At 39.9% G+C, this 144,179-nt stretch overlaps 4 protein-coding genes across 4 annotated transcripts; 2 read left to right on the plus strand and 2 right to left on the minus strand.

Annotated features, from left to right (window-relative positions):
• The first annotated feature begins 23,389 nt into the window (after positions 1-23,389).
• Positions 23,390-24,682, plus strand: LOC104094111 (uncharacterized). The gene is made up of 4 exons (XM_009599973.4): positions 23,390-23,938; positions 24,022-24,138; positions 24,220-24,333; positions 24,445-24,682. Exons 1-3 carry the CDS (start codon positions 23,717-23,719, stop codon positions 24,325-24,327), a joined length of 447 nt encoding a protein of 148 aa, XP_009598268.1. The 5' UTR covers positions 23,390-23,716; the 3' UTR covers positions 24,328-24,333; positions 24,445-24,682.
• A 40,725-nt stretch (positions 24,683-65,407) lies between these two features.
• On the minus strand, positions 65,408-65,923 carry LOC138909684 (uncharacterized). Its single transcript, XM_070200895.1, has one exon. It carries the CDS (start codon positions 65,921-65,923, stop codon positions 65,408-65,410), a length of 516 nt encoding a protein of 171 aa, XP_070056996.1.
• An 87-nt stretch (positions 65,924-66,010) lies between these two features.
• LOC138909685 (uncharacterized) lies at positions 66,011-66,376 on the minus strand. Its single transcript, XM_070200896.1, has one exon. The coding sequence runs from the start codon at positions 66,374-66,376 to the stop codon at positions 66,011-66,013; it is 366 nt and encodes a 121-aa protein (XP_070056997.1).
• Positions 66,377-66,538: 162 nt separating this feature from the next.
• Positions 66,539-109,379, plus strand: LOC138909686 (uncharacterized). Its single transcript, XM_070200897.1, has 2 exons — positions 66,539-66,649; positions 109,065-109,379. The coding sequence occupies exons 1-2, from the start codon at positions 66,539-66,541 to the stop codon at positions 109,377-109,379; spliced, it is 426 nt and encodes a 141-aa protein (XP_070056998.1).
• Positions 109,380-144,179: the final 34,800 nt, after the last annotated feature.

A 144,179-nucleotide genomic window follows, 5' to 3' on the forward strand; every position in this document is an offset into this window, starting at 1 on the left:
AACCATTCATCATTTGGACATTTGTACACAAAGTTATGATCGATTGAATGAAGGCTGGTACAAGCAAGTTCTGGTGTGGACTTTTAGTGACGAAAATGGACTTTTAGTGACGAATGGGCAGAAACTTAAGGACAAAAAATGGTCATTTCCTTCATTTTGTTTTGGATTTTTGGAGCACGGTTCTTGGGAGATTTTTGGGCGATTTTCACGGGAAAACATTGGGGTAAGTGTTTCTTATCCTATATTGAGTATATTTCATGATTCCATACTCATTTACATAATGAATCCGTGAATTTATGGAAAAAAAATCAAGATTTTTGCAAAATCTTCCAAAAACGAAAATTTAAGATTTGGAGGTCGAGTTGTTATAGAAATTTGATAAAATTGGTATGGGTGGACTCGTAATTGAATGGGTTGTCGGATCTTGTAAGTTTCGCCGGATTCCGAGATGTGGGTCCCACGAGCAATTTTTGAGCTAATTTCGGATTTTATTGAAAAATATATTATTTTCTTATGATATTGACTCCTATAATTTTTATTGACTGTATCGAATTAATTATGACTAGATACGAGTCGATCGGAGTAGGAAATTCGAGAAAAAAGCATAATACTTGGTTAAATTGGAGCAAGTCGAGGTAAGTAACTTGTCTAACCTTGTGTGGGGAAAATTTCTCCTAGGATTGGTATTGATGTGATTATTGAAATATGTTGAAAGTCGTGTACATGAGGTGACGAGTGTGTACACGGGATAAATGTGAAAGATTATATTTTTAAATTGTGCAGATCACTATTGCGCATTTATTAAATTATTTTATCTTATTATATTCTTCATCATTGATCTGAGATATATAATTTAAATTTGTTTGACCTTTTCCTGCTAATTGTTTTACCTGTTTAGTTGAAACTTGGTTTCTTTTATTCTGTGCATTATTTAAAGGTTGATTTTATTTAAATTAAATATTATTAATATGAAGTATTTGACATTTTTAAACTTGATATTGAAGCAGCGTATTAAATATTTTGAAATATTATTTTTCTGAATTATTTATTCCTGAATATTTTTGTAAGATTTTCGTACTCATTGTGATGGAGCCGTGAGCTCTTTATTGTGGAAAATATTATTGATGATTTATTTTGGCATGAGCTGTGAGCTCTTTATTGTGGAAAAATATTGTTGTTGAATTATTTTTGGCAAGTTAAATTATTTGAGCACTTGAGGTGCAAATTGTGATATATTGTGATATTGATACGCATGCGGTGGTATAAGGTCTGGGTATTGAAATGCATGCGGTGAGATAAGGGTGTCTTGCTATGCGTGGCTAGTAGGGGGAACTACTAGAAGTCATGCGGTGTGATAAGGGTGGCTAAAACGCGGGATGCTATTTCGAAAAAAATATTTTCTTTCAAATAAATTGTGAAGGCTCCTGCGGTGAGATAAGAAAATAAGATATTGTGAATTTATTTATTATTTGGGACTACGAGGCGGTACCTCGGGAGTGCCCCTAATGATATTGATTTAAGGCCGCAGTTGCCTTTGATTATTTGTTGTGATTTTCTTGAAGTTGAAAGAAAAGTTTGTTTTGTTTTCACGAGATATTAATTGCAGTTATTTGGTGTAATTAAATGTGACATACTACTTGATTCATTTCCATTTTCATTTTATCTTATTATATTGTTTAAACATTTTACCATGTCATTATTTATTCTCCAGTAGGGCCTGACTTGACCTCGTCACTACTCTATCGAGGTTAGGCTTGGCATTTACTGGGTACCGCTGTGGTGTACTCATACTACGCTTCTGCACATCTTTTTGTGCAGATCCAGGTACATCTTATCAGACAAGGAATCATTAAAATAGTTGTACGAGGAGACTTCGAGGTATATCTGCTAGCGTCCGCAGACTCCGGAGTCCCCTTCTATCGTACTATGTTGTCTTTCTTATTTGCTTTAGACTCTGATGTATAGAGACATAGAGAATAAATTCTTAGAAGTTTGTGACTTATTTCTACTGGGTTTTGGGAGTTGAAATTGTTTGAATTGTAGTTTATTTATTTCAGATATTTATTATTATTCCGCATTGATAGGCTTACCTAGTCTTAGAGACTAGGTGCCATCACGACCTCCTACGGAGGGAATTTGGGGTCGTGACACATATTGAAGCCGTTTAAGACCCGAGCTGTGGGCACGATTTGATTTTGTAGGCCGAGTTGCTCCACGACCCTCGATCGGATGATATTCGCCGAGCTACCTGAATCCACTAAAACACGCTTAACTTGAACTTTATTTAATAAGATAGAAATTACTAGAGCGTCGTTGTGGGGCTGAGAAATGCCTTGTGCTTCTTCGTTGTTGAATGATAAAGTGCCTTCGGGCACATAATCTCGGGTTCATTTTTCCCTAGTGATTGATACCTTAAGGCGTTTCAATATGGGTCCCTGTGGAATGTCGACCCCACCGACGATCATATGAATGACATGTTGGGGTTCCTCCTGTTCATTTTTCCTGTTGGCATGCATTTCTCTGAAATGATTCTTGGCTCGATCGCTGAGGAACTCTCGAAGGTGTCCCTCATTGAATAGACGGGCTACCTTCTCCCTTAATTGCCTACAATCCTCGGTCTTGTGACCATGCGTGCCATGAGGAAACGACTTCTTTGGAATAGGCTTCGGAGCCGCACTTGGATGAAACGACTTATGTACAAACTTCTTCGAATCCACCCCTTTCAAAATTGGCGGTGCCCCCGGTATCTGATCAACTCGAGAGTTGTATGTCTCCACTTTTTTATCGTTGGCTTCGATTCTCTTCTCCCCTGATTCAATTCTTTTGATGAGCTCCTCGAGCATTTTCATTACCGCAGGATCAATCCCCGATTCGTTACCATTCGACCTTTCCGGTATTGGCTAGGTACGATGAGTAATTTCTGCCTCGACCCTATTCGGAGCTCTATGTTGATTTTGTAACTGAGCAATAGCGGCTTACTGAGCCTGAAGCATCTCGAATATCACTTGGAGACTGACTCCTTCGTCTCCTCTGCCCTGTATTCCTTGGCCACTAGATCGGCCTTCTTTGCGTACACTCCCATCAAGATCTGCGCCTAGGTCCGCGTTTAGAGCAACGTGCGAACTAACATCGACTGGGTTGGCAACCGGTGCTCCCCCGAGATTAGCCTGTGGCACCTCGACTCCTGGAGCAATCACATTTTTGTTTTCACCGTGGAATTCGAGGCCATTGTCACCATGTGTGGATGCGTTTTGTGAGTTTGAGATGTTTTAACCTGAAAGCAAAGATACTTGACAAGAACAAGCGTAAAATAATGTGTTTTACTAGAATCAGTACTGAACAATCACTATTATCCTTAGCTCCACGGTGGGCGCCAAACTGTTTATCCTAAAAATTGAGTAACAATTAAACTTATATTGTGGTTTTAAGGATATGTGATTTAAACCAATACCAATTGATAAAAAATGAATTAAATAGATAAATTGGACAATACAATAAATCAAATCGATCTGCAAACAATGCCTCGACCTCGATTCGAGATAGTCTCGAGGTTAGTTAATAAGAACAGTAGAGGATGGAACAAACAGTAATGAACAATAAGTAAAACAAAGAAAGCAGCGTATGTGTATATTCTTATCAGTGAATAATGATTGTCCTCCTCACAAGTGAATGGGATCCCTCTTTATATAATAGAGAAATCCTAAATAAGGTAAAACTCTAATAACGGAAGTAGATCCTATGATTGTCACTAATAACCTCTTTGATTTGATCTGTTCTGGGATTTTCGCTGTGATCTTCGACCGGTTACTGATATCTCGCCATTCCGTTATTACGCCTTACTCGAAGTCAGTCATGCTTGATCTCGATTGTTGTTGGCCTCGATCTCAATGAACACTTCAATCTCCAGGCTTGATGTTCTATCTTCGAGCTCGAGCTCGATCTATTATGAAGTTACCCTCGAGGCAACTCCCCTGCCAACGAAATCGGGTATGCCCGATTTCGACTGTATACAATATTAGTAGTAAATTAATTAAATTATAAGTTTACAAGTTTGTCTAATCTAAAAGCTATTTTAAAGGTAAAAAAGACGAATGACATTTTGTTAAGGGCCTTCGTACTTTTAATATAGTATAGATTATTTAGGCATTTTTAGACATTTTAACTTACGATTAACCAATAAAATAGTGAGAGAAAATCCAAAAAAAGGACAAAAAAGATAAGGGACTTTCATGGCATATAAGTTTTTTAATCTTGAAATATATATTTATTTTATTTAAAAACAGTTCTCATTTTTTTGTTTAATTATTTAAATTTATTAGTCATATTTTCAATGTATTTTATATTTACTTTATTTTTTTTATAAGCTAATTATTTATAAATATTCTTACATTTATCTCTAACTTATTTTTATTATTTAATAATTAAAGTTTTATTTTGTCTATTAGACTTGAGTTATGTGGCCTTATCCACATTGTGACCTTTTCTTATCATAAAAAAGAAACTTTCTCATCACAATTTAAATAAGTTTTATCATTATCTTTTCTTTGATTTTTTTTTCTTTATTTGAACCTTATTTTTGCTATTATATTATTCAAAATTTAATATTATTACATTATCATGTGGCTTTTCATTTGCTTGTTTGAATTTAGTATCCATTTCTACCACACCCATTCTTATATAATACAAATAAAAATTAAAAATTATTTTAAAATTAACTTTGACTCTATTGCTCATATTCCAAAATATAATTTTCTTATACAACCACAACAAAAATAATAACCCAGTAAAATCCCACCCATAAGCGGTCTAGGGAGGGAGGGTAGTGTGTATGCAGACCTTACCCTACCCCCATGGAGTAGAGAGGTTGTTTCCGATAGACTCTCGGCTCAAGAAAATAAAAAAGACAAAAAAAATAATAGATTAGTACCATCAACAGAAACCATAGAAATAATAGCAGCATTATAAGAACCAAAAAATAGTTGAAAAGCAATAACAATAACCAGCAAATAAGTTCCGGTGCTATGAAAAATGGGAGAATAGTGTGAACACAATATTAACCACTAGCAATCTAAGTCAAACCCTATAAGACTAACCTCACACTCGTAACAAAGTAGAAAAATGCTCAACTACCTCCTAACCTATAACCCTAATGCTCGATCTCCACACCGTCCTATCAAAGGCCATGTCCTCAGAAATCTGAAGCCACGCCATGTCCTGTTTGATCACCTCTCCCCAATACTTCTTAGGCCGCCCTCTAACTCATCTCGTACCCCCCAAAGCCAACCGCTCATACCTTTTTACTGGGGCATCAGGGCTTCTCCTTCGCACATGCCCAAACCATCTAAGCCTCGCTTCTCGCATCTTGTCATCTATAGGAACCACGCCCACCTTCTCCTGAATATCTTCATTCCTAATCTTATCCATCCTAGTGTGCCCGCACATCCACCTCAACATACCCATTTCTATTACTTTCATCTTATGTATATGTGAGTTCTTAATCAACCAACACTCTATCCCATACAACATGGCCGGTCTAACTACCACTCTATAAAACTTACCTTTGAGTATCAATGGCACTTTTTTGTCACATAGGACTCCAGATGCTAGCCTCCATTTCATCCAACCCACCCATGTACGGTGTGTGACATCCTCGTCGATCTCCTCGTCCTCCTGGATAACAGACCCAAGGTACTAGAAACTGCTTCTCTTGGGGATGACCTATATCCAAGCCTCACGTCCATGCCCACTTCCCTCAACTTAGCACTGAACTTGCACTCCAAGTATTCTTTCTTAGTCTTGCTCAACTTGAAACCCTTAGACTGAAGGGCATGTCTCCAAACCTCTAGCCTCTCATTAACACCGCCTTGCATGTCATCAATCAGAACTATGTCATCAGTGAATAACATACACCATTGCACCTCCCGACCCTTGAATATGTCGTGTCAATGCATCCATCACTAGGGCAAATAAAAACGGACTGAGCGCAGATCCTTGATGTAAACCCATAACAACTGGGAAATGTTCCGAGTCGCCTCCCACTGTCTGTAATGACCCGACTTGTCATTTCAAGAATTTAAGTCCCGTTTGGCGATATAAGGCCCGAAGCAGCTTCATATTATGCGTATTGACTTGCATGCGTGGTTGAATTCAGTTACCGGATGATTCAAATTGATTTGGGACACTTGGTCCCTAAAAAGGAAGCTTAAGTCTTATGATTTTGACCGTAGTCGGAACTGTGTGAAGACAACTCCAGAATGGAGTTCCGTCGGTTCCGTTAGCTCCGTATGATGATTTTGGACTTAGGAGCGTGTCCAGAAAATTATTTGGAGGTCCGTAGTGGAATTAAGCTTGAAATAGCGAAACTCAAAATTTTGGAAAGTTTGACCGGGGGTTGAATTTTTGATATCAGGGTCGAAATGCGATTCTGAGAGTTGGAACAGCTCCTTTATGTTAATTGAGACATCCCTGCAAAATTTGACGTCATACTGGGTTGTTTTGATAGGTTTCGGCACGAGTTTTAGAAGTTGGAAGTTTTGTAAGTTCATAAGTTCGATTCATGGTACGATTTGTATTTTCGGCATTATTTGATGTGATTTGAGACTTCGAGCAAGTCAGTATTAGGTTGTGGAACTTGTTGGTATGTTTAGACGGGGCCTCGGGTGTGTTTCGGATGGGCTACCGACCATTTCCTTCTATTTTTGAACTGTTGTTTCTGTTTTCTGGTGTTCTTCTTCGCGTTCGAGAAGAGCATCTCGCATTCACGAAGGTTTGTCTTTTCCTCCATAGCGTTCGTGATTAGACACTCGCGTTCGCGATGCTCTTCATGGCAGCCTCATGTTTCTTCTTCGCGTTCGCGAAGAGCATCTCGCGTTCGCGAAGGTTTCGTCCCTTGTGCTTCGCGTTCGCACTCCTTCCCTCGCGTTCGTGAAGGTTTTTTTTCTGGAAAGCCTTACTTTCCTTCTTCACGAACGCGAGCCTCTCTCCGCGTTCACGATGCTTTCAGACTTGGGAAGATTATAAGTTTTCCAAATCGAGGATTACGCCATTTTTATCACATTTTGACTTGTAGAGCTCGGTTTTGAGTGATTCCTTGTGGGTTTTTCAAGAAAATCGATTAGGTAAGTGTTCTTCACCTAGAATATATTTATTTCCATGATCCTATATTTATTTTTATCATTTAAATTGTATTTTGAGTTGAGGAAAAGGGTGGTTTTTGAAGAAAATTTTCAAAACGAAAAATCACGATTTGAGGGACGAAATGGTATCGGAATTTAATTAAATTGGTATGGTTGAACTTGTATCGGAATGGGTGTTCGGGTTTCATGAAAATTATATCGGGTTCCGAGAGGCGAGCCCCACATTCACTTTTGTTGACTTTTTGGAATAAATTTTTAAGTCGACGCATTATTATCCAGAATTATTTCTGATCAATTTTAATGAAGTTATACAATTAATTTGGATAGATTTGAGCTGTTCGGAGGTCAATTGAAGCAAGAAGGCTATTTTGGAATATTAGCCTAACTTCAAAAAGGTAAGTGTCTTGCTTAACCTCGAGTGAAGGAATTACCCCTTAGGCATCGAGTCTTATGTGCCATTTGTGAAATGTGAAAACCCATGTACGCGAGGTGACGAGTACGTACTCGGCTTATATGTGTAAATTTTATTGATTTAAAGTCTTGAGCATATTGTGTGGTAAATTGGGTAATTGTTGGTATATATTTAATCATCTATTTGTCGTGCCTAAATCCTTGTTGTTGTTGAATCTGTTGTTATATGACAATTTGATGTGATTGTTGCTTGATTATTTATGTAATTTCATGAATTTGTTGGTTTGATAATTATTGGAATTGAATTTCATTATGGAATATCCCTCTGCAAATAATTAATTAAATGAGCTTAAGAAGAGGTGTTTATATAATTATTGAAAATTTAAATTTAATGAAGACTTTACTTTATGTTGAGTAATTTCGATTTTTATTGATTGTTTTTGGGTATTGTACACATTGTGTGGAGCTTTTGGGCTATTTGTTGTGAAATTAATTGATTTTGTTATATCTTTGGAGTTTGGTTGTGACCAATGGGCAAATTGTGATATGAATTGATTATATTATGTTGCCGTATTAATTTCCCGTGTAAATTGTCGTATTGTGTGAGTTATTATTTTGGGAAGATAAGGGTGGCATTTCACCGTTGATATTATGTGGGTATAAGGGTGGCATTTCACTGTTGTTGTGTTTATTGGAATATTGTCTGGGCGGAGCGATAAGGGTGGCTATAGGAGCGATAAGGGTGACAATAGGAGCAATAAGGGTGGCTATTGATATTGTCTGGGCGGAGCGATAAGGGTGACTATAGGAGTGATAAGGGTGGCAATAGGAGCGATAAGGGTGACTATTGTCAGGGACGACATGTGGTGATGTGGGGTTGTGGTGTTGATGATTTTCATGAGATGTTGTGATTTTCTTGTGTTTATTTTTATACCTTGTGCAATTTGTCTTATTATTGGTAAATTGATAACAATCTGATTTATGTTGAAATTGAGAGCCTGTGGCTATTGCCAGGCGAATTATAAATTGAAATGTGGGCACGAGGTGCCGTGAGTAAATAATGAGGATATTTGGCACGTGAATTGTCCGTGCAGTTGTGATATGAAATGTGGGCACGAGGTGTTGTGATGAAATGATAATGATAATTGGCACATGAATTGTCCGTGCAGTTGTGATATGAAATGAGGGCACGAGATGCCGGGAAAATATGATGATTTAATTATGGGCACGAGGTGCCGTGGAAACATGAAAAATGGGCTGAGACCCGTGTTTATGAAAAATATGAAAATGGGCTGAGACTCGTATTTTTATGATTTTGAAATGAGGTATCATATGGTGACTCTTTAATTGAAAGAATTATATTCAAAATATTTATTTGGAAGGATTTTTATTCAAAAAGAATTATATGAAAGAATTGTATTTGAAAGATATTTATTCGACGAAATTATATTTGAAAAAGAAGTTTTATTCGTAAGAATTATATGTGAAAGATATTTAATTAAAGAACTTGATTTAACTGGGTGTAATTATATTTATTAATTGTTGAGCGATATTAAATGGTGATTTTATTATCTTATTGTGCATATCATTGGTTGTTTGATATTGCCTTGATGTTATTTGTTTCCTATTATTTTGTATATTATATTGCACATGTTATTAGACTAGTGAGTGTCTTGACTGTACCTCGTCTCTACTCCATTGAGGTTAGTCTTGATACTTACTGGGTACCGACCGTGGTGTACTCATACTACACTTCTGCACATTTTTGTGCAGAGCCAGGTATTGGAGATATCAGACTTGAGCAGAGTTAAAGCGGGATCGTAAGGATTCAAGGTAGAGCTGCTTAGTCGTTACAGTCCCTTGGAGTCTTTTTATTTCATTATACTGTTAATTTGTAATCAAACAGTATTGTATATTTGGTCCTCGTGATCATTCCATATATTCAGCTAGAGTTCACGACTCAGTACTACCAGTCTTGGGTGGTAGTTGTATTCATACTTGTTTCCGCTGTCAGTTTTGATTACCTATTTAATTCAAAAACAAAATAGCTTCAAAATGTAATTGAAATTGGCTTACCTAGTCTTAGAAACTAGGTGCCATCACGACGTCTGTGGCAGGATTTTGGGTCGTGACAAGTTGGTATCAGAGCTCTAGGTTCATAGGTTCTACGAGTCACAAATGAGTCTAGTAGAGTCTTGCGAATCGGTACGGAGACGTCTGTACTTATCTTCGAGAGGCTACAGAAATGTTAAGAAATTTCCATTTCTTTCATTCTCGTCGTGCAGAATTTGTTGAATTTGGAATTTGAACCTTTGTATCTCCATTCTCTCACATATGGTGAGGACACGTGCGGCTGGGTTAGCTGAGCAGGCATCCGCACATACTACTAGGGCTGCAAGAGGCTGGGGCCGAGGTAGAGGTCGAGGAAGGGCACGTGCTGCGACTAGAGCACCTGTCAAAACAACAGTTGAGGAGCCACTAGTAGCTCCAGTTGGGGGACGGGTACCAGAAACACCTGTTGTTACCCTTGGACTACAGGAGACCCTAGCACAGTTCCTGAGTATGTTTGGTACATTAACTCCGGCGGGATTGATCTCTGTTGCACCAAATATTTCGCAGATTGGGGGAGTAGCTCAGACTCCTACCACAACTCCAGAGTAGCAGGTTCACGTTGGTTAGGTTCCGGGTGTAGTACCGGTACAACCTGTTATTCCGGTTCGGCCTGAGGTCAGGCCCGAGGCATCAACTTTCAGTGGCACAACTACAGAGGATGCCCAAGGATTTCTGGAAAGTTGTCACCGTATTCTCCACACCATGGGTATTGTGGATGTGGGCAGAGTTTCCTTTACTACATTTCAACTGTCATGCGCAGCGTATCGGTGGTGGCAAATCTATGAAGAAGGTAGACCAGCCAATGCAACACCACCAACTTGGACTCAATTTTCGAAAATATTCTTGAAAGAGTTTGTTCTCCAGACTCTCCGAGATGTGTGGCGCACAGAGTTTGAACGGTTGTATCAGGGCACTATGACAGTGTCAGAATATGCTATCAGGTTCAGTGAGTTAGCCCGTCATGCACCTATCTTAGTTCCTACAATCAGAGAATGGGTTCGTAGATTCATTGAGGGGCTCGATTATGATATTAAAATATGCATGGCTAGAGAGATGCAAACTGATGCTCCATTTCAACAAGTAGTGGAGATTGCAAGGAAGATTGAGGGTATTTTAGGCGAGGAAATGGAGTCTAAGGAGGCCAAAAGGTCTCGAAGATCTTGAGGATTCAGTGGATTTTACTCTTCAGCTAGAACCCATTATAGCGGAGACTCGAGCAGTCGGTCAGCTCAGTCCACACATTAGATTACTCGGGGTGCTCCAGTTTATAGTGCACCACCGACACGAGATTCTTACAGTGGTTATTCCAGTTATCCAGCACAGACTCAGTACGAGCAGTCGTGACCTCAGAGGGGTTGTTATGAGTGTGGTGATACTAGGCATATCATGAGAGATTGTCCTAGACTTGGGAGGGGTGGATTTCATCAGAGCACTCCAGCTACAAGCTTTATTCCAGTTAATACTCCATGTGTACAGACAGCTAGAGGTGGAGGACATGCGGGTAGTGGGCACCTAAGAGGTGGAGGCCCGAACCGTTGATATAATCACTATGATTTGGCTGACGTCAATACACCAGATGGTGTCGTTAATGTGCAAAATACTTGTGATTCGGAGTTGAGGACGAGATCCTCGCATTTTTTTTTACATGATGTGAAATATTTAAACTAGGCTACAAGCAGTGGTTGAAGTTATATAAGGACGAGGTCCTTATGGTGAAATATTTAAGAGTTTAAAATTCTCCCTTTGTGAAATGTAATTTGTACAATAATATTAATAGGGAGTCATGCCCGTTAGGCGTATTTGATAATTCTTGTATATTTTCTGTGTATATGCAGCCATTTCCACGCTGTAAACATTGAGTTTTAGCCTATGAGGTGAGTGCCCATGTGGCGTTAAATGTGACTCATTAATCCGAGTAAGTAATCATGAGGTCTTCACGCCTCACGTTCTGTTGTCAGTGTTGTGAAAATTCGAAATTAGGTGATGGTTAATATGAGATTAATTGATAATGCTGGAATTAATTATGAACAACTTTTAAGACCAGAGATGTGGTGATAAGCATACATATGATGTGCTTCATGTCCTGATATCATTATGACAATGCAATGCTGAGATTAATGTTATTGATATGTACCTTGTGGTATTTTGTTGGGTTGCGGATGTGTTGTAAAAGTTATTTTGGTGTTACTCTGGAAGGTGGTTAGGCCTTATTACAGGGGAGACTCTGCCAAAATTTCTGAAAAATTTGGGAGTTAGTAAAAATTTGGGGGATTGGGACGTGCAAAAAAAGAGACAAATTATGTTATGTGTTTGAGGGTGAATGATCCTAAGCGAGGAAGAATGAAACACCCCAGAAATTTTTTGAAGTACTTCAACACTATCAAGAAAGTTGATGTGTGAATAGGCACGAGTTTCTATAGCCTGTTGAGACTAATACCGTGCGTCGAAGTAAAAATCAGGCATTTTGGAAATGATTGGAGAGTAAGGGATTTTTTCTCTAAAGCTTATAAGAATGGAAAAAAGAAATAATCTCAATCGAGATGGTGTTGTCGGACCCGTGTTAAATTACAGGAATGTAGAATCGCCCACAAGTATGTGTGCAAGAATATACTCAGTAATTTAAAGTCCTCAGAAAGATTCTTAGCACGTTCGAGGACGAATGTTTATTTAAGAGGTGAAGAATGTAACGACCCGACTTGTCGTTTCAAGAATTTAAGTCCCGTTCAGCGGCATAAGTCCCGGAGCAACTTTGTATTATACGTATTGACTTGCGTACGTGGTTGAATTCAGTTACCGGATGATTCAAAGTGATTTGGGACACTTGATCCCTAAAAAGGAAGCTTAAGTCTTAGGATTTTGATCGTAGTCGGAACTATGTGAAGATGACTCCGGAATGGAGTTCCGTCGGTTCCGTTAGCTCTGTACGATGATTTTGGACTTAGGAGCGTGTCCGAAAAATTATTAGGAGGTCCGTAGTCGAATTGAACTTGAAATGGCGAAACTCAAAATTTTGATATTGGGGTTGGAATGCGATTCCGAGAGTCGGAACAACTCCGTTATGTTATTTGAGACGTGACTGCAAAATTTGACGTTATTCCGGGTTGCTTTGATAGGTTTCAGCACGAGTTTTAGAAGTTGAAAGATTTGGAAGTTCATAAGTTCGATTCGTGGAGCGATTTGTATTTTTGGCGTTATTTGATGTGATTTGAGACCTTGAGCGAGTCCGTGTTAGGTTGTGGAACTTGTTGGTTTGTTTAGACGGGGTTGTAGTTGTGCCATTGAAAGTTGGTGTGTTTCGGATGGGCTACGGACCATTTCCTTCTATTTTTGAACTGTTGTTTCTGTTTTCTGGTGCTCTTCTTCGCGTTCGCGAAGATCACCTCGTGTTCGCGAAGTGTTACTGCTGACCACCTTATATTTCTTCTTCGCGTTCGCGAAGAGCATCTCGCATTCACGAAGGTTTGTCTTTTCCTCCATAGCGTTCGTGATTAGACACTCGCGTTCGCGATGCTCTTCATGGCAGCCTCATGTTTCTTCTTCGCGTTCGCGAAGAGCATCTCGCGTTCGCGAAGGTTCCATCCCTTGTGCTTCGCGTTCGCACTCCTTCCCTCGCATTCACGAAGGGTTTTTTTCTGGAAAGCCTTACTTTCCTTCTTCACGAACGCGAGCCTCTCTCCGCATTCGCAATGCTTTCAGACCTGGGCAGATTATAAGTTTTCCAAATCGAGGATTACGCTATTTTTATCACATTTTGACTTGTAGAGCTCGGTTTTGAGCGATTCCTTGTGGCTTTAAAAGCAAATCGATTAGGTAAGTGTTCTTCACCTAGAATCTATTTATTTCCATGATCCTATATTTATTTTTATCATTTAAATTGTATTTTGAGTTGAGGAAAAGGGTGGTTTTTGAAGAAAAGTTGCAAAACGAAAAATCACGATTTGAGGGACGAAATGGTATAGGAATTTGATAAAATTGGTATGGTTGAACTTGTATCGGAATGGGTGTTCGGGTTTCATGAAAATTATATCGGGTTCCGAGAGGCGAGCCCCACATTCACTTTTGTTGACTTTTTGGAATAAATTTTTAAGTCGGCGTATTATTATCCGAAATTATTTCCGATCAATTTTAATGAAGTTATACAATTAATTTGGATAGATTTGAGCTTTCCGGAGGTCAATTCAAGAAAGAAAGCTATTTTGAAATATCGTCCTAACTTCAAAAAGGTAAGTGTCTTGCTTAACCTCGAGTGGGGGAATTACCCTTTAGGCATCGAGTCTTATGTGCCATTTGTGAAATGTGAAAAGCCGTGTAAATTGGGTAATTGTTGGTATATATTTAATCATCTATCTGTCGTGCCTAAATCTTTGTTGTTGTTGAATCTGTTGTTATATGATAATTTGATGTGATTGTTACTTGATTATTTATGTAATTCCGTGAATTTGTTGGTTTGATAATTATTGGAATTGAATTTCATTATGGATTTTTCCTCTGCAAATAATTAATTAAATGAGCTTAAGAAGAGGTTTTTATATAATTATTGAAAATTTGAATTTAATGAAGGCTTTACTTTATGTTGAGTAATTTCGATCTCTATTGGTTGTTTTTGGGTATTGTACATATTGTGTGGAGCTTTTGGGCTATTTGTTGTGAAATTAATTGATTTTGTTATATCTTTGAAATTTGGTTGTGGCCATTGGGCAAATTGTGATATGAATTGATTTTATTATGTTGTCGTATTAATTTTTCGTGTAAATTGTCGTGTTGTGTGAGTTATTATTTTGGGGAGATAAGGGTGACATTTCACCGTTGATATTATGTAGGTATAAGGGTGGCATTTCACTGTTGTTGTGTTTGTTGGAATATTGTCTGGGCGGAGCAATAAGGGTGGCTATAGGAGCGATAAGGGTGGCAATAGGAGCGATAAGTGTGGCTATTGATATTGTCTGGGCGGAGCGATAAGGGTGGCTATTGTCAGGGATGACATGTGGTGATGTGGGGTTGTGGTATTGATGATTTTCATGAGATGTTGTGATTTTATTATGTTTATTTTTATACCTTATGTAATTTGTCTTGTTGTTGGTAAATTGATAACAATCTGATTTATGTTGAAATTGAGAGCCTGTGGCTATTGCCAGGCGAATTATAAATTGAAATATGGGCACGAGGTGCCGTGAGTAAATAATGAGGATATTTGGCACGTGAATTGTCCGTGCAATTGTGATATGAAATGTGGGCACGAGGTGCTGTGATGAAATGATAATGATAATTGACACGTGAATTGTCCGTGCAATTGTGATATGAAATGATGACACGAGATGCCGGGGAAATATGATGATTTATTTATGGGCACGAGGTGTCGGAGAAACATGAAAAATGGGCTGAGACCCGTGTTTACGAAAAATATGAAAATGGGCTGAGACTCATATTTTTATGATTTTGAAATGAGGTGTCACATGATGACTCTTTAATTGAAAGAATTGTATTTAAAAGATATTTATTCGACGAAATTATATTTGAAAAAGTTTTATTCGTAAGAATTATATGTTAAAGATACTTACTTGATTTATCTGGGTGTAATTGTATTTATTAATTGTTGAGCGATATTAAATGGTGATTTTATTGTCTTACTGTGCATATCATTGGTTGTTTGATGTTGCCTTGATGTTATTTGTTTCCTATTATTTTGTATATTATATTGCACAGGTTATTAGACTAGTGAGTGTCTTGACTGTACCTCGTCTCTACTCCATTGAGGTTAGTCTTGATACTTACTGGGTACCGATCATGGTGTACTCATACTATACTTCTGCACATTTTTGTGCAGAGCCAGGTATTTGAGATATCAGACTTGAGCAGAGTTAAAGCGGGATCGTAAGGATTTAAGGTAGAGCTGCTTAGTCGTCGCAGTCCCTTGGAGTCTTTTTATTTCATTGTACTGTTAATTTGTAATCAAACAGTATTGTATATTCGGTCCTCGTGAGCATTCCATGTATTCGGTTAGAGTTTGTGACTCAATACTACCAGTCTTGGGTGGTAGTTGTATTCATACTTGTTTCCACTGTCAGTTTTGATTACCTATTTAATTAAAAAAAAGGCTTCAAAATGTAATTGAAATCGGCTTACTTAGTCTTAGAGACTAGGTGCCATCACGACGCCTGTGGCGGGATTTTGAGTCGTGACACTGTCCTAACCCGAGTCGTAGCTCCCTCACACATGTCCTTGATCGCTCTAATGTAAGCTACTGGCACACCTTTTACCTCCAGGCATCTCTAGAGAACCTCCCTAGGGACCTTGTCATATGCTTTCTCCAGGTCAATAAACACCATGTGCAGATCTTTCTTCCTATCCCTGTATTATTTCACCAACCTCCTAATAAGATGAATAGCTTTCGTGGTCGAACGACCCGGCATGAACCGGAACTAGTTGTCGGATATAGACACCGTCCTCCTCACCCTCATTTCCACCACCCTCTCCCAAACTTTTATGGTATGGCTTATTAACTTGATACCCCTATAGTTATTACAACTCTGGATATCATCTTTGTTCTTGTACAACGGTACCACCGTACTCCACCTTCACTCATCCGTCATCTTCTTTATCCTGAAAATAACATTAAACAGCCCAGTCAGCCACTCCAAGCTTGCTTTACCCATACACCTCTAAATTTCTACGGAATTTCATCTTGCCCGGTTGCTCTGCCCCTACTCTTATTACGCATAGCCTCCACGACCTCCTCAACCTTAATGCGCCTACAATACCTAAAGTATCGGTGACTCTCCAAATGCCCCAAGTCACCTAGCACAATATCCCGCTCCCCCTCTTCATTTAGAAGTCTATGAAAGTAAGTATGTCTTCTCCGCTTAATCTGAGCCTCCTCCATCAATACTCTACCGTTCTCGTCTTATCATATTACAATATATATATATATATATATATATATATATATATCAATTCAAATTCCAATATGTTTATCCTTCTATTTTCTAAATTGAACCGCATTTTACAAAAAAAATATGTTATGCTTTCTAACCTAAACTACTGCACTCAATTCATATATCAATTATAAAAAATATTTTCTTAAATGTTTGAACACATTATATCTAATTGTTGTAATAGTATTTCTGCTATCATTTTATTTCTCTACGTAATATTTCGAAAATTTTAAAATTATGAAATAAAATAAAATTGATCATGTTGATAGTAAATAATTATTAAATAGGAGTCTTTATCTTTGGAAAGCTTTCAAAATCTATTTAGTATAAAATTATGAGTCAATCTAAATTGATTTTTTCCATAAACTAAATTTGATCAAATCTAATTTATCTTAATCCTTATTAGATTTGTCTAAATCTATTTAGATTATGTTTTAAAAGTGCCAAATGACATTATTTCAATATGCCACTTGGCTTAACCTCATACTTCACTACCCTCATTTTAATATAACATAGATTTTACTTCACTTTTCCTAATATAGATGAATAGAAAATAATGGAAAACAAGATTGGAAGAATAAGAAAAAAGAAATCTTATTGATAATCATGGCTTTCTTCCGGTAGGCAAGAATGAGATCTTCCAACAGCAGAGAATAATAAGAATATTGACAACTAATAAGTGGGGATTTTGACTACTTATTTGCGCTTTTTGACTTCTGTTTTAGTTCAAAAATGTTTAAAGGTATTCCCAAAAACTGATGAAATATGCTTACTTGGAGGAGTATTGGAAAATGAGCCATTACGATGAAATCAAACTCAAGAGGAGTGCTTTTGAACAAGGACAAAAATCAAGCACAAAAAGCTAAAGTGCGTACCGCAGAATTTTGTGTGCGGCTGCAGAACATGAAGAAGAATTAACATAGCTGCAATGTAAGGTGCGGACCGCACAATAATTGTGCAACCGCAGAAGCCAAGGTTCAGAGAGTTCCAACTCCAAGCCCAGCAAGAACTGTGTGACCGCAGAAGTCAAGATTTAGAGAGTTCCAATATATAATTGTGGGGCCGCAGAACCTCCGAAAGGGTAATTTTATCCGAAAATTCCAGCTTTGTATAAATAGACTACTTTCATGAAATTAGGGCAAGTTTTAAATACCAGAAAGTCTGTAGCCGTTTTTCTTTACTCTTTTAGGCAACTTTAGCTCATCTTGTTGATTTTACATTGGATTTTTATCTATTTATCTTTCAATATGAGTTTTATCATCTTTTCTTCTTTATTTTCTTCATTATCCACTATGAGTAGCTAAATTTCTAGCTAGGGTTGTGACCCAACCCTAGTGTGGGAACCTAATGAGTGTTTGATTTAGGGCTTGTTTATGGTTGGGTGTGTATTATTTTGCCTAGTTCTTTCTATAATTGTAGAATTAATGGTTGCAAACATTGGTTCAAGCCTATTTGATTTGGTCTCTACTTGAGAAAGAGAGACTTAGTCTAGGAAAACTTGGCTAACAAGAGTTTGGGATGAAATCAAGAGATTGATAGTCCCAATTAAAGGGTTGAACCTAGAGATAGTAAAACCGACTTGAGCAATTTGTCAACTATTTAATTCAATACCCATTTAGACTTGAGAAGGCCAAATTGGGAAAATCACTCTCTTGCAGAGAGGTATTGAGTGGGTATTTGAGTGTTGAATTCTATAATACACCCCGACCAACGAAACTCACTCTAAAGCCTACAACCCGTTAGGAAAACACCTAGGTAGAAGCTACAGCCCTAGACCTTTTACACATTTGAAAAATAACAACAAAAACATTCTTCTCTAGTTTCATATTTTTCAATTGCAATCCTTAGTATAATTTTAGAAGTAAAATCAAAACAAAGTTTGTGAAAGTGCAACTTAGACAATTCACGGGCTTAGATCAAACACATACCACTAATCCCATCTACGCTCCCTGTGGATTCGATCTCGACTCCTAGTTGGGTATAATTATTATAATCGACCGCTTCACAACTCCAATTTGAGGTGTGACTTGGGCGAGATTAACAACATATAGTGTTACTTTGTGGATTTCTTGATCATGGTACAAGATATGGTAAGGGAATTTAAATAAGGTATAAACTGTAACTGTTTCGCCTTATTTAATTCTTGCCTGTTACTAACATTTATTACATTGATTACCATTATATAGTAATGGTTTAAGGTAATAACAACCAATTGCGCATAATCACGGATTATGCTGATTTTTTTTCATATTCGTGACTATTAATGAACCTTTCATCTTCTGCCTTTTAGTATCCTTAATTATCCACTCCATGCATGTTTCCTCTTTTCTAGTTAATAGGGACGGTATCCTCGTAGACGATTCTATGGGTATTTACTCATGCCTTTTCTGATCTTCATTCTTCTTTATTACTTCGATTCATATGCCACTTGTCAGCATATTATTTGTCCACATGGCGAACCTATTTTTTCACCAATACAAATTAATGTACCCAAAAATCCTATTGATACTATTAATGACCCAATTGCACTGCTTTATTTTTTTTTCATGTTTTTGAAGAAATCACCAAATGATATGGTGTATAGTTGGATTGGATGGCCAGTGTGTCTAGGATATGGATTACCTAAAGCAAAAAAGTTGGCCAACATGGTCTGTAGAACAAATGTCTTGGAGCTTCAAAAGCTTCAAAATCCTTAGTTAACGCTGTGATAATTGTCTTGAAAACTGCCAACTAATTGTTTGCCAAATTCTACATGAGCATAGCCAAGAACTTGTCACAATCCCAATTTCCCTCCGTAGGATGTCGTGACGGCACTTAATCTCCAATACTAGGTAAACCTAATACTTACTGAATTAATAGCAAAATTCAACCAACAACTATTAAATATGAAATAGAAGTCTCTATACAAAACTTACAATCCCAAAACCGGTAGTACAGTACAGGTACAATATCAGAAGGTGACTCCGAGGCCTGCGAACATGATAACAAGTTTACCTTGAGTCTCCACAGCAAAACCCGAACAACTAGCTATTGATCAACCAACTTCGAAATACCTGGATCTGCACTAAAATGTGCAGAAAGCGTAGCATGAGTATACCATAGCGGTACCCAGTAAGTATCAAAACTAATCTCGGTGGAGTAGTGACGAGGGACAGTCAAGACACCTACTGGACTAAATAACCTGAACAAGTATAAATGTAGAACTAACAAAGGGACAATATCAATATAAAGCTAGTCATGTTGACAATAATAAAACAATGCTTGTAATAGGAAACTAAAGCAACAATTAGCAATGAGGCACACAGGTAACAACGTTGTAGAGTAAGCTGAGCACAGTCTAAGTCCTGTGAGACCAAATAAAGAAAAACAAGTAACAACTCAATAAGAACCACCGCTTTCACACCAGATTTATTCAAGGATTTCCACGAGGTACCAAACCTCTTAATCACAAATCACGGATCACAATTCATGAACCCTAATCACTTGGCATCTTGTGCCCACATTACCATTCATAACTGCACAGACGACTCACGTGCCAAGAGAGTGACAATATCTAATATCCGAACTATTCACGTGCCAACAATAATAATGACTCATGACTGCACGAACAACTCATGTGCCAACAAAATAACTCTCACATGTAAATGGTCAATAACATCAGGATTCCTCTCCTTAAACTGATATGGGTGATTTATTTACGTGTATGCTTGTGCAAGTGTTCTACCACAATTCAAGTCAACAAGTAAGAGTAGAGACAATGAATGGCACATAAGAAACAATCACTCCAAAATGTGCACGGTATAACTCACACAAGGTAGGCACACCACTACACAAATATCAATAATAACAATGCCCCCCAGGCCATCATAAGTCATCACAGATCATTCCTTGACATAGCCCACCTTGTCTCACCACGTGCGCATTAATAAAGTAAATGCACGCCTTCTCTCGCCACACGCGCACAATAATATTTTCACCTTGTCTCGCCACATGTGCAAACCCATATATATAGCCTGCCTTGTCACGCCGCATGTGCAAATATCAATAATAACAACAACACAGACAACTCACGTGCGAACACTCCGACCAACCTCACAACAATATCACATGTTCCAAAACATAACAACACAATTAAATGACTTTCACAACATGTGCCCATATGCCACAGCATTTCCTCAAAACAGTTTCAATACCATAACCATGCATAGCCCTCAGATCAACAACTCTGAGTACAATAACAATAATAACCATAACACGAGAATGCAACAAGTAAATCAACACAAGAACTTCCGAACACAAAGAAACGGAAGAACGAGCTCACAAAGAAAGACACAACAGAGAATAATGGTCTCAACAGGAATAACTCAACAAGGGAGAGATAATGTGTGACAATGATTCCACAAAAGTATAATTCGACGATAAGAGAGATAGCATGAATCAATGACCCCAAATAAGAATACGTCAACAATGAAAGGGATACCAAACTTTAATTAAGGCTAAGCAATTACGGAAGAGATAATAGTAATTTCAATTAAGTAATCAATTACGGAAAGGATACTAATAACTTCAATTAAGATTAGCAATTACGGAAGAGATAATAATAATTTCAATTAGGGTTAAACAATTACGGAAGAGATAATATGACAATAAAAGAGGCAACAACTTCAGTTAAGACACATAAGAGTTTAATTGGCAATAAGGGTAGAACATGAATTAATTAATTTTAAATAAGACACGTAAGGGTGGATTTAGTAAATGGAGGATTTAACATGACAAAACAAGTTCATATCTAATGAACATAAGAACCAAAGAGCCCTAAACGGTCAAATTTCTACACTTAAGCTCGAGTACGTACTCGTCACCTCGCGTACACGGCCTTCACATGACACAATTAGCACAAATGACTCAAATCCTAAAGGGTAGTTCCACCACACAAAGTTAGGCAAGATACTTACCTCAAAGAAGCTAGATCAATACTCAAATTAGCTTTTCCTTTACCAATTCACCTCCGCTCGACTCAATCTAGCCAAAGACGACTTAAATACATCAAACGATGCAAGAGAAAATAATTTTAATTATCAAAGCTATGATCTTTATACAATTTCTAAAAAGTCAATAAAAGTCAACCCCAGACCCCTCCCGGTCAAAACCCGAGTCGAGGGGTAGATTTCGACTACCCATAGCCCAACGAGTTCAAATACGTGATTTGTTTTCAAGTCGGCGTCCAATTCGACTCTCAAATCAAGAAATTTCATAATTTTGAAATTTAGAAAAAAAATTCAATTTTTCACTTTGATTCTCACTATTTTGATGTTAAAACTCAAATATAATCATGAAATATACATAGAAATTGAACAAGGGCACTAACCCAACGATTGTAGATGAAATTTCTCTCTCAAAATCGCCCACCCTCGGACCTAGCGTTCAAAAATATCAAAAAATGAAGCAAAAACCCGAACTACACAGCTGAAAACAAGCTGCAGATGTCGCATTTGTGATCCAGGGTTCGCAATTGATCCAAGGTTCGCAATTGCGAACCCTCGCAAAAGCGAAAAAGCCTTCGTAATTGTGAACAAGAACAAGGCTGGAAAATGTCACAAATGCGATAAAATGTTCGCAAATGCGAACTGGAACAAGGGCAGAAGTCGCAAATGCCATCAAATGTTCGCATTTGCGAGCTCTAGGATACTACACCAGAAACCAACAGTCTTTCCCGACACGCAAATGGGTATAACTCTCTCATACGATGTCCGAATTCGAAGATTCTTTTTGTTATGGCTCCGTAATTACAATACAGATCTAATGCATCAATAAAAACCAAATTTGGAGCTCATTTTCTTAATTTGATATCATTAATGCTCGAAGAAACGACATCGAAACATCAAAACAAGCGCAACACAACATAAACCTATCCGAAACTCACCCAAGTCCCTCGGGATCCCGTACGAACATACCAATAGGTCCCAAAACATAATACGGACCTGCTCGAGGCATTAAATCACTTCCACTACTAAAAAATAGCAAATTTGCGACTGAATAGTTTTGACCAATTCTGTCGGAAACTTTATTAAAAATGCATGTTTATTTTTTTTTAATTTTTGGCTCAAAATTGCAACTGATTTGGTCGCTCAATTATGCGAAAAATACCGCAAAAATATTTTTTATGGTTTGCGACTGAATCAGTCACAAATTTTAAAATTAAAAATAAATAAATAAAAGGTTGCGACCGATTTGGTCGGAATATGCAATTAAAACGAGGTTTGATTGGTCAACGGCATTTGCGACCGAATCGGTCGCAAATCTATTTTTGTAATACACCCTAACCCATTTTTTCTTCTTTTTTCCCTCTCCCCCCCTCTCCTCTTCTTCCCCCACCTATTCTATTTGTTGATTTTATCCGCTAATCTAACCATATTAGGTATGATTTCCCTCTCTCTCACTCCCCCTCTCCCTCACCCGCTCCATTTCCCCCGTCCAGCCGCCCCCCTCCCCCCTCTCCCAAAATTTTTGTTCCTAGGTTGCTTAACTCATTTTTGGTGCAGGAATCCGGCATCTCATCTCCCCTTGGGTGGTGGTTTGACAGCAGATCTGTTCGTTCATTTTCCAGGTTTTTTTGCATTAATTTAGCAAAATAGTATATACAAATTAGCTATATAATTTTTAATATAGTATAGATAAATTATCAATAATTTTTGCAATATAATATGTATATAGTGATGTTAAAAATTTACTTGTTTAGACTAATTAGCTATTTTTGTATTGTTTATATAAATTCTTGTTTAATACTTGTTTATATAATTTCTTGTTAAAAATTCTTGTTAAAATTTTTTGCAATATAATAATTCTTGTTTATATAAAAAACAACTAAAGAAACAACTTAAGTGCTAACATTTTCATGGAATCTTTGACGCCTATTGCGTTTAATGCATTGCCTGATAGAATATGGAAGCCCATCACAGAGGTAAGCTTATTTTTCAAGGAGTTGTGTTCTAGCACCTTGAGGGTGGAGAACCTAACTTACATGAAGAGTAACATTCGTGTAACTTTAAACAAGTTGGCGAAAAATTTCCCTTTTGATTTTTTTGACGTGATGGAACATCTTCCAATTTACCTTGCACAAAAGACATGGCTTGGAGGGCCAGTTCAATGCAGATAGATATCGCTATAAGAGGTGGCACCAGGCCTAATTGGATACGTGAAGATGTTTGGAGTCAGCTCTTGGCAAAGTGGAACACCCTTGAGTGGAAGAAGAAGAGTGAACATGCAAAGTTAAACAGAGCTTCTACTAAGGGTGGAGCATTGCATACTAGAGGTTCTATTAGTTTTGCAGCCCATCGTTTGAGAATGGTAATTTCATTACAAAATATTCTTAGTTTTACAACTATGCAAGTTATATATATATATATATCTAATTACTTCTTAATTTTCAGGAAAAGGAACGTGGGGGAGATGTGACTTATGCTGAGGTCTTTGCGGAGACTCACAAGAAGAAGAAGAAGGACGACACACGAGAAGGATGGGTCGAATCGCATGCTTCAGAGACATTTGTATGATCCCAACACCAACATTATATTATTTTTCCCTCCTGGTTTATTTTATTTATATAACATGTATTATGTTTATTTCAGGACAAGTATCATATTGATCTTGATGCATTGCGACAAACTCACCCTGAAGGAACTCAGCTGGCCTTGGAGGATATGACTGTAATTTGGAACAGGCGGCTGGTGGCGTGAATAAACGTATAAATATTATGTAATTTTCTATTTTGGTATTAGTTTTAAAGTTGCGTGTTTATTTTCTTACTTATTTTATTTTCTTTTCTTTATTTCTCCTGAAAATAATAAATAAAGGTCGAGTCTATGGGATTGGAGTACAGCCATCCTCCAGTCGTCCACCAGCACCACTATTCACTGGGGCATCAGTTTTCCAAGAAGACATGGAAGCTATGCGTCAAAAAGTGAATTAAATGTCGCAAGAATTTCATGCAACTCAGGTTTTGATCCAAAAATTGTTAAAAAAGAAAAGAAAGAAAGGAACTACAATGGATTCTGAATAGGCTATTTGAATATTTTATAGTTGAAGTTAGAGACATTTTGTGATGACCCGATAGTTCATCTTATGATTTAAATCTAATTCTGTAATTTGAAACCTTTAAAACTCATGTGTTTAGCCTTCCTCGATTTGCATGCATAGTCCGGGCGTCTTTCCGAAAAGCTTTTATACTAAAAACTGATAAAAATAAGAAATTTTGCCTAAAAATCTCATTTGAGTTGACTTTGGTCAACATTTTCTATAAACGAATTCGGATTCGTACTCTGATGATCCCGGTGGGTCCGTATCGTGATTTGGGACTTGGGCGTATGTCCAAAATCAAAATCGGAAGTCCCTTGCCCGAGATATCGGACTATGTCAGAATTTGAAAGTTGAAAGCTTAATGGAATTGAAGTGTTTGACCAAAGTTTGACTTTTTGGATAACGGGTCCGTATTTTGGTTCCGAAACCAGGTATAAGTCCAATACCATATTTATGACTTGTCTGTGAAATTTAATAAAAAACAGAGTTGATTTGACGTGATTCGGGTGTCCGGTTGTGAAAATAGGAATTTTAAAGTTTTCTTGAAAATTTTATTTGATTTGGTGTTCAATTCATAGTTCTAGGTGTTAGTCTGGCGATTTGATTGCGCGAGAAAGTTCATATGATATTTTTAGACTTGTATGTGTGTTTGGTTTGGAGCTCCGAGGGCTCGGGTGAGTTTCGGATAGGCTACGGAGTGAAAATTGGACTTAGAATATAGCTGGTGTAGCAATATCTGGTGCAGGCCTCTGATCTCGCATTTGCGAGATCATGCATCGCATTGCGACCCCTGCAGGTTCCTCATTTGCGAGCTTTTTCTCGCATTTGTGAAACATTGCTGGCCTTATAGTTTTCGCATTTGCGAACAAGTTCTTCGCATTTGCGAACTGGGAAGGGGAGAGGCAGTGATCGCATTTGCGATCACATGGTCGCATTTGCGAAAGGGTCAGGCTCGCATTTGCGAGGTTTTCTTCGCATTTGCGAAGATAGCAGGAATGGGGAGACCTTCGCATTTGCGATATGTTTTTCCGCATTTTCGGGGTTCGCATTTGCAAACCCCAGGTCGCAAATGCGACACCTGCAACTGATCGAAATGATTTTTGGACGGGATTTTAGTTCATTTTCCAAAATTTTCAAAACCTAAAAACTTAGAGGCGATTTTTCCAAGACCATTTCTTCCCCAAAACATTAGTATGTGATCCTAACCCACTTTCTTTCAATTACCCATCACATTTCATGAATTTTCAACCTAAAATCTAGGATTTGCATGGTGAAAATTGGGGGTTTGGGTAGAATTAGGGATTTTTGGAAAATTGGGATTTAGACCTCAAATTGAGGTCGAATTTCAAAACTAATTGCATAATCGGGCTCGGGGGTGAATAGATGAATGAGTTTTGGTCCGAACCTCGAGTTTTGACCAAGCGGGCCTGAGGTCGATTTTTGACTTTTTGGGAAAAAGTTTGGAAAATCAAAATTTATGTATTGTAATTGATTCCCTTAGCAATATTTGATGTTATTGAGTTAATTGTGGCTAGATACGAGTGGTTTGAAGGTGGATTCTAGAGGAAAAGCTGTAATTGAGCATTGAGTGGCATGTGGAGCGAGGTAAGTGTTGTGTCTATCTTGAGTTGAGGGATTAGGAACTCTTGACTTATTTGTTATATGAAATTCATGTGAGCGGCGTATATGTGAGGTGACGAGTACTTATGCGTCGCCAATTTATCTGTTTTGCCTGTTTCTTTCCCGTTCCTCTCATATGGTCTCATTAAATGCCTAACTGTTACATGCTTTACTTGTATTTTCATGCCTAATTGCTACTTGTTAGACATCGTTTCGCTCTGTTAATAGTAGTAGTTGTTCCATAGCTTCGTTATCTCCTATTATTTGCTTAAGCTGGTTTATCGGTAATTTTATGGTATATTCTAGATTTGGTCTCGCTGAGTAGTATTACTTGTGTGAATTTTCATAGTGTACAAGCTTCCTAATTGTTTCGGTTTGAAGTTAAGCTTTGTGAAGGGTTATGTGATTTGAATTATGGAATTTCTGTACTTACTGAGTAATTGATATGGATTTGGTGGGATCGGGTTGCGCGCCGCAGCAGGTTGAATAAGGGTGATATATTGAAGAGGAATAAGGGTGAATTGATATTGTACGGTGGGATCGGGTTGCATGCCGCAACAGGTGTAATAAGGGTGGAATGTTTGGTGAAATAAGGGTGAACTGTGATTGTGATTATTGTGATATGGTGGGATCGGGTTGCACGCCGCAACACTTTTATTTATATTATGTTGTTTATGCTATTATGAGGAAATAATGGAGGAATGTGGTATGTACGGTGGGATCGGGTTGTGCGCCGCAACAACTTATGTGTTTATGTTTTTTTTCCCACTGTGTTAGCTGTATGGTATTCTTGTTTACACTTAAGGATTGGTAGTAACTGAACGCTGTTGAATTACTTCGAGAACTGTAGTTATCTCTTACCAGTTACTGCTTTACTTTATCCTCTCTTTCTCTTTCTGTTTTTATTAATATTTATACTATACGCAGACTATATTGTGAGTGCCCCGCCGTAGCCTCATCACTCCTTCATCGAGGTTAGGCTCGACACTTACCAGTACATGGGGTCGGTTTTACTGATACTGCACTTTGCACTTCCTGTGCAGATTTTGTAGTTGGTCTGAGCTGATCGAGAGGTTGGCTGTAGGATTTACTTGCTAGGAGACCCAAGGTAGACCTGTTGGCGTCCACAGGCCCTGGCGTCCCCTTCTATACCTCATACTTCACTGTTTCCTTATTTTTGCAAACAGTTGTATTTCTTTCGGACAAATACTTGTAGTAAAATCTTAGAATGTTCGTGAATTGTGACTCCAGATTCTAGGTAGTAGTGGCATATATTTGAAGTTGTTATATATATGTTCGCATTCATTTCGACTTGTTATAGCTTGCTTATTGTTAATCTCTGAAATGTAAAAGAATTAGCTAATAAATCTCTAACGTTGGCTTGCCTAGCAAGTGTAATGTTAGGCGCCATCACGGTCTCGACGGTGAGGATTCCGGGTCGTGACACATGTGTAATTTATGTTGTTTGATAGTTGGTTGTTTGATTAGTTGGTTGAATTGTTATAAATATTACTATTCGTTTTGTAGTAAATATTGTATTTGGATTGTTATATTAGGTTTTGGATTGTTATATTAGGTTTTTGTCTGGTTGTTAGGTGTTTGATTGGCTGTTTTATTTGGCAGGTGGTGTAATTAGAAATACGGCAGAATTCTGCTTAATAATGCCCATATTTACAACTGAATCAGTCGCAAATTTCACTAGGAATTACCCAAATTTGCAACTGACTCAGTCGCAAATTGAAAATTTCTAACAAAATTTAATTAACATTTGCGACTGAATCAGTCACAAATGGAGAAATATCGATATTTTTAATTAATTAATAATTAATATTTATGACAGATTCAGTTAGAATAATTAATTAAAAATTAATTTTATTTTTTAATTTTACGACGGAATCAATCGCAACCTTTAATTTATATTTATTTTTTTAATTCAGGTTAGCGACTGAATCGGTCGCTAAATTTGCGACTGAGTCGGTCGGAAATGGCCTAATTTCAAATGTTCCCGTATTTTTCAATTCGCGACTGAATTCGTCGCAAATTTTAGACTGATTCCGTCGCAAATTTATTGCGACCACGTGTTTTCCAACTAACACTTTTCAGTCGGAAATCCGTCGGAAAAACACGATTTCTGACCGATTTTTGATTGATTTGACGGTCGCAAATTTGTTATTTTTTAGTAGTGATCAAACAACGTTAAACTACGAATCGCACCTCGAATCGAACTTATGAATTTCCAAATCATCCGACTTCCAAACTCGTGCCGAAATATATCAAATCAATCCGGAATGACCTATAATTTTGAATGCAAGTCCCATATGAAATACGGAGCTAATCCAACTCTCGGAATCGCAATCAGAGCCTAATATCAACCGAGTCAACTCCCGATCAAACCTCTCAACCTTCCAAAATTTTGACTTTCCAATTTTTGCCAAAATGCTTCAACTTATCCTACGGACCTCCAAATCCAAATCCGGATGCACGGCTAAGTCCAAAATTACTATACGATACTATTGGAATCATCAAAATGCCATTTCGGAGTCGTCTACATAAAAGTCAAATTTCGATCAATTCTTACCGCTTAAACTTTTAAAACAAGAATCCTTCTTCTAAATTGATCCTGAATCATTCGAAAATCGAACTCGACCACACACGCAAGTCATAACACATAATACAAAACTGCTCGAGACCTCAAACCACCGAACGTGACGCTAATTCTCAAAAGACCGGTCGGGTCGTTACATAACTCTTGTCCATATCCATTACGGTCGTTTTAGCGTTTACATTTCCTTATCACCTTAGGGTGTTCGTATGAAAGTTAATACTGTGACATCTACAACTATGTGCATCACTAATAGTGGTGGAAAAATTGATAAAAAATAATTATCCAAGTTGACAAGTAGTTGTGGCAAAATGGTTAAAGGAAAACAGTTATCTACCCATGTTATTCAATAAAAAATGAGTTGGATAATGAACTTTTTAAAACAAGTCAAATATGGATAAGAACCGTATTATCCACTTAGAAAATGGATAACCAATGGATAACTAATGAGTTTAACTTTTACATTTGTAAAGCTTAAAATTGGGAGTTCCTCATGTTTAGGAGGCTAAAAATTCTCCCAAAAGTGATCATATTCAAGAAGTCATGGATAATATGGATATCAATATTATCCGCCGGTGAACCTATTCTTAATCCTTATTAAATATGGGTCAGATTGAATAATTTATCCATTTTTTACATTACCTATTTTCGACCAGTTCATATCCGACTCGACCTGCTCGTTTGCCACCCCTATTGACGAGCAAACTCTATTTAATATTATTAGCATTATTTATGCCCTCTACTTGAAAACTATCAATAATAGAATCTTACTTACAGTTTTAAATATCTTATTATATATAGCAAGCTAAAAATCATTAAAACTTCTTCGTCCCTCCTATTAAGTAAATCTTTTTCTGTACTTCTATTTCCTTCTAAATACGTGATTTGTGTTATTTGTTTTTAATTATAATGGGAGTTTAAGACTGATTTTATTATCTTTTTCTAGTAAATCATTACTTAATAAAATGTAATTGTTTTTGTGAGATTGACCTTTCAATTTTGAAGTTCTCTTTTTCAACGAATACTTAAAACCTACTATTATTAAGATAATCTTCAAGAGAAAAAGACGGGATCACAATATCATATTTCATGAAATATTTTAGTGAAAGCTTTCTCTTTAACGAATAACTTAAGGCTGAGTAACAAAGAAAGAAAAAGAAACAATAAAGAAACAGAAGCATATTTAATAAAAAAGTCTAAAGAGCAAGATGAGAAACAAAACCCTATACTTGGGGCCAAAGGTGCACTCATTGACCACTAAGCCAAATTACCCACTTGAGAATTGGCTCGGACATGCTTATTTAAAAACAAAATCAAAAAATACAAGTGCTATACATAGTCTAGGGAGGGAAACATGAGTTCACGTGAACCCATCCTTCCTGTATAAATCCGCCCCCGATGTCCCTTACGGTCGTTTTAGCGTTTACATTCCCTTATCACCTTATGGTCTTCGTATGAAAGTTAATACAGTGATATCTACAACTATAACAACAACAACAACAACAACAACCCAGTATAATTTCACTAGTGGGGTCTGGGGAGGGTAGTGTGTACGCAGACCTTACCCCTACCCTGGGGTAGAGAGGTTTCCGATAGACCCTCGGCTCCCTCCCTCCAAGAACTCCCCACCTTGCTTTTGGGGTGACTCAAACTCACAACCTCTTGGTTGGAAGTGGAGGGTGTTCACTACTAGAGCAACCCACTCTTGTCCAAAAACTATGTGCATCACTAATAGTGGTGGCAAAATAGATGTAAATCAGTTATCCATCTATATTATCCACTAAAAATAGGTTGGATAATGAACTTTTTAAAAATAGGTCTAATATGAATAAAATCCATATTATCCACTTAAAATGATAACCAATGGGTTTAACTTTTACATTTGCAAAGAATCAAAATTAGGGGTTCCTCATGTTTGGGAGACTAGAAATTCTCCCAGAAATGATCATATTCAAGAAGTCATGTATAATATAGATATTCATATTATCTGACGGTTAACCCATTTTCTATCCGTACTAAATATGGGTTGGATCAGATATTTTATCCGTTTTTGTATTATCCATTTTCGACCAGTCCATATCCGACTCAACACGCCAGTTTGCCGTCCCTAGTCACTAATTCAGTGTGATGAAAGAAATGAATTGGACAACATAAGTCGGAGTCACTATATTGTACAAAAATTAAGTAAATATTTGCCTGAAAAGCATAGGAGTTGGATAAATCTTCAGCCATTTGCTTGTAAACTCAAGCATGCTCAAACTGACATGTACGATTGAATAATAAAGGACTTGAGTCATATTCCAAGCACCGAGGTTATTAAGGGAAAAAGCAGATCTAAAAGGATTATAAGATAGTTGATGACAACATTCAGCTCATCTTTCTTTCAATCAATCAGATGTATAAATTCGAGTACGCTTAAACATAGGTACAGCTTATGTTTGATGAATTGCAACAGATTCTTCATCATCCATTGCAAATGCCAAATAATTACTATGTCTTCGAAAGCAGCTTTCTCATACCAATGCAAATGCTTCTCTCAAAGCAAAAAAGATTACGTATGATACAATACAAGTGATATGAACTTGCATTTTCTACATGGATAGCTGGAGAACTCCTACCAGGAACATCAAAAAGCACAAACAATACACATCCACATTTATTCCCTTTTCTTGGTTAGATGGATCTATTGAGGATTTTTGCTAATTCCAGTTAAATTTATGCACCGTATCTTAGTTAAAAGGGGGGAGTAAGGTGTCACCATTCTGATTTTTTCTTTTCATAAGCATGTCATTAATTTGACCACATCAATTTAAAGCTTTACCATTATAGTCATCTGAGCTATTCTCTTTAGTTGTAAGGTCACTAGAATCTTCCATATCATCCTCCTCTTCAACATATTCTACTTGAGGTTCCTGCTTATTTCAATCATTAACAAAAGAATGAGCATACTGATACATCTAACTGTGTCCGTCAAAAAGTGATTCTTCTTGCAGAAAGTGTTGAAAATTTTTCTGGAAACCTCTTACAAATTTTTCGAATATTTTGTCAGTCAAACACTATTATAGGAACTTTGTTTTAGTTTTTGCAATTGAAAAGCACCTCTGTTGTTACGACTCTAAACTCAAACTTGTCGTGATGGCGCCTATCGATGGTACTAGACCAGCCGACTCCCACAATACTACAACAATTCATTCAAAGATATGCCAAAAGGCGTCTTGTATAGCAGAATTTCATAACAGAAACAATGGTTGAACTCAAAATAGAAATGCGGAATGAAAAGCCCCAAACATCGGGGTGTCACTGAGTCATGAGCAACTACTAAAAACTGGTCCGACAACAACAAGACTAAATAGTCTGGGAAAAATCCAAAATACAACTAATGGGAAGATAAAGAAGATGAAAACAAGGCTGCGATCTCCGACCAGTTACCTTGCTAACTCCAATGATCAGCTACAGGAATATTAATAGCCGCTACCGTGACCAAAAATGCTTGGATCTGCACACAAGGTGCAGGAAGTAACGTGAGTATACTAACTCAGTAAGCAATAGAAGTAAATAAAGGCTGAGAAGTAGTGACGAGCTAAATGCAAGTACCGTTCATATCACAAGAATTTAGTAAAGTGCGGCATGCTATGCAACCAGAGTTTAAGTCAAATCAGTTTGTTTAAATCAAGTTCAAGTAAGACAATCAGAAATATCTTTCAACAGTTCTCAAACAAGGACTCAAAGCAACTATGAGCATGGATGATGAAATCATGTACTGCCCCTCGGGCTAACATCACTCAGTCCTCCCAATCACTCCAACCTCACAATCGCTCAAGCCTAACAATCACTCAAGCCTCACAATCGCTCAGCACTCGGCACTCGCACTCAGTAGGTACCTGCGCTCAATGGGGGTGTTCAGACTCCGTAGGGGCTCCTATAGCCCAAGCGCTATAATCTGCACGGACAACTCACATGCTGCACGGACAACTCACGTGCTATATTATCATATCAGAATCCACATGGACAACTCACGTGCTAAGGTACAATACCTCACAAACAAGCCATCGGCCTCACTCAGGCATAAACCTCTCCAGTCTCTCGGGCTCTCAGAAATCAAAGAAATCAGCCAAACAATATTAACATGATGCAACAAATAGAATGACAGAGACTAAGCTATGATGTAAGAATGCATGAACATGACTGAGTACAGGATATCAACTAAAGCAGTGAGAGGACAGCAAGAAACGACCTCTAAGGGTCCAAACAATACTGGCATAAGGCCTAGACATGGTATCTAGCATGATTTACAATAAATCTTTCTAAAGCACATAAAGAGCATATAGCTACAACAGGTTGTTCAACTTTACAGTTGCTGTGGGACGGACCAAGTCACAAATCCCCAATGGTGCACGCCCATACGCTCGTCACCTAGCATGTACGTCACCTCCAAATATTCACATGACACAAATAATCCGGGGTTTCATACCCTCAGGACTAGATTTACAACCGTTACTTACCTCAATACGAGCAAATCTCTACTCCGCAATGCCCTTACCTCTCGAATCGTCCTCCGAGCGTCCCGAATCTAGCCACAAGCAGTACAATACCATTAATATATGTTAAAGGAATCAATTCCACAAGAAAATTACTAAATTAGACTCAAAACTCGAAATTCGCTCAAACCCAGCCCCCGGGACCACGTCTCGGAATCCGACAAAAGTCACAAAACCTGAAAGCCCATTCACTCACGAGTCTAGTCATACCAAATTTACCAAAATCCGACAATAAAATTCCCTTCAAAACCTCAAAATTCCATCTCAAGAACTCTTTCACTTTTTCCCCAATGTTTCACCCCAAATCACAATTTAGATGATAAAAATCAAGATATAATCGTGGAATTTAACCAAAACCAAGTGAGAAACACTTACCCCAATCAACTCCCTGAAACTTCCTTCAAATATCGCCTAAATCCGTGGTCTCTAGCTCAAAATATGAAAAATGAGTTCGAACCCCCGATTTTGAAATTTAACACTGCTGCCCAGATTTCCTTCTTCGCGAACGCGGAAGTACCCTCGCGTTCGCGAAGCACAACTGCCTCTGCCCAGAAATCCCTTCTACGCAAACGCGATCTACCACTCGCGAATGCGAACCTTTACTGAACCTTCTCTTCGCGAACGCGACCTCACCCTCGCGAACGCATATACCAAATGAATGGGGTCCCCAGCTGCCTCTTCTCTTCTTCGCGAACGCGTTACTCATCTCGTGTCCGCGATGCACTCTACTCCTAAACATTCGCGAACGCGTCCCTTACTTCGCGAACGCGAAGAACAATTCTTCGTCAATCTCCAGATACTCTTCGCGAACGCGAGACCTACCTCGCGAACGCGTAAGAGGAAACCAGCAACAGCAAAAACGAGCAGATCAGCTATCTCTCAAAGGCCATATTTGGTCCGTTAACCACCCGAAACTCACCCCGAGACCCTCGGAACCTCGATCAAACATACCAACACGTCCCATAATATCATACAAACCTAGTCGAACCTTCGAATCACTCAAACAACATCAAAACACCAAATTACTCTCGGATTCAAGCCTAAGAAATTCTAAACTTTCATATTTCGCAAACGACGCCGAAACCGATAAAACCACATCCAAATGACCTCAAATTTTACACACACGTCAAAAATGACACCACAAACCTACTCCAACTTCCGGAAATCGATTCTGACCCCGATATTAAATTTTCCACTGCCGACCGAAATCACCTAATTTCTAACTTTCGCCAATTCAAGCCTAATTCCACTACAGACCTCCAAATCACATTCCAAACGCGCTCATAAGTCCAAAATCACCTAACGGAACCATTAAAATTCAAATTCGAGATTGTTTACACATAAGTCAACATCCAGTTGACTTTTCCAATTTAAGGTTCTAAATAAGAGACTAAGTGTCTCAATTCACTCTGAAACTACTCCGGGCCTGAACCAACTAACATGTTATATCATAATACAGCTGAAAAGCACAAAAGGAAGCAGAAATAGGGAAAATGGGGATATAACTCTCGAAATGACTGGCCGGGTCGTTACATCTTCCCCCTCTTAAACAATCGTTCGTCCTCGAACGGGTCTAGAAACATATATGAAGTCTCAAATAGGTGTGGATATCTGCTCTGCATCTCCCGCTCGGTCTCCCAGGTTGCCTCCTCCACAGGCTGACCTCTCCACTACACTTTCACTGAATCTATATCCTTTGACCTCAACTTCCGAATTTGCCGATCCAAAATGGCCACCGGCTGTACATCATAAGTCATATCACCCTCCAACTGCACCGTGCTGAAGTCCAAAACATGGGACGGGTCGCCAACATACTTTCGGAGCATGGAAACATGAAATACTGGATGCACACTCGACAAGCTGGGTGGCAAGGCAAGCTTATAAGCCACCTCCCCTATCCTCTGAAGCACCTCAAAAGGCCTAATAAATCGGGGGCTCAACTTGCCCCTCGTCCCAAACCTCATAACACCCTTCATGGGTGATAACTTTAGCAAAACCTTCTCCCCAACCATAAAAGACACATCACGGACCTTCCTATCCGTGTAGCTCTTCTGCCTAGACTGCACCGTGCGAAGCCGCTCCTGAATCAATTTCACCTTATCTAATGTATCCTGGACCAAGTCTATACCCAAGAGCCTAGCCTCACCTGGCTCAAACCATCCTACTGGAGATCTGCACCTCCTCCCATATAAAGCCTCGTACGGAGCCATCTGAATGTTTGGTTGATAACTATTGTTATATGCAAACTCTGCGAGCGGCAGAAACTGATCCCATGAACCCCCAAAGTCAATGACACAACCGCGCAACATGTCGTCCAATATCTGAATTGTGCGCTCGGACTGCCCGTCCGTCAGTGGGTGAAAAGTTGTGCTCAACTCAACCTGGGTACCCAACTCCCACTGCACGGCCCTCCAAAATTGCGATGTAAATTGAGTGCCCCTATCTGAAATGATGGAAACTGGGACACCATGCAGGCGAACAATCTCTCGGATGTAAATCTCCGCCAACCACTCTGAAGAGTAAGTAGTACCAACTAGAATGAAGTGTGCGGACTTGGTCAGCCGATCCACAATAACCCAAATAGCATCGCACTTCCTCGAAGTCCGTGGGAGCCCAACTACGAAGTCCATGGTGATCCGCTCCTACTTCCACTCTAGGATCTCTAACCTCTGAAGCAAGCCACCCGATCTCTGATGTTCATACTTAACCTGCTGACAGTTGAGACTCCAAGCGACAAACCCAACTATATCCTTCTTCATCTGCCTCCACCAATAGTGCTGTCTCAAATCCTGGTACATCTTCGCGGCACCCGGATGGATGGAGTACCGCGATCTGTGGGCCTCCTCAAGAATCAACTCCTGAAGCCCATCCACATTGGGAACACATATCCGGCCCTACATCCTCAACACGCCATCATCACCAATAGTCACATCTCTGGCATCACCTCGCTGAACCCTGTCCTGAAGAACGAGCAGATGGGGGTCATTGTACTGACGCTCCCTGACACGGTCATAAAGAGAAGACCTGGAGACCACACAATCCAATACCCGACTCGGCTCCGAAATATCCAATCTGACAAGCTGGCCCGCTAGGGCCTGAACATCTAATTCTAAGGGTCTCTCTGCTACTAGGAAATACGCTAAACTCCCCAAACTCTCCGCCCGGCGACTCAAGGCATCGGCCACCACATTGGCTTTCCCCGGATAGTACAAAATAGTGATATCATAGTCCTCGAGAAGCTCTAACCATCTCCGCTGATGCAAATTAAGATCCTTCTGCTTAAATAGATGCTGCAAACTCCGGTGATCAGTATAGATCTCAGAATGAACCCCACACAAATAATAACGCCAAATCTTCAAGGCATGAACAATGGCTTCTAACTCAAGATCGTAGACATGATAGTTCTTCTCATGGGTCTTCAACTGGCGCAAGGCATAGGCAATCACCCTACCTTCCTGCATCAGAACACATCCAATACCCACCCTTGAGGCATCACACTACACGGTGTAAGAACCTAAAGCTGATGGCAGAACCAACACTGGAGTTGTGGTCAAAGCAGTCTTGAGCTTCTGAAAGCTCTCCTCACACTCATCCGACCACCTGAATGGATCACCCTTTTGGGTCAATTTGGTCAAGGGCGACGCAATAGATGAAAATCCCTTCACAAAGCGACGGTAATAGCCATCCAAACCAAGGAAGCTCATAATCTCCGTGGCTAAGGACGGTCTAGGCCAACTCTGCACCGCCTCTATCATTTTTGGATCCACCTGAATACCCTCACTGGACACCACGTGCCCCAAGAATGCTACTAAACCGAGCCAAAACTCACACTTGGAGAACTTTGCATAAACCTTCTCCTTACTCAATCTCTGTAATATAATCCTCAGATGTTGGGCATGCTCCTCCTAGCTACGAGAGTACACCAGGATGTCATCAATAGATACAATAACTAATGAGTCCAGATAGGGCTAAAATACACTATTCATCAAATGCATGAACGATGCTGGGGCATTGGTCAGCCCAAACGACATCACTAAGAACTCATAATGGATATATCAGATCCTCAAAAGCTGTCTTAAGAATATCCGAATCCCAAATCTTCAGCTGGTGATACCCGGACCTCAAATCAATCTTGGAGAATACCTCGCTCCATGAAGCTGGTCAAATAAATCATCAATATGAGGCAAATGATACTTGTTCTTGACTGTGACCTTGTTCAACTGCCTGTAATCAATGCACATCCTCATGGAACCATCCTTGTTCTTTACAAATAGAACCGGTGCACCCCAAGATGACACACTAGACCGAATAAACCCCTTATCAAGGAGTTCCTGAAGTTGTTCCTTCAACTCCATCAACTCCGCCGGTGCCATACGATACGGTGGAATAGAAATGGGCTGAGTGCCCAGCACCAAATCAATACCGAAGTTAATATCCCTATCAGGCGGCATGCCCGGCAGGTCTGCAAGGAACACATCCGGAAAATCACGTACCACCGGAACAGAATCAATGGTAGGTGTCTCTGCACTAATATCCCTCACAAACGCCAAATAAGGTAGGCAACCCTTCTCAACCATACACTGAGCCTTCAAATATGAAATCACCCTACTAGGTACATAATCTATAGAACCGCTCCACTCAACCCTCGGAAATCCAGGCATCGCCAACGTCACGATCTTAGCGTGACAATCTAGAATAGCATGACATGGAGATAACCAATCCATACCTAATATCACATCAAAGTCAACCATACTGAGCAGCAAAAGGTCCACTCGGGTCTCCAAAGCCCCAATAGTCACCACATATGATTGATATACGTAGTCCACAACAATAGTATCGTCTACAGGAGTAGATACATGAACAGACGAGACTAGAGACTCATGGGGCATATCCACAAAAGCAGCAAAATACGAGGAAACATATGAATAAGTGGAACCACGGTCAAATAATATAGATTATCTCTATGACAAACTGAGACAATACCTATAATCACAGCATCTGAAGTAATAGCATCTTGTCTGGCAGAGAGGGCATAGAAACGGGCCTGGCCACCCCCTGATCTGCCTCCCCCTCCAGGGCGACCCCTAGCTGACTGGGCGGGTGGTGAAGTAACTGGTGCTGAAGCTGAAGGCTGACTCCTCTGCTGAGATAGACCTTCATGACGATGATGGCACTGCCTCCACATATGCCCAAACTCCCCACACTCAAAACAACTCCCTGGTGCTGGTGGCGGGGACTGAAGGGAGCCCCGAGCACTGGGATAACTGGTAGAAGAACCTGGCATATAGGAGCCCTGAACTGATGGAGCATGGGACAAACTCTGGGCTAGAAGGGCACTGAGTGATGAGTGGCCCTGATGAGAACTGTGAGAACCATGGCCCGATGATGCACCACGGTGAACTGGCCGAGCTGACTGAGCCTGTCTGAAATGGCGACCTCTACCGTGCTGGAACTGACCCCCCAGAAGGAGCACCACTGAAACCTCCCTGTCCTCGAGGCCTCTTGGCCTCCCTCTCAATACTCTCCTGACCGTGAACCGTCTCAATCTGTCGAGTAATGTCGACAACCTCATCAAAACTAGCACCAGACACCCTCTCTCTGGTCATAAGCAATCGTAGCTGAAAAGTGAGACCAACTATAAACCTCATGATCCTCTCCCTGTCTGTGGGAACCAACCAGATATCATGACGGCCCAACTCCGAGAATCGCATATCATACTGCGTCACAGACATATCACCCTAGCGAAGCTGCTCAAACTGTCTGCGCAGCTCCTCTCTGCGGGACTGAGGCACGAACTTCTCCAAAAAGACTACGGAGAACTGCTGCCAAGTAAGGGGTACTGCGCCAATAGGACTACGCCTCTCGTAAGTCTCCCACAATCTGAGTTCAGCCCCTGAAAACTAAAAAGTAGTGAATGAGACCCCACAAGTCTCCAGAATACCAGCTGTACAGAGTATCCTCTGACACCTATCCAAGAAGTCCTGAGCATCCTCTCTCTCTGTGCCACTGAAAGGTGAAGGCTGGAGTCTCCAAAACCTCTCCAACCTACGTTGATCATCCTCAGGCATAGCAGGAACCACATAGTCCTGAGCAGCCACAACCGGTTGGGCTGGTGGTGCCCCCAGTGTCTGGAGTCCCTTAACAACCTACTCAGGTGTGCGAGCGACGGGAGTCTGAGTGCCTCCCCTGGCCCGAGAAGTGGTTGCGGCCGTCGAGATAGAGATCGCCTGAACAAGGCCGGTACGCGCTGTCAGAATCTGAGTTATGGCCTCCTGAAGGCCTGGAATCACAATAGGCATAGGTGGTGCCTGAGCTGATGCATCAACAACTGGGATCTGATCCTGATCTGGGGCAATTGGTAGGTCTGCAGGTACTGTCCCAGCTGTTGTGCGGGCTGCACCTCTACCCCTACCGCGGCCTCTACCACGACCTCGGCCTCTCGCGGCCCTGGATGGTGGTACTGGTGGTTGTCCATCCTGTCTGGTAGTACGAGTCCTCACCATCTGTGACAGAATGAAACAATAGATGTTTAGTTACCAGAATCAACAGATTCGCACGACGAGAATTCAAGAATGTGGAATGTTTCCTAAAGGTTCTGCAGCCTCTCGAAGATAAGTACAGACGTCTCCGTACCAATGTAAGACTCTACTATACTCGCTCATGACTCATGAGACCTATGTAACCTAGGCTATGATACTAACTTGTCACGACCCTAAACTCAAACCTGCAATGATGGTGCCTATCGATAGTACTAGGCCAGCCGACTCCCACAATTCTACAACAATTCATTCAAAGATATGCCAAAAGGCGTCTTGTAAAGCAGAATTTCATAACAGAAACAAAGGTTGAACTCAAAATAGAAATGCGTAATGAAAAGCCCCAAACATCGGGGTGTCATTGAGTCATGAGCAACTACTAAAAACTGGTCCGACAATAACAAGACTAACATAGTCTAGGAAAAATCAAAAATACAACTAATGGGAAGATAAAGAAGAAAAACAAGGCTGCGATCGCTGGCCAGCTACCTTGCTAACTCCAATGATCAGCTACAGGAATATTAATAGCCGCTACCGTGACCAAAAATGCCTGGATCTGCACACAAGGTGCATGGAGTAACGTGAGTATACCAACTCAGTAAACAATAGAAGTAAATAAAGGTTGAGAAGTAGTGACGAGCTAAATGCAAGTACCGTTCATATCACAAGAATTCAGTAAAGTGCGGCATGCTATGCAACTAGAATTTAAGTCAAATCAGTTTGTTTAAATCAAGTTCAAGTAAGACAATAAAAAATATCTTTCAAGAGTTCTCAAACAAGGACTCAAAGCAACTATGAGCATGGATGCTGAAATCATGTACTGCCCCTGGGGCTAACATCACTCAGTCCTCCCAATCACTCCAACCTCACAATCGCTTAAGCCTCACAATTACTCAGGCCTCACAATCGCTCAGCACTCAGCACCCGACACTCGCACTCAGTAGGTACCTGCGCTCACTGGGGGTGTTCAGACTCCGGAGGGGCTCCTACAGCCCAAGCGCTATAATCTGCATGGACAACTCATGTGCTGCACGGACAACTCACGTGCTATAATATCATATCAGAATCCACACGGATAACTCACGTGCTAAGATACAATACCTCACAAACAGGCCCTCGGCCTCACTCAGTCATAAACCTCTCTAGTCTCTCGGGCTCTCAGAAATCAAAGAAATCAGCCCAAAAAACATTAACATGATGCAACAAATAGAATGACAGAGACTGAACTATGACTTAAGAATGCATGAACATGACTGAGTACGGGATATCAACTAAAGCAGTGAGAGGACAGCAAGAAATGACCTCTAAGGGTCCAAACAATACTGTCATAAGGCCTAGACATGGTGTCTAGCATGATTTACAGTAAATCTTTCTAAAACACATAAAGAGCATATAGCTACAACAGGTTGTTCAACTTTACAATTGATACGGGACGGACCAAGTCACAAATCCCCAATGGCGCACGCCCACACGCCCGTCACCTAGCATGTGCGTTACCTGTAAATAGTCACATGACACAAAAAATACGGGGTTTCATACCCTCAGGGCTAGATTTACAACCGTTACTTACCTCAATCCGAGCAAATTTCTACTCCGCAATGCCCTTGCCTCTCGAATCGACCTCCGAGCATCCCGAATCTAGCCACAAGCAGTACAATACCATTAATATATGTTAAAGGAATCAATTCCACAAGAAAACTACTAAATTAGACTAACAACTCGAAATTGGTTCAAACCCGGCCCCCGGGCTCACGTCTCGGAATCCGACAAAAGTCACAAAACCCGAAAGGCCATTCACTCACGAGTCTAGTCAAACCAAATTTACCAAAATCCGATAATAAAATCCCCTTCAAAACCTCAAAATTCCATCTCAAGAACTCTTCTACTTTTTCCCCAATTTTTCATCCCAAATCACAATTTAGATGATAAAAATCAAGATATAATCGTGGAATTTAACCAAAATCAAGTGAGACACACTTACCCCAATCAACTCCCTGAAAAGACCTTCAAAAATCGCCTAAATCCGTGGTCTCTAGCTCAAAATATGAAAAATCGTGGAAGTACCCTCGCGTTCGCGAAGCACAACTGCCTCTGCCCAGAAATCCCTTCTACGCGAACGCGATCTACCACTCGCAAACGTGAACCTTTACTGAACCTTCTCTTCGCGAACGCGACCTCACCCTCGCGAACGCGTAGACCAAATGAATGGGGTCCCCAGCTGCCTCTTCTCTTCTTCGCGAACGCATTACTCATCTTGCGTCTGCGATGCACTCTACTCCTAAACCTTCGCGAACGCGTCCCTTACTTCGCGAACGCGAACAATAATTCTTCCTCAATCTCTAGATACTCTTCGCGAATGCGAGACCTACCTCACGAACGCGTAAGAGGAAATTAGCAACAACAAAAACCAGCAGATCAGCTATCTCTCAAAGGCCATAATTGGTCCGTGAACCACCCGAAACTCACCCGAGACCCTCGGGATCTCAACCAAACATACCAACACATCCCATAACATCATACGAACTTAGTCGAACCTTCGAATCACTCAAAACAATATCAAAACACCAAATTACCCTCGGATTCAAGCCTAAAAACTTCTAAACTTTCAAATTCCGCAAACGACGCCGAAACCTACCAAACCACATCCGAATGACCTCAAATTTTACACACACGTCACAAATGACACCATGAACCTACTCCAACTTCCGGAAATCCATTCCGACCCCGATATCAAATTTTCCACTGCTGACCGAAATCGCCAAATTTCCAACTTTCGCCAATTCAAGCCTAATTCCACTACAGACCTCCAAATCACATCCTAAGTCCAAAATCACCTAACGGAGCTAACGGAACTATCAAAATTCAAATCCGAGATCGTTTACACATAAGTCAATATCCGGTTGACCTTTCCAACTTAAGGTTCTAAATAAGAGACTAAGTGTCTCAATTCACTCCGAAACTACTCCGGGCCCGAACCAACTAGCCCGATATATCATAATATAGCTGAAAAGCACAAAAGGAAGCAAAAATGGGGAAAATAAGGCTATAACTCTCGAAACGACCGGCCGGATCGTTACATCTAGGTAGCTTATTCAAAAACTGAAGAACTTTTCCCCAATGGCCGTTCCAAAAACTTTTACCTTGTTTTCGAAACAAAGGCCACTTAATTGGTTCCAGCCTTAAAAGAAAAAGGCAGGGAGGCGATCAAAGGAGTTAGGGAAAATTTAAGAGGCGAAATTTCTAGAGAAGTTGATTTAACAGGATTTTGTCAAGACCTCCTCTAGAGAATTGTATATATCAACATCCACTCCTTTCGTTAGACGTTCTAGCAGTTCCTTCTCAATACTCTGCATAATAAAGTGGCATGAGCCCCAGATAACCTACTAAGCAGAGATAAGGCAACAAATAACAAATACTTTCAAGCATGTACTCACTTTATCCAGAAGAGCTGCTTTTTCAGCCTTTTTCCTGCCTCCTAGACGCTCTCTTTTGTTCTTTCCTAGGTGTGGTCATTATCTTTTCCCTGGTTGCATGCAAAATTCTGAACATATAAGAAGTGCAAAAATAAGTATATTAAGTTTAACCTTCAAGAGCAAAGGTCTATTCTTGAAGGGCAAAAAGCGAGGCAACCCAACTGACTAAAGTCGATAATTATTCTCAAGTTCACAGTATCAAAACGCTGCCTCAAATGATTAATCTGAAGTTCAATGAAGAGATACTGATGAACTCAAGGATCCTTTTGTTCTTCAGATGTGCTTGGAGGCACTTAAGGATGCAATCATGATGTAATGAAAGGAATAAAAGAAGGCTTGGCCAGCATTAACAGACACTGCTGCTGCATTATACGAGGCATATGAACTCTTGAAAAAGTCAAACTTTGAGTTCCCCTCCAAATAGGAACAAGTGGGAGTACTTAATTCCCTGGGAATTCTTACAAAAGATTCCTTTTCTAGTAAATTCCATTTTGTTCTCTAATGTATGCCCTAAAATTTTCGTTTGGTCTCCAGCATATGAAACATGTTGAATTGCAACTTCTACTTAACACTCACTACTAGAAATTCGCTAAAAACCGACCAAAGTTGGTCGGTTATGGCCAATTACCGACCAAAACGCGACCATTAGGGTGTGGACGGTGTTTTGATGGTCGGAATGACTTACCGACCAACTTTGGTCGAAAATATATTTTATTAATTTAATTTACCGACCAAAGTTGGTCGGTTTAACTAAATTATATTTTTTTATTAATTATTAAAATTTAAAAAAACCGACCAACTTTGGTCGGTAAGTAAAAATATATATTTTTTTAAATAATTAAAATTAAACATTACCGACCAACTATGGTCGGTAACCTCAATAGTGCAGGCAAGATACCGACCAAAGTTGATCGGTAATGTTGAATTCTGGGAATTCAATGTTCATTAACCGACCAACTTTGGTCAGTTTTTCTGGGTTTAATTTTGACATAAAATGCTTGTTTTGGCAGCTACATCACCTGCGAGCATACCAATATACCTAATGATAACAACAACAACAACAACAACAACACAATAACAACCAAAACATTCAATAAATACTTTAAAACTAACAAATTAAAGTTCAATTGAACATAAAAATCCAAAACCAAGTTAAAACTAATTACAACTAGTTCAAAACTGGTTGTATTTTTCTAGTTCAAAGCATATAAAAGTCAAGGGGTGTTTTGTACAGCATCATCATCACCGTCTGATGAACTTTCATTTACAAGACGGTATAGAGAACGGTCTTGTGGAGGACTGGAAGAATGATCACGGGGAGGACGGGAGGAACGATCACGAGCAGGACGGGAGGAACGATCACGTGGAGGTCGACCCTCTGGAGATGATTCACGAGATCGGGGCAACAGAAAAGCTCCACTAGATAGGAGAGTTCTGATCTGAGCTTGCATGCCAAGGAATTGAGCATCTCTAAGCCTTTCTCTTTCCTTGGCCGCTTCTAGCTCAAATGTGAGCTTTGTCACTATCTCCCGCATAGCGGAGAGGCTCTCCCTATTAAGTTGCTCGCCTTGTGAGGAAGTCCCTATTCCTCGCATTCCACACTTATAGCGATGGAATTTTTTAGTAGGAAGCCCGTATACCTTTCCCCATTTTGGACCGCCAACAGACTCCAACCATATTCTTTCAGCATCCTCGTCCGAAGATTGGGTTGGCTCACCCGATTCACCAGCTGGATGACTACGGATGAATTCCTCCACGTTACTTTGGTAGCGACCCTATATTATTTTAAATTAAATCAGTATTTCAATTTTTTTATAAAAGTAAATTATAATACTTAAAGAAAATTGAAAGCTTACATATGCAGTCGAGGCCCAGTCCTCGACCCACCTATCTTGATCCCCCTCTTTCTTCTTCTTCACAATATGCATCTCCTTGAATAGCTTATCATGACTCATTGGACGCCCATACTTCTTTTCCTGAAAATAAATTAATTTAGTTAATAAACAGAATAGATATACTTAGAAAAGTAAAATAATTTAAGCAATTACGTACCAATCTTCTTTTTATTGTCCCTAGGCTGCTCGCACCTCCAGTGTGCAAGGAGCCTCCTTTCTCGGATGCGCGAGATTTCTTTCCTTTTTCGCTCTCCTCTAAGAACTCCGTGGTAAGCCATTGCCTTGGCAAATCATTCCACAAATTCTCAAGTAACGAGCCAGGCCTCTTGTTCTTCTTTCTAGCATCTGAGAAAGCATCCGCCAATCTCTTGTGAGCTTTAAGATGAAATTTTGCAGCCACTTCTGCGCTATAGCGATCTTCCCATACACACTTGCTCTGTATTTCAAAAGTTTAATATTAGATGGAAACATCATAAATATAAATTATTAAACTATTTAAAAGAACATTTATACCTTAAATTGATTGAAAATTTGCTCCTTCAGCGAGAATGGGCAATCAGTCCAAGTCGCATAAGGGCCATCATAAAGCTTTTTAATAGCATTGGTGATTATCTTCGTAGTCTTATTACCAGGCCTGAACCTGCAATTTAATAATAAAAACACATTAATATCTTAGTAAAAATGTTACAAATCAATAGACGCAAAAATAATGAATAACACTTACCCATCACCCTCAGGGACTATGATGATCCTGCCATATCGATCATAATGTACTACCTCATCATCACCATCTGAAGCATGTGTATCAGAGGCATGTGAAGACGGTGTAGGCGGGTTAGAGCTACTGCCTCGCAGGCGAAGGCCTATAATAGATGGAGTCGCTGATGAAGATGGTTGCGATCCCTGTGACTGCGACATAGCTGGATGCGACCCAAGTGGATGTGATACTGATGGCTGTGTCCCGAGTGGCTGTGACATGGATGGATGCGATCCATGTGGCTATGATCCTTGTGGATGTGATGTAGATGGTTGTGATGCAGATGACTGTGAGGCAGCTGGACTGTATATCAGACGTATACTCCTATGGCCCTGTGATAGAAGACTTGGTGTCTGAATGAAGGTGTACGACTCGTGATGCTTTGGCAGCTCAGTATAGCCGTGTGGTGGAGTATAATACATAGGCATCTCTAAAAAGGGTGGACAAGAGGGACTATTATTTTCTACCCTCATCTTTCCCTTCCTACCCTTTTCTCGACCCCGAGAACTAGTAGGGTCATTGTTACCTTGACCCTTGCCTGCCATCTGCATAATATAATACTGTGATGACCCAAAATATCACCTTTAAATTTAATAAGTAATTATGTGTTCTAAGACCTCAAAAATCATCATTTATCATTCCTCGACTTACGTGCGCAGTCCGTACATTTTTCCGAAAAGCTTTTATTTGAAAAATGGATTAAAATGTGAAATAGAGCTTTAAAACTCAACTAAGTTGAATTTAGTCAACATTTTGAGCAAATGGATCCGGATCAGTATTTTGACAATTCCGGTAGGTCCACATCATGATTTGGGACTTGGGTGTATGGCCGGAATCGAATTTCGAGGTCCCTAGCTCGAGATATGGAATTTTGATGAAAAATTAAAAGCTTGAAAGCTTAATGAGTTTTAAGAAATTACTGATGTTAGATTTATTGACCTCGGGTCCGTATTTTAGTTCCGGAACCGGGTATAGGTCCACTATAACATTTATGAAGTGCCTGCCGAATTTGGTGAGAATCGGAGTTGATTTGACGTGATTCGGACGTCCGGTTGTAAAGATATAAGTTTTAAAGTTTTCTTGAAAATTTCCTTTGATTTGGTGTATGATTCATAGTTTTTGGTGTTATTTTGGTGATTCGATCGCGCGAGCAAGTTTGTATGATATTTTAGGACTTGGGTGCATGTTTGGTTTGGAGCCCCGAGGGCTCGGGTTGGTTTCGCGTGGTTAACGGATCATTTTTGGACTTGAGGAAAATGCAGAAACCTGCTTCTGGTTTCCTTCTTCGCGTTCGCGAAGGGAGTCTCGCGTTCGCGAAGAGCAAATTGGGGCTGGCATATTTTGTGCTTCGCGTTCGCGATAGAGAGAACGTGTTCGCGAAGGCTTGGGATGCGAAGCTTCGCGTTCGCGAAGGGAAAGAGACTGGCCAGATCAATTGCCTTCGCGTTTGCGAAGGCTAAGCCAGGCAAGCTTCGCGTTCGCGAAGTAGCCCTCGCATTCGCGAAGAGTAAACGTTGGACAATACAAAGTTGTGCTTCGCGTTCACGAGAGTACCTTCGCGAACGCGAAGGGTAAAAATCCCAGAAACAGAACTTAAGTTCTGGAAATGGGGTTTCGACCCATTTTCAACTCCTTCCCATTTTTGAGCTCGGTTAAGGCGATTTTTGGGCGATTTTCACGGGAAAACATGGGGGTAAGTTTTTCTTATCCTATATTGATTATATTTCATGATTCCATACTCGTTTATATCATGAATCCGTGAATTTATGGAAAAAAAATCAGATTTTTCTAAAATCTTCCAAAAATAAAAATTTAAGATTTGAAGGTCCATTTGACATCGGAATTGGATAATTTATGTATGGTTGGACTCGTCTCGGAATGAGTGTTCGGATTTCGTAAGTTTTTCCAAGATTTGAGACGTGGGTCACACTGTCGAATATTTTAATGAATTTCGGATTCTTATCCGAAAAATTAGTAAATTCATATGGAATTAATTCCTAATATTTGTATTGAATATATCGAATTGTTTGTGAATAGATTTGAAGCTTTTGGAGATAAATTTAAAAGGAAAAGCTGTGGTTGAATAATTGATTGAAATTTGCAAAGCGAGGTAAGTGTCGTGGTTAACTTTGACTTGAGAATATAGAACCCTTAAATTATTTGTTATGTGAATTGCATGTGAACGACGTATATGTGAGGTGACGAGTGTCTATACGTCGCCAAATTAATTGTTTGCATGTTTACTTGAAAAATCATAAATTATTTTAAATCATAAATTAATTATCATAATAATTGTTTCTCTCGTATTCTTTGTCAAATATTAATTCTTGAATTCCTGCATTAATTGTTACATGCTTTTCGAATTACGTGTTGAATTGTTATTTGACATTTAGCATATTAAATATTAAACTGCCTATTTTCTCCCTGATTCCCATAATAATTTATTATTTGTCATTTTTTTTGTTTCATGATTAAATCATAATTATTGAATGCTTGTTGTCTTATAATTTTATATTAATTATTACATTTATTGGGAAAATTTCTTCTATAAGAGTTGATAAATGAATATGCTGGAGGAGCGGGTTGCACGCCGCAACATGATTGATTATAATAAATATATTGGAGGATCGTGTTGCACGCCGCAACAGAATTATTAAAAGTCTATATTGGAGAATCGGGTTGCACGCTGCAACAAACTTATTAAAAATCCATATTGGAGGATCGGGTTGCACGCCGCAACAGACTTATTAAAACTCCATATTGTATGATCGGGTTGCACGCCGCAACAGACTTATTAAAAGTCCATATTAGAGGATCGGGTTGCACGCCACAACAGACTTTTTAGAAGTTCATATTGGAGGATCGGGTTGCACGCCGCAACAGACTTATTAAAAGTGGATCGGGTTACACGCCGTAACAGACTTGATTAATGTGAATATATTGTGAGAGCGGGTTGCACGCTGCAACAGAATTGAGTGTGAATATATGGTAAGAGCGGGTTGCACGCTGCAACAGAATTGATGGAAATGATAATTGGTTATGACTGCTGAGTTGGCTTCAATTATTATAAATGAGTTACCTGAATTATTTCTATTATTGTTGTTGTTACTAATATTGCGTATAGGTTAATGTAAGTGACCAGCCTTAGCTTCGTCACTACTTCGTCGATGTTAGGCTCAACACTTACCAGTACATGGGATCGGGTGTACTGATACTACACTCTGCACTTCTTGTGCAGATTTTGGAGTTGGTCCCAGCGGCGTACCGTAGACTTGCTCGGATTTCAGCTACCAGAGGAGACTTGAGGTATAACTGCATGGCGTCCGCAGTTCTGAAGCCCCCGTCTATTTTTACTTTAGCTGTGTGTTTATTTCCAGATAACTTTATTTTATTCAGACCTTTATTTGTATTTATTTTAGAAGTTCGTGCACTTGTGACACCAATTTTGGGATGGTATTTAGACACCGTTGCATTTTTGGATTAATTCACTATATTTCAAACTTTGCTTCCGCTTTTGTTTCCTTGATTATTAATAATGTAAAGATTGTTTAAAAATTGGTTAATATTATTCTAATGTTGGCTTGCCTAGCAAGTGAAATGTTAGGCGCCATCACGGTCCGCAGGTAGGAAATTCGGGTCGTGACAAATGCACATTTAGATTGAAACATATAAGAAACTAGCTATAAAACAAGAGTGCTTTAAAAAACTAACTTTTTAATCCTCATCAACGTATTGTTCCTCGTCCGAGAATTCTTCGTCCTCACTTGTTTGAGCTTCATCAGTTGATTCTTCATCCTCATTTGCTATAATTGTTACTTCATTTTTATCAACTTCTTCCAATATGCGTTCAGGATGTTCCAAATCATTTTCTAACTGATCATCCACTATTTGGTGAACATTGGAGATATCGTTTTGATATGCAACATCTAACACATTCTCGACTTCTACCCTTCCTACAGGCTTAGTTTTTATTACAACCCACCAATCAGACTTATTCCGCCGCAATGGATAAGGAGCATAATACACTTGCCTAACGTTATGTGCAATTATGAAAGGATCATAGCGATCATACTCCCTCGTATGATTAACCTCAATTGTGTTGTATTGGTGGTGTACTCTTGTACCTCTTGTTGGATTTGGGTCAAACCACTTGCATCTAAAGAGTATCAATTTCTTATATGGCCAACCTGTATATTCTAGTTGTAATATTTCTTTGACCACACCATAATAATCAATATCTCTAACTTGGTTGCCATCACCACCTTGAACTCACACCCCGCTGTTGTTGCTATTTTTATTTTTAGAGAAATCCTCTGTATGAAACTTATAACCATTCACTACGTACTTAAACATTGTTGTGACCTGAAGCCTAGGTCCCCAAGATATATCTTTCAAAAATTGATTTACACCATTATTTGGATTATTTACCTACATAGTGTTAAAAAAATTCATAAGTTAGCACAACTTATGAATCATTTTTTATACATTCACTACGTATATATATATACTTACAAACTGTTTGAACCACGTATCAAATCTCGTATATATAGCATCATGGCCAAATTGGCCCACGAAGTGACTGTGACACATTAAATATTTTTAGTAGTTGCATCAATATGTAGTCACAGTAAATTTTATATTTTGATAACTAATAAATCAATACTTACTTGAGAAATGGTACAACTTCGAGACAATTTAGCAACACATGAAGTGTAGCTGACTTGTACTCCATATCACTCAAACTTCTCTTTCTAACATCCTTAGAACATCGGCCTGTTGATTGAATATGGACATTGGTGGATATAATGGATCATTCACACATTCGACCGTGTGCCTATTGGGCATATTCCTAGAACATGGCACGTTACTCTCAAAATAATAAGAACAAAAATGTGCAGTTTCCTTTGCGAGATAGGCTTCGCATATAGATCCTTCAATCCTATTCCTCCGCTTAACAAATTGTTTGCATTTGCCAATTGTCCTACATAATGTAATGTTAGCCAAAAACATTCAAATAAAATAAAATATTACATCAAACTTATTATATTACTTCTCAAAGGGATACATCCATCTGCATTGAACAAGCCCTCCAAGTCGTGCCTCGTGTACAAGGTGTATTGGAAGGTGTTCCATCACATCAAAGAAACCACATGGGAATATTTTTTCCATCTTACTAGAAACTACACGAATGTTCTGATCCATCCGAAGTAGGTTTTCTTCCCTTAATGTGGTAGAACACAAGTTTTTGAAAAACAAACTAATCTATGTAATGGGTTTCCAGATTCTTTCAGGCAAACCACAAAATGCAATAGGCACTAAGGTCTCCATGAAAACATGGCAGTCATGACTTTTGAAATGGCTCAACTTCCCTACCTCCATATCTACTTTTTTCCCAAGATTCGACGCATAACCCTTAGGCATCTTCAATTTTGTAACCCAATCACAAATTTGTCGTCTTTCCTCCAAAGTGAATGTGTAACTTGCTTTGAGCTTGAACACCTTACCATTGTTTCTGTATGCAAGTATAATTCAGGACACCTGCAATATTCTTGTAAGTCCATTCTAGATTTCGAGTTATCTTTTGTCTTACCTTTAACATCCATCACTGTGAGGAACAAATTATCAAAATAATTCTTATCAATATGCATGACATCAAGGTTGTGTCAGAGAATATTATCCTTCCAATAAGGCAACTCCCAAAATATACTCTGTTTCATCCAATTATGATTAACACCATATCCGGGGAATCTATAAGTTGGAGCCTCAGTAACTTTACTGAAGTTCTAGACCCTCTCCCAAATTTCCTCACCTGAAAGTACAGGAGGTGGAGAATCATATTCCACTTTATTCTTTTTGAATGCATTTTTTATCCTTCTAAACTCATGATCATCAGGCTAGAATTGACGGTGACAATCAAACCATGATTACTTTCAGCCATGTTTCAAAGTGAACGCTTTACTATTTTCCATGCAGTATGGACAAGCTAGCTTCCCAGCAGTCATCCACCCAGACAACATTCCATACGCAGGAAAATCGTTAATAGTCTACATTAAATTAGCACGCAAATTGAAATTCTGCTTGGTTGATATGTCATATGTTTCAACACCATCATACCACAATTGTTTTAGCTCATCAATCAAAGGTTGCAAATATATATCAATCAAACTTTTCAGATTACGTGGACCAGGGATAATACAATTTAAGAATATATATGGACTAGTCATACACAACTCAAGTGGTAGATTATAAGGTGTAAGAAAGACAGGCCAACATGAATATGGTGCCGCAGATATAGAAAAAGGCGTGAAGCCATCCGCACACAGACCTAACCGAATGTTCCTTGGTTCACTAGCAAAATCTGGATATGTCCTATCAAAGTGCTTCCAAGCTTCTCCATCTGAAGGATGCATGACACATAACACCAGGTGGTCTTCTATTTTCAAAGTGCCATCTCATATGAGGAGCATAACTCATCGACGCATATAACCTCTTTAACCTAGATATAAGAGGTAAATAATGCATCGCCTTGACAGCGACCATATTCCCGCTGGAAAGCCTCTTGAAACGAGGCTTTTCGCAAAATTTACAACTGTCTAAAGTTGCATCATCTTTATAATATAACATGCAACTATCTTCACAACAATCAATTCTTATTGACGAAAGTCCTAACTTAGAAACCAATCTCTTTGCCTTATAGAAATCACCAGGTAAGTTGATATTAGGGTCAACTCGTTCACTCATAAGGTCAATGAAAGAGTCCATGGCTGCTTGAGAAATATTTCAATCAGATTTGATACTTAGTTATCTAACTGCAACAGACAGCTCAGAGTACGGACTTCTTTCACGTAGTGGACGACTAGCTTCTGTTCATAAAAATGTTTTGCGTCATCATTAGGAGTTTGTTTAACATTTTCATTGGGCTCACCCCCGAAGTGCATCCCAAAAGCATCCGCAACCATATCCTGAATTCTAGAATCAAGATTTGTATTCTCCACCAACCTACTACTTTCACCAACAACCATGTTATGAAATATCCCACGGCTACCATCGATCTCTCCATGATTAGTCCACACAAAGTAATTCTCTATAAACCCCTTCCTATAAAGATGAAGCTTAACTTCTTCCGATTTTTAAACTTCATACAATCGCATCTGACACAAGGGCACCTAATTACTCCTTCACTTTGGTATGGTGGAAGTGACATTGCATATCTAATAAAGTCATCAACCCCTTCTACAAAATCCTCCTGCAATCCCCGCCGATTAGGATAATTCCTATTGTACATCCAAGTACAATGTTTCATCTATACAAATAAAACAAGAACAAATTAATTTATTCTACAATTATAAATTAATTATATCTTTTTTAGTTAATTCAAGATAATTATTTTTTCCTAATTACACCAATTTATATCCTAAAAGTTTAATTCATATCCAAAAGGTCCAATTCATATCTTAAAAGTTCAATTCATATCCTAAAAATTCAATTCACAAGAACAAATCCTAAAAACTAAAATTTCAATTCATATCCTACGAGTTTAAACATAAACTAACTAAACTAAAGAAATTCAACCCATACCCTAAAAGTTCGATTCATAAGAACAAATCGTAAACCGTAGATTCTAACTAAACTATTCAAGACAATACAAAGTTAATAATTCAATTATAACTAAACTATTCAAGACAATACAAACTCAAAATTGAAACACTCATCAATTAAAACTAATTCATAACTAATTGACTAATTAATAAAACTAATTAGTTAGTAAAACTAATTAACAAAACTAATTAAAACAAGACCTAAACCCTAATCCTCAATAAAATACAATGTTCAAATAATTGAAACACTAATCAATTGAAACTAATTCATAACTAATTAACAAAACCTAGAAATAATAAATAAATGGGTTGTAATTAAAACCTAAAATTTTTAGGAGATGGAGAAGGAGAGGGGCGACAGTGGCAGTGGCAGCAGCGACGGCGACGACGGGGGCTGGGCGGTGGCGACGCGGGGTGGGAAATGGGATTTATGTGAGGGAAATATAGAACGAGAGGGGAAGGTATTGAGTGAGGGAAATAGAGAAGGAAAGGGGAAGATAAGAGAGAAATGGGGGTTCCCCCGTTTTTCAATTCTGATTTCAGAATTACCGACCAAAGTTGGTCGGTAATTTTGGTCGGTACATTAAGTGTTGACCGTTTGACCAAAAACCGACCAAATTTGGTCGGATTTTTTTTTTTAAAAATAAATTCTCTTTTTTTTCTTAAAATATTATAAACTATAAAAAAAATTTATAAACTATAAGCATTTATTTTATTTAACTATACAATTATTATAAATAATTATAAACTATAAGCATAATCTTTATAAATAATTATATTAACTATTTACTTTTAATAAATTATAATAGCATCTATCTAAGTAAATTTTCTAAGTTATAATTAAGTATGTGAGTAATTTCTCACACACACACACATACACTATATTGTAATTGATGCTAATAACTTCTTTTTTCATTCGTTCATCACTAATAATGCATGACATAGATTAATCGATATATTGGTCGAAACGTTTTGATGAATCATCGATTAATATTCATCGATACATCTAAGTAAGTTATAAGTCGATGAATCAATTTATAAATAGATATATTTGATGATAAAGTATAAATACTAATTAGTATCTTCCCAAGTCTATCCCTAAAAGAATCTGACCCTGTGGTCCTAGCGCTTCATGTTCTTATATATATACGGCTATACCTATATATATACACACACACACAAACACACTTCACTGTAATACTTTAACTATATATATAGCTTGTTATAGTATATGTTAGTGTGTATATATATAGTTTGTTAAAGTTTGACCATGTTTGACCTATTAATTTAACTCGTTTACTTAATACTAATAACTTCTTTCGTTTATTTATATATATATATATATATATATATATATATATATATATATATATATATATATATATATATATATATATATATGTATTAATTCTTCTATTTTTCATTCATTCATCACTAATAATGCATGACATAGATTAATCGATATAGGTTGAGACATTTTATTTTTACTATTAGTCGATATAGGTCAAACGTTTTTGTTTTTAATATTCATCGATGCATCTAAGTAAGTTATAAGTCGATGAATCGATTTACAAATAGATATATTTGATGATAAATTATATATACTAATTAGGATCTTCACAAGTCTATCCCTAAAAGAATCCGACCCCGTGGTCCTAGCGGTTCGTGTTCTTATATATATACGGTTATACCTCTACACACACACACACACACACACACACACATCATTGTAATACTTTAACTATATATATATAGCTTGTTATAGTATATGTTTGTGTGTGTGTGTGTATATATATATATATATATAACACGCTTCGTTCTACTACTTTAACTACATATATAGCATGTTATATATAGTATATGTTAGTGTATTCATTATTTGTATTACAAAAGTGTTAACGAATTACATTTATATTATTTAGATAGTAAATATAAAGGTAATTCAAAAGTTTGACCAATGTTGACGTAATAACCGATCAACTTTGGTCGGTTCTTTTGCAGAAAATAACAATTACCGACCAAAGTTGGTCGGTAAATGCTTCCCCTGCATTAACCGACCAACGTTGGTCGGTAATTTTAAATCTAAATTCTTAAATATTATAAAATATTTTAAATAATAAAATAATTATTAAAATTTTAAAAATTGAGTCCAGATTATCGACCAACGTTGGTCGGTATTTAGTTTTAAAAAAATGTAAAATTTTTTTTTCCAGTTTTCGTCCAAGCTGGACGGTTTTTGGTCGCTTTTTTTGACCGACCAACATTGGTTGGAAATATTTGGTCGGTTTTTAGCGGATTTTTAGTAGTGACTTGACACCAAAATTGTCCTTAGACTTGTGATCGCTGTCATTTCCAGCTGTGTGTGACTATCTCCTGCCTAAGGCAAAGTATCACCTCACCCCCCCCCCCCCAAAAAAAAAAAAAAACTTGATAAACTTTTCACAACCCCCATCTCATGTAAGACACCCAAAATCACACTCCCGCTACTATTCAATTACTTAGAGATATTCAAACAACCAACCTATTAGCTTCCAACCATTTCTCAATTTTACTTTATCTTTATCCTTTACCACTTTCCAGTTTACTCCATTTGTGTCGACGAATCCATCAGACAACCACCTAAATTACCAACTCTTAACCTTGCCATAGATTAACCTACAAGGGAGGAAGTTGCTGCACAAAAACAAAAGTGGTTGAGGAGGGGGTTATAAGGATAGGGAGGACAAGGAGGATGGTGAGGTCACAGACAACAAAGGAGGAAATTGTTAGTCTAGGTAGTGCTGTTGAGGAGGATTGATATAGTAATAGAGATGGGACGCAGATTGGGCGTAGTGTAAATATAACAAGATAGAATAAGAATATTAAGTACACTCCATCTCACCCAATTTGCGTATACCTTAATTCAACACGGAAAGTAAGGGGGGAAAGGAGCGAAGATAGTCTGTGATTCTCGAGCATCAATCTCTGATTCTGTTTACTAGTTATAGTAAAAAAGAATCCCAAAACATGCTTATGAAAATAAACTAACAAGAGTGCATAGATTTAGGTTTCTAGGAACAAATTTGATCAAGAACCAAATTCATGAGATTGAGGGAGGTTCAAACCTTATCTTTAAGGCGAGCTTTCTCATGCGTATTCGCATCTGAGTTAATTTTGTTAATCGCTGCTTTGCATTGTGCACAAGAAACTTTGGCCAGTACATCTATAATATTCCACAAAGGGATAGAGAATGAGGGAGGGAAGTTCTCCTTTTTAGTAAAACAATAATATACAGGTATATGAATAAGCAAGTTATTTCCAATACCAAATGTTTATTGATGATTTCAAGAGCCTGTTCATAATTTCTGGGCAATTTAACTCTTTTGGCATATGAGCCCTTCCTATGATTTGCATGCACAAATAGAACACTCCTGCAGAGCACAAAAGCCGAACCAGATAAATAATAAGCACATATTAACTAGATGATCTAAGCTCATTAGAAAAGTAAAAGAAAACTCTGATTCCTCAAATGAACTGACTTTCTAGGAGTATGGAAAAAGAACTGGCCAATCCTACTTTACACTAACAAACAACTATTTCACAACAAAAATGTACAAGATTGTGTGGGGCTCATATCCAATCAACTCTGCTTCCCCAATCTCGAATCATCCAATGGGAGATATACATCTCATACCATATAAAGCCTCGAATAGTGCCATCTGAATGCTAGCATGACAACTGATGTTGTAGGCAAATTCTATGAGTGGAAAATTATGCTCCCAGCTACTCTTGAAGTCAAGAACACAAGCGCGTAACGTATCCTCAAGTTTCGGAATAGTCCGCTCAGCCTGCCCGTCGGTCTGTGGATGGAAGGTCGTACTAAGATTAACCTGAGTACCCAAACCTTGCTGAAATTTCCTCCAAAAGTTAGCTGCAAACTGTGCCCCTCGGTCTGAGATGATAGAAACCGGAGTGCTATGCAACCTGACTATTTTCTTGATATACAACTGAGCATAATGTTCCGCTGTGTCGGTAGCCTTAACAGGTAAGAACTAGGATGATTTCGTGAGTCTATCCACAATTACCTAAATTGAGTCAAATTTGCGAGGGGTGCGAGGTAGTCCTACCACAAAGTCCATATTGATCATCTCCCACTACCACAATGGAATTTCTATGTTCTGTGCCAACCCACCGGGCCTTTGGTGTTCGGCCTTCACTTGCTGACAATTTGGACATCTTGCCCCAAATTCCACTACATTCCCTTTCATATCATTCCACTAGTAGACTTTCATAAGGTCATGGTACATCTTTGTAGAGTGTGGGTGCATGGAATACCTAGAATTGTGAGCCTCAGTCACGATTCTTTCCCGGAGACCATCATTTGGAACACATAATCGCCCTTGGTACCTTAGTGCACCATCATCCATACAAAGAGAAAAAGCCATATTCTTATGCTTATGAATTCCCTCTTTCAATTGTACCAATAATGGATCGTTTTATTGCTTCTCCTTGACTTCCACAACAAGCGATGACTCAACCCTATTTTGCTCAATTACCCTTCCTACACTAGAGTCCGCAAGAGGAACTCCCAAACTAGCTAACCGATGGACTTCCTTGGCCAACGGCCTTTGATATGCTTCCAGGTGAGCCAAACTACACATAGATTTCCGGTTAAGAACATCTGCGACAACATTAGCCTTCCCAAGATGATATAGGATATCGATGTCATAGTCCTTGAGTAACTCAAGCCATCTTCTCTACTTCAGATTCAATTCTTTCTGTTTGAAAATATATTGAAGTCTCTTATGGTCCGGGAATATATCCACATGGACCCCATACAAGTAATGACACCAAATCTTCAATAAAAAACCACCGCCGCAAGCTCTAAGTCATGTGTTTGATAGTTCTTCTCATGATTCTTGAGTTGCCTAGAGGCATAAGCGATCACTTTGCCATGTTGCATCAATACACACCCAAGTCTGATCCTTGAAGCATCGCAATATACCAAAAACCCATTCGTACCCTCTTGTAAGGTCAACGCCGCTGTCGTAGTCAATCTTGATTTCAACTCTTGGAAGCTCCTTTCACAAGCATCTGACCATTGGAACATAACTGCCTTCTGTGTCGATTTAGTCAACGGAAAGGCAAGAGTAGAGAACCTCTCCACAAACTTCTTGTAATACCTAACTAAGCCCAAGAAACTATGAATCTCTGTTGGAGTTATAGGGAAGAATGATTCATTAGTGATTAGTGGTATTTGGGAGTAGGGTTTAACTCTAGGTTGGGCTCTCTCCCCGGCACAAGAATTGCCCTGTTCCTTGAGACCCTTGGGAACTTTGAAGTGTCGGGGAATTTAAAGAGGGCATCGACCTTAGTGGAATTCTCTCCTTAGCCCTTGATTCATTGACACTTGTTATTCTCTTTGGATTTAGTATTTAATGACAACGAAAGGTGTTCAATATGGATCATTTACTATACATGACCTCCACATTAGTATGACCTTCTTAGTGTTTAAATATTGTTAGTGACCTTTCCTTTATTCTTTGGTTGCAAGTTCCCATGCATGATAATATATATGATATTTTCCTTCTAATGATTTTCTCATTTCTTTTAAACATGTACAATGGCTTGGGTCTGCTGAGTTCTTAAAGAACTCAAGCCCAAATCTAGCGTTGCTATATCCTGGGAGTCCAGAGTCAGTTGTTGCTCGTCCCTATTATTACTGGGCCTGCCTCTTTGAGGCCCTAAAACCATAGTCCTTTCTTTCCCTTCCCTCAGTTATTTACAGTTCTCGTTATCCTATGGTTTCACTATGTCGTTATTCTTTATTGTGTTCCTGTTGTTTATCTCACACGTATATGACAAGACTATATTAGATTGAATGCTTTATTTTATCTTTTGATTCATATAAAATGACTTAGGCAAGCCTTAAAGAACCTAGGATTAAAAGAAACATTAGCTAGGAAGTAATTCTACATTCGCTAATTATGAGTTATTTATATTATTAATTCATCATGCTTTGCTAACCCTTCTTAAAGATTTGAAGCCCAAAGACCTAACAAAAGGCATCAGTTCCTCCGTCAAAAAAGAATAACCAGACCTGAATTACGAGCTTAATATTCTAGAAGGGAATCAACTCCTTTCGAAAACCAAGGTGTTGATGCCCCAAAAAAGGACTTTCAAACGGTTTTATTCAAGCCTAATATTTAAAATCAAGGTATATCTTAGGCTTATTTTTATAACACTTTCACCCCATTAGAGTAATATGAACTTCAATGCTTTAGGAAACCAAATGCTTTAACTTAGCTTCTCTTTTACACGTTTTCACGCAAACATCACATACCTTTTAAAGTTCTTTTCAAGCATATATATACTAATTTATTTTCCCCAAGATTCTTTTATAAACCCATACCTCTTTGAAATTACACTCTCCCCTTATAGGTATTATGCCCTAATATGTGGTAAGCTACACTCTTTAAGCACTAGTTAAACATAGTACAAAACAATTAGTCCTAAATCTAGTCTAAGTCATATGGAGCTATCTTAGGTAGATTTTAAGGGGTGCCTAACACATTCCCCTAGAAGAACAACAACCCTTATCCATAATCTCACGGGTTAGCAGACTAATGAAGAATATGACCTTTAGTAATTAATTAGGTACCATAGTATACCTTTAAATATTACGTGGAGACTCTCTTTCATCAACAACAGAGAAACCACGAGTTGAATCTTTTTTTGACTAGTGCAAAATAGGGTGCAATAATATGGAGACTTTGCTGGAGAATTCACATTTAGATTCTAACCTTAGCAGACTTAGACTGAATTTGGCACGTCGATTTGTTTGTATATTTCTTTAACTGTATTTTCTTTTTATGCTTGCTTATTATCATTCTTATTATTGCTACACCCTTATCTTTAACCTCTTTACATATACTGTCATAACACTTCTTCCTATCGAGTCTTGGTCATACACTATCACACACAATGGCATGCGAGGGTTGTCTTTTACACCCCTCCGAACCTTCTTTTAAAAACTCTTTAGTTTCAGAGAATGGCTTTGTCAGGTCAACTAACATAACTTCTCGTAGTCTTCAGTCCAACTTAAAAGTAGGAAACACTGTACTCTATCAAAAATAGGTTATATTAGATAAATCTTAGGTGAGTCAGTCCTTGGCATCGACACACAATTAGGAAAGCCACCCTAATGTCAACGGGTCATACACCCAACGACATGACATATGTGGAAAGATGAACAAACCTGGCAAGCAATCTAAATATCTGAAGCAAACACTTACCAAAACATTTCTTTACCTACTTCAGAAATGGAAATCAACCAAAACATCCCCGAGATCAATATGGTGATGGGAGCGCCACACAAGTTGAAGTAGTGGTGGAAGAACATCTGTCAAGAACACAGAGATGAGATTCGGACACACCTGGGGGCACTAACCGATTTTCTAAACATCCGAGCAGACAGTGTGCTCACTCGCCTGCTAATAGAGTTCTGGGATCCGGCTAAGGTGATGTTCAATTTTGCTGATTGTGAGTTAGTACCAACATTTAAAGAAGTTAGTAGTTTCACGGAGCTTCCATTTACAGGGAGGAGACCAATACTACTAGTTACTATACCCGATTATAGGTTCCTCGATGCTTTGGGTCTGGCTAACAGTCAAGGTCTGAGAAATTTTGAGGACGGATGGGTGAGCCTAGATTAGCTGTTCAATAGGTTCGGACATCGTGAAAGCTATGAGTGGTATTCAGGGGAATTTCAGTGTGACTAATCAACATGGGAGAGTCTCAGGACCATCACATTCTCATGGGCACTGTTGGAATTGTTGTTCTTCCCTCATAGAAGAGGTTGGATCAACCTCAACTTATTACCCGTGGTTTTGGTGACCTTCCGCGATAACCTCCAAGCTACTTTGGTACCGATGGTGCTAGCTTAGATTCTAAGGGCTTTGTCTGCATGTGCACGACGGTATGATTTCTTTAAAGTCGGTAACTTGCTGGTTCCAATCTGTGCCACAGAACATTTCTTCTAACAAGAGGCCACCATTGACTACTTTCTGGGCGTTAGCAACATGATCCACAGCCACAACGAGAGGATGATACATTAGGTCTCCCTACATGGTCAAGAAGAGTGGAGACAAATGCTGACCAATCTAAGTGGGGAATGGGTCAATTGGATGTTGCCATGGTTAGGCGGGAGACCAATCTTAAGGACTCCTCAGAAATACTTCATTGAGATGATATGACTTGAGGGCATCCAACCATTATCACCCTTACAGGTTCTCGGATAGTTTAGGATGATCCAATATGTGCCTATATGGACGAGGACAACACTATATGAGGACGAGTACAACAGACAGATTCCAATCCCAACGATAAGAAGGCTCGAAGATGAGTGGAACGGTTTGGTCACAATGTCGATGGGTCAAATTGTGTGGTGCACATCGAAGTATTATGTCTGGATAAATAAGGAAGACGAGCTAGCCCGACCAAGCAAAGAGGGTATAGCCTGGCTGGAGGACGGAGTGAATGCTTTACAAATCTACCATGAGATTCTGCAACATTACTTTGTGACTACCTCGATGCACTGTCAAGTGGTCCCAGGATCCATTGATCACATGCTGCCAACTGCTGAAGATGACTACCGGGTAGTGGAGTGCATCCAGATAGAATCTGAGACAAAGTCGGAGGGAGATCTAGGAGAGGAGCCTGAATTCAATGATGACGAAGAGGAGTTTGGAGAAGATCCGGAGGAAGATCCAGAAGAAGAAGAGGAGACGCAAAATGATTCCAGGGATGGTTACTAGAAGCTGGTTGGTTTCCCCTTCTTTCCCACTTTGTATCCTTATCCCCATTTTTTCTTATTTTCCTAAAGGACGAGTTGTTTAAACCCATGCAATTCTATGAATATCAAAAATAGTGATGTAACCTTTGTTCCCACTTATCTCATTCCAAATATTATCAATGAAAACGAAACTTTTTTCGAAACTAAATGTATCAAGTCTAATTGTTCATCAAACATTCGCGATTTAGGCCCATCTCCGGTAATGAGAGGTTCCAGGAATTCTAGGAAAAAACGCTTGCCTATATATATGAATTAATTGTTTTGTGTGATATTCTACTTGTATAAATGAAAAAACTGACTTCTATTTCTTTTTCTTTTTCTTTCTTTTTCATTTCTTACATTATTATTACTCCCCAAAAGAAAGTTGGTTTATGTTGACCCAAAATTGGCGGAACCACTATACAATTTAAGATCAAAGGGGAAGATGTCTGCTATAGAAGACCCAACCGAACATGCTTTGGTCATAGCCGATAGCCCGGGGCGATTGGAAGAGAAGGATGATACAAGGAATGATGAACACATGGCGAGGATGGCCCAGGAGATGGAGTCTTTAAGAGATGGAGAATAACATATCTGGGAACTAGCACATCTGGCTGTGAAAACTCTCCCTCAACCACCTTGCTTTCCTTATTTGGATTCAATCCTCGACCACTTTCCTTCCACATCACGCCAAACCAACAACACCCTGACTTCAGTCCCCACCACTCAGTCATACCTCCAGTAACCCCCTCAAACCCACCAAATCCCCGTATCTGCACTCACTACATGCCACAGTACGTTCAAACTCCATATCACGACGTCGGACATCGGAATAAGACTTTTTTCTACTTTGTGCCGTCCTTAGTCGTTCTTGTATTACTTTCACCTTCTCAATGGCTTAGTGAATCAAATCTGGCCCATATAATTCTGTTTCATCGACTTTGAACCATCTAACTGGTGATCTACATCTCCCGTACAGTTCCTCGTACGGGGCCATTTTAATACTGGAATGGTTGCTATTATTGTAGGCGACTTCTATGAGTGGCAGATGGTCATCCCAATTCCGCTTGAAATCTAGAACACACACTCGTAACATATCTTTGAGTGTCTGAATGGTACGTTCAGCCTATCCGCTAGTCTGCGGATGGAATGCAGTGTTGAGATTCACTTGTATGCCTAAACCCTTCTGAAAAGACCTCCAAAAGTTAACCGTAAATTGAGCTCCTCGGTATGATATAATAGATACCAGCATACCATGAAGCCTAAAAATCTCCTTGATATACAACCTCGCATAATCTTCAGCCGTGTAAGTTGTCTTAACTGGCAGAAAATGGGCAGATTCTGTAAGTCGATCAACTATCACCTAGATGGAGTCAAGTTTATGATAAGAGCGAGGTAATCCAATAACGATGTCCATATTGATCACCTACCATTTCCAGGCCGGAATCTCTATATTCTAAATCAATCCACTAGGTTTCTGATGCTCGATCTTTACTTGTTGACAATTAGGACACTAGGCTACAAATTCTGCAATAGACTTCTTTATGTTATCCCACCAATACAACTCCTTAACGTCATGATACATCTTTGTTAAGCCGGGGTGGATGGAATATTGGGACTGATGAATCTCAATCATAATCTTCTCTCGCAACCCTGCCATATTAGGCACACATAATTGGCCCTGGTATCTCAGTGCCCCATGTCCTCCGATCTCGAAAGCTGGAATCTTACGTTGCTGAATGCCCTCTCTCAATCGTACTAAGGTAGGATCTTCATATTGCCGTGTTTTTACCTCGGCTACCAATGATAATTCTGTTGTATTCTGTACAGTAACACCTCCGTCATCAGAGTCTAACAATCTAATTCTCATATTGGCCAGCTGATGAAGCTCTTTAGTCATCTCTTGTCTACCTGCCTCAATTTGTACTAAGCTTCCTATTGATTTATTGCTGAGAGCGTCTGCCACAACTTTGGCTTTACCGGGATGGTACAATATCTCGACATCATAGTCTTTCAGTAATTCAAGCCACCTACGCTGCCTCAAATTCAACTCCTTCTGCTTGACGATGTATTGTAAACTCTTGTGATCTGTGTAGATATCAAGATGGATACCATATAAGTAGTGCCACCATATCTTCAAAGCATATATTACTGCAGCCAACTCCAAATCACGAGTCAGGTAATTCTTTTCATGTTTCTTCAATTGTCTCGATGTATAAGCAATCACCTTCCCACGTTGCATCAATACGCACCGCAAACCTATACCCGAGGCATCACAATATACCACATAACCATTTGTTCCTTCTGGGAGAGAGAGCACTGGCACGGATGTCAATCGATTCTTTAGCTCCTAAAAACTATGTTCACAAGCATCAGACCACTGGAACTTGGTAGCTTTCTATGTTTACTTAGTCAATGGTGCTGATATAGATGAAAACCCTTATGAGTGTCGACTCTAATACCCTTGTCAGTTATCAAATGGCAAAGCAATGCTACTGACTTCATCATGAATTCACATTGGAGAGCTTAGCATATAACTTATGATCCCAAAGGATCTGTAATACTATTCACAAGTGGCCTGCAAGTTTCGCCTCCGAACGAGAATACACCAAAAAATCATCAATGAATACGATCGCGAACACATCAATATAATGTCTGAATACACTATTCATGAGATCCATATAAGCTACTGGGGCATTTGATAGCCCGAACGACATCATCAAGAACTCAAAGTGCCCATATCTTATTTGAAAGTCCGTCTTCGGAATATCCTTCTCCTTAACCTTCACCTGATGATAACCTGAATGTAAGTCAATCTTGGAGAACTACTTGGTACCATGGATTTGGTCAAATAGGCCGTCAATCCTTGTAAGTGGATACTTGTTCTTTATAGTAACCTTATTCAACTATCAATAATCGATACACATCCTTAACGACCCATTTTTATTCTGCACGAACAAGACTGGCGCACCCCAAAGTGAAGTGCTAGGCCTAATGAAGCCCTTATGCAGCAAGTCATTCAACTGCGCCCTCAACTCTAGCAACTCTGCCGAGGCCATCCTATATGAAGGGATAGAGATTGGCTGAGTGTCAGGCAACACATCAATGCTAAACTCAAGCTCCCTTTCAGGAGGAAGGCCTGGGAAAATGTCCTCAAATACATTGACCACAAGGATTAATTGTAGAGTAGGAAGCTTCGCCTCTGCATCCCTAACACGAATGAGATGATAAATGTAACCTTTTGAGATAATCTTCCTTGCCTTAAGATAGGAAATAAACCTACTATTTGGCATAACAATTTTCCCCTTCGATTTAATGATGGGTTCACTAGGAAACTGAAAACTAAGCATCTTCGTACGACAATCAACATTTGCATAGCATGAGGCCAAACAGTCCATTCCTATTATCACATCCAAATCAACCATTTCTAACTCAAATAGATTCGCCGAGGTTTGACGACTACAAATCATCACTATGCAACCTCTATATACCCTTTTAGAAATCACAGAATCTCATATCGGAGTGGATACCGAAAGTGGTTTACTTATCAATTTAGGTCCAATGCCATACTTATTAGCCACAAAGGGTGTAACATATGATAATGTAGATCCCGGATCAATCAACGCATGTACATCATAAGAAAACACTGACAATATACCTATAACAACATCCGGAGACAACTCGAGATCCTGCCAACCTACTAGAGCATAGGTTCGATTTTGAGTATCACTCGAACTGGGCACTGCACCTCTACCTATACCACAACTTGTCGACTGCTGAAAACCCCATGCTAGAGATCGAACTGATGAGGAATAACTAGACACAGATTCAGTCGACTGAGCCAAACCACCATCTTCTCTATTAGGACAATCTCGCATCATATGGCAAGGCTGTCCGTGTAAGGCCCCATAAAATTTCACCTAGAACCCCAGGTTTCGGGGCGCCGAGGTAGAGTAACGTGATTGAGAATTGTACGGGTGGCTTACAAGCCTGAGCTACCTCTAGAGATATCCTTAGTGAACCCGGTGTTTCATATATCCATGTTGAAGAAAGTGGTTGGAAACCCATCGCTTATTGTTCCTGTTGAGACTATAGAGGTTAATGAAGAATTGACTTATAAGGAGATTCCAGTTTCCATAATTTATAGGCAGGTTCGAAAGCTGAGAAATAAAGAGATTGCCTCCGTGAAAGTGCTATGGCAAAACCAACGGGTTGAAGAGGCCACTTGGGAGGCCGAGGAAGAGGTGAAGAAGAAGTACCCTCATTTATTTGAATAACTATGTAATTAAGTAGTTGTGTTCTATGAAAATGTTGAGAGCTTACCTTCTATGATTTTTGTATCACTTGCACATTTGATGTTAAGAGTGTTCCTTTCTGGTAATATATATTGATTATGTGTAAGGCCCCGTAAAATTTTAATTAAAACTCGGGATTTCGTGGTGCCGAGGTAGACTTATGTGTGTTAATGATTGTAGAGATACTTCACGGCGAGCATGCTCACCGCGGTACGGACTTTTTGGATTGAACAGTACGTTGGGGAGTTGAAGAAAACTTTTGGCAAAATAGAGCATTTCTACGACCCACTATACAGCTGCAGAATCACTCAGCGAGCCGCAGAATGGTCGCAGAGTGAAGCAGAAAACTGGGCGAATTTTGGATGACATTTTGCGGTCAATTATGTGACCGCAAAATAGTTTTGTAGGTCGCACACCAATCTCATAACCATCATGGAGATTTTCCGGAGGGAAGTTCTGTGGCGTATTATGCGACCACAGAACAGGACTGCGGGCCGTAGAACTGCTGCAAACCCAACCCGAAGGTCCCACTTTTGGAGCACCAATTGGGCGCTCGATTTGCGGACCGCATAAGTGTTATACGGTCGCATATGCGACCACAAAAGTATTATGTTGTGCTACTAATTGAGGATGTGTTCAAAGTATGGATTGCATGTCTTCATGTTATAACTCCAAGTCGTGTTTCAAATGAATGTTATTATGCCAAATTGTGTAAAGATTGTGATTGAGATTATACCTCCACCCGCATATATATTAGGGTGAGGCGGCAGGGCCACTTTGTGTAGGATTTTGGTATTGTTGTTACACCACCACCCGCACACATTAGGGTGAGGCGGCAGGGCCACTTTGTGTAGGATTTTGGTATTGTTGTTACACCACCACCTGCACACATTAGGGTGAGGCGGCGGGGCCTCTTTATGTAGAGTTGTGGTATTGCGAGTACACCTCCACCCGCATACATTGGGGTGAGGCGGCGGGGCCGATTTGTGTAGTATTGTGATTGCACCTCCACCCGCATACCTTGGGGGGAGGCGGCAAGGCCGCTCCGTGTAAATAGTTGTAGAGGATCCCCGAATTGAAATTTATAATGTTATTGGAAGTTCTTAATATTATCTATTATATAATGTTACCATGATTCATCATATTCACATTGTATTTCCAAGTCCTTGAATAGATGTTTTGGTTTTCATACTAGTACTATTCGACATGTACAAATGTCCCTTTTGCCGGGGGGCGCTGCATCTTTAATGGATACAGGTGGTTCCACAGCGGGAGGCATTGACCAATGATAGCGGTACACTTTTTCCAAGCTGACTTGGTGAGCCCCACGTCATTTTGGGGTTATGCAGCTTTTGTTCCGTGTGTATTATGTTTTATGGTATAGCCGGAGCCTTCTTGCCAACACCATCATTGTACTCTTTTATATCTATAAAAGGCTCCGTAGACATAGTGTGGGTGGTGTATTAGTGTGGGAAAGTTAAACTAAAGATGTCGTAATTGTATCTCATGCTTCCACTGTAAAACTATGGTTGTGAAATATATTGTTTTGGAGACTTATAAATGAAGTAACTAATGGTGATGGAACTAGTGTTGTTCATGAACCCACGTGGTATTAATTAATGAATATTATACTCTCTTTGTTTATGGGTGAGTTGGGCAGAAGGAAATCCAGCAGGCTTGCTCGGCCGAGTTATCTCAGTTGAGCGCCGGTCGCGCTCTCCGAGGTCGGGGCGTGACATTATAAGACCATGGTTGGTGTTGTTTTCATGTTATGTTACGTCGTTGGATTATGTATATGTTGTTAGGTTTGGTTTCTGGGGTTCTATTACAGGTGGATAGGCCCAGTTATAGGGGAAACTCTGCCAAACATTCTGGAGATTTGGGGAGTTAGTCAAAAATTTGGAACTGCACGATACCCATGGCGGATTTTGACCCTCATTCGAGGATGAATGATCTTAAGAGAGGGAGGATGTAAGGTCCGGTACAGACTATTTGCGTTGAACAGTACGTTGGGGAGTTGAAGAAAAATTATTGCAGAACAGGGCGTTTCTGCGGTCTATTATGCGACCGCAGAACTACTCCGCGGACCGCAGATCCGCCGCGGAGTGAAGCAAAAAAATGGCCAATTTTGGAGGTCATTTTGTGGTTAACTATGCGACCGCATAACCATTTCGTGGGCCGCACTTCCGTCACAGAGTTGGCATGAAGAAATTCGAAGGGTGATTATGCGGTCCATTTTGCGGCAGTAGAACTGATCTGCGGACCGCAGACTGATCCAGGGCAGCCTAGTTTTTGGCATCACTTTCGTTGCACATTTTCCGAGCCGCATATCTATTCTGCGGTCCACCCTGCGACCGCAGAGCTGAGTTCGGATGATCTATTTTCCTATTTTTATAACTCGACCTTGTTTTAATAAATAGACTTAAAGGACCATTTTTGAAGAGGAATTCTGCCATTTAGAGAGATGGGAGTGTTTTAGAGAGATAGGAGGGAGCCCCAACTGCTTGGTCCACCAATCTTTGCTGTCTTGAAGAATTCACAAGAAAAACTCACAATGTCTTCATCGAAGAGGTAAGGTTCCATACCCTAGTCTTTAATTTCGAGTTTGGGGTAGAAATGCGCAATGGGGACTATAATTCTTAGGTATGGGGTGTTATCTATGCATTCATGTACCAACAAAGTTGTGGGAAGGTTGTTGAGCTCAAAAGGGTAGATATTGAGTTGTGGGATGAAGGAATACACCATAGGAGGACCTTGAAATTATAATGCCCACCTAATGTTTGATAAAATGGTCAAATGAGCTGACCTCCTGAGTATCTTCCTAATTACGGTTCAATTTTGTTATATTTCTAAATATATTGAGGTTGCTAGGATTTCTGGGTCATCTCGAAGCTCATGATGTCCTCGTAAGTTGTAATTATAATTGGCTCAAGCTCTTAAGTCTCATGTTCCAAGTTGTTCTTTATATATTTGACTATTCCGAATAAACTCTGTGTCGAAAGATATATGTTCAAAATGTATTTTGAATGCTCTTATCATATTATGTTATCCTTTGAGATTGTATTCAAATGTGACCATATGTCGAAATATTATGAATTCAATTATGTCTCAATTGCTAGTTATTATGCCAAATTGTGGAAGAAAACTCAATGTTCCTAAGACTCATATTTGTTCATATGTGTACTAAAATTCATGATTAGAGATGCTTTGTTGTTGATAATCCCTAATGATGTTTGAAAGTGAAAGGGTTGAACATGAAATATTAAATATGACCGACAAGCCAAGAATTATATTACATTTGTGGCCACTAGTGCCAATGAAATGAAAAGATTACTAAAAGTTTATGAAATGAGCTGAAAGTCCTTTATATAATAAATATTTGGGAGTATCGTTAGTCACCGAGGAAGGGTATGTTGAAATAACCTAACCCCGAAACTACACGTGCCGGTGTAGGAGTGGATGGTGATTATTCCCATTATTTGGGATGAGATTGATGTGGTGAGATTATTTCCCTTAAATGGGATGAGATCATTACTAGTGAAGGGTGATGTCAATCCACACGGCATTGTGGTGAGACGGCCTAGTCGATCGGGTCGAGATCGGACGCCATGATGCACACATGGTAGTGATTGTGCTTGAGATTGTGATTGAGATTGTGATTCTATTTGTAATTAGATGTCTTAGGGTGAAACAGACTAGCCGATCAGGCCGTGATCGGATCCGTGCTAAAGACACGGTGGTATATCGGTGCTAAAGATCTCCCAACCTAAAATACGAAAATTTGCTTGAAATCTTATCTTGCTCCTAACTTGATGTCTTGGTATTGTTTGAGGCTCCCATTGATTCTATGATTGTTCTTCCTTGTATTATTACTCGTTCTATTGAGAGGATGTTTAGACATTCATACTAGTAATATTCTATATGTACTAACGTCCCTTTTACCAGGGGCACTGCGTCTTTAATGGATGCAGGTGATTCTACAGTAGGCGGCATTGATCAGTGATAGCGGTACACCCTCTTCCCAGCTGACTTGGTGAGCCCCACTTCATTTCGGGGTCATGTATATTTTGTTCCTTTTGTAATATGTTTTGAGGTATATCCGGGTCCTTGTTTCCATCATAATACTCTTTTGTATCTATTAGAGGCTCCGTAGACATGGTGTGGGTTGTATATTGGTGTTGGGAAAGTCAAACTAGAATGTTGTATTTTTATCACATGTTACACTTCTAAACTATGAATGTGTAATGTAATATTTTGGAGACGTATGAACGATGTAACTAATGGCAATGAAATGGTGTTGCTCACATGTTCTTCTCATGGTCTACTTAATGAAATAGACCTTCTCTTTATTCATGGGTGAGTTTGGGTAGAACGTATTGTACTGGCTTGCTCGATCGAGATATCTCGGTTGAGCGCCGGTTGTGCTCTCCAAGGTCGAGGCGTGAAAAACTTGATATTAGAGCCTAAGGTTTTAAAGTGTCCTAGGATGTCTCGGAGCCGTGTCTAGTATAGCCCTTCTTATCGGTGTGTTGTCTACCACCTCTGTAATTAGGAGGCTACTTGGGTATTTAGGAATACCACCCTTTTTTGATGTTATAGATTGTGTGATAGAGCAGATTATAAGACCATTCCTCCTTTAACTCGTGCATTGCTCTTATTTTTAGTACATGGTGCCTAGGAAGGAGGCAAGAACTGCTAATGGAGCTAATGCCACCCCAGGAGTGACCGTTGATTCTATACTTGATGATACGGGTGAGCACCCGAGGGGTTAGAATATTCCTCCAACTACTACACTGCCTCATTCTACTACTCCTGCTCAGACTGCACTAATTCCTACACCTACTGAGGGTGCAACGATTCCTCCAGTTGATATTCTAGTTCCACCTCCAGCCCCAACTCCTGGTGCCGGTGTTTCTAAGGGGGGCCTTAGGGGAGCCATACATATGTTAGCTCAGATAGTGGCTTCCTAGGCCTAGAGATCGAATGTTGCACCTACTTCTTCCAGTCAGCCAGAGGATTTTTCTAGTTTTAGTGTGAACAAGTTTCTTTAGACAATGGGGCTCTTTCAATGTAAACCAACTACTATGACATTCCCTACCACAGAAGCATACCCTTTCTTAATAGAAAAACATAAGAAATATAGAAACGATTTATTCTTCATGACTATGTTTCAAGTATTAAATGAATGAAATACATATTGAGCAGGTTTAAAAGTCAAGTTTCCAAGCACACGGGGAGACAGGAACACTTTTACTATTGTTTCTAAAGAACCAAATAACTGGAGTCACACATCTCACAGACAGATAAAAGTACATTGCTAAGAGCTGCAACAGCTTAAGGATACAAATGCTATTGCCCTAATAAATTGATCACAGATTAGTTTAACATCAAATATTGTCATTAGCACACACATAGGTTAATAATACTACTTAGAACATTTTGAAATCCTCAGTAAAGATTCAGACAATGACATAGGCAAGTTATTGTACTCAATCAATAACAACAAGAGGTTTCTCCAAGACCAGATTCAATTCAGATTAATAGGAAAATAGAGAACTGAATGCAGCTTCAAAACAGTGTTCAAAAGTATGAAGTCATGAGGGATAAACAAAGATTTATGCCAAACTTTCATTCATCCACACATATAGAGATTTCATCCAAAGTTATGACCTCAAAAGATAGGATGAGTCTCAACCATTACAAAATCTGATTGTCAATATCATTAAGGGTTTAAGAATAAGGAAACACCATAGTAAGCAGACTTAACTCAGTTGTACAGACTGGGGTTAATATCTAGACATGGTGGAGTTGCACTCGACTATAAACAGTTAACACTCAAATACAGCAGACACACCTATAATCTAATTCATAAGAGGTAGGCTGACCATAACAAAATATGTGCAGAATGATCACTGATGTTCACAAAAGTTCATCCTAATAAGACTGTTTCATACTTAAAGATAAAACTAAAAATTAGACATGGATATAAATCTTTCATAGTGATGACTCAAAAAATACTTAAAGACTAACAAGCACTTATGTAAAGAAAGGAGAGCATTTAAACACTTAGACTTCATATATTTTAGTTAAGTTATAAAGAGTTAAACTATGAGCTTTCATGTTTGTTTTGGTTAGAATTGTCTAACAGCAGCCCCAAGTATAGAATAACAGAACTCAAAAGAATATAGCATGACAGTCATGAAGATTATAATATAACATTAGAGTAAAGTCTGAAGTCTAGGTATATATGAGAATTCATTAAGGCATGTTAAGAAGCTTAATCACATAGGCTCTTTAATACAGAATTGAAGTCATTAAGGTCACATAGCCACTCAATCAATACCAATTAGAGATACTTAGAAGCATAGCATATGACCATAAATTAACAACGCATCATTATGAACTGGAAATAACATCTATACACTAATGACAAACATCATAAACAGAAACAACTAATAAAAGACAGTAGGCATGTTCATGATATTTGAGTGAAATTGTCAAAAGAAAAAGGGTGGAGGTGTACTAACCTCCTTTTGAGCAGCAAACCAAATAAAGACTCTTTCTTAGCCGTATAGAATCAAGAACTCAAACTCCGACCAGTGTAAGGCTTAGAATCAGAAAGAAATTAGAAGCTAGTTAGAAAACCCTAGCTTGCTTTTTTACTACTCCAGACTTAAATTGATATATTATTTGTTTGTTAACTGATTTCGTGGTGTATCTTCTGTTGTATATTTTCTTTGTGTTAGGTGAGAACATTAAAAGCCCCTATTTATAGTTGATGTGAAGCATTAGGGTTCCAGAGTCAAATCGATAGTGGAGAGTGACGGAGGAGTGGTGATGCAAGCACAATCGAGTGAAAATCAGAGACGAGCAAGGGTGAAAAAATGTGATAGATAATTATCTGGGCATGGAGAAATGAGAGATCGACCGTTAAAGCATGAGAGACCATCGGTCGGAACCCTAATCCCCATAAGTCATTGCATTGGACCTCTGGAAATCGAATACCAATAATGAAGCCAGCTAATGTCCTCATGCTTGCTTCAATTTGAAAGGTCATAATAGAAAATTAGACGAATTAAAGTTTCACGTTTTGGTCTGTGACTCCTTGATTAGGGATTTTGAAATCAAACGGTGAAAACAGAAAGAACAAGATTTGAAGTACATAAGCAAAATGGATAACCATGCAAGCCATGGATTTGCAAGATCACAAGCGATTTGAGGTTTCATCTTTTGGGTTAGGGTTCGGATTTGAAGATTTCAAACTTGATCGATGAAAGAGGAAAGGGCTCAACGGGAATCACGGATGCAGGAGACAGTAGGGATGAATCTCTGAGCGATTTGAGACGTTGCACGAATTTGTGCAACGTTTTCTTCGATTGATTAGGTGATGGGAGTTGAGAGAGTAGAGAGGAAAAGGAAAGAAGGGGCGGCTGAGTATGGGAGGAAATGACTTAGGGTTAGAGAGAAGGGGGGTCGTCTCTAGGTTAAGATAGGGAGACGAGATATGGGTCGTTGGATCTGATGATCAACGGCCCTGATAATTCGGGCACTTAAGGGTTTTGAAGAGGAATTTTAGTGGCCATCCGATTATAGTGTTTTGACGGTGGAGATGAGATCTCTAGGCGAGTGGTTTTAAATTAAATGGAAAACAAAGATAAATTCTAAGCCATTGATTCAACAAACGGATGGCTCAGATTTGTTGTGTTAGTTTTGTGAGTGAGCAGGATGGGTGACGTGGCACAATCTCATTGGTTCAATGGGAATGGCATGGATTGTTAAAGTGGAGAGGGAAGGAATTGGACCTGGGTCATTTTCGGACTGGGCTTGTGTATTGGGCTGATTTAATTTATGAAATGGCCATTGTGTAATTAATTAAGGAATTGCAGTTGTGGGCTTTTAAAATTAACTTAAATAAACTTAATTATTTTCAATAAAATATAGTAAAATTATAAATATAATATATACTACTAACTATTGTAATTAATTATTTATAAAATACTTTATTTTCTAAATTTTAACACTAATTTTGAATTAACAATATAATAATCTAATTAATCAAAATTTGAGAAGTAATTCGTTAAATTAATTATAAAACCTATATGGTGTATTTAATAATTATTTTAACAGTATTAGAATAATAAGTATATTTGTAATTACATAATACTAATGCTAGGTTATTAATTTCAAAACTAATACTTAATTAATTTGTAAAAATAGGTAATTATTAATAGAAAATACTTTCAAAACCTTCACTATAATTATTTAAGTATAAACAAATCAATTTTAAAAGGGAGGGTCAAAATTGGCCGTCAACAGGTACAACCATACAAGCAAGAACCCCACTATGCTAATAGATGCCCGATCTCACCAATCCATAAACTAAGGCCGGAGCATTCATAGCCCCAAATACCTGCCTCTCCTCCGCTGGAACAAATACCAAACTCCAAATCGTGAACCAGATAATTCTCTTTACTCGGGGCTTCAACTGCCGCAACACGTAGGCAAACATTCTACCATATTGTACCAACACCACGTCGAGACCCACGCGTAAATCATCACAATGCACTGGATAAGGTCCTGGACCTGTGGGCAACACCAACACCAAGTCTGCTATAAATAGAAAGCCTCTCCACAAGGCGACGATAGTAGTGTGCCCTCGAAACATGGGGAAAATTGATATGTTGGTATTTTACCAGCTTATCTCTTCTTTAATCTTAGATTTTTGCTATGTTTTAGTGATAAAATAGTGTATTCAATGTCGTTTACATCTATTTTACAGGTTTATGTAATTTAGAAGTGATCAGGAAAGAAACCAAGTGAAAAGAAGTAAAAAAGAGCTCAAATGAAGAAAACTAGAGAAAGGCACCAGATATTGGAAATGCGATCTAGGCGTCGCAATTGCGAAGTCAACACACCACTCAATGGTTACAAATGTGAGAGTTTTGACCGCAATTGTGAAGTTTGGAAATGAAAGCAGAAGTCGCAAATGCAAAAGAAGGACCGCAAATGCGAAGTCAACCAGACAGTCAACGTTCGCATATGCGGACTCCTTCATCGCAATTGCGAATACAGGTGAAGAAGGCCAAGTTCACAAAAGTGAACGTCTGCATCGCAAATGTGATGGTCAACAGTAAAGTCAAGGTTTGCAAATGCGAACCTTTCTTCGCAAATGCGAACCTCAGGCTTTAGATATAGGCAGAGTTGTAATTTCAAATTTTCTTGATCCCAAACTCACAAATACACGACCTAGATCATTTTGGAAGATATCTTTGGCAGAAAATACAAGTTTGGAGCTAGGGTTCTTGCACACACACTTGGGAGTCAAAGATCTGAAGATTTTGATGAGATTTTCTTACCCAGTTTTACTCATTTCTTCATTTTCTTGATTTGTATTGAATATCTAATTGTGTAATATTTATTCCAATACTTGAATCTTATTTATGGAAATATTCATGATTGAAGTTTGGATTAAATCCCTTGTTATGCTTATGTATTGAATGAGTTTTATTAATATTGAGGTGAGATAATTGTTTCTTTAATTATTCTTGTTATTTAATGCTTCCAAGGGGATTAGCTAACCCTAGGACTCGCCCATTAACTTTGAATTAATATTGGAAAAGATAATTTATTGTTAGCAAAGATTAATTAACAAGAACTTGAGGCGTTAACCATCACTTTATATATTCTGCCTAGGGATAGGATTGAACTACTTACAGTCACATTCGGGTGCACTTAATCACTTAATTGTTTTTGGGATAATTCAATTAAGAAGTCTTGTTAGTATTCAGAAGAAGCTAATATAAAATTATTATCCAAGGCTAATTAATATAAACTCGCTCATATTTGTAAAATCGTGAAATACATTGGATCTTACTTGAGTGTAATTCCCCATGTATCCATGCTTGTAGCCATTGATCATTTTACTCGCTTTCTAGATTAGTTTACATTTTTGCATTTAGATATAATATTTTCTCAAAAATCTTTATTAGTGTTTGGCATAGCATAATAAGCGATAATTCTCTTACTTGCCTAATCGCCTACAAATTGTTCTCTGTGAGATTCGACCCCAACTCATAGTTGGATATATTATATTGGATGCAACCATGTCTGCTTACTCATTGAGGTGTGGGTTTGGATGTCATCAGAAATCATCACACACCACATCCGCAACATCACCACCGCAAAACTGATACTGACTAATCCACCTTGCAAACGAGTAAATAAGAATGAATTGAAGATATAGGTGTCACGACCCCAATTTTCCTCTGTAAGATGTCGTGATGGCACCTAGTCTCTAAAACTAGGTAAGCTTAAATAACATGCGGAAGTGACTCAAACAATAATTTAAAAATGTCAAAACTCAACAACATATATAAAGAAAAACCTTTACAGCTCCGTGTATATACAATAGCCTAGAACCCGGCATAATACAAGTCACAAGCTCTATGACAATATCAAAGTCATCCCTATACAACTGTATCTGGTAATGATGGAAAATTATAGAAATGGATAGAAGGGGACTCAGAGGCCTGCGGACGCGGGCAGGTGTACCATGAAGTCTCCATATGCGAACTAAGCTCACTAGTGTCGGGACTGATAGGAACTACCTGAATCTGCATAAAAAGATGTGCAGAAGCGTAGCATGAGTACACCACAACGGTACCCAATAAGTGCCAAGCTTAACCTCGGTAGAGTAGTGTCGAGGTCAGGTCAAGGCCCTACTGGAAATAATAAGAAACAAGATGAAATATTTAACAATATAATAATAAAGATAATGGAAATGAAACAAGTAAGGAGTATACCAATACCTAACTACACAAAATCAAGGCAGATAATACATCATGGAAGGAAACAAGGATTGATATGTTAAGGAAACAAACAACCGAAGACAAGTCCAGCAAATAGAGAAATATCAACAAGGGTCACTACAAAGGTACAGCCTCGTAGTCCCAAATCACAAGAATAACTCACAATCTTTCCTTATATCACTGCGAGAGCCTTTACATTTAATTTGAAATCATTTTCCTGAAATAGAATCCCGCATTTTAGCCCACCTTATCACACCGCATGACTTCTAGTAGTTCCCCTACCAGCCACGCGTATCAAGCCCACCGTATCTCACCGCAAGCCTTTCAACCCGCAAACCTTATACCACCGCATGCGTATCAATATCACAACGTATTGCAAATCACACCTCAAGTGCGCAATATCACAACTTGCCAGAGAAACCTAACGATAACAGAATTTCATAATAAGGAGCCCACGGCTCAACCACAATGTATGCAAAATCTCAACAATAACAACCGGAAGTGAATAACTCAATAGAATGATATTTCACAACTTGACACTTTGCCTCAATAGGAATTACGACCTTTGTAACTCAATACCAATTTCAAAAACCAGATATTTCCAAGATTGACAACTTCAAGTAAAGAGTTCAACAATTAACTAATGAATACGGAATAAAGGAAACAAGAGCTTCAACTAAACATGTAGAGCAAATAGCAGGTAAGAGATAAGATAAATAGAGCTTGTGAAATTATACTAATGATGATAATAATAAGATAACTCAATTAAGGCAAGAAAGGACTCTACGTAGTTGAAATCGGTAATTTCTACATTTAGCCCGTGTACACACTCGTCACCTCGTATACACGGCTTTCACACATCACAGTTATCACAACAACACCAATCCAAAGGAGTAATTCCCCCACACAAGGTTAGGCAAGTCACTTACCTCATATCACGCTTAATCAATCCACTAGTAGGCCTTTCCCTCGATTATCCAACTCTGAACGGCTCGAATCTTGCCACAATAATTTCATACTATAGGAAACTAATTCAAACAATAAAATTACAATCCTTGCAAAGAATTAAAAAGTCAACTCAAAAAATCAAACCGGGCCCGCGTCTCGAAACCCGACCAAATAACAATATCCGAATACCCATTCAATAACGAGTCCAACTATACAAGAATTACTCAAATCCGACCTCACATCGCCTTTCAATTCCCCAAATTTTAGCCTAAGAAGTTTCACACATGTTTCCCAAATTTCCAACTCCAAAACACTAATTTAATGATGAAATTAACAATAGATTCATGTAAATTAACCAAAACCGAGTTAGGATTCCTTACCCCAGTGATCTCTCTGAAAAACCCTCGAACAATCACCTCTCACCAAGCTCTCTATGATCAAAAATGGATTATGAAGATTAACCCTCAAACAAGGCCTTTTTTCCCAGCGATCCTCGCTTCTGCAGGCCTTTGTGTCGCTTCTGTGACGCTGCACCTGCGAAAAAACCATCGCAGGTGCGGATTCCACTTAAGTCCAGGAGTTTTGCTTATGCATACCATGGCTTGCACTTGTGAGCCCGCTTCTGCGAAGAAGGACACCGCACATGCGGTTCCGCCCAAAGCCCCTCCTCCAATTCCACTTTTGTGGATGAAATGGCCGCTCTTGCGGAGGCGCACTTGTGCCCAGGTGTCCACACCTGTGAGCCCAGCCCTAGGCTCTCCTTTCGCTTTTGCGCTTCACCTTCCGCACCCCTGGTTCCACACCTACGGGCAAACTCTCCGCAGGTGCGATGACACAAGCAGGCCTGGGACTTCAACAATGAAGCTAAGTCCAAAATTGGTCCGAATTCAATCCGAACAACACTCGCGGCCCCTGGGACCCCGTCCAAATATACCAACAAGTTTCATAACACATAATGGACCTACTAGAGGCATAAAATAACATGAAAGAACATCTATTCTACAGATCGCAACCCAAATTCAAGCCTATATAACTATGAACTTCCGAATTCCGAAACCAATGACGATTCATACCAAAATAATTATGATTGACTCCAAATTTTGCAAATAAGTCATAAATGACATTACGGAACTATTCCAGCTTCCGTAACTGGGATTCGAACCCTATATCAATAAAGTCAACTCCCGGTCAAACTTTCCAAAATCTTCCATTTTCCAACTTTCGCCAATACATGCCGAAACGACCTATAGACCTCCAAATCAACATCCGGACACGCTCCTAAGACCAAAATCACCATACGAAGCTATGGGAATCATCAAAACTCCATTCCGGAGTTGTCTTCACATAACTCAAACTACGGTCAACTTTTACAACTTAAACCTCCAACTTAGGGACTATGTGTCCCATTTCACTCCGAAACTCACCCGAAACCAAAACCAAACACCCCATCAAGTTACATATCCACAATATAGAGTAGAGGAGGCAATAAATATAGGATCAGGTCTAAAACACTCAGAACGACTGTCCAGGTTGTTACATTCTCCCCATCATAAAATAAACGTTCGTCCTTGAACGAGTATAGAGACATACTTGAAGTGGTGAAAAGATGAGGATAACGGCTATGCATATCATGCTCGGTCTCCCAAGTCACCTCCTCGACTGGTTGACCCCTCCAATGAACCTTCACTGAAGCAATGTTCTTCGACCTCATCTTTCGAACCTGCCTGTCCAAAATGGCCATTGGCTCCCCAACATAAGACAAATCCTTGTCCAACTGGACTGAGCTGAAATCCAACACATGAGATGGATCGCCGTGATACTTCCATAGCATAGAAACATGGAATACTGGATGAACTGCTGCTAGACTGGGTGGTAGTGCAAGCCTGTAGGCCACCTCTCCAATCCTTTCAAGTATCTCAAATGGTCTAATATACCTATAGCTCAGCTTGCCCTTCTTCCCGAACCTCATAACACCCTTCATGGGAAAAACCCGGAGCAAGACCCACTCCCTAACCATGAATGCAACATCGCGAATGAGCCCACCGGAGACCGACACCGTCTACCATACAAAGCTTGATATGGAACAAACTGAATGCTCGACATGTAGCTGTTATTGTAGGCAAACTCCACAAGCGGCAAGAACTGATCCCAAGAACCTCCAAACTCAATCACACATGCACATAGCATATCCTCCAATATCTGAATAGTGCGCTCAGACTGCCCATCCGTGTAAGGGTGAAATGATGTACTAAACTCAACATGTGTGCCTAACTATACGGCTCTCCAAAACCGCGATGTAAACTCCGTGCCCCAGTCGGAGATATTGGATACCGCCACTCCATGATGTTTGGTAATATCGCGAATATAAAACTTAGCCAGCTACTTTAAGGGATAAGTAGTCACCACTGGAATGAAATGAGCTGACTTGGACTACCTATCCACAATCACCCATACTGTATCGAACTTCCTCTAAGTCTGTGGGAGCCCGACCACAAAATCCATAGGGACCTCCTTGGCATTGCCGTGCTGAACTGTGTCCTTGAGGACAAGCAGATGTGGGTTATCATACTGATGCTCTCTGATACGATCATACAGAGATGACCGAGCAACCACAAAAGCAAAATCTCGACTAGGCTCCGAAACATCGAACCTAACAAACTGGTTGGCCATGGCCGGAACATCCAAGGCTAATGGTCTCTCTATCGCCGATAGATATGCTAAACTGCCCAAGCTCTCCGCCTTTCGACTCAAGGCATCGGCCACCATATTGGCCTTCCCGGGATGATACAAAATGGTGATATCATAGTCCCTAAGCAACTCTAACCACCTATGCTGACACAAGTTAAGATCCTTCTGTTTGAACAGATGTTGTAGACTCTGAAGGTCGGTATAGACCTCACAAGGGACACCATACAAATAGTGCCACCAAATCTTCAAGGCATGAACAATAGCTTCTAACTCAAGGTCATGGACATGATAGTTCTTCTCATGCATCTTCAGTTGTCTAGACGCGTAGGAAATCTATTACATCCTATATTTTCGTACGTAAAAATGCGTCGTAAGCAAACTAATGGGAAAAACAAGTATAAAGAGGGTTGGACAGTTCACAAGCTAAAGCAATTAAATAAAATAATATTTCGTCGAAAGTCGACAAGTTGGGAATGTTATAACATGTACCTTTGGGGTGAGACTAGGGTGATTAACATGATAAGAAGATTATGTTATGATTTATATTAGTCGTATGACATCCGTGTGTTATGTTTTGAAGTCAATCGAGTTGTGGAACAAAAGTCGATGAAAGTCATCACAAGTTACATTCATAAGTTTTACTGAAACTTTGGGTCAAATGTAACTACAATTTTCACCCAATATACTTAGATTTATGGGGTGTTCCACCCATCAAATTAAAGATCTATGAGTCTATTTTCCAACGCATTAAAAAATTTGTCAATACAACATTGGAGTAGAGAGATATGGGCATTGTTGCGATACTGCACAAGCTACTAGGTGACAAGTAGGTGTGTCACCTACTTGCTTAAATGAAAGCCCAAAAATGGGCCATTTTGGGTCGTCCAAAGAGGCCTTTTAAAGGCCTATTTTCTTCATATATTAGACTTAAAATAGAGCATAATAACCAGACATAAGCTCTGCAAAGAATTCTCCCAAATATTTCCCACAAACCCTAATTGATTTTCTCTCCCTTTCAAGTTCTAATTGGAGGTAAAACCTAGAGTTTGAAGAACCAAGATAGGAGCTGAGTTATCCAACAAATAAGGTGAGTTTACTGCTCTCTTTCATCCATTTTTTCTGCTGTAAATTCATGGTAAGTCGTTCTATACTTGTAAGAACTCACGGGACGGTGATCGGAAGCCGTGAGTTCGAGTTATTCACTTGTAGCGGACTGTTTTGTGGACTGTTTTGTGTTGCTGTTGGGCTGCGTGTTTTACTACTATTTTGTGGAGTTTTGGAGGAGGAAGGGGGTTTATAAACACCATATAAATGTAGGGTGGTTGGCTGGTCGTTCGTCATAACATTTTCGGGTCGTTTGACACTACTACGGTGGTCGTTTTGTGTACGAAGAGATTGGGGTGTGTTGGGCTATTTTGTAGTATTTGATGGCGTATATAGGGCTGAAAATGGTGTATATATGTTGTTATTGTTCTGTTCTTGTATTGTTGGTGTTATCTTGAATTTGGAGGAAGTAAAGATTATAGGGGAGATGTTGCCCGTTTTAATACAAAATAAGTTTGTCGTTCGTTGTGCGATAGTTGTACCTTTCGTAACTTAACGATAGTATTATTATCATTCTTGTAGATTAAAGTGCGAATAGGTGAGTTCAACTTGGTGATTGGAAAGATTGTGATAAGGTATGTTAAGGCTAAGCCCTTCCTTCATTTTGGCATGATCTCGTAGCTACATGTGTTAATAATGAGACATAAAGAGAAGTTCGTATTCATAAATTTATTCACATTATTCTAGTCTCATAAGTTACAATATTATTCCTTATCAAGACTTCATATTCAGTTTAGTTTTGTCTTTTTTCAGTCAAGAGATTAGAGGGTCTATATATATATATACATACAGTATTACACTATTTTCACCACCATCGAGCTATAATCGGTGGGCAGGCCCCTATTGGGCAACCTCTGATCAGATGGTAAGTTATATATACCGAGTCTACTGTGGCCGAGCGCCTATGAGCGAGCCCAGGATGGCCGAGGTACAGAGCCCAGTATGGCCGAGCGCTTATGAGCGAGCCTACTACGGCCGAGCAGTTACACGTACCGAGCCTTATAGGGCCGGACATTTATTTTACTTACTATATTGAAGGAGTTTAGTCACTATCAGCAGGTAAGTATATCTCCAGACCATCTTTGACTCCCAGTTAATTTCAGTTATCATATTATCAGTTCAGTTTTAAATTTCAGTTATTTTATTGCCTTACATACTCAGTACATTATTTCGTACTGACGTCCCTTTTCTGGGGGCGCTGCATTTCATACGTGCAGGTTCAGACAGACAGACGGGTAGACCTCATCAGTAGGTGTTTCCCGAGTTCAGCGTGATCGGTAAGCTCCACGTCTTTCGGAGTTGCCAGGTCTAGAGTTTTGTGTACATCTTATGTATATCTGTATATATGTTATGGGTAGGTCGGGGCCCTGTTTCGATCACAATATATCTATCAGTAGAGGCTTGTAGACATATCTTGTTGGTTAGTGCAGTATGTTGGGTTTGTAGGCCTGGTATGTATATTTGATGGTTTGTCAGCTGTAGTAGCTATGACGGCCTTGTCGGCCTAGCTTTATATTGATGTTTAGTTAGCGCTAGTTTCTATTCAGTTTTATATTTTGCTTCGCAAATTGTCTTGCAAGGTGGCCCCATGGCCAAAGTATGACATTATATGTTCAGAGTCCCTTAGCCGCAATTTGGTACGCCAGGTTAGGTGAGGCACCGGGTGCTGGTCTCGCTCCTAGGTTCGGGGCGTGACAAACTTGGTATCAGAGTAGTTCTGTCCTAGGGAGTCTACAAGCCGTGTCTAGTAGGGTCTTGTTTATAGATGTGTTGTGCACCACATTATATAAGAAGGGAACTATAGGGCATTTAGGATAAAATTCGCCTCTACACCGCTCAAATCTAACAAAAATTACTTAACAATATCAAACAATGAAAGAGAAATCAATTACAATAGATAAAGCTATGATCTTTAAACATTTTTCAAAAAGTCAACAAATGTCAACCCCTTGCTCGCCTGATCAAAACCCGGGTCGAAGGGTAGATTCTGACTACCCATAACTCCACGATTCCATATATGTGTTTTGGTTTTCAAATCCGAGGAAAAGTCGACTCTCAAAACTCAAATCTTTCTTTTTCAAAACTTTGACAAAAATCCCCAAATTTTCCTCTTTTATTCTCATAAATGTGATATTAAATCTAAGACATAATCATGTAATATATATAAAAATTGACTAAAGTCACTTACCCAATCGTTTGATATGAAAATCTCTCCACAAAATCGCCTCATACTGAGTCTAGGGCTCAAAAGGTGATAAAATGAGACTAAGTCCCGACATACAAATCTTATTATCAGTTTCAGATGTCGCATTTGAGACATGAGGTTCGCAAATGCGAACCCCCTGTTCCCAGTCCATCATCGCAAAAGTGAGAAGGATCTCGCAAATGCAGATATCACAAATGGGATAAAAACCATGGAAATGCAAAAATAGAGCGCAAGAACCAATTGAACTTCTACAAACTCTCTGGGACGCGTCCGAAACTCACCCGAGCCCTCGGGGCTCCACACCAAACATTCACACAAGTAGAAAAACATCGTACAAACTCGCTCACACATTCGAAAAACAAAAATAACATATAGAATTGTGAATCGGACATGAAAACACATGAAGATCACAATAAACTTCAAGAATTGCTAGAAACACAACCACGCGTCCGATTCCTAGCAAACCAACTCTAAATTACACTAAATTTTGCAGACAATTTATAAATGACAAAGCAAACCTATTCCAAGTCCCAAAACCAAATTTCGAACCCGATAACCAAAAGTCAACCTATGCTAAAACGTTTAAACCTCAAATTGGAACTTTTCGGCAAAACAACACAAATCAACCTACTGACCTCCAAATTTGATTTCGGGCATACACCCACGTTCAAAATCACCCTCCGGACGTATCGGAGCCATCAAAACACCTTCCAGGGTCATTTTCACAAAAGTCAAACATTGGTCAACATAATCAACTCAGGCTCCTAAGCTAAGAATCAAATGATCTAAATCAACCCAAAACCTTCCCGGAACGGAACCAATCAACCCCGTAAGTCATAGAACCAAAATTACATATGTGTGAAGCATATAAAAGGGAAATAGAACGCAAATATACAAAACAACTGGTCGGGTCGTTATATTCTCTCCCACTTAAATATACGTTCGTCTTCGAACATGCCAAGACTCGTTCCAAAGCCATCTAATCATCGTATAACCTCCTCGTGCACCTACCCGTATGTGATCCCATGTCATCCAAATTCCAATAAGTCTGACAATACAACCTACCTAAAGATCCTTACTGCGACCTTAGACCATAAACCTTAGAGTCAAAATTTTCAAATATTCGGAATCCATTGCAAGACCCGGTTCTCAGATCTATACGCTGTATAAATCTGAACAAGCTGAATCAAGCCATAGTCATAATCCAAAATGTAATCACATGATATACCACATAACTAAGATAATCATTGAAATAACCTCCGACCACAATAGCTGCTTAATAACAAGCCCGGTACCGGTAACTAACCTCATCTCAAATTAAACTATATTTTAAACCATCGTACACTACCAATGATGGAGGGAACACACATAAACTCATAACCACTCATCATATCAACAAGTCGTGAAGCTCTCTCGTCCGATAAAAACCATTAACAAATTCTTAACAAATTAATGATATTATTCTTCCAAACATATCGTAATCAAATCTGATAGCACTGTTTCTAGGTTCAATAACCTCATCTCATCAAATACAAGCTGCTCCACAACATGCCATACCAATACCACCTAAAGTGTCACGCTCCAACATCGAGGAGCGCGACCGGCGCTCAACCGAGATAACCCGGCCGAGCAAGCCTGCTAGATGACTTCTACCCAACCTTGCCCATTAACAATATAAGAATCAGTACAAGTGATAGACATGAGAAGAGTCAAGTGTTGCACATTCCTTTTCCATTACTCAAAGGATATTTATTTACGATTACCAAAATATTACAAGTTTATAGATATGATGATAAACAGGTTTGACAAATACCAACACTTATATTTCCATTCCAAACATCATACACCACCCACAACCTGTCTACGCCTCTAAGTACAACAAAAGTGAAGAATAGAAGTGTCAGTGACAAGGCCCCAGCTATACCTCAAATCATAATATACAACATCAAATGACATAAAGCCCAGAATGGAGTAGGGCTCAGTAAAACTTGGTGAATAGAGAGTAACTGCTATCGGTGATCAAGACGGCCCGCCGATGAACCACCTGCATCAACTGAAGATGCAGTGCCCCTGGCAAAAGGGACGTTAGTATATGTGGAATAGTACTAGTATGTAAAGCTAAATGTCTTCTTTCAAAATAGAACGTCAATATAAGAAGGGGAAAAACTATGGAAACAACAAGTAACAATCAACAATATCCAAATGCCATGTTTAAAACATAGCAATTTTCAAAATACGGATATAATATATATATATATATATATATATATATATATATATATATTGTTGGGAGATTACTAGCACCGATATACCGCCGTATTTTTTGTATGGAGTCTGATCTCCGCCCGATCAGCTAGGTTTTCTCACCCAAAGACATGTGATCTACACAAAGCGGTCGCCCCGCCGCCTCACCCCAATGTATGCAGGTGGAGGTGCAATCACAATCATAATCTAAATCACAATTTCAGTTACAATTTCCAGCATAATCGCCATCATGTGTGCGGCATGGCGTCCGATCATGACCCGACCGACTAGGTTGTCTCACCAGAATGTCGTGTGGATCGAGATCACCCTTTTCTAGCAATCATCTCATCCCTATAAAGTGGAAAATTCTCATCAAGTCAATATCATCCCAAATAAGGGGAATAATGACAACGCACTCCTACACCGGTACGTGTAGTTTCAGGGTTAGGTTATTTCAACATGCCCTTCCTTGGTGACTAATGATACTCCCAAAATATTTTTGTTTTGCACCCAAGGGAAACAAAAGTACAAATATATTTTATATTCACATCATAACTTTTCACACTATAAATTGCTTCATTAGTACTTTCAACCATTCACAACATCATTATTACTTTGTCTCTCTTGGCCATACTTATGATTCATCATTCATGGCACGTTGGCCGTATTTTATATTCCACATTTTTCATTCCTTAAATTTCCATGATCATCATCACAAACATCAACACATAGAATATTTCGGAAATCATAATTTTAAGTTCATCAGTAGTGGAGGCTTTAAACACATTAGATCCCTTTCCAAAGCATGGAGCACAATGACTTGTAATCACAACACAAGTTAAAAATCTTAAAGGAGTGAAACACCGTATCTTTTTAAATACTTCTTCACCAAAGGCAATACACAATTTCAATTCTTGAGTACGTAAGAACTCAAATCGCATTGGAAATATTTATAAAGGAGAGCATAGTGATTTACGATTTACACACAACTTCAAATCAAATGCACTAGTTACAACAACCATGGCCACGTTTTATATCTCACTCTCCGTTCTTTCACTTTTAAGCATATTTATAGATCATCATCAATAAGAGCATTTGGGATCAAGGCCTTAAGCATAAATATGAACAATATGGGTCTTAGGCGAATTGAGTTTTCTTTCACAAATGGGCATAACAACTTGAAATTTAAACATGATAAAAAATCATACTATCTCGGCATATTGGGCACACTAGGATACATTCCCGACCGAGAACACAAGACGGTAGGAGAATTTGGTGCACATTTTTAGTATATATCTTTCAACACAAGGTTATTCGGAATAGTCAAATATATAAGAAATAACTCGGAACATGGGAATTGGGAACTTGGGCCAACCATACTTGAAACTTACAGGAACATCCTGGAATTCGATTCCCAGAGAGAAGTTTAGCCAACATACCTTGCTTGAGCTTTTCTTAAGTTACTACAACGTCCCGACACTCCTAGCAATAACAATCTATAGGAAGATAGCGAAAATAGGATAATAATTAGAAGGATTCCCATCGTGTAACTCTCTTAAGAATTTTGTCAAACACCTAGTATGCAAAATAGACTACAAAGCTCTACAATGGTAATCCCTTCCTCCCTCAACCAATTTCAACAAGAAACTAACCAAAATTGTTCATTAACACCACATACTACAACATATTGTCACATGCATGGCCTATTTCCAACCCTACAATATACTTGAACTCATAACCTCTTGCATGAAAGCTTAGGAGTAGGACTTACCCGAATAGATGATAATCTAGTGATTGACTTCCTTGATTCTTGAAGATTGGTGCAAGAATATGTGATTAGAATGCTAGATTTCCCTTAAGGCTATTTATCAAAATGGGATCGGGTTATAAAAATAGGAAAATGGACCCTCCGAACTCAGGTATGCTGTCGCATAATGGACCGTAGAATAGATATGCAGCCAGCAAAATGGATCGCGAAAACAATGCCAAGAACTAGGCTGGTCTGGACCAGTCTGCGACAGGTCTGTGGTCCGCATACCACTTATGCGGCCGTAGAGTGGACTGCAGAATCACTCTCCAAAATTCTTCATGCCAAATCTGCGACGGATGTGCAGACCGCGAAATAACTATGCGATCGCATAATGGACCGCAAAACAACCTTCAAAATTCAACAAATACTTAGCTCAACTCCGCGATGATTATGCGGCCTGCGAAATGGTTCTACGGTCGCGAAACTGACCGCAAAATCGCCTTCTTTATCCAAAAATTTTCATTAACTCCTTAGTGCATTCTTCAACCCTTTCTACAATCCTCAAACACGTAAGTCTACTTCGGCACCACAAAACCTTAAATTCCTTACAAAATTTTACGGGGCCTTACATAAAGCCACACACCATGCAACCCGTGCACCAAACAAGCAACAACCCGGATGTACCCAAATGATGAAAAAGGGAACCAAATGGGAGAATCGCCCAACACACGAAATGAGAACAAAGGATCATATGCCAACATAACACCGCTGCGACGTGTAGCCCTACCAAAACACCGGTCCACATGGACTACCTCGAGGCATGAGTCTCTCAATCAATAACCATATACGTAATATTCAACAAACACGCGAGGCACATGGCCATAACCATGGAGAAACGGATATCACTATATATATAGCTCAAATGTCACGACCCGAAATCCCTTATTAGGAGTCGTGATGGCACCTAGTCTCTAGGACTAAGTAAGCGTAACACTTACTGAATTAATAACAAATTTTAACCAATCAACTATTAAACATGATCCAGATATTTCTATCCAAAGCCAACAATCCAAAGTAGATATACAACATCCCAAAACAGGTAGTACAAGTCATAAGCTTAGTTCACTAGAAAATCTCTAAATATAACTATTTCGAAATAAAAATAAATAGTACAAAGTAAAACTTCAGAAAGTGACTCCAGGGCATGCGAACGCGACGACATGTATACCTTGAAGTCTCCACAGCAATACTCGATCAACTATCTAATGACCACCACGCTCCGAGGTACCTGGATCTGCATAAAGTTTGCAGCAAGTGTAGTATGAGTACACCACAATGGTACCCAGTAAGTATCAAGACTAATCTCGGTGGAGTAGTGACAAGGAACAATCAAGACACATACTAGACATAATAACCTGTACAAGTATGAATATAAAACTAACAGGGAAGAATATTAATATAACGCTAAACATGGTAAGAATAGCAATACAATACTTGCAATGGAAACTAGAAGCAACAACTAGGAACAAGGAGCAAATAGGTAATAACACCATAAAGTAAGCAGATTATAGTTTAAGTCCAATGAAACCAAGTAAGGAAGAATGAGTAACAATCCAATAATCAACCGCTCTCACACAAGGTTTGTACAAGAATTGCACCGAGGTACCACACCTCATTATCACAAATCACGGGTCCCAATTCGCGAACCCTAATCACTTGGCATCTTGTGCCCACATTATCAATCATAACCACATAAACAACTCACATGCTGCACGCACGAGTCATGTGCCAATACCATTAAATACCTCATATCTGCACGGACAACTCCCGTGCTAACAGTAACAATACCTCATATTCGCACGGATAACTCTAGTGCCAATAGTACAACTCATGCACAAAAGGCATGTATACAAGAATCCATGTAAATGATCAACAAACGTCAAGGTTCATATTCCCGCACTGATATAAGTGACAGATTATGGTCTATGATTGTGAAAATGTACTACCACAGCTCTAGTCAACAAGTAAGATCAGAGACCATGTATGTCACATTGGAAACAACACAACAAAACCCGTGATATGCATTAATTACACAAAATAGGAACACCACCACACAAATATCATCAATAACAATGCCCCTGGGCCATCACAAATCATCCTCGACATAGCCCCCTTGTCTTGCCCCATGCGCAATAATAAAGTAAATGCCCGTCTTGTCTCGCCACACGCGCATAACAATTATCCCACATTGTCTCACCACATGCACAAACCCAACATATATAAGCCCCCTGTCATGATGCACATGCAAATATCAATAATAACTATAGCACGGACAACTCACGTACGAAGACCCAGACAATCCTCTCAACAATACCGCATGTGCCTAAAACATAACAACATAATATAACAACCCGCACCACATGTGCCCATATACCATAACATTTCCACAACAATAATTCCAATACCACAACCACACAGAGCCCATGGCTCTACAACATCTTGTATAAAAGAACAACAATAATACAAGGTACGATAAGTAAATCAACACAAGAATGACAACAATGCAATGAGACGGAAGAATAATCTCAACGATGGAAGACATACAAGTAATAAGGACTTCAAGTAAGATTAGTTCAACCATAAGAGAAATAACATGTAACATCGATATTAATTAAGGATAATCAACTACGGAAGAGATAACATGTAACAATAACTTCAATTATAGATAATCAACTACGGAAGAGATAACATGTAACAATAAAAAGGCAACAATTACAATTAAAGCATGTATGAGTATTTGGCAACAAAAGATAGGACACGAACCAACAACTTCAAATAAGGCATATAAAAGTGAATTTAACAATGGAGGACATAACATGATAGAGCAACTTCAATTTAGTGTGCATAAGGACCTTAAGAGTCTAAACCGGACAAATTTCCACATATAAAGCCGTGTACCTACTCGTCACCTCGAGTACACGTCTTTCACGTACTTCCAATAGTGCAAAGAAACCAATCTCTACGGGGTAGTTTCCCCCACACAAAGTTAGGCAAGATACCTCAAAATCCCTCACTCAATACTCTAAAATATCTTTTCCTTTACAATTCACCTCCGCTCGGCTCAAATCTAACCAAAATTGCCTTACTAACATCAAATAATGCAAGAGAAATCAATTCCAGTAAATAAAGCTCTGATCTTTGCATAATTCCTCAAAGGTCAACCCCGGGCCTGCCCGGTCAAAACTCGGGTCCAAGGGTAGATTACGACTACCCATAACCTCACGACTCCATATATGTGTTTTGTTTCAAAATTTGTGTCCAAATCAACTCTCAAAACACAAATTTTCATTTTTTTTTCAAAATTTAGACAATTTCTCAAAATTTCACTTTGATTCTCACAAATTTGTTGTTATATCTCATATATAATCATGTAAAATAGTTGAAAATTGATCAAAAACACTTACTTAATGATTGTAGATGAAAATCCCTCCTCAAAGTCGCCTCCTACCGAGCCTAGGGTTTAAAAATATGAAAATGAGACTAAAATCCCGCCCCTCAGCTCTTATGTCCAGTAGCAGATGTCGCAAATGCGAGCCCCGCAAATGCAAGGAAATGATCGCAAATGTGAAGACTCTCACAGCCCTGCTGTTGTCGCAAATACAACAAATAGTTCTCAAGTGCGAACTCTGAACATTTCGCAAAAGTGACCACTTGGTCGCAAAAACGATCCCTCCCCCAGCCCAGGATATTATCTCAAATGCGATATGGATTTTGCAAATGAGAACTCTTCAGGCCACAGAGTACATTGCAAAAGCAAAAAAGAACTCGCAAATGTGACATATTTCTCTCAAATGTGAGATCAGAGCACCAGCAAAATCTGAACCTTCTATGAACTCTCCAAAACGCGTCTGAAACTCACCCGAGCCCTCCAGGCTCAAAACCAAACATCAATACCAGTCTAAGAATATAACATTAACTCGCTCGTGCGATAAAATCATCAAAATAACAGTGAAAACCATGAATCAGACCTCCAACAAACATGAAATCAACATGAAACTCAAGAACTTCTAAAAACATAATCGCGCGTCTGATTCCTATCAAATCAACTCGGAATGACGCCACTTTGCGGACAAGTTCCAAATGAAAAAATGGACGTATTCCAAGTCACGAAACAGAAATTCAAACACGATATCTATGACGTCAACCTACGGTCAAACTTATCAAAATTCTAAGCCTTTAGATTTCCAACTTTCAACAAAACAACATTAATCAACCTACAGACCTCTGAATTCGATTCCGGGCTTACGCCCGAGTACAAAACCACGATACAAACCTATTGGAGCCATCAAAACACCATTCCAGGGTCGATTTTTACAAAAGTCAATCCTCGGCCAAGATTTCCAACTTAACCTTTTAAAATGAGAATTACTCACCAAAATAGATCCCGGATCATCCAAAAATCAAGTCTGACCATGCACGCTAGTCATAATACACAATAGCATGCCACTCAAGACCTCAAACCACTGAACAGAACGTTAAAGATCAAAATGACCGATCGGGTCACTAAAACAAATAAGAAGTCCAAAACCAAAGTGCAATCAACCATTCAGCACCCATGAGCTATCTCACTCAAATTCTGCCACAAAGCCCAAATGATACCGCATCATATGTACATATGAAAAGTCTCACAACCTGCTGTGGCATGGAAGAGTAACACATAGAACACATTAGAACACGAATGAGGTCAACTCTAAGAGATGACACCACCAGCTACAATAGTTGTGCTGAGTAAACAAGTTTGGCCTGATGTAAAACACACATCCGCATAAGGCCTACCAGTGGCCTCCGAATCACTTCTGATCCTTCTTGAAATAGGTATATAACCTCCAAAAACGCGTGATGTCCGGTTCATATCACATACATTCAGTCGATAGCCTCTTAACATACCTTACCGTTCACAACCCTTGAATAATCTACCTACGAGAACCCTCTAAGTCCTCAGGTCCTTATAACACGAGAATCTCCATATCCGATCCCAACTATGCTACTCAAATGATTGACACATTCCTCATACATGATTATCCCACGAGAATTACTCCATAATTATCTCAAGTCAGATAGAAAAATCTAAAAATCAACGATCGATCATCCCAGCGATTACCGTAATACTAGTCACGCATTCGCAAGTCGAAACACAATGCGCCTTCTGGTGTGCGCACCCTTCGCATGTGGTATCAAATAGAGCTAGCATTATTCTAAACATCTAAAATCATCCATGTTATCCATAACTCGTGACCCCATCTAGGAGAAGATCATAATGTGCAATATATCATTTATGTCAGTAGCATACATCCGGCTCAAGCCATGGTCGACACTATCAAGAACCCCTTCGAGACTCGTGCGCACATACTAAACCATCAGAACTGAATTTTCCAACTCAACCATTTCCCGCAAGCCATTGAAACCAAGAGTTCTGCCATAAAATGCCGGTAAGGTATTAACATGCCAAACGAACCAATTTCCTTTATTACCATGTTGACCCAACACCACCAAGCTGACCTATTTCTTTGAATCTTCCTCGACTTGTCTTCAAGTTAACACTTCTTCTTATCGGCACACAATGATCCTAAATCAAATCTCGTTGCAGGAGATACTAGCATGACCCACACCATCCGAAAGCCAATAAACTGTTGTGTTTCCTTTAAAGCACCCAACAATGCTGCAACCGAGATACCAACTTTGAAGATACCTTCTTTGAATCTAAAGATGTTTCTCTAATCTCTCTGATACTGGAATGTAGATTTAGAGATGATACAAATATACTCCAAGACCATCCCATGTAAATCTCATACCTTAGTCATGTACAATTCTGGGGAACCCTTCAACGCCGAATAAATACCTCATACCCAAAGCTAATATAACACTTCCCAATGCAATCTGATTATTGATAGTAGACTCTCCCACTTGGCACAAAGTCATAGGGCACAACATCCGATGATCCAAATTACCAACCCTCATAAGCTCATACAGCACCAATCAGATACAAGAACACGTTACATCCCACACTTGAACAACTTAAGATGGACCAACACATTCATGTCCTCAGTTTGAACAACACTTTCGAGATAATGATCGAGCATCCATGGCCCCCTCGTAGCCCATCCGAAGCATCATAAACTATCGGAGCATAGCTGATACCGAGTGCCCAACATCATATACGAGTAGAGGTAAAGGAATATAAGATATACGCTTCATGGTGAATCAATGCCAATGATAAGAAATGAAATGATTTCCAAATAGTTTCGTAGCCTCTCGAAGATAATTACAGACGTCTCCGTACAAATCCGCAAAACTCTACTAAACTTTCTCATGACTCATAGCACATATGAACCTAAAGCTCTGATACCAACATGTCACGATCCTAACTTTTCACCTTAGCATGTCGTGATGGCACCTAGTGTCAAAGACTAGGCAAGCCAAATGCATTGAAAAATAAAAAAATAATAGAACTTCCAATTCAACCATTTAAACTATCATAATAGAACTCAACCATACGGTTGTCAACAACTCCCTAAAACCTGGTTGAACAGAGTAATAAGCTCTACAAGAATGTACTAATAGACTTGGAATACAATATTGCTTTGGAACAAGAGATAAACAGTAAAATATCTAAAAGTAGAAGGTGACTTCGAGGTTTGCGAACGTCGAGCAGGTACACCTTGAAGTCTCCAAAAGCAGCTAATTAATCAATAACTGGCGTCCAACACGGGCAGGCATACCTCGAGATGTACAAAATGTGCAGAAGTATAGTATGAGTACACCACAACGGTACCCAGTAAGTATCAAGCCTAACCTCGGTAGAGTAGTGACGAGGACAGGTCAAGACACCTACTATTACAAGATAAAAGGAACTAAAATATAATAAAGACAAATAACGGATAGCAGAGACATGAATAATAACAAAGTAGTTTAATAACATAAGCTAATGACAAATTTTAAAGCAAAAGGGAAACAAGAAGGGAACGGGTAACAAAGCAGCAACACTATAATGACCCGGCCGGTATTTTGAGTATTGCAGCCACATTCCCCCATTTATTGCTTATTTTATGTTCGTTTGTTGTTATGTGACTTTCCGGGATTGTTAGTTTTGTTCCGGGGATGTTTGTGCGTCAATTGATTTGGAGGTCCGTAGGTCGTTTTGGCTTGAATTGGCGAAAGTTAGAAAATTGAAGGTTTGGAAGGTTGAGAAGTTTGACCGGGAGTTGACTTTATTGATATCGGGTTTGAATTTTGGTTTCGGAAGTTTGAATAGGTATGTTGTGTGAATTATGACTGGTGTGCAAAATTTGAGGTCAATTGGAGTTGGTTTGGCATGTTTCGACATTACTTTTAGAAAATAGAAGTTCATAAGTTCATTAGGCTTGAATCGATGTGCGATTCGTGGTTTTAGTTTTGTTTTACGTGATTTGAGGATTCGAGCGAGTTTGTATCATGTTTTAGGATTTGTTGGTATGTTCGGGCGGGGTTCCGGTGGCCCGGGTGTGTTTCGGATTGAGTTCAGACCAATTGTTCATGGAATGGGATCGCTGGTTTATGTGTTCTGGTTTCCTTCATTGGGATCGCAAGGAAAGGTCCGCAATCGCGAAGGGTCTTTGAGGACTGCTGGGATTTTAATCTTCACGTTCCCAAAGTCAAGGTTGTGATTGCGAAGGTTGCTGAGCTTGTGTATCATGAACGCGTGCATCGGATCGCGTTCGCATATAAGGAATGAGGGTCGTGCGGAGGCTCGCTTTGTTCTTCGTATTCGTGTGGTGTTTTCTGTGATCGCATAACTTTGGGAGGTCCTGCCGCCATGATTATTTATTCATGTTCTGGTTGTGCTCAGGCTCTTGTAAGCTTAGAATTTGACTATTGAACCTTAAGTTGTGATGCTTCGCACATTTATGTCATTGTTGTGAACTATTTGAGCCATGTTTGAGGCTACATAGGGGTTTAATCCCTGAATGAATTGATAAATGTTATTCATTGATGAAATTGTCGGTTTGAGCTATGATAGTACACTTGCACATACCTACAATTTTGCATGTCGTTTATACCAGTCCAGGAGCATGAAATTTGCTATTCACTCGTTTCATACATGTATACTTTTTTAACACTTCCTGTATGATATGACTGGACTGGATGTCTGTGACCACGCCGAGCGGATTGTGTTGTTGTGCATGTGACCATGCCGGGTGAGATGTGTTGTTGAGCATGTGACCATGCCGTGCGAATTGTGTTGTTATGCATGTGACCACGCCGGGCGGATTGTACTATTAATCATGTGACCATGCTAGATGAATTATGATATTGAGCATGTGATCATGCTAGGCTATCAACACGTTGAATCGGCCGTGCTTGCGTGTAGATATGGATCCATCCCCCTAAGGTCACTCTCCCGTGTTTATCTCTTGATGGTGTACACGCGGTTATTGAGAATACTAATCAGTGGTTTGGAACGGATATGGAAAAGTTGAGGGAATCTGGCTAGTGTTTTGTTGGATTTCGCATTTCAGCTTTACTTGCAATTTCCTTGATACCGATTTAACTGCATATCACCTCTAAATGCCAAGATATTGTCTGAGTAGAGTATTTGAGAAATTTTATACATACACACACGAATGTTTTCTTACTGAACTTTATGATTTGGTTCTAATATTGTTCTGTGCCGGTTTAAAGGACGAAACTACACAGGTGATAGCTAGTATCATTAATAATTTGTGCTTCTCTTACCTTTCCGTGTTTTTTTATGATAATTATTTAGTACATTGGGTCGGTTGTACTCATACTACACTCTGTACTTAATTGTACAAATCCAGGTTTAGGGGGATTTGCTTTGTATTGGCAGTTATATTGTATTGAGACCTCAGTTTTATGCTATTTCTATAAAGTTTGTTATCCTGTTTGCCTTCGTTATCATGTTTCGGCTTGCCTAGCCAGGCTGTTAGGCGCCATCACGACAGTAGGGATTTTGGGTCATGATAAGTTGTTATCAGAGCCCTAGGTTCATATGTATTACGAGTCATGAGTAGGTTTAGTAGAGTCTTGCGGATCTGTACGGTGATGTCAGTACTTATCTTCGAGAGGCTACCGAATCATTAGGAAAACTTTACTTTCTTGTGTTCTAGTCATGCGAATTTGTTGATTTCGGAAATTAAACTTCTATTATTCTATTCTCTCATAGACGGTGAGGCCACGTGCTACCGCATCGGGTGGACGACCACCACTACCACCATATAGGGCCACGAGAGGCCGGGGCCATGGTAGAGGCCGAGGTGTAGCTCATACAGCAGCTAGAGCGGCACCCGTAGAGCCACTAGTTTGCCCAGCTCAGGAGCATATACCAGATGTTGCTGAGCTGGTAGGACCAGCTCAGGCACCAGCTGTGCCCATTGTGATTCCAGGCGTTCAGGAGGCTTTGGCCCAGATATTGACTGTATACACTAGCCTTTCTCAGGCGGTTTTAGTTCAGGCCGTACCAGCCACTTCTCAGGCCGGGGGAGGTGCTCAGACTCCTGCCGCCCGTACTCCATAACAGGTGGTTCACAGACTTCAGACATAAGGGGTATTACCAGCCTAGCCGGTTGTAGTTTCTCAGGCCTAGATGGGTCCACCTATGAGTGACGAGGAGTAGAAGAGGCTAGAGCAGTTTGGGAGGCTCAGGCCTCCAGCATTCAATAGGGTTGAGTGAGAGGATGCTCAGGACTTCTTAGATAGGTGCCAGCGGATTTTTCGCACGACGGGTATTCTGGAGACTAGTGAAGTCTCATTTACTACATTTCAACTTTCGAGGACAACCTTCAAATGGTGGGAGGCCTATGACTTGAGCAGGTCAGCTAGTGCTACACTACTTACGTGGCATGAGTTCTCAATTCTATTCTTAGAGAAGTTTGTTCCACTAACCCGTAGGGAGGAGTTGCGTAGCAGCTACGCCTGGAGGGCATGTCTGCGACCCAGTATAAAATGAGAATTTTAGAGTTGGCTCGTCACGTGATATCGTTAGTTCCCACTGATAGGGAGAGGATCAGGAGGTACAATGATGGCCTGATTTATGGGCTGCGCTTTGTCATGACTCGGGAGATTATCTCAGTTGCTAGATTCGACGAGGTGGTTGATATTTCTAGACAGCTAGAGCAGGTCCGTAGTCAGGAGCGAGGGGAGAGGGAGGCCAAGAGGCCTCGTGGTTCGGGTGGTTTCAGCAGCGTTTCTTCTAGAGGGCAGTCCCACCACAACAAGGGTCGTCCTTATTGGCCCGCTCAGATCGCTCATCCGGTTCATAGTGGGGCATCAGTTAGCCATGGTTCCTACAGTGGCCATTCGGGCCAGTCATCATTGAGTGTGTTTCCAACATAGATTGTTGGAGGATTTGAGATGAGAGTTGATTTCTTATTGCTTAGTATGGCTGATTTCGACATGATTCTTGGCATGGATTAGTTGTCCCCATGTCATGCTATTCTAGATTGTGATGCTAAGACCGTGACATTGGTGATGCCAGGGTTACCTAGGATCGAGTGGAGAGGTTCTCTAGACTATGTTCCCTATCAAGTGATTTCATATCTGAAGGCCCAACGGATGGTTGGGAAGGGGTATTTGTCATATTTTGCTTTTGTGAGGGATGCTGGTACTGATAATCCTACCATTGATTTTGTTCTGATAGTGTGAGACTTTTTGAATGTGTTTCTTGTAGACCTACCGGGCATGCCGCCCGACGGAGATATTGATTTTTGTATTGACTTGGTACCGAGCACTCCGCCCATTTCTATTCCTCCATATCGTATGGCACTAGCAGAGTTGAAGGAATTGAAAAGAGCAGCATCAGGAGCTTCTTGATAAGGGGTTCATTAGGCCTAGTGTGTCTCCTTGGGGTGCACCGATTCTGTTTGTGAAGAAGAAGGATAGAACTATGTGGATATGCATTGATTATAGTTAGTTGAACAAAGTTACAAGAACAAGTATCCTTTGACGCGCATTGATGACTTATTTGACTTGATTTAGCGAGCTAGAGTCTTCTCTAAGATCTATTTGAGGTTTGGGTATCACCAGTTGAAGATTTTGGACTCGGATATTCTGAAGACGACATTTAGGAGCCGCTATGGTCACTACGGGTTCCTTGTGATGTATTTTGGGCTGACCAATATTCCAACAACATTCATGCATCTGATTAACAATGTATTCCACACATATCTTGATTCATTTGTCATAGTATTTATTGATGATATCTTGGTGTACTCAGGTAACCAGGAGGAGCATACAAATCATCTGAGGATTGTACTACAGACATTGAGGGAGGAGAAGCTTTATGCCAAGTTCTCCAAGTGTGAGTTTTGGCTTAGTTCGGTGGCATTCTTGGGGCACGTGGTGTCATCAGACATTTAGGTTGTCTGATGAGTGTGAGGAGAGCTTTACGAAGCTTAACACTACCTTGACCATAACTCCAGTTCTAGTTTTGCCTTCAACATCGGGTTCTTATACAATGTATTATGATACTTCTCGGATTGGCATTGGATGTGTCTTGATGCATGAGGGTAGAGTGATTGCTTATGCTTCACGCCAGTTGGAGCCTCAGTAGAGGAACTACCATGTTCATGATTTGGAGTTGGCAGCCATCGTTCATGCATTGAAGATTTGGAGGCATTATCTCTACGGCGTGTCTTGTGAGGTACTTACATATCATCAGAGTCTTCAGCATCTTTTCAAGCAAAATGATCTAAATTTGATGCAGTGGAGATGGTTGGAGCTGCTAAAAGACTATGATATTACCATTTTGTATCATCCCAGGAAGGCCAATGTGGTGGCCGACGCCTTGAGTAGAAAGACGGTGAGTGTGGGTAGCCTTGCATATATTCCTGTTGGTAAGAGACCGCTTGCATCACTTGTTCATGCCTTGGACAATAAGTTCGTGAGGTTAGATGTTTCAGAGCTTAGTCAGGTTCTAGCTTGTGTGGTTTCTCGATCTTTCTTATATGATCGCATCAGAGAGTGTCAGTATGGCGACCCACATTTGCTTGTCCTTAAAGACACGGTTTAGCGCGGTGATGCCAAAGAGGTTTCTATTGGATATGATGGGGTGTTGCAGATGTAGGGTCAGATTTGTGTGCCCAATGCAGATTGGCTACGTGAGTTGATTCTTGAGGAGGGCCACAGTTCGCAGTATTCCATTCATTCGGGTGCCGCTAAGATGTACTAGGATTTGAAGCGGCACTATTGGTAGAGGAGAATGAAGAAAGACATAGTGGAGTATGTAGCTCGGTGCCTAAATTGTCAGCAAGTGAAGTATGGGTACCATAGGCCAGGTTGTTTGCTTCAGAGACTTGAGATTCCCGAGTGGAAATGGGAGCGAGTTGCCATGGATTTCGTAGTTGGGTTCCCACAGACCTTGAAGAAGTTTGATGCTATTTGGGTGATTATGGATCGGTTGACTAAGTCCGCATATTTAATTCTAGTTGGGACTACCTATTCTTCGTAGCGGTTGGCTGGGATCTATATCCATGAGATTATTAGCCTTCATGGTGTGTCGGTGTCCATTATTTCAGATCGGAGCACGCAGTTCACATCACAGTTTTGGAGAGCAGTGCAGTGAGAGTTAGGCACACGGGTTGAGTTGAGTACAACATTCCACCCTTAGACCGACGGACAACCCAAGAGCACTATTCAGATAATGGAAGATATACTACGTGCTTGTGTCATAGATTTCGGGGGTTCTTGGGATCCGTTTCTGCCACTTGCAGAGTTTGCCTACAACAATAACTACCAATCGAGCAATCAGATGGCTCTGTATGAGGCCTTGTATGGGAAGCAGTGTCGGTCTCCAGTTGGTTGGTTCGAGCCAGGTGAGGCTAGGCTATTGGGTACTGACTCGGTTCAAGATGCTTTGGAAAAGGTTAAGTTGATTCAGGATCGTCTTCGCACAGCACGGTCTAGACAAAAGAGTTACGCCGATCGGAAGGTTTGTGATGCTGCTTACATGGTGGGAGAGAAGGTATTACTCAGAGTTTCAGCCATGAAGGGTGTTATGAGGTTTGGAAAGAAGGGCAAGTTGAGCCCTCGGTATATTAACCCTTTTGAAGTGCTTGAGAGCATTGGAGAGGGGGCTTACAAGCTTGCATTGTCACCTAGTCTATCGAGTGTTCACCCAGTGTTTCATGTTTCCATGATCCGGAAGTATTTTAGTGACCCGTCTCATGTTTTGGACTTTAGCACAGTTTAGTTGGATGTGGATTTGACATATGATGTAGAGCTGATGGCTATTTTTGAATGACATGTTTGAAAGTTGAGATAGAAGAATATAGTTTCAGTGAAAGTGTAGTGGAGAGGTCAGCCGGTCATTTGGAGTATTGTAGCCCCGTTCCCCCCTTTATTGCTTATTTTATGTTCGTTTGTTGTTATGTGACTTGCCGGGGTGGTTGGTTTGGTTCCGGGGATGTTTTAGAATGTATTAGTACACTTAGTCCCAAGGTTGGAAGCCTAAGTTGAAGGAGTTGACCATAATTTGACTTTTGTGTAGACGACTCTGGAATTTTGACGGTTCCAGTGTAGCTCTGTGTGGTTCTTTTTTGAGTTAGGAATGTGTTCGGATATTGATTTGGAGGTCTGTAGGTCGTTTTGACTTGAACTAGCAAAATTTAGAAAGTTAAAGGTTTGGAAGGTTATGAAGTTTAACCAGGAGTTGACTCTAGTGATCTCGGGTCCGAATTTCGATTCTGGAAGTTGGAATAGGTCCAATTTGTCAATTATGACTGGTGTGCAAAATTTGAGGTCAATTGGAGTTGGTTTGGTATGTTTCGGCATTAGTTTTAGAAATTAGAAGTTCATAATTTTATTAGGCTTGAATCGATGTGTGATTTGTGATTTATTGTTGTTTGATGTGATTTGAGGCTTCCAGCGAGTTCCTATCATGTTTTAGGACTTGTTGGTGTGTTCGGACAGTTTCCCGGGCGACCCGAGTGTGTTTCGGATTTAGTTCGGACAAATTGTTCTTGGAATGGAATTGTTGTTTTCTGTGTTCTGGTTTCCTTCATCATGATCGCTAGAAAAGGTGCGATCGCGAAGGGTCTTTGAAGACTGCTATGATTTTACTCTTCGCGTTCACGAAGTTAGGGATGCGATCACGAAGGTTGCTGATCTTATGCATCGCGAGCGCGTGGACCGTACCGCGTTTGCGTGTAAGGAAGGAGGGTCTTGCTGAGGCTCGCTTCGTACTTCGCGTTGGTGTTGTACGTGATCGCGTAGCTTTGGGAGGTCCTTCCATCGCGTTCGCGACTGTAGTCACGCAATCACATAGTTTTATTTTTGAGCAAAGGAGATTTGTTCTCCGCGATAACTGGGCAGCAGTGTCAAATTTCAAAACGGTTATTTTCTTTTATTCTTCATATTTTGCACCTAGAGAGCTCGGTTTGTGGAGATTTTTAGAGGAATTTTCAAAGAAATCATCGGGATTTGGCTGTTATATGTGAATCCATCGTTGTTTTTGTCAATTAATTAGTGTTTTGAGTTAGAAGATTTGGAAAGTATTTGTGAAACTTCATAGACGGAATTTTGGGGATTTGAAAAGCGATTTGTGGTCGGAATTGGATGATTTTGGTGCGGTTGGACTCGTTGTTAAATGGATGTTCGGATTTTGTAAAGTTTGTTGGATTCCGAGATGTGGACCCGGGGTTGAGTTTTTGGGTTAACTTTTTGACTTTGGTTAAAGATCTTAGCTTTAGCATTTAGAATCAATTCCTATAGCTTATATTCATAGTATTACATTATTTTTAGCTAGATTCGAGCCTTCTGGAGTTTGATACGTGGGGGAAGTGCTTGCTAGCGCAGTGATTTGATTTGCTTGAGGTAAGTATCTTATCTAAACTCGGTTGAGGGACTAGTTGGCTGAATTATTGTGATAGCTCCGTGATATTTTGTGTGCACATGTGTGGGGTTGAACCCATGTGCGGTCACCGGGGTTATTTATTCATATTCAGGTTGTGCTCGGTCTCTTATAATCCTAGAATTTAACTATTAGACTTAAGCTATGATGTTTCGCACATTTGTGTCATTGTTGTGAACTATTTGAGCCATGTTTGAGGCTGCATAAGGGTTTAATCCATGAATGAACTGATAAATGTTATTCTTTGATGAAATTGCCGGTTTGAGTTATGATAGTACAATTTCACATACCTACACCTTAGCATGTTACAAATATCAGTCCAGGAGCATGACCTTTGCTATTCACTTGTTTTATACATGTATACTTGTTTATTTGCTCCTGTATGATATGATTGGACTGGGTGCCTGTGACCACGCCGGGCGGATTGAGTTGTTGTGCATGTGACCACGCCGGGCGGATTGTGTTGTTATGCCTATGCACATGCCAAGCGGATTGTACTGTTATGCTTGTGACCATGTCGGGCAGATTATGATATTGAGCTTGTCTGAGCAGAGTATTTGAGAAATTGTACACATACACACACAAATGTTTTCTTACTGAACTTAATGATTTGATTCCAATATTGTTTTGTACCGGTTTAAAGGATGAAACTACACAGGTGATAGCTAGTATCATTAATAATTTGTGCTTCTCTTACCTTTCCATGTTTATTTACGATACTTATTGAGTACATTAGGTCGCTTGTATTTATACTACACCCTGCACTTAATTATGCAGATCTAGGGGTGGGGACCAATTATCAGTAGTAGGCTCGCTTGTTGGACTATCTGCTAGAGGCGAGGCAGAGCTGCATCCTTGGTCACAGATTTACTTGTCTTTTCCCTTCATACTGTTTTTACATTTCCGACAGTGTATTTTTTTTATCATTTTCAGACTTGTATTCCATTGTAGAAGCTCATGACTCTGTACTTACTAGTGTCTGGGGGGATTTGGTTTGTATTATCAGTTATATTGTATTGAGACCTCAGACTTATGTTATTTCTATGAAGTTCGTTATCCTGTTTGCCTTCGTTATAATATTTCGGCTTGCCTAGCCAGTGTGTTAGGCGCCATCAAGATGGTAGAGATTTTGGGTCGTGACAAACATAATCAGAACACAAATGAGATATGAATGTACTCAAATAAGTGATACAAATGACATTTTAAATAACCAAACAAGTCCCAGCACATGACATACAACAAGAATTTCCCCGAGACACCATACTTCGTAAATCACAAATCTTGAACAACAATTTTCAAATCTCAAACGTACGGCACCTCGAGCCCACAATAACAATGACCTTCACACCGACAAAGCCCACGTGCTACCATGTACATTTCAACCATGACGAATATCAACTAAAATGATCGAGAGATATATTTCAATAACCATAAAGCATAATATAAATCTTAAATAAAGTAAGGCGTCAAATGAAATAATAAGTTTATTTTAGAAATCAAATAAAGTAAAGTAAGATACAGTTTTTGCAAAATAGAGTATCACATGAGTTTAGTTTAGAAATCAATAAAATTGAGTAAAAATATCATATTTAAATGAAGCAAAACATTAATTAAATTAACGAATTAAATATATAATTTTATTAAAACAAAAACATGATAACAATTCTATGTGAAGTAAATATCAAACAGGGTGATGAGTAAAATTTGAGAACCCAATTATAGTGAAAGCGCGATAACCATTAAAAATAATATGGCGCCGAATGAGATAACGAGTTCTATATTAAGAGACACCTAACATAAGACATGTTAATAATTCTTTTATTTGAATTGTTATATTACCAACAATTCCATAGAATATAACATAGTGACTTCATGCAATTAAATTCACATTGACAATCAATTCACCAAATTATAATGGAGGCAAAGATTGGCATGTTAAAGCAATATAATAAATCATGTAGAATGCATGACTCACACAAGAAGCCACAATCGTTCCAACACCAAGATAAAAACGAATAAACAAACACAATCAAAATACAAGTGAGATGATTTAAGGAAAAACAATGTCACGCCCCGACCTTGGGGAGCGCAATCACTGCTCAACCGAGATATCCCAGTTAAGTAAGCCTACTTGATGCTTTTAAGCAAGCCTACTTGATGCTTTCTACCCAACTTACAGATGAATAATGCGAAGATGAACATCACAAGTTAGACAACGAAAGAGCAACCTGGACATCACCAAATTCATTTCTTTTAGAAACCCCATTTAAAATTCCCAAAAATACATTACACATTCATAGTTTAGAAGTGGGAACATATGTTACATATACAACATTTTTAGTTTGACTTTCCCAAATCAAAATACAACCCATACCATATCTACGGAGCCTCTAATTGATAGAAAAAAGTAATATGATAGTGTCGGCGACAAGGCCCCGGCTATACCTCAAAACACTATATACATGAAGCAAAAGACACAAGACCCTGATATGAAGTGGGGCTTACCAAGTCAGCTGAGAAGAGGGTGTACCACTATCACTGATCGATGTCGCCTACTGTGGAACCACCTGAATCCATTAAAGATGCAGCATCCCCGGCAAAAGAGACATTAGTACATATGGAATAGTACTAGTATGTAAAGCTAAACACCCCCTCAAAGAATGGAGTTGTTCATTATGCATGCATGTACTATCAAGGTTTGTGGAAAGACTGTTGAGCTCCATTGGGTAGACTTTGGGTAGTGGGATAAAGGAATCCACCATAGGAGGACCTTGAAATCAGAATGCCCACCTAGTGTTTGATAAAATGCTAAAATGAGCTGTAACCATGAACTCCTTCCTAATTTGTGTTCAATTTTTTTATGTTTCCAACTAGATCGAAGTTGCTAAGATTTCCGGAACATTGTAGTAATTTAAGGAATCTCAAAGCGAGGTATGTTGGCTAAATTTATCTCTTAGAATTGAATCCCACGATGTCCTTGTAAGTCCCGAGTTATTCATTATAAATTGACTATTCAGAGTAAGCTTTGTGTCAAAAGATATATGTTGAATATGTATTCCAAATACTCTTGTCATGTTATATTACTATTTGAGAATGTGTTCAAAGTATGGGTTGCATATCTTAATATTATGACTTCAAGTCATGTTTCAAATGAAAGATATTATGTCAAATTGTGTAGAAATCTCAATGTGCTTAAGACTCTTATTTGCTCACATGTGTACTTAAAGTCTTGAATAGAAATGCTTTGTTGTTGATGATCTGTGATGATGTTTGAAAGTGAAAGAGGTGAGCATGAAATATGAAATACGGCCAACGTGCCAAGAATAATCTTACGTTTGGGGCCACTAGTGCCAATGAAACTAAGAGACGTGTAAAATATGAAATGACTTGTAAATCCTTATAATAATAAACACTTTGGGAGTATCGTTAGTCACCGAGGAAGGGTAGGTTGAGATAACCTAACCCCGAAACTACATGTGCCGGTGTAGGAGTGAATTGTGATTATTCCCCTCATTTGGGATGAGATTGATGTGATGAAAATATTCCCTTTTATTGGGATGAGATGATTGCTAGAAAAGGGTGATGTCGATCCACACGACATTGTGGTGAGACGGCCTAGGTGGTCGGGTCGTGATCGGACGCCATGTCGCACACATGGTGGTGATTGTGCTTGAAATTTTGTTTGAGATAATGATTGAGATTGTGATAGTGATTGTGATTGTGGTTGATTTCTTTGGGTGAGACGGACTATTTGATCAGGACGTGATCGGATTCTGTGCTAAAATCACGGTGGTATATCGGTTCTAAGATCTCCCAACCTAAAATAATGGAAATTTACTTGAAAACTTATCTTGCTCCTAACTTGATGTTTTAGTATTGTTTGAGGCTTACATTGATTTTATGATTGTTCTTCCTTGCTTTATCACTCGTTCTATTGAGATAGTGTTTAGTCATTCATACTAGTACTATTCCATATGTACTAATGTCCCTCTTGCCGGGGGCACTGTATCTTTAATGGATGTAGCTGGTTCCACAGCATGTGGCTTTGATCAGTGATAGTGGTACACCCTCTTCCCAGCTGACTTGGTGAGCCCCACTTCATTTCGGGGTCATGTATCTTTTTTTCCTTGTATATTATGTTTTGAGGTATAGCCAGGGCCTTGTTCCCGGCACTACCATAGTACTCTTTTGTATCTATTAGAGGCAACGTAGACATAGTGTGGGTGGTATGTTGGTGTTGGGAAAGTTAAACTAGAAATATTGTATTTTGTACAGTCAGACCTCTGTATAACAATATCATTATATAACAACACTTCACTATAAAAGCCAAGTTATTCCAGGACCAAACTTCTTGTTCTATTATAATATATATTTTCTATAACAGCAATTCGCTATAACATCCAAAAATATCCAAAACAAATAATGTTGTTATAGAGAGGTTTGACTGTACCACTTGTTCCACTTCTAACTATGAAGGTATATGTATTTTGAGACTTATAAATGATGTAACTAATGTTAATGAATTGGTGTGGTTCACATGATCCTCCTCATTGACTAATTAGTGAATTAGATCTTCTCTTTATGCATAAGTGAGTTCGGTAGAAGGTATTGTTCAGGCTTGATCGACCGGATTATCTCGGTTGAGTTCCAGTCGCGCTACCTAATGTTGGGGCGTGACAATAAAATCATGAAATATAGTTGGAAATTGATTAAGTCACATACCCAATAGTTTGGTATGCAAACCTCTCCATAAAATTGCTTTCCACTAGGTCTATGGCTCAAAAGGTGATAAAATAAGATTAAGTCCCAAAATATAAATCTTATAACTAGCCTCAGATGTCGCATTGTGATATGAGGTTCGCAAATACAGTGGTCGCAAATACAAAAATTGCGTCGCAAAAATGAAGATTGACCAGTTCTACTAAAGTCGCAAATGCGAGCACTGAGTCTTCGCAAAAGCGACAGGTTTTGTCGCAGATGCAAAACCTGTCCTTTGTAGTTGCCATCGCAAATGCGATGGAAATGTTCACAAATTTGGACCCCCTATTCTCAGCCCATCATTGCTAAAGCGAGAAGGATTTCACAAATGCGGATATCAAAAATGCGACAAAAACCTCGCAAATGCGAGAACATAGCACCAGAACTAGTTGAACTTCTACAAACTCTCTGGAATGCGTCTGAAACTTACTCGAGCCCTCAGATCTCCACACCAAACATTCACACAAGTCTAAAAATATCATACGAACTTTTTTGCTTGATAGAAACACGAAAATAACATCTAGAACAACGAATCATACACCAAAACACATGAAAATCACAATAAACTTCAATAATTAATAGAAATACAACCACACATCTGAATCCTATCAAACCAACTCCGAATTACACATGTATGAAGCATCAAAAAGCGAAACGGAACGCAAATACACAAAAAGACCAGTCGGGTTATTACAACTTTGCTCCTCGATAGAGGTCTGAACACAAACATTGACTTAGAGCTTCTTCAACCAAACAGCCTGGCCAAGTAGAGTCAAACAGTTACCATAAATAAGCTTTTAAAACACTTGAGATTGGTTGTTTTGGAGCCTAGCTAGGTTCTTGCTTGTATTGTGTCACAGTCATCGTTGTTGGAGCGTATCAAGGCTCACCAGTTTGATGATCCTCACTTGTTTTTGTTGAGGGACACAGTGCAGCTGGGTGGTGCCAAGAAGATTGTGATTGGAGATTTTGGTGTTATGCAGCTTCAAGGACGGATTTGTGTTCCAAATGTTGACGGGTTGATTGAGTTAATCCTCCAGAAGGCTCACAGTTTGCGCTATTCCATTCACCCAGGTGTCACGAAGATGTACCGTGACTTGAAACAACACTATTGGTGGCGGAGAATGAAGAAAAATATTGTTGCTTATGTCTCTCAGTGTTTGAATTGTCAATAGTTGAAGTACGAGTATCAGAAACCGGGTGGGTTGACTCAGAGATTGTATTTACCGAAATGGAAGTGGAAGCGCATCACTATCGATTTTGTGGTAGGCTTACCACAGACCTCAAGGAGATATGACATAGTCTGAATTATTGTGGACCGGTTGACTAAGTCCGCATACTTCATTCTAGTGATTACTCCCTATTCTTCAGAGCAGTTGGTTAAGATTTACATCTGGGAGATTATCCGCCTGCATGGCGTCCCAATTTCCATCATTTCTGACCGAGGCACATGATTTACATTACATTTTTGAAGAGCCGTGCATCGTGAGTTGGGAACGCGGGTCAAGCTGAGTATCTATTTCATCCTCAGATGGACAATTCGAGCACACTATTCTAATATTGGAGGATATGTTGCGGGTGTGCTCTATGGATTTCGGGGGTTAGTGGGACCAGTTTACCTCTACCGGAGTTTGCCTACAATAACAGCTATCAGTCAAACATCCAAATGGCTTTGTACGAGGCCTTACAAGGGAGGTGACGTAGTTCACCGATTGGTTGGTTTGAGCCCGGAGAGGCAAGATTATTGGGCACTAATTTGGTCCATGATGCTATGGAGAAGGTTAATGTGATTCAGGAGCAACTTCGTACAGCTCAGTCCAAGCAAAAGAGTTATACGGACCGAAAGGTTAGAGATGTGGCTTACGTGGTGGGTGAGAAAGTTCTTCTCCGACTGTCGCCTATGAAGGGCATGATGTGGTTTGGGAATAAGGCCAAATTAAGCCCGAGGTTTATTGGCCTATTTGAAATCTTGGAGAGAGTTGGGGAGGTTGCTTATAGGCTTGCATTGCCTCCTAGCCTAGTAAGGGTACATCCGATATTTCACGTTTCCATGCTTCGCAAGTACCATGAGGATAGATCACATATTTTGGACTTCAACACGATACAACTTGATGAGGACTTGACCTATGAGGAGGAGTTGGTGGCTATTCTAGACCGGTAGGTTCATAAGTTGATATCGAAGAGTTTTCCTTCCAAGAAAGTGCAATGGAGAGGTCAGCCGATCGAGGAGGCTATGTGGGAGTCCAAGTCTGATATGCAGAGTAGATACCCCCAACCTTTTATGTAAGACCCCGTAAAAGTTTACCTAGAACTCGGGGTTTCGTGGTGCCGAGGTCGGCTAATTTGTTTGAGGATTGTGAAAATTTTTCGCGGCGAGCTTTCTCGCAGCGGTATGGACTTTTTGGGTTCTACAATACGTCGGGGAGTTGAAGGAAATTTTTTACAGAACATGGGGTTTTTGCTGTACACTATGCAACCGCAGATCGGCCGCATAATGCAACAGAACTAGAGCCAAATTTTGAAGGATATTTTGCGATCAACTATGCGACCGCATAATTATTTCACGGGCCGCACAATTTGTTACAGATTGAGAATGAAGAATTCCGAAGGGGGACTTTCGCGGTGTGTTATGAGACCACATAACTGGTCTGCGGATCGCAGACTTGACTCAAGCAACCCAGTTTTGGAGGGTGATTTCGCGGTCCATTATGCGGACCGCATACCTGTTCTGCGGTCAACTCTGCGACCGCAGAGTTGAGTTTAGAAGTTCCATTTTTCTATTTTTATAACCAGGCCCTATTTTAATAAATAGACTTAGGGACCATTTTTGAAGGGGAATTCTGATATTTTAAGAGAGAGGGGAGGAACTAGAGAGAGAAAGAGGAGCTCCAACACCTTCCACTTCACTTCCTTGCTCAATCCTTGGGGAATTCACAAGGAAATCTTGCAAACTTGTCTACTAAAGAGGTAAGATTCTAGCCCTAGCTTCCCATTTCAAATTTGGGGCAGAAGATAGGTAATGGGGAAAATGGTTTCGAGACTAAGAGTTGGTTAATGATGCATGCATGTGCCAATGAAGGTGGTAGGGAGGTTTTGGAACATATATGGGTGACCTATTGAAGTGGGGATTCCTTGTGGGGTGAAGGAACATCACCATAGGACCCTACAGTCGAATATGCAAACCTAGTGTTTGATGAAATACTTAAATGAGCTGAACGCACGAATATCTCCCTAATTATGGTTCAATTTTGTTCTGTTACTAAATAAATTGAAGTTGCTAGGATTTGCGGAACATTGTAGTAATTTAAGGAAAGCTCAAGCTAGGTATGTTGGGGTGAAGGAACATCACCAATGTTCTCGTAAGTTTCAAGTATGATGGGACGAGCTCTTACTTCTCATGTTTTTGAGTTATTCCTTAAAACTTTGACAATTCTAAATAATCTTGTGTTGAAAGATATATGCTTAAAATGTGTGCCAAATGCTCCTATCATATTGTGTACTCCTTAGGAAATGTATTCAAACGTGACCAATGTGTTAGAATATTATGATTTCAATCATGTTTCAATTGAAACTTATTATGCTAAATAGTGAAATAAAACTCAATGTGCTTAAGACTCTTATTGCTCATATGTGTACTTAAAGTCATGATTAGAAATGCCTTGTTGTTAATAATCCACGATGAAGTCTAAAAGTGAAAGGAGTGTGTATGAAATATAAAATACGGCCGACGTGCCAAGAACAAAATTATACTTGTGGCCACTAGTGCCAATGAAATGAAAAGTTGTGCCAAAGATTATGAAATGAATTGTAACTCCTTTTTATAATAAATATTTTGGGAGTATCGTTTAGTCATCGAGGAAGGGTAGGTTGAAATAACCTAACCCCGAAACTACATGTGCCGGTGTAGGAGTGATTGAGGGGTAAATCTCCATATTGATGTGTTGAGATTGTTCCCCTTAATTGGGATGAGATGATTGCTAGCGGAAAGTGATGTCGATCCAAATGGCATTGTGGTGAGACGGCTTAGCCGATCGGGCTGATATCAGACGCCATGCTGCGCACATGGTGGTGTTGTGATTGGATGTTTTGGGGTGAGATGTCTTAGCCGATCGGGCTGAGATCAGACTCCGTGCTAATAACATGGTTGTATATCAGTGCTAAAGATCTCCCAACTTAGAAATATTGGAATTTACTTGAAATTTATCTTTCTCTTAACTTGACACTTTAATGTTATTTGAGGCTCTCATTGATTCCATGTTTCTTTCTCATTTTATTGTTACTCGTTCTATTGAGAGGGTGTTTAGTCTTCATACTAGTACTATTCCATATGTACTAATATCCCTTTTTTTTCGGGGGTGCTGCATCTTTAATGGGTGTAGGTAGTTCCACAGCAGGCGGCATTGATCAATGATAGAAATACACCCTCTCCTCAGCTGACTTAGTGAGCCACACTTCCTATCGGGGTCTTGTATCTTTTGTTCTTTACGTATAATATTTTGAGGTATAGCCGAGGCCTTGTTGCCGACACTATCATAGTACTCTTTTGTATCCGTTATAGGCTCCGTAGACATAGTGTGGGTAGTATATTGGTGTTGGAAAAGTCAAACTAAAAATGTTGTATTTGTATCACATGTTCCACTTCAAACTATGAATGTGTAATGTATTTTGGGAATTATAAATGAAGTAACTAATGGTAATGAAATTGTGTTGTTCACGTGATCTTCTTATTGTCTAATTAATGGAAATTCAACTTCACTTCATTCATGGGTAAGTTCGGGTAGAAGGCATTAAATAGGCTTGCATGACTAGGGTATCTAAGTTGAGCGTCGATCGCGCACCCTGAGGCCGGGGCGTGACATTTTACCAGTCCATGTACTTTTCTATGTCCGTTCGAGGACGAACATTTCTTATAGAGGTAGAAAATGTAATGTCCCGATAGGTCATTTTGACTACTAGCCTTAATTTTTGTGTTCCGAGACATCATATAGCTTCATTTGATGTTTATTGATTTGTGTGCGTGGTCCGTGTCACTTTTCGGAAAGTTTTTATGTCACATTTTGATGAAAAAGTGACTTTTGACTTAAAAAATGGTTTGGGTTTACCATGGTCAATATTTTTGGTAAATGATCTCAGAGCGGCGATTTGACAATTCCGGTAGGTTTGTATGATGTTTTTGTACTTGTAAGCACGTTTGGTTGGGGTCCGGGGTGACCCGAGCGCATTATGTGAAAGATTGTGAAAAATGAGTTTTCAAGTTGAAATATTTAGTTTTGAGGGCTGATTCTTGTTATTTGATGTTATTTTCATGATTTGAGGTAGCGAGCAGGTTTGTATGATGTTATTACACTTGTGTGCATGTTTGGTTTGGAGCCCGAGGGGCTCGTGTGAGTTTCGGAGGCATTGCAGATTGATTCAGAATAATTGGTGTGTTCCTATTATTGGTGTTGAACTGCAGGTCTTGCAATTGCGATAACCTGTTCGCAAATGCGAACTCTGATTTTGCGAAGTTGAGCTCACATTTGCGATAATGGGCTGGGCAGGGCAAACTTCACATTTGCAAAGAAGTGTTCGTAATTGCGGAAATCCTCAGATCGCTTTTTCGATGGTTTTGTCGCTTTTGCAATTGAGAATTAGAGTTAGGCAGGTTCACAAATGCGAACCTTTGACCGAATTTGCGATAGAAGGGGGCCTCACAAATACATTGTTTTTATCACGTTTGCGACTTAAGCAGGTTGGGGGCATTGTTCGCAATTGCGACCAGTGTTTCGCATTTGCGATAGTCGCAATTGCGATACTTGCATATAGGTAAAAGATGGGAAACTCGGGACTTAGCTCATTTTACACCCTTTTTCAACCCTAGACTCCATAGAGGTAATTTTCTTGAGAGCTTTTCTTTCCACAATCATTGGTAAGTAACTTTAACTAGTTTACAATTAATTTTCATGAATATTTAACATCAAATCTATGAATTTCATGGTAAAAATTAGGAGTTTTTGGTAGAATTTAATGATTTTGTAAAATTGGGATTTAGACCTCATATTTAGGTCGGATTTTGAAACAAATCACATAACCGGGCTCGGGGATGAATGGGCAATTGGGATTTGGTCTGAGTCTCGAATTTTGACTAAGCGGGCCTAGGATTGACTTTTGCTGACTTTTTTAATTTAGCTAATGATTGAATCTTTTTTATTCGTGGGTACTTTCTAAAGCTTATTTTGAATTGTTTGAACAATAATTGGCTAGATTCGGTTGGTTTGGAGGCTTGTTCGAAATGAAAAGCCATGGTTGATTATTGATTTGATTACGAAAATAGGTAAGTGTCGTGTTCAACTTTGACTTGAGGGAATTAGGACTTGTTCATCTAATTGTTACGTGAATTATTGTGACGACTCAGCCGGTTGTTTTGTGTATTTGTAAGACCCCGTAATATTCTACAAGGAATCCCAAGTTTTGTGGTGCCGTGGTAGGCTAAAGTGTTTGAAGGTTGTAGATAATGTTCGCGGCGAGCTTGCGAGTTTGGGAGCTTAGGAGGAGTCCCGTGAGGAGGGGAGACCTCCGGCAAAGTGAAGCGAGTATGCAGACGCTTTGATTGATCATTTCTTGACTCCCGAGACTAGGGCAGCCCATGTTGCCGAGATTGAGAACTTGAAGCAGGGTAGTATGAGTGTATGGGACTACCATTTGAGGTCCGCCGATCTTTCCAAGGATGTTCCTTACATGATGCCCACTATGGAGGCTAGGGTTCGCATGTTTGTGCAGGGTCTTAGCCCTTTGGTTATTAATGAGGCTGCCACATCTACCTTGAATTCTGATATGAACTATGGGAAGATGGTGGTGTTTGCTCAACCACAGAGGCCCGAAAATTGAAGAACATGATGGAGCGAGAGGGTAACAATAAGGCCGGGTCAGTAGGAATCTTTAGTGGTTCTTCAAGTGATGGTAGTGGTGGAAGGTCAGTATTCAGGGGAGGATCATCCGGACCATCACAGCCCTTTACGCAGTCTTTAGTTAATGCACCGCCATCAGGGCCCGATCAACATCAATGGAGCCATTTCAGGCCCAGTCAGGGCAACAGGGGATCGTCAGGGCAACAGGGTATCCTACCACCAGGGTCAGCCTAGCGGGAGATTCCATCCGCAGTGGAGGCCCCCATACCCTAGTTGTGGGAAGATGCATTAAGGGGTCTACTATATGGACCTCCCTATATGCTACGAGTGCGGTCTTAGAGGTCATATTCAGAGGGATTTTTTTTCGTCCCGTCTGAATGTTGGTAGGGGTATGGCACAACCAGCTAGTTCTGCAGCTACTACATCCGCGGAACCTCCTCCAGCTCGAGGTGCTCCGGCACCAGCGAGGCATGGTGTAACTAGGGGTGGTGCATAGAGTTCGGGAGGGCCCAACAGGTTTTATGCTATGAGGGATCTCCAGAGTTCAGAGGCTTCTCCAGATGTCATTACAGGTATACTAACTGTCCAATCTCATGATGTGTATACTCTTATAGATCCCGGTTCCACCCTGTCATATATCACTCCTTATGTTGCTATGGAATTTGATAGAATCGGAACAACTTTATGAGCCATTCTCCGTATCTACTCCAGTTGGTGAGTCTATTGTGGTTACGCCAGTTTATAGGGATATTATAGTCATAGTTCATGGATGAGGCACCAGGGCCGATCTCATTGAGTTGGTGATGGTGGATTTTGATATGATAATGGGGATGGACTGGCTTCACTCATGTTATGCCAAGCTTGTTTGCCGTACCAGAACTGTTATGTTTGAATTTCCAAATGAGCCAGTCATTGAGTGGAAGGGGGATGATGTAGTGCCGAAGGTTAGGATTATTTCTTACCTTAAGGCCGTGAAGATGAATAACCAGGGGTGTATTTACCATGTGGTCTGAGTCACGGACACTGATGCTGAGGCACCTACACTTGAGTCCGTGCCAGTTGTGAATGAATTGTAGGAGGTCCTTCCTGATTAATTCCCTTGGATCTCGCCAAACAGGGAGATTGATTTTGGGATCGATGTGATGTCGGGCACACAACCTATATCTATTCCACCATACAGAATGGCACCGGTAGAGTTGAAGGAACTAAAGGAGCAGTTGAAGGATTTAATCCGGCCGAGTCTGTCGCCTTGGGGCGCATTGGTTCTCTTTGTAAGGAAGAATGATGGGTCACTAAGAATGTGTATTGTCTATCGACAGCTCAACAAGGTCACAATCAAGAACAAGTACCCACTGCCAAGGATATACGACTTGTTTGATCAGTTGCAAGGTGCTAAGTAAATCTCCAAGATTGACTTGAGATCAGAGTATCACCAATTGAAGATTAGGGAGCAGGATATTTCGAAAATAGCTTTCCAGACTCGATTTGGGCACTTTGAATTTCTGGTAGTGTCTTTTGGGCTAACGAATGTCCCGTCTGCTTTCATGGATCTTATGAATTGAGTCTTCAAGCCTTTCCTCGACTCTTTCATGATAGTGCTCATTGACGACATCCTTGTGTATTCACAAAGTCGGGAGGACCATGCCGATCATCTTAGGGAAGTTTTGCAAACTCTGAATCAGCATAAATTGTATGCGAAGTTTTTGAAGTGTGAATTTTGGCTTGAATATGTTGCTTTCTTGGGTCATGTAGTCTCTAGTGAAGGGATCAAGGTGGATCCTCAGAAGATCGCAGTTGTAAAGAATTGGCCTAGACCAACAACTCCAATGGAGATTAACAGTTTCTTGGGCCTAGCAGGGTATTACATGAGGTTTGTGGTTGGGTTCCCTACTCTTGCCTCTCCATTTACTAAATTGACGCACCGGTGTTGACCTTACCAGAGGGTACGGATGGGTTTGTAGTATATTGTGATGCTTCAAGGATCGGGCTTGGGTGTGTATTGATGGAACATGGCAAGATGATCGCTTATGCTTCTAGGCAATGCAAGAATCATGAGAAGAACTATCCAACACATGACTTAGAGCTTCCCTACAAGATGATCGCTTATGCTTCTTTGGCGTCATTATGTGTATGGAGTCCATGTGGACATATTCATGGACCATAAGAATATTCAATATATTTTCAAGCAAAAGGAATTAGATCTGAGGTAGAGAAGATGTCTTGAGTTACTCAAGGACTACGACATCGATATTCTATCTCACCCGAGAAAAGCTAATGTTGTGGTGGATGCTCTTAGCCGAAAATCCATGGATAGTTTGGCTCACTTAGAGGCATACCAAAGGCTTTTAGTGAAGGAGGTTCACTGGTTGGCTAGTTTGGGAGGTTGGCTTGCGGATCTAGCGAAGATGGGGTGATTGTGCAAGATACGGTTGAGTCATCTTTTGTAGTAGAAGTCAAGGAAAAACAATATGATGATCCGTTATTGGTACAGCTAAAGGAGGGGATCCATAAACACAAAACCATGGCTTTCTCTCTTGGCTTGAATGATGGTACACTAAGGTACCAAGGGCGGTAATGTGTTCCGAATGTAGATGGTCTTCGGGAAAGAATCATTACCGAGGCTCACAGTTCCAAGTATTCCGTGCTCCCAGGCTATACAAAAATGTATCATGATCTCAAGGAAGTCTATTGGTGGAATGACATGAAGGGGGACGTAGCGGACTTTGTGGCTAGATACCCAAACTATCAACAAATGAAGGCCGAACATCAGAGGCCCGGTGGTTTGGCACAAAATATAGAAATACCAATGTGGAAATGGGAGATGATCAATATGGACTTTGTCGTAGGTCTACCTCGCACGCCTAGTAAGTTTGATTCGGTTTGGGTAATTGTGGACCGACTCACGAAATCAGCACACTTATTACCTATTAAGGCTACTGACACAGAAGAACAATATGCTCAGTTGTATAGCAAGGAGATAGACAGGTTGCATGGCACTCCAGTTTCTATCATCTCAGATCGAGGGACACAGTTCACAGCTAATTTTTCGAAGAAATTTCAGCAAGGTTTGGGTACTCGCCGCAGTACGGACTTTTTGGGTTATGCAAGCCGTTCAGGAGTTGGTGGAATAAGTTTTACAAAACATGGTGTTTTTAAGGTCCTTTATGCGATCGCAGACCTACTCTGCGGACCGCAGATCCGGCGCAGAGTGGAACAGGAGAAGCTTAATTTTGAAGGTTATTTTGCGTCCCATTATGCGACCGCATAACCACATCACGGGCCACACTTCCATCGCAGAATCAGCATGATTATTTTCCCAAGGGAGGTTTTGCGGTCCAATTCGTGGCCGCAGATCCGCCGCAGACTTGAGAAGGCCAGCCCAGTTTTGGAGACTAATTTCTCGGTCCCTTTCACGGACCGCAGACCTGATATGTGGTGCACTCTACGACCGCTTAGTTGAGTTCGGAGGGTCCATTTGTATTTTATAACCCGACCCCATTTTGATTATAAGCCATTGGGGCTCGTTTTGAAGCAAAAAACTTGATATTTTAAGAGAGAGAGAGGGGAGGAACTAGAGAGAGAAGTAGGGGCTCCAACATCTTCCACTTCAAATTTTTGCTCAAGCTTGGGAATTCAAGGGAGGAACTCACAAGATCTCCTTCTAAGAGGTAAGGTTCTACTCCCTAGCTCTCAATTTTGGAATTGGGCTGAAAATAGGTAATGGGAAGTGTGAAACTTGAGGGTGGCAGTTGGCCTTTATGCATGCATGTATCAACGAAGGTGGTAGGGAGGTTGTAGAACATGTATGGGTGACCTATTGATGTGGGAATTGATTGTGGGGTAAATGAACATCACCATAGGACCCTATAGTCGAAACCTAGTGTTCGATGAAATCCTTAAGTAAGCAGAAACCATGAATCTCTTCCTAATTATGGTTCAATTTGTCATATCTCTAATAGATTGAAGTCGCTAGAAGTTTCGGAATGTTGTAGTAATCTAAGGAAAGCTCAAGCGACATATGTTGGCTAAACTTCTCTTGTAGAATCGAATTCCATGATATTTTCGTAAGTTTCAATCATGATTGGCCCGAGCTCTTATTTATAATGTTCCGATCCGTTCCCAATAAATTGAGTTATTCCAAATGAGCATTGTGTCGAAAGTTATATACTCAAAATTTGTCCCAATTGCTCCCATCATATTATGCTCTCCTTCGGGAAATTATTCAAGTATGACTAATGTATCAAAATGCTATGACTTAAATTCATGTTTCAATTTCAAATTCATTATGCCGTACTTTGGAAGAGAACTTAATATGTTTAAGACTCCTATTGCTCATATACATATTTAAAGTCTTAATTTCAAAATGCTCTTGTTGTTGATAATCTATGATGATACTTGAAAGTGAAAGAAGAGAGTATGAAATATAAAATGCGGCCATTGTGCCAAGAATAAAAATTACGCTTATGGCCAATAGTGCCAATGAAATGAAAGGAAGTGTGAAATATTATGAAATGAGCCGTAAATCCTTTATATGATAAATGTTTTGGGAGGATAGTTTAGTCACCGAGTAAGGGTGGGTCGAAATAACCCAACCCGAAATTACACTTACCGGTGTACGAGTGATTGAGGGGTAAATCCTAGTGCTAATGTGTTGAGATTATTCCCCTTAATTGGGATGAGATTGATGTGGTGAGATTATTCCCCTCAATTGGGATGAGATGATTTCTAGAAAAAGACCACGTCGACCCACACAACATTGTGGTGAGATGTCTTAGCCTATCAGGTGGAGATCAGACGCCATGCCGTGTACATGGTGGTGTTGTGTTTCTATGTCGATCCTCATACTTTGGGGTGAGACAGCTTAGCCGATCGGGTGGAGATCGGACTCTGTGCCATATGCATGGTAGTGTATCGGTACTAAAGATCTCCCAACTTAAAATATTAATATTAACTTGAATATTTATCTTTCTCTTAACTTGGAATTTTAATGTTACTTCAGTGTCTTGATGGTTTCCATGCTCCTCCCTTCTATGTAGGTTCTCTATTCCATGAGAGGGTTAACTTTACATACTAGTACTATTCCATATGTACTAACGTCCCTTTTTTCCAAGAGCGTTGCTTCTTTAATGGATGCAGGTGGTACTTCAGCAAGCGGCTTTGATCCTCATTAGCAGCTTACCCTCGACTCAGCGGATTCTGCTTCAGGGCCTTATGACACTTGATATTGTATATTATGTTTTGAGGTATAGCCAGGGCCTTGTTACCGGCACTTTAATTGTCACGCCTCGAACTTGGGGGGCGAGACCGGCACCCGGTGCCTCACCTATCCTTGCATACCAATTTGCGACTAAGGGATTCTAAACATATAATGTCATACTTTGGCCATGGGCAACATTGCAAGACAATTGCGAATGCTGACTAAACATCAATATAATGTTGGGCCGACAAGGCCGTCATAACTACTACAGCTGGCAGACCAACAAAATATACATAAAAGGCCTACAGGCCCAAAATACTATACTAACTGACAGGATATGTCTACAAGCCTCTACTGATGGATATACTGTGATCGGAACAGGGTCCCGACCTACTCATATCATATATACATATATACATAAGATGTACATAAAGCTCTAGACCTGGCAACTCTGAAGGGCATGGAGCTTACCGATTAAGCTGAACTCGGGCAACACCTAATGAGGAGGTCTACCCGTCTGTCTGTCTGAACCTGCACGCATGAAATGCAGCACCCCCAGAAAAGGGACGTCAGTACGAAATAATGTACCGAGTATGTAAGGCAATATACTGAAAGCTGAAACTGAATTTATAATATAATAACTGAAAGTAACTGGGAGTCAAAGATAATCTGAAGATATGCTCTCCTGTAGATACTGACTCAACTCTCTCAATATAGTAAGTAAAATAGTTGTCCAGCCTTACAAGGCTCGGTATATATATAAGTGCTCTGCCGTAGTAGGCTCGCTCATAGGCGCTCGGCCAGACTAGGCTCTGTATCTCGACCAACTGGGCTCGCTCATAGGTGCTCGGCCATAGTAGGCTCAGTATTTAACTTACCATCTGATCAGAGGTTGCCCAATAGGGGCCTGCCCATCGATTATAGCTCAATGGTAATGAAAATACTGTAATACTGTATATATAGGCTCTCTTCTCTCTTGACTAGAAGAAGACAATACTCAATTGAATATGAAGTCCCAATAAGGAGAATACTGTAATTTATGAGACTAGGATAATGTATATAAATTCGGGAGTATGAACTTCTCTTTATGCCTCGTTATCAAATACATGTAATTACGAGATCATGCCAAAATGAAGGAAGGGCTTAGCCTTAACATACCTGAGCCGACTCTCTCGACAATCATTCCAATGCACGTCAATTGCGACAACATATAACGGCGGATCGGAGTAGGAAAAAAATCCATTTGATGTTCTTGAGAAAGATTGTACCGTGCTCTCTTAGAATTGCAAATCTCGTTGCTATTACACAGTATAATACATCATGTGAAATTTTGAAGTTGTAATAACTGATCCGTATGAATTCATTCCTAGAAAATGAATGAATCTTAGGAAAGTCCCTTTTTATAGTGGTGTGGGCCCCACTTGGTAAGGCCTACTTTATCCACTCAAATACCTCTTAAAATGCCGTCTTTTATGTTACTTTAAGAGTCACCATCTCTTAATACAAGGGCTGCCACATTGATGGTTATCTTTATGCGATAATTAACCACCAATCACCTTAATTAAGTGATAATCTCCCACTAAAATTTATAATTATCCAATTATCAACATAATTAAGAATTATCTCAAATTATTTAAAATACTACTAATTTTTAACATACCTTATACCCCTCACTATCATGGTCATGTGTTACCTTGTATGGCACTAGTCAATAAATACCGGGTATTGTAGCTTGGACCGTATTTTATCTCAAAATGTCAAACTCTGACGAAATTCCTTTTCTTCGATTAGCTTACCTCTCACCTTCACGAATTTACTAATCACTTGTTTGAAATAGCATAATGTTTATAATCTCAAAATAATCTCATTCCCGAACTTTACGTCTATTAACTTACGACGAAACTTTAACATACGAAAATGCGGGATGTAACATCATTCCCCCCTTTGGAACATTCGTCGTTGAATGTTGATAGATGCACTTATCATTTTCATAACCTATGTCTTCCAAATACTTTAGTACTCTCCTTGCCATCTAGGCAACTGTTTTGTGAATAAATCCAAAGGCCAGGGCATTCCCCCCTTTAGGCCTCTTTCTTACACCATGACTTGTGGTCGGAATCCTTTATCTATCATAATTACACCCTTATTCTATTACCAGGGCAGCATTCCATCTCTTTTAAATTCTACTAGTCTTAGACTCCTTTGAGTATATTTAGCTATACTGAACTTTCTATAATTCTTGTTCTCATGGGCTTAATTCCAAGGACTTATCCCTTCTCGTCACCTTCTCACTTGCCGTTTCTTATCCTTACTCATGTCTTCCTAAAACCTTGTCGCTTTACCATACTTTAGCTTGCGACCTACACATATCTATTTATACTACTCGCAACCTTCCTTCAACTTGCTTGTACCATATATTCCCTTGTGTTATTATGGAACATCAAGCGAGACATCACATCGTCTCTAACTCTTCTTTACTCTCAAAACTAGTCCTCTCAAACCATAGGCTGGATGATATGCTACTGACGACGCCACTATCATTCCTGGATACTGAATTCCAGCGCTTCTAGTCTTCTATCCGAAGTATGGACTATTCACAACCTTCTGCACTTGAGTATCTCGTACGTTGCTCACGTTTACCTTACTTGCCTTCAAATCTCGCATCACATCTTGTATTTCTTTCACAACCCCCCTTCCACATTGGTATAATTTACATCCAAAACTTGAAGCTCTATTATAATACTTGCACCTCTAGTGCATACACAATCCGGTGGGAGCTTCATACTGACTTCTTATGAGCATGGTACTCTTCTAACTGGCTTTCTCGTAGAGCCATTATAGAATATGGTTGTTGTACTATCTCTCTTTTACCTCTGATATTAAGAGTGACTCTGCAATGTTCTCAATCACGATGTCCAATAATCAAACTCCTGATTTACTTAGTTGATGTATCTCCTTAGGTTCCTCTTTCCTCCGATCAACCTTTATGTAGGATTAAGTTATCTTCTGATCTGCGACTCGTGGTATTAGTTATTACTTTACCCCTTCATGGACACTATGGAATATCCAGGATACAATCTTGTAACAATTTAATCCTTTGTTTATGCCCTGCGCTCAATTCTCTCTTTTAACTTATACCGGGGTCTTCTACGGCTGTATGATTGTCAACATATATGCTGCATGGATAATACTCCGAAATCTTAATTGGAGCTAACTTTGGATCATTGATCGAATAATTCCTTTTGTTCCTTCTCAGCTTTCTTTAAACGTAAGCTATTACTTCTTCTGGTCGTTCTTCCGCTTGTTGCATGAATACTTGGCTTTCTTTAATTTTTTTTTCTTCTTCCCGTTAATTAGCCACGATAGGTTCCACTTTCTTGTGGAGTGCGTACAATGTTTTTATGAGACTTATTGTTATAAGACCATTTCCTCTTTAGGTCACTGGGTTTAGGTTGAAGCCTTCTTCCTTATTTTCCTTAGTTGTCTTTCATTGGCCAGATATGCACCATCCATACTTGCTACTATGCGGGACAGGATTCACAGGTTTATAGCAGGGTTGTCCCCAGAGTTGATCGAGGCATGTGCCACTGCTGCATTGCGGGATAGTATGGATATCTCCTGGATTCAGGAATTCGCCCAGAATATAGAAAGGGGTAGGCGTCGACAGTAGGGTACAGAGAGGACTGAGTCAGGACAGCGTAAGAGGATGAGGTTTGCTAGGTCTCAGGAGTAGTCTTAAGGCAGTTATAGGCCTCAATACTTCGAACGACCACCTAGGCCTCTGCCACCTCAGCTACATGGTTACAGGTATGACCGCTATACTCAGTCAGGACTAGGTGAAAGCTCCCGGGCATCGGGTTTGCAGCAACAGCGAGGTTCAGGGCAGACATGGCCATTTTCGCCACGGTGTGACATCTGTGGTAGAGGACACTTGGGCCAATGCCGAGCTCTATCGGAGTGGTAGGTCTAGTCCTCCGTAATCTGTACATCATCCCTGGGCATCACTCAGGTAGGATTGCCAATACACTTCCGTAGCATTGATACGTGAAAAATCGGATGGACAGACTCCAATTGTGAGGGTAATTCTAACTCATATGCTACTTGGCCCACTATTCGGATGATCCTATATGGTCCAATATACCGTGGGCTAAGCTTGCCTTTCTTGCCAAACTGAAGATATGGCTCGAGGTGTGATACCTCAGCACAACTCTATTCAGGCCGGTAGGTCATCAGGTAAGCTCTTATTTTTTAATTTTCAGAATTTATAATAGACAGCTGTGTGAGGCCAAGTGTTGCTATTTATAGACATTGGCCATGTGTGGCATGTATAGTATGTTTTCTCGCTGCGTACGGGTTGGTTTTAGTCTAGTGTACGGAGGAGACTCTGGCAATATTTTCCCAAAGTATCTAAGAGTAAACATTCGACGACGAATGTTTCTAAGGGGGGAGGATGTTACATCTCGCATTTTTCGTACATTAAAGTTTTGTCTTCAGTAAATTGACGTAGACACGGGGATGAGATTTTCTTGAGATTATAAGCATTATGCTATTTAGAAGAAAAGGTAAGCAAATAGAAGAAAATGAGTTTCGTCGAAGTTTGGCAATTTGGGGTAAAATACGGTCCAAGTTATAATACTCTGTATTTATGGACTAGTGCCATACAAGGTACCATATGACCATGATAGTATGATGTATAAAGTATATTAAAAATGAGTAGTATTTTAAGTGATTTGAGATTATTTTTTAATTATGTGGGTAATTGATTAATTATCGGGTAATGGGGTATTACCTTATTAACTAATAAGTTATGGGATAAGATTAACCCCCCCCCCCCATCCCCATGTGGCAGCAAGTCACTACCCATATATATGACTCTTAATCATATTGGGATATGTGGAAACCAATTCAAACATAAGCCTTGTAATTTAAAGAAAGCTACATATCTTTTAGCAATTAAAAGATACATATCTTCCAACATTTAACAGAATAGCAAAGGCTCTACATATGGGCAATCTAAAGCTAACGTAGAAGGCAATATGAAGCTAACGTAGAAAGGTACGAATCTTCAATAATTCAAACAGAGATTTCATAGTATCTTAAGCAACGTGATATTTTGCAATTTTAAGGGAGTACGGTGTAATCTTTCTCAAGAATATCACACGGATTTTTCCCTACTCCAGGTATGTTAAGGCTAAGCCTTTCCTTTATTTTGGCACGATCTCGTAATTACATGTGTTTGATAATGAGGCACAAAGAGAGGTTCATACTCCGAAATTTATATACATTATCCTAGTCTCAAAAATTACAGTATTCTCCTTATCGGGATTTCATATTTAATTGAGTATTGTCTTCTTCCAGTCAAGAGAGCAGAGAGCCTATATTTACAGTATTACAGTATTTTCATTACCATCAAGCTATAATCGATGGGAAGGCCCCTATTGGACAACCTCTGATTAGATGGTAAGTTATATACCGAGCCTACTGTGGTCGAGCACCTATGAGCGAGCTCAGTTGGCCGAGATACAGAGCCTAGTATGGCCGAGTGCCTATGAGCGAGCCTACTACGGTAGAGCAGTTATATATACCAAGCCTTATAAGGCCGGATAGCTATTTCACTTACTATATTGAGAGAGTTGAGCCAGTATCAGCAGATGAGCATATCTTTAGATTATCTTTGACTCTTAGTTACCTTCAGTTATTATATTATCAGTTCAGTTGCAGCTTTCAGTTATTTTATTGCCTTGCATACTCGGTACATTATTTTGTACTGACGTCCCTTTTTCTAGGGATGCTGCATTTCATGTGTGCAGGTTCAGATAGACAGACTGGTAGACCTTCTCAGTAGGTGTTGCCCGAGTTCAGCTTTATCGGTAAGCTCCACGTCCTTTGGAGTTGCCAGGTCTAGAAGTTTTGTGTACATCCTGTGTATATATGTATATAGGCTATGGGTAGGTCGGGGCCCTGTTTCGATCACAGTACATCAATTAGTAGAGGCTTGTAGACATATTCTGTCAGTTAGTGCAGTATGTTGGGCTTGTAGGCCCTGTATGTATATTTTGTTGGCTTGTCAGCTGTAGTAGTTATGACGGCCTTGCCGGCCCAGCTTTATATTGACATTTAGTCAGCGTTAGTTTCCATTCAGTTTTATGTTTTGCCTCCCAAATTATCTTGCAATGTGGCCCCCCCCCCCCCCGGCCAAAGTATGACATTATATTTCCAGAGTCCCTTAGTCACAAGTTGGTACCCAAGGATTGATGAGGCACCGGGTGCCGGTCTCGCCCCCAGGCTCGGGAAAAAGTGGCATCAGAGCAGTTCTGTCCTAGGGAGTCTACAAGTCGTGTCTAGTAGAGTCTTGTTTATGGGTGTGTTGTGCACCACACTTATAAGTAGGAGGCTTCAGGGACTTTAGGACTGTTACTCTTTCTTCTTACTCTAGATCGTGTGGTAGAGCTCAGTCGTAGAAATTCAAATTCCTAAATTCTATTATATTTATAATACAACGATACCGACATCTAGAAAGACGGTTGGTAAGGGATTGAATATGGCTGTGGAAGAATTGAGTTAGAGGAACTCAATTTTGCATCATGCTTATGATGAGTAAATGTAAGGTCTCCAGCAGAATATGTGGATACTAAGACGTGCAAGCTTCTTAGTAAGGAGCCTTAAGGCAAGAATATCTATACACCCCTATGGTGAAAGGCAACAAGAGATTTAGAAGATAGATACAAATTTCAACAAGTAAAATAAGCGAGGTGAAGAAGGGTACGAGGTACCCAGTTAGTAAATATGAACATTATATTATATACAATTCAGGAAAAGAGATATAAGCATTTTGAGTTACCTTCAACAGTAACTGAGGTATGTTAAGGCTAAGCCCTTCCTTCATGTTGGCATGATCTCGTAATTACATGTGTTTGATAACGAGGCATAAAGAGAAGTTCATACTCCCGAATTTATATACATTATCCTAGTCTCATAAGTTACAGTATTCTCCCTTATCGGGACTTCATATTCAATTGAGTATTGTCTTCTTCCAGTCAAGAGAGTAGAGGGTATATATATACAATATTACAGTATTTTCACCACCATCGAGCTATAATCGGTGGGCAGGCCCCTATTGGGCAACCTCTTATCAGATGGTAAGTTATATACCGAGCCTACTGTGGCCGAGCACCTATGAGCGAGCCCAGTTAGCCGAGATAAAGAGCCTAGTATGGCCAAGCGCCTATGAGCGAGCCCAGTTGGCCGAGATACAGAGCCTAGTATGGCCAAGCGCCTATGAGCGAGCCTACTACTGCAGAGCAGTTATATATATACCGAGCCTTATAAGGCCAGACAACTATTTTACTTACTATATTGAGAGAGTTGAGTCAGTATCAGCAGGTGAGCATATCTTCAGATTATCTTTGACTCCCAGTTACTTTCAGTTATTATATTATCAATTCAGTTTCAGGTTTCAGTATATTGCCTTACATACTCGGTACATTATTTCATACTGACGTCCCTTTTCTGGGTGCGTTGCATTTCATGCGTGCAGGTTCAGACAGATAGTTGGGTAGACCTCCTCATTAGGTATTGCTCGAGTTCAGCTTGCACTACTAGAAATTCGGCAAAAACCGACCAACTTTGGTCAGTCAAACAATCGGCCAAAAAACCGACCAAAGTTGGTCAGTTTTTCAAAATATTTTATTTTATTATTTTTGTTTACGAAACCGACCAACTTTGGTCGGTTTTCTTGGGCACAAAAATGCGGGAAACTATTTTTGGAGTCCCGCAAAATTTATTTTTCAAGAAACCGACCAACTTTGGTCGATTTTTCAATTAAAATAAATAAAAATTAATATTAAAAAAACTGACCAAAATTGGTCGGTTAATTCGGCCGGTCATTTTAAAAAACAGACCAACTTTGGTTGGTAATTTTATTTTTTAATAAAACCGACCAACTTTGGTCGGTTATTTTCGTGCGAAAATACAATTAAAGAGTATAAATCAAATAAAAGACAGTCTTAAAACAAAATGCACCAATGGTCTAGTGGTAGAATAGTATCCTGCCACAGCACAGACCCCGGTTTGATTCTCAAATGGTGAATCTTTTGATTACATAATTAAAAAACTGACCAACTTTGGTCGGTTTTGTTTTCAATATTTGTTTTTGAATTTAATTGACCGACCAACGTTGGTCGGTAATTTTCAACTAACTTTGGTCGGTATGCCTTTCCGACCATCAAAATACCGTCCACACATAAATGGTCACGTTTTGTGGTCGGTGTTTAGCGGATTTCTAATAGTGTTGATCGGTAAGCTACATGCCCTTCAGAGTTGTCGGGTCTAGAGCTTTATGTACATCTTGTGTATATATGTATATATGATATGAGTAGGTCGGGGCCCTATTCCGATCACAGAGTATCCATCAGTAGAGACTTGTAGACATATCATGTCAGTTAGTGTAGTATGTTGGACTTGTAGGCCTTTTATGTATATTTTATTGGTTTGCCAGTTGTAGTAGTTATGACGGCCTTGTCGGCCCAGCATTATATTGATCTTTAGTCAGCATTCAAAATTGTTTTGCAATGTGTCCCATGGCCAAAGTATGACATTATATGTTCAGAATCCCTTAGTTGCAAGTTGGTACGCAAGGATAGGTGAGGCACCGGGTGCCAGTCTCTTCCCCCAGGTTCTGGGCATGTCATTAATATTACTCTTTTAATACATTTAGAGGCTCTGTAGACATGGTGTGGGTTGTATTTTGATCGAGGTAGCAGAATAATCATGTTGTAAGTATCAAACATGTTTCCACTTTTAATTGTAAGCTTGTAATAATTTGGGAAATCAAAAATGAAATTTCTAAAGGTAATGAAATTGGTGTTGTACGTGTTATTCCCCCGTTTACCTATCTCTTGACATTTATCTTCGCATTATTCATGGGTAAGGTTGGGTAGAAGGCGTCAAGTAGGATTGCTCGACTGGGATCGGGTTGCACACCGTAAAAGATATTGTGAAATGATACTGGGATCGGGTTGCACGCGCAACAAATATTGTGACAAATGTTGGGATCGGGTTGCGCGCCGCAACCGAGTATGATGTGTTGTAACTGTTTGTAGCCGTAGTGCTCTGTTTTAGTACTGTGATATGAGGTTATGAGATGATGTTATTCTGGGGCCCTCTGTTAGTTGACCTTCTGGTCCTGTTCTTATGAGTTACTTGTCTTCTCTATATTTTTGTTATCTTTTATTATTATTCGTACAGGATTATAGTGAGTGTCATGTCATAGCCTCGTCACTACTTGAGTATCTTTTCATAGCCTCATCACTATCTTTTACTCATACTATACTTCTATAATTCTTGTGCAGATACCGGGGTTAGTCCTAGCAGCCCTTAGAGGAGATTGCTCAGATCCGACTCATTCAAGAGACTTGAGGTAGAGCTGCACAACGTTCACAGTCCTTGAAGTTCCCATCTATCCTATTTTACTGTTTATCTAGTTTCAGACAGTTGTACTTCATTTCAGACCATAGTTGTAGTATTCCAGTTGCTCATGTACTTGTGACTTCAAATTTTTGGGTTTAGTATAGACATCGTTACTTATGTATTTATTTCTCGTATTTCAGAGTTATCAGTTGTTAATTATTACTTTTTTGCTTTTAAATTGTTAAAATTTGGTTAATTCTCTAGCTAATGTTGGCTTGCCTAGCAAGTGGATGTTAGGCGTCATCACAGCCCCGTGGTTGGGATTTCAGATCGTGATAAAATCCTAAGCACAATCCTCAAATGTTGCTCGTTCTCCTCAGCGCTACGGGAATACACCAAGATATCGTCAATGAACGCGATGACAAAAGAATCTAAATAAAGCTTAAATACATTGTTCATCAAATGCATAAAGGTTGTTGGGGCATTAGTCAAACCAAAAGACATCACCAAGAATTCGTAGTGCCCATGATGAGTCCGGAAATCAGTCTTATGGATGTCCGAAGCCTTAATCTTCAACTAGTGATACCCCTATATCAAGTCAATCTTCGAGAATACCTTAACAACCTGAAGCTGATCAAATATATCATCAATGTACGGCAATGGATACTTGTTCTTGATAGTAACCTTGTTCAACTGCTGATAGTCAATACACATCCTCGTAGACCCATCCTTCTTCTTTACAAACAACATAGGTGCACCCCACGGTGATGCACTAGGCCTGATGAATCCCTTATCCAGCAACTCTTGCAATTTCTCTTTTAATTACTTCAACTCTGATGGAGCCATACGATACAGAGGAATAGATATGAGTTGCGCGCCTGGCACCAAATTAATTTCAAAATCAATATCTGTATCTGGTAGAATGCTCGATAGGTCTACAGGAAACACATCCGAAAACTCACTCGCTAATAGAACCGAATCAATAGTAGAAGTATCAGCACTAACATCTCGAACCAAAGTCAAATATGCCAAACATCCTTTCTTAACTAGCCGTTGAGCCTTCAAAAATGAAATCACCCTACTAAGATTGTGACCAAGAGAACCACTCCACTTCAGCCTCGGCAACCCCGACATAGCCAATGTCATGGTCTTAGCGTGAAAGTCAAAGATAGCATGGTACGAAGATAACCACTCCATACCCAAAATCACGTTGAAGTCCACCATACTAAGAAATAGGAGATCAACATTGGTCTCATACCCACAAATAGTGACCACACAAGACTAATACACATAATCCACCATAATAGTATCACAAACAGGTGTAGCGACATGCACATGAATATCGAGAGAACCACAGGGCATATCCAAAATAATAATGAGTAAAGTATGATGACATATAAGAATAAGTAGATCCCAGATCAAACAACAAGGATACATCTCTATGACAAACTAAAACCATACCTGTGATCACAGCATCAGAGTCCATCGCCTCAGGCCTCCCTAGAAAAGTATAGCAACGGAGCTGACCACCACTAGCCTAACTAGCACCAACCTGACCTCCCCTTTCAGGGTGTCCTCTCAATGTGTGACCTCCCTATCTAGCTGTCCGAGGAGGGGGTGATGCAACTAGCGCTAAAACTAAGGACTTAGAACCCCGATGAGCTTAACCTCTGATAAGTGTTGGGCAATGCTTTCTCACATGCCCAAGATCTCCACACTCATAGTAACCCCGAGCTGAATAAGGCTGCTGAGATTGATACTATCCTTGAGGACCCGAATACCTACTAGAGCAACCCTATATCTATAGAGCGCGATATGAGCTCGCTGGAGGAGCACTAAAGGATGACGGAACTGGAGAACTGAAAGATGACAAAGACACTATACCGCGGGCCCTGTGCTACACATATTGAACAGGCCTGCTAAGGAGGGCCCTACTGATCTTCCCTCTGCCCCCAGATGAGTTACCACTAAAACCACCAGAATGATGAGGCCTTTTTTCCTTCATCATGACCTCTCTACTCTATATCCGAACATGCTCAATCCTCTGGGCTATCTCTACTGCATGCTGAAAAGACATTCTTATCCCTAACTCTTGAGCCATAGTAACCCTAATTCCATAGGTCAGACCATTAATAAACCTCCTCGCCTTCTTTGCCTCAGTGGGGATCAGGAAAGCTACACGACGAGGTAACTCAGTGAATCTCGTCTCATACTTAGTCACTCACATACGCCTACTAAAGATGCTCGATTTGGCCCCTCAAGTCCTCCCTCGTGGTGAGTGGAATGTACCTCTTTGGAATAGGTGTGAATTGAGCCCTTGTAAGAGGAGTTGAACCAGCTGGCTTACCTAGCTCATATATCTTCCACCATCTCCTAGCCGTTCCCCATGAACTGGAAAGTACTGAAGTCCACACCGTTGGTACTTGTCTAGAAATATCTGGGCATCCTCTGAAGAGATTCCCTTAAAGTGTGGAGGAAACAATTTCTGGAACCTCTCTAACCTCTTCTGCTTCTCAACAGACATGGTAGGTACAGTCTCAAATCTAGCTACTATAATAGGCTGCTGTGGAATACGAGCCACAGGGGTGGGTCTGAGCTCCCCCTCATGCTTGAGATGTGGCTGGAGCCACTAGGACCACTCCGTCTTGAGTCAAAGCATCAAAGAAACTGAACATCTTGGCCATAGCCTCCTAGAACAAGGGCGTAACAATGAAACGCTTCGGCTATTGAGTGTGTACTAAAGCCTCAATATGCTCGTCTGTGATCTACTCCTCCACCTGCTCCATGGGTTTGTTTGTTGTAGTTTCCCTGGCCTAGCCACGGACCATGGTGGATGCCCCACCCCTAGTTGTAACTGTACAACCTCTATTAGGGGCTTTGGCCCTACCTCAGCCTGTGCGTCTCCGGATCGCAACCGGTGATACTGCTCCTACATCTACTATTGCTCCAGACGCGCGAGTCCTCACCATCTGTGAAAGAGTAAAATAGAAGGATTTAGACTTAACTAAATACCCAACGCACGATGAGGAATCGCTAAAAGGAAGTTTCTTAAAATCCTATAGCCTCTCGAAGATAAGTACAGACGTCTCCATACCGATTCGCAAGACTATACTAGGCCTACTTGTGATTTGTAAGACCCTTAGAACCTAGTGCTTTGATACCAACTTGTTATAATATAAAATCTCACCAAAGGTTGTGATGGAGCCTAACCCACTTGCTAGGCAAGCCAACTCAATAATATGAAAATTTTAAAGCAGATAAATCAACCCTAACGAATACCTAAAATAATAAAGAAATAGAAATATCCCAAGTCTGATAATCATTGATAGAATATCTAAGGAAAGGTCTAAACACGACCACAATTACAAATATCGCCCCAAAACCGGATGTCACAATAATCACATGCATCTAACGAGAGTATATGAAATCATCAGAGTACGTTGTCTACCTGAATAAAAATAGATAGACATAAGATTAAAGTAGGGAGGGGGACTCCATGTGCTGCGAGTCGATCAACTAGAGCATCTCACCACGAAGTCTCCACGGATCCACCTACTGTCCCGGATGAACACCAGTCACGCCAGCAGTCAAATAAACAAGTGAGAGAATAATCCAACATGATGCTAAACATGATATCATCAAAAGTATAGAAGCGCAAAATACAACTCTTACGGAATTTAAACATGCTTTTTCAATTACCGAAATCAAATAAAATAACAGTTATCTCAATTCTCGTGTGAAATCTATACCAATCAATAAAACTAACTTCAATTCATAACATGAGTCTAAACAATATAAATATCAATGCTCGGGATCCTTTTCTCAACAACTCAGAGCACAATCAATGTGCCTGACACAGGCCACGTGTCCAACAAGCACGAAAATAATTACGGGTGCCTAGGCTCACAGGGCCCAAGGTAACATGGGTAATCACCTGGCTCCGGAGGGACGGATCCATAATCCAAGCGTCGATCATTTTATAAATAATGATCATTTATTATGTTGCGATGTGCAACCCGATCAAAATTATTACATCATCAATCCAATAATCAATACAGATATCCGTTCAAGTGATAGTAGTGCCAAAATCCTCAACTTTTCTCAATATCCACTTTCCACTCATGTATATGTGTGAGAAACGATATATTAAAGGCACAAAAAATTATAATAATAAAATGCGGATAAACTTGAATGGTTAAGTGGTAGATACGAAAAATCATATATTTGATTTTATCATAACGGCTCAATAAGCTATTTAGCATATTTCTAGCTTAATCATATTATATTCGTGAGCTAATTTGGCCATAGAAACCATAGAAACCATGTTTCAATTGAAGCAAGTATATGACTATGAATTTACAATAAAGTCAAACATGGCATTATAACCCTCATGTCACATATCTAGGCATGCTCCAAAATTATGAATATAAATTATCATGTAGTCATAGAATCAATTGAACGTGGATAGCAACTTTACATAATCAAATAAAGAACAATTCAAGTCAACAAACACCAGATGCGGTCCAAAATCTAGCTACGCATATACGCTTGTTACCTTACATATAGGTGGCTCCTAAATCATGAATTAAGTAGCAATCAAGTCACCTATGAGAAAAATTCGCTCTTACAAGGATTGACAAATTGACTTACCTTCGGCTGGCAACCTCAAATAAAACAAAACCCATTTACCATACAAATTCAACTCCAAATGACCGAAATCTAGTAAAACACAACTCATTAACATCAACTAAAGCCATAGGAAATAACCCCAAATAATAAAGCTTCGATCTTTATACAAATTTGCAAAGTTAACCAAAAGGTCAACTCGGGCCCGCACCTCGAAATCCGCCAAAACTCACATATCTTGAACACCTATTCCAATATGAGTCCAAATAAGCAAGTTTCATCCAAAATCAACTCCAAATCGGGGTTCAAAATCTCCATTTTTCACTTGAGAAAAGTTTTGCCAAAATCCCCAATTTTCTCTCTTAGATTCACCAATCAAATGACAAAATCAAACATAGAATCATGAAAATAATCAAATCCGAGTCAAGAACACTTACCTAATCCAAGTGGGTGAAAATCGCCTCAATCCAAGCTCCCAATCTTAAAATATCATAAAATGAGCTCAAAGTCCTGAATAACATCTTATACTTCTGCCAATTATACATTACGCAAACGTCGTGCCTCGCGTTCACTAAGAACAAAAGTCACTGCCCCCAAAAACCTCATTCGCAAATGCGATAGGGGTCTCGCGAACGCAAAGGTCAAAGGCTCCCTCCTCTTCGCGAATGCGCTCAAGAGCCTCGAGCCTCGCGAATGCGAAGGCCTACTTCCCAACACCATTTTATTCTTTGCCAATGCAGCTGCCCCTTTGCGAACGCGAAGAGAAAAACTCCCAGCTCACAATTCTTTCACGCGAACATGATGCTCTCATGTGAATGCGAAAGACATCAGACACCAGCAAACATCTGATGTACAAAACTCGTTTAAATGGTTCGAAACCACCCTTGAAAAACACCCGAGCCCCCCGGGAACCCATACAATCACACCAACCAATCCCAATACATTAAAAAACCTTATCCAAATGTTCAATTCAAACAAAATTAAATCGAAACCAAGGACCGACGACCAAACAAGATAAATGAACTATTCAAACTTCCAACTTCTAACTTCCAAAACTCATGCTGAACCACGTCTAACCAACTCGGAATCACCTCAAATTTTAAAAACAAGTTCCAAACAACGTAAAAAACATATTCAAACTCCCAAAACAACAATCCGAATATGGTAACACCAAAGTCAACTCCCAGTTAAACCTAAGAACCTTCCAAACCTTCAAATTTCTAACTTTCCCCAATTAGAGACAAAACAACATAGGAACCTCCAAATCCAAATCCGGACATACACCTAAGTCCAAAATTATCAAACAAATCAATTGGAACTATGAAAACACCATTCCGAAGATGTTTACACAATAGTCAAACCTTAGTCAATTTTTATAATTTAAGCTTCCAGCCTAGAAACGAAATATTTTAATTCACTCCAAAATTACCCTGAAACCAAACCAACCACCCACAAGGCACAAAACAATAAATAAGCATACAAAAATCATCAAATAGGGGAACGAGGCTCAAATATACAAAACGACCGGCTGAGTTGTTATAACTACATTATTCTTGTATGAGTTTTTGAGTGTAAATTGTATACTTTGTTCTATCTGGTCGTTAAGGAGTATTTTTAGATGCCACCCTTGATTAATACTAATTGTTTATTATTAAACCTATGGGGTCGCACACTAACGAGTCTTTTTTTTTTTTTTAGCAAATTATACTACTAGGCAGTCTGCCCAGTAGCTAATTTATTAATAGTAAAAGAAAAACTACAAAGGAAGAGTACAAGTAAGGGGGGCAAGGGGGAACTACATTAGTGTTGCCTCTAATAGCAAACACATACTGAGCTAGAACTTACCTTACAGCTCCTATTGAGGCATGAACAACCTCAACTAGAAAGTAGTAAATACTCTATGATCATCATAGAGTTTATAACTGTTACACCCTATATTTTCGTACGTAAAAATGCGTCGTAAGCAAACTAATGTAGGACCAAAAATGAGTTAATATTTAAAAGTATATAAAGTAAGTTAATCATGTTACCTCTGAGGTTACAAATATTGAAGATCATGAACAACAAGTACAAAGAGGGTTGGACAGTTCAGAAGCTAAAGCAATTAAATAAAATAATATTTCGTCGAAAGTCGACAAGTTAGGAATGTTATAACATGTACCTTTGGGGTGAGACTAGGGTGATTAACATGATAAGGAGATTATGTTATGATTTATATTAGTCGTATGACATCCGTGTGTTATGTTTTGAAGTCAAGCGAGTTGTGGAACAAAAGTCGATGAAAGTCATCACAAGTTACATTCATAAGTTTTACTGAAACTTTGGGTCAAATGTAACTGCAATTTTCTCCCAATATACTTAGAGTTATGGGGTGTTCCACCCATCAAATTAAAGATCTATGAGTCTATTTTCCAACGCATTAAACCATTTGTCAATACGACATCGGAGTAGAGAGATATGTGCATTTTTGCGATACTGCGCAAGCTGCTAGGTGACAAGTAGGTGTGTCACCTACTTGCTTAAATGAAAGCCCAAAAATGGGCCATTTCGGGTCGTCCAAAGAGGCCTTTTAAGGGCCTATTTTCTTCATATATTAGACTTAAAATAGAGCATAATAACCAGACATAAGCTCTGCAAAGAATCCTCCCAAAAATTTCCCACAAACCCTAATTGATTTTCTCTCCCTTTCAAGTTCTAATTGGAGGTAAAACCTAGAGTTTGAAGAACCAAGATAGGAGCTGAGTTATCCAACAAATAAGGTGAGTTTACTGCTCTCTTTCATCCATTTTTTCTGCTGTAAATTCATGGTAAGTCGTTCTATACTTGTAAGAACTCACGGGACGGTGATCGGAAGCCGTGAGTTCGAGTTATTCACTTGTAGCGGACTGTTTTGTGGACTGTTTTGTGTTGCTGTTGGGCTGCGTGTTTTACTACTATTTTGTGGAGTTTTGGAGGAGGAAGGGGGTTTATAAACACCATATAAATGTAGGGTGGTTGGCTGGTCGTTCGTCATAACATTTTCGGGTCGTTTGACACTACTACGGTGGTCGTTTTGTGTACGAAGAGATTGGGGTGTGTTGGGCTGTTTTGTAGTATTTGATGGTGTATATAGGGCTGGAAAATGATGTATATATGTTGTTATTGTTCTGTTCTTGTATTGTTGGTGTTATCTTGAATTTGGAGGAAGTAAGGATTATAGGGGAGATGCTGCCCGTTTTAATACAAAATAAGTTTGTCGTTCGTTGTGCGATAGTTGTACCTTTCGTAACTTAACGATAGTATTATTATCATTCTTGTAGATTAAGGTGCGAAGAGGTGAGTTCAACTTGGTGATTGGAAAGATTGTGATAAGGTATGTTAAGGCTAAGCCCTTCCTTTATTTTGGCATGATCTCGTAGCTACATGTGTTAATAATGAGACATAAAGAGAAGTTCGTATTCATGAATTTATTCACATTATTCTAGTCTCATAAGTTACAATATTATTCCTTATCGAGACTTCATATTCAGTTTAGTTTTGTCTTCATTCAGTCAAGAGAGCAGAGGGTCTATATATATATATACAGTATTACACTATTTTCACCACCATCGAGCTATAATCGGTGGGCAGGCCCCTATTGGGCAACCTCTGATCAGATGGTAAGTTATATATACCGAGCCTACTGTGGCCGAGCGCCTATGAGCGAGCCCAGGATGGACGAGGTATAGAGCCCAGTATGGCCGAGCGCCTATGAGCGAGCCTACTACGGCCGAGCAGTTACACGTACCGAGCCTTATAGGGCCGGACATTTATTTTACTTACTATATTGAAGGAGTTTAGTCACTATCAGCAGGTAAGTATATCTCCAGACCATCTTTGACTCCCAGTTAATTTCAGTTATCATATTATCAGTTCAGTTTTAGATTTCAGTTATTTTATTGCCTTACATACTCGGTACATTATTTCGTACTGACGTCCCTTTTCTGGGGGCGCTGCATTTCATGCGTGCAGGTTCAGACAGACAGACGGGTAGACCTCATCAGTAGGTGTTTCCCGAGTTCAGCCTGATCGGTAAGCTCCACGTCTTTCGGAGTTGCCAGGTCTAGAGTTTTGTGTACATCTTATGTATATCTGTATAGATGTTATGGGTAGGTCGGGGCCCTGTTCCGATCACAATATCTCTATCAGTAGAGGCTTGTAGACATATCATGTTGGTTAGTGCAGTATGTTGGGTTTGTAGGCCTGGTATGTATATTTGATGGTTTGTCAGCTGTAGTAGCTATGACGGCCTTGTCGGCCTAGCTTTATATTGATGTTTAGTTAGCACTAGTTTCCATTCAGTTTTATATTTTGCTTTGCAAATTGGCTTGCAAGGTGGCCCCATGGCCAAAGTATGACATTATATGTTCAGAGTCCCTTAGTCGCAATTTGGTACGCTAGGTTAGGTGAGGCACCGGGTGCTGGTCTCGCTCCTAGGTTCGGGGCGTGACAAACTTGGTATCAGAGCAGTTCTGTCCTAGGGAGTCTACAAGCCGTGTCTAGTAGGGTCTTGTTTATAGATGTGTTGTGCACCACATTATATAAGCAGGGAACTACAGGGCATTTAGGAGTTGGTTACCCTTCTTTGAAATCTAAATCGTGCTATAGAACTGAGTTATAGGAAATTTGAATTAAACTTATGTGTTGGTGTTTGCATGCACAGATGACGGTGACTAGGAAGACTACGGCTAGCCAGAGGAGAGATACAGCAGTAGGTGAGGGGACCAGCAGGGTACCCCCAGTAGATGGGGCCCAGTCTGAGGCTCAAGGTGAGACCCCTACTCAGCCATTACCGGCTCCTCCACCAACTACGGAGATTCCTAGGGAAACCGCACATCCAGTTCCCCCTCCACTTCCATCAGATCAGGACTTGAGGAAGTGCGGTACATTTGTTGACACAGTTGGTAGCTACCCAGCAACAGGCTAGGGCATCAGCTAGTGCAGGAACTTCTGAGGGATCTGGGAGTTCAAGGGTCCGAGAGTTTATTGCTTTGAGTCCCCCAGAGTTCACGGGGACAGATCAGAGGGAGGACCCGCAGGATTTCATAGATCAACTTCACAAGATCTTTCATGTTATGCATGCCACGGAGAAAGAGGCACTTGAGCTAGCAGCTTTTCGACTCTGAGATATAGCCATCCTTTGGTACGAGGGATGGGAGAGGTCCAGGGGACGTGATGCACCTCCAGCTATTTGGGAGAATTTTTCAGATGCCTTCCTTGACCAGTACTTACCGCGGGAGATCCGACAGGCTCGAGTCGATCAGTTTCTAGCCCTCAAGCAGGGTAATATGAGTGTTCGAGAGTATAGTCTCCGTTTTGACTCATTGGCCAGATATGCACCATCCATTGTTGCTACTATGCAGGATAGGATTCACAGGTTTATAGCAGGGTTAGCCCCAGAGTTAACCGAGGCATGTGCCACCGCTGCATTGCAGGATAGTATGGATATCTCCCGGATTCAGGCATTCGCCCAGAATATAGAAAGGGGTAGGCGTCGGCAGCAGGGTACAGAGAGGGCTGAGCAAGGGCAACGTAAGAGGATGAGATTTCCCAGGTCTCAGGAGCAATCTCAGGGTAGTTATAGGACCCAGTACTTCGGACGGCCACCTAGGCCTCCGCCACCTCAGTTACAGGGTTACAGGTATGACCGCTATACTCAGTCAGGACCAGGTGAGAGCTCACGGGCGTCGGGTTTATAGCGACAGCGAGGTTCTGCACAGACATGGTCATTTTCTCCACGGTGTGACATCTGTGGTAGAGGACACTTGGTCCAATGCCGAGCAGGTTCTGATGCTTGTTATACATGTGGGCGTCCGGGGCATATGATGCGAGATTGCCCAAATAGAGATTCTGGGGGAATGGCATAACCAGCGAGTTCAGCAACAGGATCATCTATGTCCGTGCAACCTTCAGGGCGCGAGCCTCAGTCTTCGGCTGGTAGAGGTCGAGGCAGAGGTAGAGGTTCCAGTTCAGGTGGTAATCAGAACCGTATCTATGCTTTAGCGGGTCGACAGGACCAGGAGTCTTCACCAGATGTTGTGATAGGTAAATTAACCATTTGCTCTCACGATGCTTATGCTTTGATAGACCCAGGATCTACTTTATCGTATATTACCCCATTTGTCGCGAGGAAGTTTGGTATAGTGCCTGAAATACTAAGTGATCCTTTTGCGGTATCTACACCGGTCGGAGAATCGATTATTGCTAGACGGGTTTACCGAGGTTGTACGGTGACAATTTGTAGTCGTCAGACCTCAGCTGACCTAGTTGAGCTAGAGATGATGGATTTTGATGCTATCATGGGCATGGACTGGTTGGCAGCTTGCTATGCCACAGTTGATTGCCGAGCAAAGGCAGCCAGATTTCATTTTCCGGGTGAGCCAGTCCTTGAATGGGTAGGTAATACACCAACACCCAGAGGTAGGTTTATTTCCTATCTGAAGGCGAGGAAAATGATCGCAAAAGGGTGCATTTATCATATTGTGCGAGTTAGAGATGCAGATGCTGAGATACCTACACTTCAGTCTATTCCCGTAGTCAAAGAGTATGCAGATGTGTTTCCAGATGAGCTTCCAGGTATTCCTCCAGAGCGAGAGATTGATTTTAGCATCGATTTGCTTCCAGGAACTCAACCAATATCCGTCCCTCCGTATAGAATGGCACCTGGCGAATTGAAGGAGTTGAAGGAGCAGTTAAAAGATTTGCTGGAGAAAGGTTACATTAGGCCCAGTACCTCACCTTGGGGTGCACCGGTACTATTTGTGCGGAAGAAAGACGGCTCGCTGAGGATGTGTATCGATTATAGGCAGCTGAACAAGGTAACTATTAAGAATAAGTATCCACTTCCAAGGATCGATGACTTGTTTGATCAGTTGCAGGGGGCTAGATGCTTTTCAAAGATAGATTTGAGGTCGGGGTACCACCAGGTCAGAGTTCGGGAAAAAGATATTTCGAAGATAGCCTTCAGGACCCGATATGGCCACTTCGAGTTCCTTGTCATGTCCTTCGGGTTGACTAATGCACCCGCCATATTTATTGACTTGATGAATAGCCTATTCCGGCCATTTTTAGATCTATTCGTGATAGTATTTATTGATGATATTCTGGTTTATTCCCGTTCATAGGATGAGCATGCGGACCACCTGCGAGCGGTACTCCAAACCCTCCGTGATCGTAAGTTGTATGCTAAGTTTTCTAAATGTGAGTTCTGGTTGAAGTCTGTAGCATTCTTGGGGCATATTGTATCAGATGAAGGTATAAAGGTGGACACTCAGAAGATTGAGGCCGTGAAATCTTGGCCTAGACCTACCACTCCGACAGAGGTTCGTAGCTTTCTAGGCTTAGCAGGATATTATCGGAGGTTCGTAGAGGGTTTTTCTTCCCTTTCGGCACCATTGACGAAGTTGACACAGAAAGAAACTAAGTTTCAATGGACAGAGGCTTGCGAGCGGAGTTTCCAAGAGCTTAAGAACAGGTTGACCTCAGCTCCAGTTCTAACACTTCTAGAGGGTCTAGAGGGTTATGCCGTGTATTGTGATGCATCAGGTGTCGGGTTAGGATGTGTCCTGATGCAACATGGGAAGGTAATTGCGTATGCTTCAAGGCAGTTGAGGAAGCACGAGAGGAATTATCCGACCCACGACCTCGAGTTAGCTGCGGTTGTCCATGCACTTAAGATATAGCGGCATTATTTATATGGTGTTCATGTTGATGTATTTACTGATCATAAAAGCCTACAATATATTTTCAAGCAGAAAGAGTTGAATTTGCGACAGAGGCGATGGCTTGAGTTATTGAAAGATTACAATGTTAACATTCTCTACCATCCAGGGAAAGCTAATGTTGTAGCAGATGCCATAAGTCGCCGATCTATGGGTAGCTTAGCACATGTAGAGCCCGAGAAAAGACAATTAGCTAGAGAGATTCATCAATTGGCTTCGTTGGGGGTTCAGTTAGTAGATTCTGAGGATGGTGGAGTTGTACTTCAAAACACTACAAAATCATCCCTCATAGCTGAAGTCAAGGAAAGGCAGTACGAGGACCCAGAGTTGGTCGAGTTGAGAGAGCGAGTTCCGCAGCAGAAGAAGCCATTGTTAGAGCTCAAGGGAGATGGGGTTCTCAGATACAAGGGTCGTTTGTGTGTTCTAGATGTAGCAGGGCTAAGAGACAAGATTATGTCAGAGGCACATTATTCATGGTATTCCATCCATCCTGGATCGACGAAGATGTATCATGACATTAAGGATATGTACTGGTGGAATGATATGAAGAAGAACATTGCTGAGTTTGTCGCCCAATGTACTAGTTGCCAGCAAGTGAAGGTAGAGCACCAGAAGCCCAGAGGGCTAATGCAGACTATAGAGATCCCGACATGGAAATGGGAGGCGATAAACATGACTTTATCACGGGTTTACCTCGTTCTAATCGTAAGTTCGATTCCATATGGGTGATAGTCGATAGGCTCACAAAATCAGCTCACTTCCTACCGGTCAGATCTACATATAGAGCAGAAGATTATGCAAAGTTATATATTAAGGAGATAGTGTGGCTACACGGAGTACCAGTTTCTATTATATCTGACCATGGGGCTCAGTTTACAGCACATTTTTGGAGGTCATTTAAGAGAGATCTAGGGACTCAGGTGAATCTCAGCACAGCTTTTCATCCACAGACTGATGGACAAGCCAAGCGCACAATTCAGACGCTCGAGGATATGTTACGAGTATGTGTGTTGGATTTTAAAAGAAGTTGGGATGAACATCTACCTCTTATCGAGTTTGCATATAATAACAGTTACCACTCCAGTATCCAGATGGCTCCGTACGAGGCTTTGTATGGGCGTAAGTGCAGATCTCCTATAGGGTGGTTTGATGTTGGAGAATCTGGGTTACATGGGCCAGACCTGGTTCAGCAGGCCATAGAGAAAGTAAAGGTTATCCGGGAGCGACTGTTGACAGCTCAGAGTCGTCAGAAGTCATATTCTGACGTGCGGCGACGAGACTTAGAGTTCAGGATTAATGACTGGGTATTCTTAAAGGTATCACCTATGAAGGGCGTGATGAGGTTTGGCAAGAAAGGAAAGCTTAGCCCACGGTATATTGGGCCTTATAGGATCATTCGGAGAGTGGGCCAAGTAGCTTATGAGTTAGAGTTGCCCTCAGAATTGGAGTCTGTCCATCCGGTTTTTCACGTATCTATGCTACGGAAGTGCATTGCCGATCCTACCCGAGTGGTGCCCACGGATGATGTACAGATTACAGAGGACTTGTCATACGAGGAAATTCCAGTTGCCATCCTAGACCGATAAATCCGCAAGCTACGAAATAAGGAGGTAGCTTACGTGAAGGTTTTATGGAGGAGCAAGAATGTAGAAGAGATGACGTGGGAATCGGAGGGAGAAATGAAGTCTAAATACCCCCACCTATTTCAAACTGAAGATATGGTTCGAGATGGGACGCTACAACATAACTCTATGTAGGCTAGCAGGTCATCAGGTAAGCTTTTATTTTTCACTTTCAATATTTATGATTTATGGTCGGTGAGGCAAATTGCTGCTATTTATAAAGATTGGCCATGTGTGGCATGCATAGTATGTTTTCTGGCTGCGAGCAGATTGGTTTTAACCTAGTGTACGAAGGATACTGTGGCAAAATTTTCCAAAGTCTCTAAGAGTAAACATTCGAGGACGAATGTTCCCAAAGGGGGAGTGATGTTACACCCTATATTTTCGTACGTAAAAATGCGTCGTAAGCAAACTAATGTAGGACCAAAAATGAGTTAATATTTAAAAGTATATAAAGTAAGTTAATCATGTTACCTCTGAGGTTACAAATATTGAA

The sequence above is a fragment of the Nicotiana tomentosiformis genome, chromosome 4, assembly GCF_000390325.3.
Source record: "Nicotiana tomentosiformis chromosome 4, ASM39032v3, whole genome shotgun sequence".
NCBI lineage: Eukaryota > Viridiplantae > Streptophyta > Magnoliopsida > Solanales > Solanaceae > Nicotiana > Nicotiana tomentosiformis.

Coding starts and splice junctions, on each gene's coding strand:
- LOC104094111 (XM_009599973.4), top strand. CDS start 23,717: ATGGCTTGGAGGGCCAGTTCAATGCAGATAGATATCGCTATAAGAGGT. Junction 23,939..24,021: donor CAGCCCATCGTTTGAGAATG/GTAATTTCATTA, acceptor CTTAATTTTCAG/GAAAAGGAACGTGGGGGAGA. Junction 24,139..24,219: donor CGCATGCTTCAGAGACATTT/GTATGATCCCAA, acceptor TGTTTATTTCAG/GACAAGTATCATATTGATCT.
- LOC138909684 (XM_070200895.1), bottom strand. CDS start 65,923: ATGGTTGATTTGGATGTGATAATAGGAATGGACTGTTTGGCCTCATGC.
- LOC138909685 (XM_070200896.1), bottom strand. CDS start 66,376: ATGCGAGATTGTCCTAATAGAGAAGATGGTGGTTTGGCTCAGTCGACT.
- LOC138909686 (XM_070200897.1), top strand. CDS start 66,539: ATGTTGAAGAAAGTGGTTGGAAACCCATCGCTTATTGTTCCTGTTGAG. Junction 66,650..109,064: donor TTTCCATAATTTATAGGCAG/GTTCGAAAGCTG, acceptor ATTGTGTCACAG/TCATCGTTGTTGGAGCGTAT.